The 144,179-nt window shown below is 30.2% G+C and overlaps 2 protein-coding genes and 1 long non-coding RNA gene across 4 annotated transcripts; 2 read left to right on the forward strand and 1 right to left on the reverse strand.

Moving 5' to 3' along the window:
- Positions 1–7,358: 7,358 nt before the first annotated feature.
- Positions 7,359–95,256, forward strand: LOC121128366 (uncharacterized). Of its 2 annotated transcripts, XM_071892849.1 has the most exons (4): positions 7,465–7,608; positions 71,361–71,567; positions 75,290–75,754; positions 93,615–95,123. In XM_071892849.1, exons 3-4 carry the CDS (start codon positions 75,468–75,470, stop codon positions 94,798–94,800), a joined length of 1,473 nt encoding a protein of 490 aa, XP_071748950.1. In that variant the 5' UTR covers positions 7,465–7,608; positions 71,361–71,567; positions 75,290–75,467; the 3' UTR covers positions 94,801–95,123. The 2 variants fall into 2 exon arrangements, with proteins under 2 accessions (XP_040579882.1, XP_071748950.1); XM_040723948.2 differs by lacking the exon at positions 71,361–71,567 and having other exon boundaries at positions 7,359–7,608; positions 93,615–95,256.
- Positions 95,257–112,158: 16,902 nt separating this feature from the next.
- Positions 112,159–114,612, forward strand: LOC139906971 (uncharacterized). Its single transcript, XR_011783252.1, has 3 exons — positions 112,159–112,228; positions 112,424–112,663; positions 112,966–114,612. It is a non-coding gene; the product is annotated as an uncharacterized lncRNA (long non-coding RNA).
- Positions 114,613–131,817: 17,205 nt separating this feature from the next.
- Positions 131,818–133,004, reverse strand: LOC121127929 (uncharacterized). The gene is made up of 2 exons (XM_040723516.2): positions 132,682–133,004; positions 131,818–132,617 (listed from the first exon to the last, which is right to left on the reverse strand). Exons 1-2 carry the CDS (start codon positions 132,870–132,872, stop codon positions 132,266–132,268), a joined length of 543 nt encoding a protein of 180 aa, XP_040579450.1. The 5' UTR covers positions 132,873–133,004; the 3' UTR covers positions 131,818–132,265.
- Positions 133,005–144,179: the final 11,175 nt, after the last annotated feature.

A 144,179-nucleotide genomic window follows, 5' to 3' on the forward strand; every position in this document is an offset into this window, starting at 1 on the left:
TTGGTAGAATATTTTTTTCAAAAATTTTAAGTTATGGGTTATCACAATGAGCAAATCTTGGGTGGTGTATCCTCACTATGTTCAATGCTGTAAAATTTCCTTCATACCCTTAAACTTTTGCACTGAAATAAAAAAGCTATACATTTCGTTTAAAATTACCTTGAATTTCTTACAGCTTATCAATATACTTTATCTATAATAATGGTGACAATTCTTTCTCTATCGTTGGAGTTTTTTACTCTTTGTACTAAATATTTTATGGTTTGATAACTAAGCCTTCTATCGACTGTAAATCAGCTGAGAGCAAAGTTAGCCAGTAAATAGGTGGTAATTACAGTATTACATCACTCAATATAAGTTTGTACAAAGATGTTGATACCCTTCACCAAATAAGGGCCGTTCTGAAAATTAAAAGCGTTACTTTAAATTAGAATATTAAAATAACCACAATCTTTACAAAGCGTACTTTGGGAGTATTTGCTAGATCAGTGATGACAAAACTATGGCAGGTGGGGCACTAGTGACACGCAGAGGGATTCTGTCTGACACGTGGGTGTAGAGATGATGGGAAATTTTTTTACCATTTTGTAGAAAAATTAAGCCAAAAGTGTTTTGAAAATAATATTAAATGGCAGAAAAAAAATGAAATTTATGTCTCTTGTTCGTAGTAGAAATGAGGTGGAACTTAGTGATGTCACTTACCTGTAGGCCTGGGTTGATTGACATGTGAAGTGTCATATTCTGCTACCTTCTCTTGTAAAATTTATCTTCCTTCCAGACTTCAACTGTGCACCTTTTTTATTTGATAAATTTAAGAATAAAGAGGCCATTATCAAGCGCATAAAACAGTTACCTATTTCCGGAAATACTGTTTAAAATCGGATAATGACCATTATTGCTAATATAGCAAATAAATTAGAAAAAACTTGGATGGTTGTGTTTTATTCTTAATCTGTCTTGATAAAACTATTGACATCACATCAATAATTAGCAGATATTTTAGTGGTCATGAAATGTAGATATGAAAAATTGCTTATTTTAAAAACTTTGTCTTCAAATACCACATTGAACAAGATTGTCGTAAATATTTTGTGTAAAGGAAAACTAGTTATCTCAAAAATTGTGCCATAAACATAGAGGGTGCTCCCAACATGTTTGGCCGTAATATTGGAATTGTAAAGCTTTTCTCAAAAACACCCCAAGATGTACTGTAAACTAAAGTTGGGTTAAAAGAACTCAATTATGTGACATCAATCGTCACTAAGGTATTTAACCTGATATCAGCACAACCATTACACAAACGTGAATTCAGCTTACTGCTAAACAAAGTAGAATCCACTTATAATGAATTGTAAATGTAAGTTCTCTTAGAAAAAGAAAAGTTCTTGAATGATTACTGGATTGTTTAAATGAGATAAAGTTGTTTCTAAATATGAAAAATAATAACGATTTTTCCGAGTTAGATGAATATACCATGTTCAGTAGTCTAATATGTTTGACTGATCTATCAAAGCAATTAAATTAGTAAAATGTTAAGCTACAAGGCTATGGTAAAAGTATGGATATTATGTTTCGGGGTATCATTGCTTTTGGAGGTAAGCTTCATATTTTCCAATTTGATTTCTAAACTAAAATTTACAAATACATACCAAGACTGAAAAAGAACCATAAGGAATTGAGATATCAAGATCAAACTATTGGGATTTATTGAAGAAACCTATTTTACGTAAGTATTAACTTATCTAAAAGAACAAACTTTTATCAATATTTGCGCAATTTTGGGGCTTGAAGATATTCTACTTATTATAGAAAATCCGGAGAAGGCAAAATTAACTAAACTGAAAATAGATATGTTTGAATTATAAACATTGATAATTTGGAGCTAGTGGAATTACAATCCAGTTCCATTTGGAAACAAAAGTTTATCAGTCTTAAAGACAATTTATAAGAACGTGAGCGAGACAGGTTACATGGATCCGGTTCTTATAATCAAGATGAAAAATTGTTGTTTGCTTGAAATGACATTCCTGAAAGGGTTGAACCTCACAAAAGATTCATAAAAGCATTATTGACAATTTTCTCTTCAACATATGCAAGTGAAACATTGTTATCTACACTCAACTGCATCAAGAACAAAAAAAAAAGAATGGCTTAACGGAGGATGGCAGCTCAACCAGTGTTTGAATTAAAAACACACATTAGAACCTTAATATTAAAGAAATGGCAGCGGGAGTATAACATCACAAAATAAATAGATAATAAAGCAATTTTTTTTTTTGTTGTATATTTTGTTTTTTATAGACTTGCTTATTATACTCTTAGTCTTAGTTTGGTCTATCTAATAATACTAATAATTTAAAAATATACAAGGTAGGGCAGCAAAACGTGAACTGTTAATTAATGTTTATTTTTTCATTGCCATGAAAAGGTGCAGTAATGTTTTTTTGATATTCTGTTTGTGTCGTACTTTTTACATACACATACTATACTAATAATTTAGTCATTTCATCATCATGAGCAAGCAATAAGCCAAAAGGTAGCTCATCTCAGATCTCTTAGATGCTGGAGTTGATATAATGAAGATTACGGACATTGTTAAATGTTCTAGGAGCACGGAAGTGAAGGGTATAATTTAAAGAAGAATACGATGTTCTTGTTAAGTTTGGAGAAAAATATAAAAGAGGATCCCAGTCGGCGAACTGCTTCCCTAACGACTTCTTTGTGGCTCCAAGAACAATCAGGAGGACTATAAAATACAACTTGTGATTAGTTTCTTTTATTCTGAGAGAGGCCATGAAAGCCAGGAGGCTCGAGAGGTGAAGAAAATTTTCTCTGACAAGAAAAATTTCACAGTTAATCAATTCTACAACCATTGGAACGACTGCTGGCTGGTGGAAACAAAAGAAGATATCCAAAGGGTTTAGCAGAATAAATATCCGGCCCAAACAATGGATCTTTGCATTGTGATCTCTGATGGAAGGAAGATGCTTCTGTTCTTTTTCAAGGCTGGACAGAAAATCGGCAAGGAGGTTAACTATAATGTGCTTAGATATACCATCTTACTATAGCTGAAGACCAACTACCCGTATGGTATCAACGTGTGGACTCAGGGTGGCACCCCCTCTCACACGTCCGCCGAGTGGCAAAAGTTTTGCCCAAATAACATGGTTCAATTCTGGTTCTTCCTATATGGGGCACTTTGGAGTAGGAAACCAAGAGGGCCACACACTCAAATGTAGACTTGCAAATGTCCTTTAAAGTCTTTGCATGGAATAACTTGTCCGATGCGTTTGTCATTAACTCCTGCATGGCCTTCAAGTGTCGTGTCAAGACTTTTATTGAAAATGAAGGTTGTCATATCGGGTGATTTTTTTTTTTTTTTTCAAAAACCTTTTGTACATGTTTTGTAACTTTATTATTTTTTGCCTATTATTGAAAATATAAAATTATTGATGTATTTCTAAATCCAGCTCTCGAGTCCACGTTTTGCTGCCCTACTCTGTATAATAACTTAATACCAAACAAATTTTACACCTATGTATTCGTTTTATGAAACATTATATAATTGCACCACATTAATTAAAGATGCTATCCTTAGTTGTGTAATAATATACCTAAAATGATTTATAATTTAGAAGTGACACACGACGAGGAGAAAAAATAGATTTTTTTTCGGCACAGAAAAGTCCTGCCATCCCATAGAATTTTGGTCCTCTTTTGGATTAACAAAATTCTAGTTGCTTAGTCAAAAAAATGCAACGATAATAAACGTTATAAAATGCTATTAATATTTTTCCACAATATAGTTGAGTAAGTCAATGGAATTCTAAACGACGAAGTATATATCTGATTAAACTGTTTCAGAACATATTGATTTAGTCTTGGAGATCAAATTGCATAACGGATTCGTTTATGTAATGATAGCCCGTGGCTATAAAATGTCTCATATCCACAGGACTTCCATTAACATGTACTTGAAAATTTATAAGTGATTTGACGAAGAAAGTGAATTTCAAATGATGATAAGGGGAAATCGTAAGGGCATAGAACAAGACGAATTCTTCTTTCACTATATTAAAAAAAAAAAAATCCATCAATAGGATTTTTTACCACTGAAATTGATTCGATTCACTGTGCTTAAGAAAATCAGATATGTCATTTTCAAGTCTATGAGGTTCAGCTTCATATGGGGCCATACAACTAAATTCTACTTGATGTTCCGTCTACAGGAATACATGAAGAATAACAACCTTCATTCCTATATCCTGTTCTACATCCAGGGACACAACATATTTTAGGTATTATATTACACCCGGGGGATTCCATGTCATATCGCCAAGGGCATGTCACCTGACCTTCTCAGATTTGGATGATTTTTGGAACACAAGCTCAAATTTATAAGTTGATTAAGTGTGTCCAATTTCAGTACAAAATTTTGGGTCATTCATGAGATATAGATACTCGTCTTTGACCAAAATTTTCAAATGTCTCTTTAATGTTTTATTATAAGACACTTCTTTTTCTTGTATATTTTTGTATCCAAAAGAACTAACCTATCTACAAAATTGTTACTTAACTATTTTGAAGTGTGAAGATTCCAAAAATGAGGTCAGAAGCTGAAATTTAAATTCCTTGTGACTTCAATTTTGATTTTTAAAAAAAGCCTGAAATATACTAGCAAGTACTTGATCACAAATATATAAATAGAACAACTTTATGGATATGAAACTTTGGCAACATATTGAATATATGTAGGGGTATCACTGTACTAAAAAAAGTATTGAATTTTGTATCGTATCTATCTTTGTGGGATCTCAAAGATAAGTTGTTTTTCACTGGAAATTTGGTCAATTTTACGTACGTGTTAATAACATTAAATTGTTTTATGATTTATATATACTGACAAAAAAAAACTTAACCACAGTAATTTATAATATTGATTAGAAGTTGACAAATTAAAAAAAATATGGGTAGTTACCAGATTACGAAGTTATTTTTATTGTAACAAGCAACCTTTCATTAGAAGTAGAAAAAAGCTCCAAATTCTGTTGGTAGTTAATCAAGTCTTCTCCATGAGTGAACTTTTGGCCAAATGACGTTTCGCCGAAAGACCATTTTGGACATTTGACCGAAAAATGATTGTTTATATTTTAATGTATACAATTGTATATTTTAATTTAATTAAAAATCATAGTACGATAGATAAGTATTATTCATATGTACTATATATAACAAATAGGTATTTTAACTAGTGTTTTTTTATTATGCTTATTTATAAATCATTCATTATTTTCTAATATGAATAACCTATAATGTCGAAGGATAATTAATTCATAACGAAGTTGCTGTCGTACTTTTTTATTATTTAATTTATTGAAAGTGCTACATTATTAAAGATTCGAACTATATTCAAACCACATACTGCTGTGTCGTGCTTATTTAATGGACATTAATGAATATAATAAAAAAAAACTAATTAATTTATTTGATAGCAGCTGTAGTAAAGGATTTCATCATCTAGGTGATCTTTCAAAACGTATTTGTATTAAATATGTATAGATTTTAAAGAAAAATTACATGAATTCCACGTGGATAAGAAGCATTTTTGTTTGTCATTCCGATTTGAATGAAATATAATGCCAAGTTTTTTTTTCCATATTTATGGGCATTGAAGCAGTATTGCATACATATAAGATTTTTGCTTCGTGCCCTTGAACTCACGTTGTATTTTATTTTTTACCTTTAGAAAAATGTAAATGATTTTTTGGGTTCGATGAAAATTGGTAGAATATTTTTTTGCTTAGGGATAATTTTGTTAAAAAATACATTTCGTGAAGGATAATTTTCCGAAGTAGAATTTGATTAATTTGGCCCAAAATGATTCTTAATATATTGATGTATGCAATTTTTTATTTTCATTTAATTTACAGTAATAGTATGAGAAATAGGTATTGTTCGAATGCTATAAATGTTGTATAGGTAAATCTATATAAACACAACACAGTGGTATGTGGTTCAAACGTTGTTCGAATCATTACCGTTGTACTACTTAAAGTAAATTTAAATAAAAAATAAACTCAACAGCGATTTGAATGGAATACATGATAATCACTTCTCCGTTATCAATCAATTATCGTTCAATTTTTCACATTGGAAAATACTCATGGATTGACGAACAAACATAATATCAGGGAAGAGCAGTGACCTTCAGATAGAATTGGTCCCAGCCATACATACCGCAATCAACCATATTACATGAATCCTTGATTACATTATTTGGGTGCTGTTTCTTTTAACCTATTTATCATACAACCATTTTAAATTGAATTAAATATACTATATATATTAAGTACTATTTTTTCAGTAAATTGTCCTTCGGCAATGTGTACATTCTACAAATTGTCCTTCAGGGAAATGTCCGTTTGGCAAATTGATCTTCGGTAAAATGTAATTCGGCTTAAATGTTTTTGATTGTCCAAGAACCAGTCTTCCCAAGTTTAAAAAATATTATTCAACCAGTCCTAATTCAACCAATCAACGTTTAGAAAAATTATTAGGAGAAAATAAGCAGAATTATCGACAGTTGACATCCAAATACACTGGATATTTTATTGCTAGCGAGGTAACGCAGGGAGATCGATCTCAAAGACAAGTTGATGTGGATGGGTCTTACAAAAAATGATCTCATTTAAAATTTGGTTCAGACCAATTCTAAAAAGAATTTGTGTATGACGTCATATACGTTTCAAAATTTTGAATATCGTCTCAATTACGTCACATGAAGCTAAATTTAGTGCAGGAATTATATTTCTACAACACATAAATCAGGATTGGGGGAAAAAGTCATTTCATAGATTGAGACCAAAAAAATATTTCAGGTTTAATAGGGGAGATCGCGGTCTGTATCAAAGTTCCTGCCCAAGTCGATCTTGAAATAACTACTTAAGACCGAACAGAAAAAATATTTGTTCTTTGACAGAGTCTTAAACCTAATAATGAGGTTCAAAAAAGTCATAAACCTCATCTCCTCGCATAATAGTGTACGTAAAGCTGTACAATGTATGAATATAGTATCAGAAAACAAATATTATGTAATAAATATTCATGTAAGTGGGATAAATCCGTGATGAATAATATTGTACTTCCTTTAAGGGTGGCCACATGACTCTAAAAATGATGGCCATATTTATTTACATATCAATATTTTCCAGACTTAAATTAAAACACATATCAAGAAAGACAAAAAAATTAACTCTTAATTTTAGAAAACTCTTATTATATCACGATAAAAGTTGTTCCTAGGAAATGAAGCAAAAAATATTCTCTCTTTCTTTCTGCTCTTTGGCGGAATATCCTTTACACGCGACGGCAATTTTTTTTTTCAAGAGTTAAAGTTACTTAAATATACTATTTACTTTTTCCCAACATCAGGGAAACAACGAGAGAACTATTCTACAATAGCTTGTCATTTCAAAGTAGTATTTCAGAGTGTCATAAGGAAAGCGATTTAAATGAACGTTCAGATAGAGAAAAAGTAGAAGCAGAAGAAATAGAGGAATAAAGGATATGAAGAACTCTTAAGAAAAGTTATTTCCTTCATCTATTCAGGTAAGGATAACATTTTCTTGCCTTTACATGCTGTTGTAAAGAGACATTTTAATAATGTAAAATTATATATGGGCAAAAAAAAGTCATTCTTTTTTTCAACGTAAACATATAATTATTTTTTAATGATACCTAAGTCATTTCTTAAAAATCATTTATTTCTACGTTTTGTATTTTAAACATTTCTACCTACTTTTGGGGCAATATTAGCCTAACTCTTAATTTATATTCTATAGATCTGATAAATTCTTAGTATTAAAGCAGATTAAATTTGTAATATATATGTAATTAATCAATTTTAACTTTAAAAATAATTTTTAAAATATATTCTACTATTAAATAATTTATAAAATATATCCTACTATAAATTGATCTCTTGTACTGCCAAAAATAATCCATGGATATTGTGAGTTACATAATTCAAAAGATACGAAACCCAGATAAAAGCAAGATTTTCGTTGATATTGAGATGTTAGGGTGAATTTACTTACTTTATAGATGTGAACACGTTGCAACGTGTTTAAAGATGGACAATTTACTTCCCAGTACTCTTTCTATTTCAATCTAAATACCTTTACAATTATTATTAAACAAAAAAAAAGTTTATGCGATCCAAAAATGTTCTTGTTTGTAGAATAAAGAAAATGCCACAAAAAAATCTATTTGTAAAAATGTTTATTGTGTTCCTGAAATTTAATTCATATTGGCATTTTAACTTCTCTAAACAAAGAAACCTATTAAATCAAAGAACATTTTCATATAGTAAAGCTAATAATGGTTAAAGTTTGTAAATTATAATATGCATAATTCTTATAAATGAATTGTGTATTAGTTCAATACAAACTAATACACATCTGAACGTCAGACGAACGATATATGTATGTGTAAATTCACTTTTACTCTTATCTAAATTTGACACATAGTAAAATGATAAAAAAAAATCCCGACTCATTCCTCATAAATGAGTGTTTTTTATCAAAACACTCACTTAAAAAAATAGCAAAATATAGATTTTCTTATTTGTAAATAATAAATAAAATTATATTAATTACATATTTGTTTATATGTTTTTGACACCTTTCTTAAAACTATTATTTATCATAATAAACATAATGTATCAATTAATTACAATTATTATTTAGAGGCTACTTTTTTGCATTTTAATAATTAAGTATTTATAGCAATCAAAATTGAATATACAATTTTTCCCTATAATAAATAAAGCAAAGTACAATTTTAACATCTAAACTTGACAAAGTTACAAATATAATTAATTCGTGAGATTATTAATTCAGGAGTAGGACAAAGTCCATATATTAGGTCGGTGAAAAAAATTTCCACACTTTGTACAATCAAATTCAACCAGAATTCTTGACTCAAGTAACTCATGAAAAATAAATTTACTGATAAATGTCAAATTAACCATCAAGCCCACATTTTACTCAACATAGCCAACTTCAACCTTAATGACGACCTCCAATATCTTCAAGATAGCTCTGCAGCACATCTTGATATACTCCACCGAAATGTCAGTCTAGTTTTCATTGACGGAGTTTTTTATAGCATCAAAATTGGCATGGTGTGCGGCCGGTTTTGACCTCAATTGCCAAAAAGGCATCATCCAAAGGTTTTGTATTTGGCGAGTATGGTGGACACAAGCTATTGTTCCAGAAATTTTCTGTTTTGGCTTTAAAAGTTTCAACATTCGCTATAGCATTGCTTCATTTTTGTCAGTTAGCAATAGCTTCTGTTGCCAAACCAGGCCCTTTCCCCCAATTTTTGACTGCGTCCTGCAAGATAAAAGAAGCAAAGCCCATGCCCTTTTCATGAGTGTAATGATTTCGATGTATTTTCTTCAACAATCTTATTCAAGTTCTTAAAATCAAGAATCTTGCCCCTGCAACTTCCAGGCTTCCCATCAACTCTATCTCTGCCTTTGGCATTGTAACAGTGCGCCTAGATACTTCTATGAGCCTGGAGATATATCTTGGCGATTTTTCAACTTCCAAAAGTATGCAGACTTTGAATTGAGAATCAAGTTTAGAGGCATTTTTCTCTCAGACAAATGCAAAATTAGAGCTGCAAGTTCAAGTCTATTCGCAAGTTTTTACTTACAAGTCCAAGTCCTTGAATATTTAGTTTTAGTCTTCCGAAAATAAAGGATACTTTAAACTCAAGTACTAACTATCAATTAACTTTTGTATACAAGTCGAGTTCTAAGTCGTAGCTTTCCATTTCAAGTCCAGTATTCAGGCTTTGATTGTGTGATCAAGTCGAGTTGCAATACAAGATTCCAAGTCTTCACTTGAACTCTTATTATAATATATACTATTACTTTGAAAAATCAGTGTTGTCTACAGAATATTCCTCATTTCATTTTCTTCCTTTATTGATTAATTTCATAATACAAGCTCCCCTGTCAAAAATGTAACACTTTTTAAAAATTACAAAACTGTAATGTTTAAAAAAAATCATAAAATTTGAAAATTTAATACATTACTACAATCAACGGAAACTTTAATTACATTCTCAATTAATATAACCACCTTTTGCCTTAATGACCAGTTCAAGCCTAGTACAGAACTTTGGGAGGTCTAAAGCCTGACTTTACATGCTTATGGAGGAGGATTTTGCGCCAGATCCTATGCTTTATTCAATTCAAAGGATTCAACCCTTGAAGAAGAGTCCTCTTATAGGCATTAAGGCTTAGTCCTTGGTTCACCATCTGACGCATGGTGGTCTGTCTGCTGTCAAATTCACGAGGGAGGACATTGAGGATCACCTTACCTCTTTTGGCTTCCATAGTGCCTCTAACATCTTAACAAATTATTTTGGTCTCCTGTTTTTGGTGTGCCTCTTACGATTATTTCATAAACAGTAAAGCGCTTAGAGCCGAGCACCTTAGAGATCTCTGATGCTGATTTTCACATGCGCAGATAGCTCCACAATTTCAGCTCTGCTTCACTTCAAGGCTAATAGAAATACAAAGTTAGATCATCATGTAAACGGGCGTGCTAGAAATTTCAATCTGAGGTATTTTACTGACTGCTGAGCAAAACATGCAGATTTTGACGAAACAAACAAATACTTATAGTCTATAACGTCACTATTGCTAGAATTTTCAATTTAATGTATCACACCGACTGCTGGACAAGAAAAACAGATTTTGACAAAACCCGCAACCACTCATTACTATGATGTCAATATTTAAAGCTTGGTTGAAGTCAAAAATCAGTCGTACACGCGATATGGTATAACTTTGTATTTCTTTTAACCTTGCTTTGGTCCATGTTTTTGGTTATGGCGCTCTTGTTTCACGGTTGACTTTGCTTATTTTTGGTTTACAGTTTTTGTAGACAAATCTTCACAATAAGTTACAGAGTTTAACATAGAAACATCGAGTTCTTCACATTAGGTTACATAGTTTTTTCATCGAAATATAACAAATAGGACAATGATGAAGCATATAAGAAAGTGTTGCATTTTAGACAGAAGGGCCTGTGACAAAATATGTCAATATTGATCATATAACAGTTTAGGATATTGCCTTCCTATATTTCAGACCATCGTCTCATTTTAGCATATTTTAAATCTCCAAGAAGACAAAAAATCCTTCTAAAAACTTAAATGCCTCCCATTTTGAATCAAAGAAAATTTGGAAGGAAATTTTAGAGTGAATACAAAATAAAAGATTAAAGCTGGATTTCGGGAAAATAAAGACTTGGTACCCCTTATCGGTCTAGCGGTTAAAGTTGTTCCGGTTCTTCAACCACTAGAACTGTAATCGACAAAGTCGAACCGGGACGGCAAGGTCTTCTTTATTGGTTTCTTGTGCTTTTGTTCCTATATAGGTAGAATATATAAAGAAAATTCAAAATATATATGATAAAAAATATATTAGCTTTTATCGATAAGTCAATTTTCTGAGGTTTTTTTTTTGTGCAATTGCAGCGTTTTACTTTTTTTTTTTTATGTCGCTAATGTAATACAGTTGTATTTGTATCCTTCTCCAATGGCAATACTGTGGAACACCCTTCCACTCAAATTTGGAGAAAAATTAACAGACTCTACATAGAAAGAAACATGGAAAAAATAGAACCATTTGTAATTTTTGAAAAAACCAGCCATTCTCACCAGAAGTGGCTGAGCTATAGGCTGTCAACATTTTTAATTTCACCCATAAATCGAGAGCGAGTCAACAGGGTAAAAAATGTTCATTATGTAGAAAGGAAACAAAGACATAATTTCATATTATTTAATTTTTTTTTCAACCTTTTTATTTGGTTTATATATTATATAGAACATACATATATAAATAAAACGGAGCAATTTTGTCAAAAGTACATAAATAAACATTATAGTTTACACTTAATGCTCCGAGGTAGAATTTAAACTAATATTCTAAAAATTAATCTTAAAAAAAACAAACCAATAAACATGCAAATTAACAATTATGATAAGTATTTGTTAAAATTTCTGACCACCCTTTTTAAATTATTTTCTATGATTCCGTAAAGTTGATGGAAGGTACCGGATTTCTTCTCCTGCAAAATTCCATGACTCACCTCCTGATTAACGAATTTTCTTTGTGAGAGAGACAGTGGGATGAAGCTGCCAAGATGATACCTACCGAATAGGCTGATAGTTAGTTATTCATCTGGCGATAAGAGCTTTACAATTAAGAATTGCAAAGTCCATAGCCCATGTTACTTCAAAGGTGTCACCACCCAACTTCTTTGAAATTCCAGAAAAAACAAGACCAATTATCTTTTGGTATCACTGATGGTTATGTAGACCATCACCATCACCCCCCTTCCCTCCAAATTTTTATTTTATTTTCGTATTCATCACCCTTGTTATCTCAAGTTTAAAAATTGCGTTACATATTCAAATTATGTTTTTTTAATCACCACGACCCATATAACTAGCCATATTCTGTTTATAAAAATTTGTTCCTAGACTAATATAATTTTTTTTCAATAAAATAAACACCATTAACCCGTATTTTCGTACAACAATCGAGACCTTCTTGTTCTTGCTTATTAGGAATAGTTTTACTGTAAATAAAAATACAAATTTCCCCATAACGGAGGATTTAGTAGCGTTCTGGGGAATTATATACATATATATTCCTTTTTTTTTGGGGGGGGGGAGACTTCATTTATTGTAAATTTTTAAAAGTCTTAATTTTTTATTTTTTCTACGAGATTTTTATTAATTTTTGTTTCTTTCAAGACTGAAATATTTCAAAATTCCTTCAATGAATGAATTCACTCCAGCCAACCCCCCTCTCCCCTTGCAGACGTCCTTGTGTTATTAAAAAGTGTCTACATCCCCAATAGGCTTAACATAAAAAAGAATTCTAACCAGCATTAATACTTGAATATTTCAGCATAGTATTATATTTCTTGTAACGTAATTTATTTTAAATCTAACTATCTGTTTCGTCTTTTCACCGACATTTGCATTGATCAATACTTAAAAATTTTAAGGGGCTAGATATATACAATTAATTTTGATACAGATGGATTGAGGACTTCATAAATAGAATAGAATTGCAGAAAAACATTTGAACTCTAGTTTATTTGTGCATCAATCCCATCTTGAGAAATTGCGCCAAGGGTTGTATTCGTGAGATTGTTCTCATCGTTATTCAAGACTATAAATGGGTTATTGTAATTGTGCTCCTTCATTCCAAGGTTGGGCTTCTTGCCATATTTATAATTATCTTCATGTAAATTTTAGGGATTATTTTTGACAGAATATAAATTCCTCCGCCTAGTTGTGCTCTTGGCCTTTCAATAGCTTCCAAATAATTTTGCTGAACTAATCTTGGTAACCATTTTTTTCTTCTAATATGGCTTTTTCAGCGACCCTCGGAGATGCAGCAGCTGCATAAAGTATCCAAGGTATAACCAAGATATTATAAAGGGCAACCCTCTTCTGAAGATTAATCCTCTCCACTAACTCAACCTCTGATAAATCTGGAACCAAACACGATCCCAATTACGAATATGAATACCATCCATATCCCACTCTACGCCCACAATATTAATACTGGTTTTTACTTTGCAGGTACTTATATTGAGCTCTTGATTGGGGATCCGTGATCCTATGGTGAGAATCTATGTCTTCTCTATGTTAAGCTCCAGACTAGATATTTTTCTAAGTTTGGTCAATAAATTCAAGAGCACTTCTATCCTCTTGATTAACTCCGAGTTAGCTACTATAGTTAATGTCACATCATTTGCATAGAGATCCTAAATAGATATTACAGAGACTGGGAATTTTACTCGTTTTCCACAATATTTTTCATAAACCGTGCCAGCCTTTCAATGGCGGCTATCAACAGGAGAGGAGTAGACAGGCAGTCTTGATATAAGCTCATTTTCAATAAGATAAGATTACTCGTCACCCCATCAATCGAAATTGATGATGCACCGTTGAAAAAAAGTGTACTTACCAGATTAAAAAACTTTTTAGAGAGCAACCTCTTCATAGCGTTAAATCTTTTTTGGCAAGCAGACTAGGTAATTAACATTACTTGAATTAGAAACCTCACCCCTAATGTCTTAAAGAAAAACTTTGTCGTTTTCGATCCTTTTTTCCTCTATTACTAAGTGATAAAATCATATAAACGCCCAGATTTGATTTGATATCATCTGAGATCACTTTAGGAAAAAAAAATATAGTTATATGCATTTTCGATCTATCAATATGTACTCATTTACAAGGAATAGCATCTTCGATACCCAGTAGAAAATATTGACTCTCTCATGGTGTACCACACTCTCAGAGCAAAGCCAAATTTGGATAAGTGGTGCAGCAGATATTCTTCTAATGGATGTCCTAAACTGCAAAGTCCATGGGGTTGAGGTCAATGCATGAAGAGGGGGATATGGAGACAGGCGCGAAGTCAGCCATAATCTTGGTAGTTCTTTTATGTTGTATGGGAGGGAGCACCATCTTACGCCCACAAATAATTATCCTCTCTCAGCCAAGGCAAGGCAATGCACCTCAGCATCTTGTAGTACTCATCCGTTCTCAATCTTTCTCCAGCCCAGGAAAAGTACAAAGACGATGGCACCAATGACCATTACTTGGGCCGGGTATTACTTATGGAAGATTCCTTGAACCTCATCTCTTGTTTCCACAAGTAACTGATTATTTTACTTGTTCACAACAACGTCCAGCGTAGAGATCTTCTTGTCTGAGTAAATCTTGACTCTTTTTCTTTTCAGATTCCCCACCTACGGCTTTTGTCGATGTTGATCCAATATTTTTTCACTTAGATACATGGGATGAAACAAAACTTATTGTTTTTTGTTTTAGTTGGTGCTTGGTTGTATAATGAAACCTTTTATTAAAATCGTAATTAAATGCTAATGTAAGTTTCGGATTCCCACTCCAACCATTGAATTAATGCCTAATGTACGGCTAGCCCTCCACTATTTCCTTAATTAAAAAGGATCTATGCTTTTTATTCTTACAAAACTCAGTTATTCTTGTCTCCACAATGTCAGACTTCCACAATGATCACTATATGTGAAAATCCCCTATAGATAAATACATATTTATACAAGAACATAGATACGTTTCATTAATGTATGTATGACCATATTAAATTGGAAGGAATTTAACTGACTGGAAATGATAGCAAACATTCTACTTAAGTAATGGAAATGTATTTCGGAAATGCCTAACATATCCTTTGGTGCTCTATATATGCACTATTACTTGATAGCTAGTAAACCATATTTGTATTTACTTAGAGTTTGTTATTGATGGATCATTTCATTTATGAGTAGGGTGCTTCAATGATCAAAATGATAAAAGAAAGAGAGCCAAATAATGTCTTTTTGTTATGTAGACAATGTAATTTTAGTATTCGTTAAATAAAGTGTCAATTTAAACTTTCCTATAACCTTCCTTAACGTAATTATATAGCTAATTTAGCATGAGAGAACAAACAATAAATTATTGAGACATTAGAACTCATATGACTACTCTGCATAAAGCAACAAAACGTAAACAATTTAATCTATTTAAATTAATGCAACTTCTTCTTTGTTAGATGAGATTATAAATAATATTTTTTCCAAGTTTGCAACTACATAATATGTTATTGTTTGCAACCTTGATGCCTTTTTTGATGTTTACATGTATACAAGTTACAATTTTGGTAGCTTGTATGTCATTTTTTATTGATGTACTGTTAATATTTCCAGCATACTTAAATATTTCTAAAATTCTAGTGTTCCTACAACAACGTTAATTACAAATTGAAGGGTTGACATAATCTAATTATAATTTTAATTGGTAAATATAGTTATAGTTGGTTTTATGAATTTTCCATCATAATCATCCAAAAGTATTGGCATTTAGGAGGTTAGTTATGCGAAAAAAAAGCTCTTCGGAAAATTCCTGAAAAAGCCTTAAAAAGGTGAAAAGAAATTATCTGTAAACTAATTTTTATTTATTGCTTAGCCATGCCTCCAAGATGGGCGACTTCCATATTGATGTCACATAAAAATTTACACTTGTCGGGATTAAAATAAAGTAATCATACACATGTGGATTGATTATGTAGAATTATTATAAATTTAAGGAGCTGTTAATATTTGATTATCATATAATTTCAATATTTCACAAATTTAAATAAATTTTAATCTTTGATAAAATTTTACTGATTCCAAATCTTGTTGGTACTTTTTAGTTTTTATCACTATAATTGTAAGCTGAAATAATTTGGGATTTTATTTTGACCATATCTCCGTGTGATAAATTGAACTACACCCCTGGTGATCTAAGACTAAGAGAAACACGTTAGCCTAAGCTAGAAAGCTCTTTTTTTTTTTTACAAAATGATGATTAATGATTTGAAGCTCTTCAAATGCTTAATTGGACTTTTTTTTCATTCTCTTGAGATGATACAGTAACTGGTTAATCTCTTTTTTCCGGCCGATTGATATGCGTTCAAATAAAATCATTTGTAAGTCAATATTTCCTTCCTTCTTCCAAACTTCTTGAGAAAAATAGAATCGATTGATTGCCCTTTAGTCGCTATAGGAGCTGTTTCATTCATAGATAATGTATCATTCTTATACATATGTTATGTTATTACTGACAATACTTCTATTGTGTAAATAAAATATATGTGGACTTCAAAGACCATTCCTAGGTCAGATAGAGGAAAAGTAAATGCTTACTTATACTTGAGATGTGCAACTACATCTCAGCAATTAATAGAACATTTTAAAGAAAATCATATTCATCATATATCCCAGCACAAGAAGTGATATTCAAATTCAGAGTTCAAATTCTACTAATCAAGAACATTCTTAACTTAATCCAAGTTATCAAAAGTTTTCAAAAGATAAAAATTTTCCTGTAAACGAGGAAAACATTTCATACCTTTCCTCCAAGATGGCCAACTTCCACAAAAATGTTCGATGGAAAAAGTTTTTTCGTACTTACATTGTACTTTATTTTAAGTCGAAGGAAAATAGAGTGAACCAACATCAAAACGGACACATCATAATTTTTTAATATGTTTTGCAAAGGAGGTAAAATAAGTTTGTCATTCTAGTTAATAAAATTAAATATGTGTCGCTACAAGCATGCATTGGGTAAAAAGAGTATAAGTGACATGGAAATAAACATTTTAGAACAGTCTTCCATCCTTAAAAGATATGCATTTAGACACTCAACCTTCCATTGCTTCCCTGGGGTGTTTATCCACTCCAGAAACAGATCTATCCTCTTAATGTTATTATTCCATCTCCTATGTAATTTTTGTAGTTTATCGTTAAAGAAGGGATGTGTGTCCAGAAAACACATAGTCTAATTCATTTTCTCCCTTCAAAATGATAAAACAGGTAGCTGATATTACTAAAGGTTATAGTTCAGGAGCCATATGTCTCGTTTTCACCTCCTCCACGCCCTTGTACAAATAAATTCATTTCTATTTATTTTATACTTTCCATCTCCAACTTTTTAGAGAAGGTACTTCATTAGTTTCTGAATTATTTATGAATTAATCATCGAGGTTTAAATTAATGTTTTTATCCTTGCTTGTAATTTTTTCGTCAAAACGATTAATATAAAAAAAGAGAGATGGAAGAGGAGTTGAGATGTATTTTTCTCTTTACGATAGAACATGACTGATTCAATCATACCTAATTTATATATTTAGAAATAACTAATATACCGTGACCAGTAAGTGCATTCTGCAAAACTCATATACAGACGTTCCATTGCCATTTTGATGAAGAAAGAGTAATGGCGGATTTAATTCCACTTACCAACATACCAAAAAATAATAATAATATCCATGGATTCCATTCAATCTCACTCAAAAGACTTATGATGACGTAATTTTTATTCCATAAACACTATAAAACTGGGTAGCTCATAAATCAGATTAGTCTCTTATCCATCACTAGTGTCCTCCAGTGCCGACTGCCCAGACTTATCTGTACACTTAACACAAAAATTACTAACTAACTAAGAAACGTATAATGTCAATGAATATCCTTCTTTTAAATCAGAATGAAATTTCCTTGGATAAATTTTACTGTTAATAAAATTACATGAATGAAATAAATGGAGTGAATTTTATAATGAATATTTATAAGCTCCCTTGCACCTAAATCTACATATAGTCTACAAAATATAATATTATTTTCTCCAAATACTTCTTTATAATATGAATACAGACATATAAAATATAAGGTAAAGAAGTATTCAGCTTCTTCACTTTTGCTTATAATATCGTTCAGGACGGGCATTTTGTAAAGTGCAAGGAGAAGAGAGATTGAGGTTAATGGTGCTACTAAGTTAAGATTTTTGTTAGCATCAGCTGTCTTTTATATTATTTTTGAAGAAAGAAATGTAGAAGGTAGGGATTTAAAATCCAGAACAAGTTTAGAACTCCATATCTTAGTAATAATTATATCAATTGTTATAAAAAAGTATTCTCATCATATTTGCCTCACATAACTGTATAAGAAATTATGCAAAATCCCTGATATATTCTTAAAATACGAACGCCGTGTGGGCATTATTGTGTACCTCCGTGCCAGGCAAACGCCCAAGGACGCAAATAGCTCTATAGTTAATTATACTACAGGGCTTAAGTTGATGTAAACATATCTGGTATCATGATGTAATTTTAAATTGGTTCAATTTGTCCTAATGGTGTAATTGGAACGGGATTTATTCCTAAAAATCAACTTTTTTTTTACCTTTGTGTTTTGGACAAAGGAAATATGGCCTTATATGTCTAGGGATTAGAATCCCTTTGGACCACTTTGTGTGGGGTGTCTTGGAGAGATAATCCAATAAAGCTGAACATAACATTGTTGACTAGCACTGCAAATGTCTATTAAAGAATGACAATACCAACCGTTTTCCTTTTTTAATCTTAAAACTGTAAGTTATATGTATCTACACCGTGTCCATCTCTTTATAAGTCTCAGTGTATGAAGTAACTCTATTTGAACTATAACTAAACTACAAATTTGTCACAAATTTAAGTACCCTTATTTTTGAATTATCCAAATTGTCCTTATATCTCTAATTGTTTCCTTTGAACGTTCGGTTTTAACTAGTAATAGATTGGTCCTAGGACTGGATTTGTTTTTGCCCCTTTTTAGCCATTTTTCTTATCAGTTCAATCTTTTCACCATTCAACATTTATTCATGTGGACCTATGATATTGCCCTACCGTCCTAATTATCTTTTAATTTTCTTCACTCCTAGCTAGAATTGAAGAAAATGTAAAAAATAGAAAATAGTATATGATAGCTAGAATGTATAATACTCAAATTTTATACGTTCCAACCGCACATGCCCTACTATAAGCTTCAAGTATCTTGTCCCTTTGAAAGAAGTTAAGTTAAAACTTCAACAGTTAAAATGAAGTAGTTATATGAAATACCCATAAGGATCTGTGATTTTTAACTACGTTATGCTCAGCACTATACATTAATCGTTAATTGGTTGATATTGGGATCATCAATTTAAAAAAAAAAATATTGAAGGCTTTACATGGATTCTTAAAAAAGCATGAATGAGGAAGGAATAAAATGACATACACAAAAAATATTGTGTAGTCCTTATTGCTTGATGGCACGAATGTGTAATGTTTATATGGATATATGTATAATTCCAAAGGATGATGTCAAAGAATAAATATAGAATAAGCAATTTTGGGGTCTCTGGAGAATAATAGATCTTCTTATTTTTTTTTTTTTGTTTCTTATTTTGAGTTCTATTTTATTACTATTATTTTCTCTCTATGGGAACTTAACTTAAGACTTTCTTGTAAGAAACGAATAAAGTATATACTAATCATAAGGCTAAAATTAATTCAAGAAAAAAAAGTGTTACCTATATATTTAATTTCATTTTCAGGATTGCCCCAAAAGTAAATTACTTAAAATGTTAAGTATTTGTTTTTATAAATATGAATCACAGTAATTAATTAATGATTCTAAATTTCCTCAAAAACTATTCTATAACCCTTTGAAATGTATTCCTTATGTTTCGAATTTATTTATATAAAAGTAAAAAGATCTAAATTTGAGTTAATCTGATTTTTTTTTAGACTTTACTTATGTAGAGAAGTTAGATACAAATATATATATATATAAATAAACATTCTAGTTTAAAATTATTTCACTAAACCAAAGTTAGACATCCTGAAAAACTTATATATGCTATGACTTAACTTGGAAGGAAATATCCCCTCCCACCCCACCTACCGAATCTTAAATTGATGGACTATTTTGTCTAGGTCTAAGTTTGATCTAAATCAAAACGTACATTTATACCATAAAAGCCTCTCTGATTACCTCGAAAAAACAGACAATGACCATGTTAGTTAACAATCCATTTTTAACAAAAGTTTAAAATTCGACTATAAATAGATAAACTAAATAAAGCCACATAATAGCTACAAATTCCATAGAAAAGAATGAGCAACCGTTACATAATATTTAAATATAAGGATAAAACAATAATTATTTTGTAGATCCGAAATTGTTTTTAAATTTCTTATAATTGTGCATTAAAATTAGCCTTTATTTGTTATGATCAAATTGGTGCATTTTTCAAAAATCTTTAGACTGCAGCTGAGGCCACAGTTTTTGGCAAATTTACTAGAAAAATTATCTTTAATTGTTTTTATGAATGTTGAAAAAGAGGTCATTTGATGTATTTGCCTCCAGGATCAATTAATGCTCCGGACCTGGAAGGAGTAGCAGGCGTTGCTGATATAGTTCCTCTGTATGTTGGTCATTGTCTATTTTTTCGAGGTAATCAGAGAGGCTTTTATGGTATAAATATCCGTTTTGATTTAGATCAAACTTAGTCCTAGACAAAATAATTCATCAATTTAAGATTCGGTAAGTGGGTTGGGAGGGCATATTTCCTTCCAAATTATGTCATAGCAGTGCTCACTCAGCCACTAAAGCAACCTGTCTGATACATTTTAAGGTGTTGAGTCATTTGCATGGTCCAGATTGTGACGTCGGTCATATTTGAGTCCTTTCAATTTGAAGTCTCTATGTTGTTGCTGACAAAAATCATAATCACGGCGCAAAACTGGAGCTGCTGTCGCCATAATGTCCAGAACTTCCCTACAAGCCGTTATTAAAAGATTATTCTGTCAGTAAAAAAAGAGACATCATCAGATAGCTGCATAAGAACAAAACAAGCTGGCGTACTGAAACACTGTTATTGTCTTAAAGGACCAAATATCTATAAGGTATCCATATGTTTTGTAAAATTTCCCATATTTTGTCGAATAATCCAAGGAATGTTTAATAAATTAAACATATATAATTAATGATGAAAAAAAAAAAGAATATATTTCCTCGAATTATAATTTTTAAAAAGCAAATAAAAATATATTAAAAGGAAGAATTATAGTATATTTGTGCCACATATATAAACATTATAGTTTAAAACTATACATCCTTAAAATACTTATTAAGTGCAAGGCATTGTGTCTGTCTCTATCAATAATATTTATTTGATAAGATAATTTATATCAAAAAATGAATTATTCTCAACAACCAAATATATATAATTTTTGAACGGACAAACAAACCAAGCCATACATACATATTTTTTCAAAATTAATACTTAGAATCGATAGAAAAAGAAGATATAATAAAAATTTAAGGGAAACATTCGAAAAATTTAAGTTTACAAACATATAATTATAAAAATTAATGTTAGTTTATTTTGTTCGACTTATGTTGGCAAAAACTATAGGCTATTGAGCTTCAAAAATATCTGAGTCCGATAGATGATAAGTTATTAATATAGTGCAGACTTTCTCAAACAACGAATTCCAGCAAAATCTGCACATAAACAGGTTGAAATTTGATTGATGTATTGGCAGCTACCTAGAACTGTTTGGTGTCAATTAAAAAATGACATCAATCAACAAAGTATTTATTCCACAATCGTGTAAGGGTCAGAGTGCCTTTTTGCTATCTGTACTGGGCGAGACAATGTTGTGATTGGAAACTTCTTAAACATCCACACTGGACAAGCTCTTTATTTGCAGAGTTAGAAAGGAACTGAAATAGACTGGAGGTGATTATTACTTTACCACATGCCTCATTGTAAATAAAATGTTGTTCTTTTTGTCAGATTATTATTTTTTTTTTACTTTTTTGGTGTTTGGCCCTAAGCTCAACGTAACTCAACCCAGATGACTTCTTAAAAGTACAAAGCTTACTCCACGTGCTTGAAAAGAAGCGTTTCTTTTGTTCTAAGAAAGTCCGAATAAAAAAACTGCCTTCAGAAAATTTGAATCATAAAGTCCAATACACTCCAAATTGATTATCAACATTCTCTTAGATCCATGTACAAGGTTCACAAGATCTTTGTGCCGCGAAAAGGATGTAATTTTCTCTCCAACCAGTTATCAGATTTAAAAAAGAAACCTAAATCCAGCAGGTTTGGAGGCTACAACTCTGGCGAGATGAAGTCGTCAAAATGGTCTTGGAGAAAAAAAAAAATCAGCTTCTCAAGTGCCTTCATTTGCTAAAGAGAGCATGCCAAAGTGGTGGCATAAATTGCTAAAGCTCTCAGTAGTCCTAAGATACATTCGAAAATGACTGTAAGAAACATAATAATACAGTCAAATCTCCAGACCGGCGAACTTTTCTAATTATTTATTTAGATAATCATAATATTACGATATTGTCAATAGATAGGTTTTTAATTTAAAAAAACCTTCACAAACTAATTTAAACTTGATTACGTAAAAGTCAACCATTTTCATTTGATAAGAATCATTTTTTCTGATAACTTGCGATAACGAGAACTCAAAGTCCATTTACTTTTTTGATAATTTTCAAGAGCCATATTATATCAAATAAATGACGTTATATCTACGTGGAATTGGCTTTTTTTTGTCCTGAAAATGTTGTGTTTTTTTTTTCTCGGGGAAATTTGCTCTGGGGATTTTTGTCAACCGGAGGTACCCCTACAAATTGTATCACATTTTTTTTTGTACAGAATTATCCAAAAACAACATTTGTAAGAATTGTAACATCAAGAATCAGATTCGTTTTACATATCATATTCATGATATTTAAAATATAGTTCAATTTTTCTGTGTACTTTCTAAATCAAGTAGAGAAACATAAATATAGTTTTATACATCTCTGTGGTACGTTGGTAAATAGAATTCGTATGTCATTTCGAATTATATCTACTCCATTTTTTTGAGCGAATTTTTTTTCTGAAACAAAGGTATAATAGATTCCTGACACTTGATTTGATTAACTCAACTCATGGCATACTCAAGAAATATACATATAATTGTATGGTTAACTAATTTGAATTACAAACGAGTGTATTTGGCTTGTTCAATCAGTTTTTATTACCATTTATATTTACTTTAGTATTATCATCTTAGCTTGAACTAGATATATTTTTTTGTCTTCTCATTCCTCATTGATCATATAGATTATTAGAAGACAATAGAGATAGAAAGGCAATGAAATTAAAGCACTGCCATTCATGAGAAAAGGTTTGCAATAGATACCATTCTTAGTGTAGAGATGTTAATTTTAAGTACTTTATTTATTTAAAAAAAAAAAAGAATCCGAAAATAGTTATGGTAACCTAAAGAAAATAGGAAGAATTTTTTGGGCAGAGAGCAGCTAAGTTATCACCAAGGAAGTTTTTATCTTTCATTATTTTTTTTTTTTTTTTTTTTTTGGGGGGGGAGGGGGCTTTGCTCCAAAATAATCAGCACTCGAATATAAATATAATGTTTTTTTCCTCCCGATTTTCTTTTTTTTTTTTCTTTTTTAGGTGGGGGAACTTTTATACATAGCGAGCAACTATGAGATTAAGGTAAGGGAAATGAAGATAAATTTTACTCTGTATCTTGCAAGAGTATAGGAATGAGCTACCCCAATCTAGATCCTTAATTCAATTCTGAATTCAACAAAAACTTATACTTATAACTAATTTCGAATCTATCGACATAATTATTGAAACAACTAAAGGAGTTATTGAACATGGCCCTCTGCTGCCACCATGGCCTCGAACCTTGGACTAACATCTGCGCAAACCTAGACAACGTGGCACACGGACATAGCCTCCCACTGCATCTCGGCGGAGGTACTGTGCGCGTTAACGATGTGGTGGGGATGACACAGACACCACCATGTCGAAAGTCATAGCCTCAGATACCATAGTTGAGAGGATTCATGTTGGGTAAGCAGGGAGGCCACAAATCGTGTTTGCAGAAGTTGGACGAATTCTCATCGAGCCATTGCTGTGTGGTCCTGGTCTTGTGCCCGGGGAAGAGCCTCCGGATAGTAGGACTTCAACGAGGATAAAACCCCATCCTTGAGGATGTTCTGGTACTTCTTGGCCCCGATTTTAAACCTTTTGGCAAACCAATAGTGGACCATCGTCTTTGGTTAGTCCAGCGTCCAGTTTTTCTTGACTTGTTGGTGTGATGAGAATAAAATTGTCTATATTTTGCCTTTTGGCCTCCGTCTGAACATTAAAAGAACCAATTTTAGTCAATTGTAACTCATTTAAACGCTAAAATACACCGAATTATTGTGGTAAAAATATTGAGACCTAGTGCTCAAAAGAGGTATCCGGGCACTATCAAAGTGGAAGTCGTACAGTGTATATGGTACTACTTTATAATTAAAATGCAGAACGGAACTTGGAACAGAACAGAAATAGTGGCTGAACAAAAAAAAACATCAACGTAGCGCCTGTTTATACTTATAACTCCACAACAAATCATTTCAGTTTCTTTTCGTCTTTCACGCACGAGTGATTTTTTATAGTTATTGGAATATCAACGTAGTCGATGATCAATTCTAATCCAAGTCACTTACAACTTACAATTAAAACTCCCAATCAAATGTATAGTATTACTCTTTAATGAGAACAAACACACTTACTTACTTTACTAAGATATTCTCCCTTAAGAATAATGATAACACCGTTGGTAAATAAAAATTTAATAAAACTATTTAGATAAACGACTACAAAAAATGTATCTCAATTTATTTCAATTGTTTTTACACCAAAAAAAGTTAATTTTAAACTTAAAAACTTAGAGTTTCTTCAACAAAATAAATATTTCTTGAAAGTTTAGTTCAGCAAATTTGTTTTCTATTATCTGGAAAAATCGATGGGAGATTAGGATAATAATATTAAAAAAAAAAGAATATAATAAATAATTGGTGAGTTTTAAAAATTTACAAAGTTAATTTGACAACATCCAGACCATTACGCACTACTTAAATATTAATGTTTATAAGAGAACTCATCTTTAGGATTTGAAGCCTTTGGATCGAGTAAAGCGTGAGATCCGACACAAAATCTTCTTCAAAAAAAGAAGATATTTGGCCGGCTTCCCCTGGACTTTGGTCTTTTTGGGTACCTCAAGGGGAACTTTTCTTATAATCGATAAACAACAATTAATCAATTATATTATATTTGTTTGAAATATTTTTTTTTCTCAAAAAGGGTTGCATTTTAGACGGAGGAACCTCTATAATAAAGAAATATACATAAGTGATTATGTTAAGGTGTCAATAATTTTCCAACCCCCAAATGATGAGTGTAAGCAACGTTCTTGTTTAAAATCATCATAAAATTTTGCAGAGAATAAACTATTGTTTGTGTAAATTATTAATTTTTGTCATTTTCAAAAGTTAAGCTATTTTTTGGATATATATACTAAAAAATTCTGGGAAATAAGATTTTGTACGAAAACAGATGCGTAATCTATGTGTCAAGCACTCCTTCTGAAATGAATATAGAACATAATTTTTGTTCACTTAAGTTAATTATATATATATTTTTCTTTTTCTTCCATAAGTTTCATTTAATGGGTACAAAAGCTTGTCGTGGGAGATGACTTTTTGCAGGCTCATCATGTTACTCAACTTCAATTTTTGTTTAACTGTCTCCTTGCAAGCAAATTTTATAAATAACACAATAAGTAGGGATGTGAAAATTATAAAAAACCCTAGTAAGCATATATTTTAAAGCATAAATATATATGTGGGTAACCTAGCAAGATATTAGTTTCCTCTCTTTTATAACAAACCATCAGGTATACATTTATTGTTACTATTAGATAGTCACAGTATTATAAATATTAAAAAAGTCGACACTACACATAAATAAAACAATCACAAAAAAGTGTTGAAAAAAAACAACAAAAAAACACTTCACTTAAAAAACATAATCAAAAGTTGGATCTCACAAATAAATTGATGTTTTGATTACATCAATATAAATAATTGTTTAATTAAAAATTTAAAAAAATCACAAAACGCATGATAAAAAATAAAATTTATTAAGAGAAGTCTATGTTATATTTTTGTGGAGTATAATTTCTTCAAAATTGGACCTTGAAATCATGTTTTGAAATAGATTTGAATTCCAATCTGAACAAAAGAGCCGTAAAAGTCATAATTTTTTTCTTCTTGGGTGTGCTCTCTCCCTAATAGTGAGTGAGTATTTTACGCATTATTGTTCAAATTATTTCAAGTTATTTTCGGTTTCGAAAAACAATCAACCTTAATCGTTAGATAGCAAGTTTCATGATAATCGACCTTGATATAAAGATAGAACGGATTTGGATCGGATCTTTAGACGTAATTTCGAGTAAATTTTGAGAATCAGATCTTTCGAAAAGAAATCCAAAACCAAAATAAGACAGATACTAGTTTCAAATTTTATTAGCATTTTACACGAAAAAAGAATCAAGATAAAAGTTATATTATTACTGATAACAATGAGCAACCCAAACATCACTCTACAAAAATTAAAGGGAAGGTGAAAATCTTAATTCATGATTTTTCTTCCTATATACAAACAGCCTGATGTTTCATAGACACATTTGAGTCTATTATTACCTTGTTATTGATTTTTTTGTGATGAGTTACGATACTCTATAATTTTGACTAAAGTGTAGAAGCTTTATTTGATTTAAGAGAACTGATATTGGTCCTGAAATGACCTTTCAAATAAAATTCATCAACTTCTGATTCTTGTCAGGTGACAATTAATTTTGGCTAATTTAAGTGCACTTTGCTGTTTCTCAGAGGAATAGGATTTAATAGATATTTCTTATTATTTGTCGAAGATTACAAATCTAATCCACACTAATTTTTGAGAAAAATCCTTCAAGCTTGCTTATGTGTTCATGGGCCACACTTATCATTACATAATTTTTATTGAGCTTTGATTAGGAATTTCACATACAATAAAAAACTTTTTTCTTTTTGAATCTGAATGTAACGAAGAAAAAAAGTTATTCGATAAAAAATACTATTGAAATATCAATAATTTTATATCCCTTTAATCCATTTTTTTAAATGATCATTATTATATTCTATATAAGTCTTTTACTGTATATTTTCTATAGAGGAAATTATCTTTATACAAAGCAATATTTCTACTTATAACTATAAAAAAATTAGACGTAACAACAGTAAAAAAATATATTAAAAAAACGCCTTTCAAGATTATTTAAACACGAATATCCAATAAAAAAATAATTAAACTCTTCAAAAGTGTTTGTGTTAAGAAGATAATCTCAATAATTAATTAGTAAATCGCAAGGATACGTTGAAAATGATTATTTTTTTTCGTATAGGAAGAAATTATAATACAAAAACTTTTCCCGGTATAAATTCATATCTTGCATAGTTCATTAATTAATTATTTTAGGCGGAGTTTATGGAATAATACCACTTTATTTCCATCTATATGTAATTATATTATTTGGATTAAGTTTCTTCAAAAAATAACAGTAGAATTGAGCGCTTTTACGTGATGTTATCACGTGAAGGGGTTCAATTCTAATTAAGGAAGTCGACCATGCATTAAAAATCTTTTTTTTGTGTGGAATAAAAACCCTTTCTCCTAGCCAACAATTTTATCTCCTTTATCTCATTTCAAAATTTGTATAAAGTACGAAGATGGTCTGTTACAACATTGTTACAATATATTCTTTTGATTTTATTTTTGAAAATAGTATCCTTGTATCTTTATACACTTCTCTTAGCGATGCTCCCATCTCTGTAACTCGTCCAAATAGTAATTTGCGTTTTTTCCGGAAAATAATTGCTCACAAAAGTTTTACAAGTGTATTCCACTGTTTGGACTGTATTTTTACTTCCACAAGAGATGATCCCATGATGAAGTTGCCTGGTTCAAGACCTCCCGGTAATTCATGGGGAAAAAAATAGTTTAATTTGATTTGAAAATTATGCAAAGTATTTGTCAGACCTAATTCCCGACGTTAGATAAGCCAGTCATATTTTGTTTTATTTCTGAAATACATTACTTTTCTGCTAAAAATATGAAAATACCCTAGGTGGTCTTAAACTTTAGTAATAGCAGTAAACCTCAGGGTGAATTAAATTCCAGTTGACCAACAGCAAGCTAAGAATTCAGAATGAGATTGAGTTTGAAGATCTCCAATTTCATCTCTGAGTAGGACTACTATTAATAATACAACATACCCAATTGGTGTGAAATCCATTTACTCGTAAAATTTTCTTTGTGAATGACCCCTGTCTAATAACTATGCGTCAGTTAACTCTATAATTTGTGACATTAATGAAAAAGTTCTATAATTATAATTGATGGAAGCGCCAGATTGTAAATAGAAATAATTATTATTCAACTTGATTAATATTAAATAATATTTTTTATTTGATTTCTCGAAATAATAATTGAGAATGTTTCATATTTAATTTATAATTTTACATAATTAATAGACATTTATTTTAATCATAATTATGTTTGGCCAAATGTTAACATATGTTTGTACTGTTCAATCAATTCAATGAATCATTAATTATTCATTCACTTAATAATGCGTTGAATATTAGCAAACTTTATAATACGTAATATTGATAAAGTGTAAAAACCAATCCGTTTATTTGTTTGAACATGTTATTTAATTGAGTTATTATTAGATTGAAAACACTAAATTTGCATTTACATTCTGTCAAAAAATGAATTGTTAAATGAAACACAAATTTCACATCTACATTGAATGCAATATACATATGCCGAAATTTTTTCCAGTCCTCCAAACATTTTTATGGGCACTTTTTGGGATGGCCTTTAGTTCCGTCATAAGTTTTGTTTAATGGATTCAATAGACTCAAAATGGGTTCCACAGAGTGGTAATTTAAGTTTGGAAAACAAAAAAAGTCACACGGAGGTAAATCAGGTGAATATGGAGGTTGTTGATCAATGGTATTTATTCCATGTTTGGCTTTGAATTTGCTCAAAATCGTGGCTCTGTACGATGGTGCGTTATCGTCGTGTAAAATCAACAAGTTGTTCTTCCTTAATTCTGGTTATTTTAACGGATTTTCTCACGCAAATGCCTTAATACACCCAAATGGTATTCCTTATCGACAGTTAGTACCTTTGGAACGAATTCATAATGCACCAGACCGCAGATCTAAAAAAACAACAATGAGCATCATCTTGACATTTGAGACTTGATCTCACGGCCCTACTTGAATACTTTGTACCACTGGCTAGTAAAATACTATTTTGGCTTGTGCAGGATGTTCTGTATATAATACGTTTGCCTTGTAATGCCATACTTTAACCCATTAGGGCTGATGGAGTGTTTGAACATCTCAGTATTCAAATTAGTTTAAACATAACATTTCTTCTAGGTAATATCGTAATTTATTCTTTTTTAGATATGAAGTACTTTTAAGAATGATATTTGCAGCTTCAATGATGGGATTTAAATAAAAAATGGCAGGCTTGAAAGTGTAAAGATTGCCAATCCCTGCTTATGTACAAGGTCAATACTAATATTTTTCTTAGAAATGAGGGGGAGAGAGTGCCGTGTTACTTTTTGACTATTATTTTTTAAGCCATGACCTTTTGTTAGAAAATTTAAAAAGGTTTAAAAAATTTATATTGAAAAACCGTATTTCTAAAATGACCTTTCTTTTTAGAAAGAAAATAAGTAAACCATTTAAAAGTATGATATTCATTTTAAATTGTGACCAAAAAAAACAAAGGTACAAATATTGACAACAACATATTTTGATATTGCCGTTGTTATTGTGTTAACAAATGTTAACTGAATGCAAACTAAACTGTGTTTTTATATCTTCGAAAGCAATGGTCATTAATCTTTCATTCTTGAGGAGACAACATCTGAGTATAAAATGTGAGAGTAAAATAAAGGATTTCATTGGGAGTAATAAGTTGGCCATTTCATGTCAATTAAGCCACACATCAAATAAGATGTAACCTCCCCTATTCAATTTGGATTATTTTTTGCAAAAAAACAACAACAATCATATTCATTAGTAGATCAGGTACGTCACAATTCACAATATGAATTAAATTCATAAACACGTACGTAAAATTCGCAGAATTTCCAGAGAAAAGTAACGTAACTTTCATATTCTCTCTGAGAGATATCTTTAAAAAAACCTAACTACTGGCACAGTGATACCTCTACATATTTAGAACAAGTTGTCAAAGTTTCATTTTGCTTATTAGTCATATTTGTTTATTGGGCTCGAAAGCTGTTATTAAATAGCTGTGTTGACTATCTGTAGCACAATACCATAACTTTTATCCCAGAAGGAGTGTTGCTTTGGCTGCTCTAAACGAGTTTATGTGGACAAAATTGTCCGAGAGAGAGATGAATAAAAAGAAAGCTTCTTTACCGTTCTGGATGCAAGGATTTATTTACGGTGCGTCGGATTAAAAAATTGGACCATCTCCTTGGCATTTTTAGTTCTCTTTCCTTACGAGAATGCAGTTATTGAGAAAAAAATATATAAGTATGATTACTATGATATAACATTTATTTAATAATTACATGAAGAATACTTTGTTTAATTGAAATTAATTATGAATGACTGTTAGTATTTTTTCCACATAACATGAATTTTACTATGTATTTTATATAATTGAATCTACTTTAGTACGAAATAAAACACAAGTTATCATTATCATTAAAGAAAAAAAAATATGGTGTTAAGATATTTAAATAATCTACTTTTGACTTGATTTTTTAAACTATCTCATTTTAAAACAGTCAAGTAGCAAAATTTAAGGAGTAAGCTTTTTTGGATCAAAAATATGCGTCCAGAAATAAAATTATAAAATATTAATGAAAATTTGGGCCGAAAAGGTATTCGGAACGAAAATCTAAATTTTATAAACGACTAAGACTCATAAACTGAATATAAATAAATTGGATCTACTTATGAGTATGAGCTTGTTTACCAAAAAAATCCGAAACTAAGAGGCTAAAGTTACATGCCCTGGTTGATTTGACATGTGTAAACCCTTGTTAGACAAAGAGAAGAATTAAGGATCAAAACCAGAGTAATTTCTGGATATATCTTTGCTTGGAACGAAGTGTGAATTTTCTTTATTTCCTTCAATTCAGAAGTGATTTAATGAAAGGTAATAATAGCTAATCTGGACTCCTCTCAAACATTATTATCACTTTGATTAGATTACTGCTGCGTTATAATTGTAGGGATCGCAAAAATTGTCGAGCTGTTAATAATATATAATATGTTTATAATAGGAGAGATTCCTGCATTTAGAATACATACCAACCATCACGATCATTACGATAATAGGGGAAACTTTCATATCATAAAAGCTGCTTCTATGGTTGAAAATTTAATAAACCCTCTTAGGAATTAGGATTTTTATCTAAATAAATCGAATAATAAAATTACAGTATACATCAAAAGTCACAAGACTCCTGATATATTAAGTAAATTAGATTACTAGGAATATTTAATTATTTAGACTTATTTGTATTAACAATTCACAAAAGTTGAAAAAGCTTGAAGAATCTCAATGCATGGTAATGTAATACCTAAAAAGTAAAGTAATTTCCTTTTTTTCTTTCTTCATTTTTAATTTGTATTATTTCCTAATATCGTCTAAACAATACCTACTTGTCATACAGTGAGTTTTTAATTTCAACTCATAATATTTTTTATGATTTTACAAACAAAAATTAACGAGGGTAACCATAATTTTCTTGCTTATACACGTAAATTGGCACTCGAGTTTTATGAAGTAAATAAAAAAAAAAGAGACACAAAATCGTCAAACGTCATCCACTTGCTTTGTTTTTTTACGATTTTTGATCTGGTTCTGCCTGAGGTCCACAAATGAGTAACTTAATCTAACTAACTGGAAGAAAAAGCTACACAATTTTGTTCAAAGACTCAAGACTGTGAATTAACACGTTTAAACTAATTATTTGAATTTGATATTTTAATAATAAATTATCCACGGCTTACCGGCCCATTCATTATTCTATGAAATAGGTTATTCTAGTTGTGGTAAGATTGTAATTTTCTACGTTTTATTCATTTATAATGAATTAAAACTAAAAGGAATGAATTAAATTCAAGGTTTTTATATTTCAAGAGGAATATCTTTGAGGGCCAATTTGAGAATGAAGGATTGCACAAAATTTTGGATAAAAATTATTTTTGATTGCTTCAAGAGAAATACAAGGTTATACCAAAACACGTGTACGACAAATCTTTGACTTCAACCACGCTTTTAATATTGGCGTCATAGTAAATGAGTACTTGCAATTTTTGTCAAAATCAGTCTGGCTTGCCCAACAGTTGGTACAATACATCAAATTGAAAATTCTAGCCATTCCGATTACATGACGGTTTAACCTTGTATTTCTATTAACCATGATTTGATACCAAAATCATATTTTTGTCATAAGTATGACCTGTAAAATGACTTTATTAAAGCTTTTAAATTTGTGAGCGCTACCTAGTGGTTAAGATTTTCAAAAGTCCTATATCTCGCTGACAGGTTAGCCGATTATAATTTTTTTTTTTTGGAAGTGTAAGTTTAACTCAATAACATGCTATTTTTAAATATTTCTTCACATAATTCAACCATGGGTATTTTGCATTTGTTAAAATATAACGGAAACACCCTTCAGCCAATTTTTATTATTTCGTTTATTCTGTTTATTCACCTTTGGTTGTCACAAAATGATCTCTTCATCCAATGCAAGCCTCTCCGTCCAAATTGGAAAATAATAATTATCCCACTATGACCACAGGTCAATAAACTACAAATTGTGTGGTTAGACATTTCATAGACAATAATCAATGTACGAAGTAATTAAAAATTGTATACACAAAATTATATCTATAATTTTTGGACATACATATAAAACTATATTTCAGCCACTATCAAAGAAATAATTATAATTATTCCAGTATTGAAGAAAAAAAGAATTAGTAATCTTATAAAAAAAATAGTCAAAAAGCGACTCCCATATAGTTTATTGTTTTTTTGTTTTTTTTCGTTCATTCGTTCAAAAAAAAGAACAGAAAGCGTGAACACTGTTAGTTTTTTCAATCAATGTCCAAGCCTGTATAGTTGTACTTTTTAATAAGATAATAAAGGAACCAAATTTTTTCAATTAAAAAATCTTATATTAAAAACAAATCGTAACATTTTAAAATAAAATATAACTTACTAAACCTTCTCTCAATTAAATTACTAAAAATGATTGGAATAATTTGTACATATTTAATCGGGGGATACTTTTGGATTTTGTAATAAACTTAAATCAAAATATGATTGTGTTCAAATAGTTCGATTGGATTTATTATTTATTTGCTCAAATTTGAAGGAACCTTATATTTATTTTTTATGCATGAAAACATATAAATATATATATATTTATACTGAATTCATTAGATCTATAAGCAAGAGTTTATTTATAGCATTTTAATTATTTATTATAAATTACATCCATTTTTGTAAATATCAAACACGCTTCCTACGTCTTTTTTAACTTTTAAAGAGCTGAATTTCTTACTTAATTATAGATTTTGTAACATTTACAAAATCATGAAAAATATAAGGTTTGAATAATAGATCCAAAAAAAACAAAGAGTGTTATTTATAAAATTGGCCATAGGACACGTTGTTACCATTATTGTATCTTGCAACAACTACTTTGGGATGAAAGCAACATCCTTTTGCAAGTAGTAAGTTCATCCCATTTATGGAATTATTATTTAATAAAGGTTGGATATTGTTCACAACTTAACAAGATATAATTTGAATTCCGTCAATCAACGTTGAGAACACAAATTTGGGAAAAAGAAGCAGAGACATCGATAGTTTGACAACAAAAAACAATATAATTTTTTGTGTTTGTGAGATTCTGTGGGGACTAATAATTTCTTTTAAAAAAAAAAGAGAATACGTGCTACTTGGGACGTGTTTCTATCAATGAATACAACTTGTTTATTTCTCTAAACATATTCAAAATCTTGGACGTCATAAAAGTTTTCAGAAATTTATTTATTGATTAATTTTCTTAATATTAATTTATATATATTGCAAAAGATAATAAAAATATATTAATAAAGTCCGGCAATTACGTATTGATACATCAAAAACAAAAATTTAGTGCCCTGTAGTACCCACATATACTATCAATATAGAAGCAAATCAAATTCATTAAAATGAACTTAAATTAAAAGCAAAATTATTCAAAAACAAAAACTATGTCAAGCTTATAGTAAAATTGCTTATAATTCTTTTAAAAAATCTTCCCATGTTGGAAGCCGTAGATGGAAAATAATTGATTTATTTGGCTGCTATGGACCATGTATTCCTTTCGATCTTTAGAATTTTTAGGTTAAAAATCTTGCAGATGTGGGCAAAATTATAATTATCAATTCTTCTACTGTAATAGGGTTATATGACGTCAGCCTGCTCACAATAACGGAATTTTAGTCATTTGCATTGGTTTGCAAAGTAGCTCCTTTTTTCATTTATCAAAGTTCAAAAAGTCGATTTATGAACCGACTTTTTGTATTTTTAATGTTTTATAGATAAAGTTTTTTAAAGTTAATGAGTACAATAAAATAAATACTTGCAGGGTTGCCCACAGGATCATATTGAGGGGGGAGGGGATGGGCTGGCTTGGTTTTGGGATTTTGAAAGATAAACAATAATTATCCTTTTTTTTAAATTTTTTTGAAAAAGTAGATATTTTGGGAAAAAAATCGTAACTCCCAAGTTATTTAAAAAATTGATTTTCAAATATTAAGTTTTTTGAAATAATTCTTCAAACATCAACAGCTATTTTCAAACAGATTCCAATAGTAAATTTTTTCTGAAATTTTTTCACAAACGTAATTGTTATTCTGAAAAGTTATATTTTGTGGAAAAAAATTTCAATAATTCACAGATATTAACAATATTTGGATTTATTTTGAAAAAAAATTCAAAAATTACATTTTATATATCATATTTTTCGAAAAAAAAAATTCAAATATTACATTTTTTGAAAATAAAAACGCTGGTTAGGGGGCCCTTAAGCCTTGGCTCTCCCACTTTTCCAGAATTTACAATTAGCATAAAGCAACAAAAAAAGGTTTTATAAATAAGTTACTGCCCAAATGTTTCTTTTCGATTAACGGGTTGCATTGATGGTTACAAAAGTTATTACAATATATGTTTAAATGATTTTTAAACAGATGCAAGCATCTGAGAGAATCTTCAGGAAATCATAAACATATCTACAATACCATATTAAAATAGATGCATCTATTTCCTCTGTTAAATGGGATTTTAGGTACCCAATGTTGTATATACTGCTTTTAATTTCGTTTACCTACATTTAATAGCCATAACTTTTTAGTATGCTTCTGCAACACCCAGTGAAAATATACACAACTTTGAGGTGTTATGATGATGCAGGTTCTTAAAAATATTTGTATATTCTGCCATGCTTAATCAAAGTTTACTGAATTTAGTTAATATTTTCGTTTCTAAGTTGTTCTGTAGTTGTTATTTTATCCACATTTATTACGAAACCTCATCAAAATTGTAAAATGCATATTTACTTGTTACCAAAAATTCGTTTTGAGTAATAAATATATCATATAAAATTGTATTTACGATAAAATTCTAGCATTTTATTTGCATACAGTGTAGACCATAAGTTTTAAACTTTGTTAGTTTTTATTAATTCAGTGACACTAAAATTAATTATTAATTAAACATTATTGAACCTTAATCAATATTTTATAAATAATTATATATATCCACCTTGTTTATCGACTACTTCACCTAGACAAGATTTATATTTCTCAGATGCTGCACGCAACATATCTTTGGGAAGTTTTGCCCATTTTGTCTCAATTGCAACACTTAGATCTTCCAAATTTGAAAATTGGTAGGCATTTTACGTTGATAGCCCACCTTCTCCCGAATATCTTGACTATGTGTCACATAATACAATTTGTTTCATTTAAGGGGTGACTTTTACGCCAGTTAACTAACGAAGAATTCATATACTCGTTTATTCGTAATAAAGGATATTGGAGGTATGAAGCTAGAAATAAGTAAAATATACATATATAATTTTCATGCGAAACACTAAAAGGGGTGGAACATCAATTACCAAAAAACAAACATAAGTCATCATAACAAAATAGCTACGTGCACTAAATAAATTATAAAGAATTCTTAGAAACTGGGAAACAACTTCATAAATTAGATTTAATCAATAAATAATATACCATATATCTTTAAAAGTTTCTCATTAATACAAAGAACATTTTTTACGCAATGATGTTTGCGTTGTTTTGGAAACTATGACAAAATCTGCATTTTTCTTTAATATTACATATATGTGTTCTTCATTTGCTGAGTACTAGCAGCAGAAAATAAAGATTATGTCTGAAATTTGATAATTTTTTTGAAGGATATGGTTATATTAAATGTCTTCATAGAAAAACTACTACCATTGTATAAAGAGTGGAGGGGACACAAAACATGACTAAATTAATAAAAAAGTGATTTTTATGGAATCATGAAAACACAACTAAAAAGGAATTTATGATATGATAAAATACTATATTTTTATTTATTATGCCTTCATTTACATGCATTAACACGCCGGCGAAGAGATTGGAGGCTATTGACAATTAAAGCTATGTGACTCATGGACGTCTCGAGCATCTGGACAATAGACTAGAAAACGTGCGCTCCAAGAGCTTAGTTACAAGATGTTCACGAATATGTTATTTTTTTAATAAAAATATAATAATACAGTTTTTCAATACAGATTGTATGATGTAAAACCTATAAATATTTATTCATAATAGGACAATTAATAAGAATGCAAGACTAAACAAGCTGGAATATATCACTAATATAATTAACACTAATTATTTCAAAAATTGATGGTGACACCTGAAAAATTAATATTCATAACTTAAACATTATCAGATTGAAGTTTGGCAACTTTTCTAGATTTGAGCTTGTTCTCATATGATCTTTTTTTTGCCTTCCTGTCGGTTGTTGTCATTAGGTTGAGAAATCAATTTTTTCCGCATCACATTGAACAGGATTTTGGAAATCTTGCCGAGAATACTTGTCCATTTGTGATCTTGTGCTAGCAGTTACTTCTAACAAACTATACTCTTTCTACGGAGTAGGCCTCATCAAGTATAAGATTAACATAAAACTCTCTGCTGTTAAGATCTTTGATCCTTGTTTCAAGATATTTAACTATAGATGAGGGTAGTCCAGCCTCTACGGTCACTGCAGTAGATAGAGTTCCAAGATACTTGAAAAATGGAACTGTATGGCAACTCTGCTTAAAAATTTGATCCTAGACGGCCGTACTAACATTTTGTCACAGAATACAAACAGAGAGAGAACAAGGTGAAAATCTCCTTCGGTTGGGTTTCTTGAGGAGTAATTTCACCAGTTCTATGATAAAAGACAATTTTGAAGAATGAATTGGCTCCAAGTCTGGAGATGTAAGTAGTTTGTTCAATAAGCCCATGATTATTTCATAAGTCTCTTCATTATTCAAGAACACTTTTCATCTAAAATACGTGGCAATTTTGATTACTTCAGTTACTGATTTGATGAAATTAGCCTTTGTGGTAAGAAAGTGGGAGACTGAACTATTGCTACGCTTATGATGCCTTCAAAAAATCGAACGGTAAGGTCTTCTTGGATTTCGAGGCTAGTTTTAATATCAAGGTACCTACCTTTAGTCACTTTCAGCTTAACAAGGGCCAGTTTGGGGGATTTAATCAGTATTAATTCCATCGGTAATGGTTCAAGTAACTTCTTATCATAGAACTCATCAACGGTTATCGCCTCTTGTTCCCTAAACATTTTGAGCTCCAACGCTTCCTGACGCTTGTTTTTGAGCTGGAGTCATAGGCCACTAGTGGATGCTAGGGTGAGTCTAGGAAGAGGTGGAGGAGAAGAGAGGTATAGCGGAAGGTTGGGCCACATTGAAGGCACATCATCCTTTTTAAGTCTCCTGAAAAGTTAATTAATTCAATAAAGTACATACCCAAATCCTTCAATTAGTTATATATTTTCCTTTTAAAGTAACCAAGTAAAGAACCTGTTTTTGAGCTTGTGCCCATGAAAGCCCTACCTTAGTTCCAGTTGCCGATTAAGTTGACAACCATTGCCCTGTCTTTGGTCTATCGAAGGGGTAATATAATCAGATTTTATGAAATAGAGGCTGCGCATTCTTGAATTCTTCGTCATTGTCTATATTTTTTAATTGACTTTAAGATCCACTTTTTTTCTTGGAACAGTTCTCTCCCATTCGGATTCAAGTTCTTGATTAGGAGGCACATTGAAACTGGGAAAACTAAGTTTCAGATCTTAGGATTCTTGAGGTACTGTCATAACCTTTGTGGCATCCGGGGGCATAGCAAAATAAGCTGTGTCTCGGAGCTGGTGCCCTTTTTTTATTCATCGGCATGTAGTCCAGATAGCTCTGGTTGTTCACGGCTATGTCAATGGTATACCTATAGTTTTTACTATTGTATCTAATGATATACAATAGCAACAACTGAAGTTCTTTAGATCTATGGTTGAGTTCAGCCATATATCTAAAGAAGAAAAATATATTATAGTGAGGAAATAAAGAAGGAATAGTGCTTATATGGAGTAAGGAGTCACGGATCCGGGATCATGAGTCTTATTCGAAAGGACTAATTGACCAGTTATTCCTTAGTAATCTTCATGATCTTAGTTGATGCTTGAAGAAATGCATGAAACTCCATCGATAGAAATAAGCTAATGTTTTAATTGTAAATATTAAAGATAAAGTTCGAACCTATAATGTTAAGAAATAAAAAGATGGCAAATATAATATGCGGTTAAATCACATAAGAGGCAAAATTATCTGAGGTGACAATGCCAAACACAAAAAGGATCCATATATTATTTTCAACTATTTATTTGTTTAAAATACCACTAATTTACACCTGATCTATATTGGTACTAAGTAGTACTCTATGCAATTTCATAACTAACTACGCAACTTTCACGACTTCATCCTATTATCAGAATTGTGATTTCTGCAAGGAGAAGAAAAAGATGCATTGGTTTTGAAAGAAAGCGATAAAGTAACGTCCCTTGTGGGTTCATAAGAAAAAAAACCTCTTAGACAAAATAAGATACTTTTACCTCGAAGAATATCAATACTTAAGCTTACATGCACGTTTTTTTTTAGTATTGATCCTAACATTGAAATGAAAAATAGACAAAAAGTTAGAAAATGGTTGAGTTCTTTTCTTGTTTTTTTTTTTTTTTTTTTTTTTTAAAGGTGAAGAGATGCAGAATAGATGTTAAAGTGTAAAATCGATTAATTATATTATGTTGAGATGTATACATACATATAAATTGGAAAAAAAGACTTAGGGAGGGGGGGGGGGCTTTTGGAGCGAAGAAAAAACATTATTTCAAAACAAAAAAGAACAAATAAATTGTTTTTTTAATTTTCTCAAAGTTTTTGTAAGAAATTGGATATCATTTTATACCTACAGGGCGTGCAAGCTTTTCTATCGCAAGGAGGATTTTTGTTTTGAAACGCAATTTTCTCTCCAACCAGTCATCAAGTTAAAACATTAAACCACATTCTTAAAGATTGATTGATTTTAATTTAATAAAATGCCGTTCAGCTTCAATTACAGTCTCTATACGAGGTAGAAAGTGCAAACAGGCCTTCACCATTTGTTCCATTGACATATCCTGAAATTCATTCTTGATTTGACTAACAAGTTCATCTTTGGTATTGAACAAGGTGTTGGTTTTTTCGGATGCAATCGCATCCGACACACAAAAAAAAACTTATAAGATTCAGATCCGCCGAGTGGAGAGGCCAAAAGTCCGGCGAGATAAAGTCATCAAAATGGTCTTGGAACTACATATTTGAATCTTTTTTTTGAGGTGTGGCAGGGAGTAAGTCCTTCTGCTACATGTAAACCCTCTAATTGACAATTATGTCGATATCGGCTTCCTCTTTGTCGCTAGCACTTCCAAGCATGCATCAGTGTTGACCTTGAGACCTTGAAGAAGCACATCGGAGTTAACCTCAGCCCACATTGCAGTTGCCTCAAAATCATCTTTAAAGGCCTTAAATTGTCTCCTAACATGGGGAAAAAAATGTCTCAGAGTTTGAGATATAGTTTTATTTTTACTCCCCGCGCGGATTCCAAGGAGGGATCTCTGCCTTTTCCAAATATTTGAGTCAACGAATGGGTCAATCGATTCCATTTTTTCCCACTGGCGCAAGTTTAAAAAAGCTAAATCAGCTGCCTAAGTACTTGTGTTTACCAAAGAAATCGTGCAAAAGTAGCGACGTAGATAGCTTGCACACCAAGGCACTTAACAAGGAAATATAAATACATCGAAATCTTTTAATTTTTTCCTACTTTATTATATAGAAATTTAATTAATGATTGTGTGTGCTAATACTATGACCAATAAATATGTTCGAGCATTTGAGATTATATTCGTATTTGGATCAAAATACACAGATCTAAGATAAGGCAATAAACCTATTCAAAAGTTCATTCTATTTTTTCCCCTGATTTAAGATTTTTAAGAAACTCAAAAATCTCCCATTAAGAGTATTTTTAAAGCTCAGTCAAACAATTTATTCGAATTTTCAAAATATTGGTTCAAATACAGGGTGGCATCAACAGACCTACTATCGGAAGTATATATGGGAGAGCCTCTGAGGAGTGATTTTGCTTTTATTTACGAAATCTCAAGGGATCACTTCTTGTCCGAATCTAAAACCACGAAAAGCTATAGAGCTATAGTAATAGAAACAAAATACCAAAATATTAAATGAGTTTAAGACCAAGTCATTTTGATTTTCTTTACATTGACTCCAAATAAAACGAAATAAACTATTTTACCCCGAAAGTTTTTACTATGCTTATAAATTTAAATGCTCGAAAAAAAAACTTATCACTAGACATGTTAAAATATGTAATAAACTTCCTAAACTGTTGACTTTGAGAGTGTCTTTTTTTTAAATTGTATTATTATTATTTGTGATTTTGTGTTCGTTATTCATTGTTTGATTTCAATTCGTTTTTAATTCATTTGACATTTTTAGGCTATTAGAATAATGTTGTTGTACTTCAATGCAAAAAATAATATATATATATATTTTTTTTTTTTTTATATAGTGATATAAGATTTTAATCTGATTTATAGGATTAAATGAAAATATGATTATTTTTAATAAAACTTTATTATCAAAGTATCAAAATTGCCCAGTACAATGAATTTTTTTTTTAAAAAGCTATCGCGCAGACGGAACTATTAAAAAAGTATATTCTCATCTATTAATATTATTTTATTTTATATCAAATCATGTTTTGGTGAAAAATATTAATATAAAAACTTACCTCGATTTCTCATTTTATTCTAATTTTTTATATACCAATTTAAAATTCAAAAATACCTTTCATAATACTTTATATACCTTTTTGTAGACTTCTATAAATAAAAACGTAAAAATCATACAAAAAAAAAGTTATAATAGGTTATTTTTCAAACTTACAAATCGTTGCAACCATCATCATATTTTAGTTTAATGTTTTATTTTTTTACATTTTACCTTGTGTTTCTGCAATATTTTTTGTCCAAAGCCGTCAAATATTGCATTTTGGAAAAACTTAAGCCCCATGAGGCAAGATATAGGGCATATTTAGATCACTCAAAAATTATTGTTGTGCTTCTCACATCTTAACAAATTAGTTTTTGGCAAATTTTAGAATTTCTTTAATATTTTTTAGCATTAATATGAGTGATTTATTATATAACTGGGATAAAAAAATTTAAAAAAATTATTCACTCTTTATTGAAATGGAGCATTTGTCTACCAATTTGTGAATAGATGATAAAAACATTATCTCCAATGGGAACATATATGTATCAATTAGTAGCTCTGGCTACAAAAGTTAAATGATATTACATAATATTATAATTTTTTCTTAACCATAGCCTACCTAGAAGTGGAGTAAATGGACAAATTAGTTAGAAAAATGAACTTGAGCTCTACCACCATTCCTTGCAATGTAAGCAATGGATGTAGTTCTAAAACTTTCGTTGAAGAAGTATACTTTGAATAAGTTTGATTATGCAAAATTACTTAAATTTTTAAAGCTACTCAGAATGTAGTACAATGGTAGGTGTAGCTAGTGTTGTGGCAGTTCTTATTTAGGACTGAAGACTGTCGTCCCTTTCAGTTCAGTCTTGGTCTGGTCCAGTGAAGTCCTAAAAATTTATAAAATTTGGTAAAATTTTATTTTGTAATAATATAAACTTTTTGAGTAAATGTCTTTCAAAATTTCCTCTTGCAAATGCTGACATGAAAAAAACCCTTCCTGAAGCAATTTATATTTATCCATAGTACAGCCGCAAGTACTAAAAAACATAAATTTGGTCTAGTTTGGACTGTTTCAAAGGAAACTTAAATGACGAATTTACCCAATAATTATATATAAGATCCTTCGTATGATAGATTAGATAAGAGTGAGGCAAGAGCAGAGACACGAATTACCCTGATGTCGATCCTTAATTCGACTCTAAATCCAACAAATAATTATGCTTATAACTTGTAGGGACGCTAAGTCTAACTCTTCCATCTATTAACATAGTTGAAAATTTTATGATCTGCCAATATGCTGAAAAAAATTAAATATAAAATTAACGTTGTCAACCTGACAATTTGCAAATGTTTGGAAGAAAATCAGCATAGGTACCATTAGAAAATGTCCATTTTCAATATTTTAGGTAACAAGGCAAGTGTTAAATTATTAGATACCTAGCTTTTTTTGCTTTAGTCACTCGTTCGAAAAGGTATTATGATATTCTGTCAGAATTTTAATTAAAAAGGTATATTTTTCTGTTTTTCAAAATAAAAGCAAATAAAAATGGAGCATTTCTTATGCATAGAACAAAAAAAGCTCCCTCTTTGTTGTACAGTGCAATTAATCCTTTTATTGCATCACGATTATTTCTATAAAAAACAGATATTACAAAAAATCAAAAATGTAATATAATACACTTTATTTTATAAGTAAACAATTGATTAGAAGATAAATGAATTAAAAGTCTAAAAAGAAGTTGTTAAAAAGAAATAAATGTATGCTTCATCATAAAAGTTTTGCCTTGTTATTTCTAGAAACAGACAACCCTAAAAAAATATCATAAAATAAGAATAACTATCAATTTTTTTATTAAACAAGATGGACATAAACTTTTTATAAAAAAGTTTAAACTTTTTCCCCTCTAAAGAATAGATTTTGGAAAAGTTATATTTTAAGGATAAATTTAATATTTGGTTTATTGTGACTAAACGAATAATAAAAAAAGTGTCTTATTTTTTTTTCTTTTTTTGCCTCATTATAAAGGGTACTGCAACATAAACTACTTTTTTGAAATGCATGACAATCAGGCTGTAGAAGTAGTAGGTAGGTGGGGTTGGTTACATTCTAGAGGTGAGATATTAAAGTTTTCTTGGAAATATTGCCAATGCTTTCATACATTGTAGTATTGAAGAAAGTGCGTTCGCCTTCAAAACTTACTTTTCGAATCGACTTTTGGTTATTGCAACCAATTGCACCTGTCAAAGTCGAGAAGTTCTGTTCCGGATCGGAAATTACATGGTTCATACAAACTGGGATGACGACACTTTGACAGTACTTTGTTCCATTAGATCACCTGAGAACATTCCCCCAATGTAACCCCTAGCAAATTTTATTTGCGGGAATATTTAGTATCCCATGTTTTTGTCAGTCGTCCGAGGACCCTACAAGAATTGAAGGACCATATCTGAGAAGAAATTGAGAATATACCTACTCTAATGAGGGCATATCAAATACTAGAAGTCAGTTTATTCAGTGTATAGGCAATGGAGGAGGTCACTAATATAGAACAGATACGTATTTTTTTAACTAATTTTCATCATTTGAAATTTGAAAAATTCTTTGAATGCAATTGACTGCGTGGATAATAATGATAGAGAGTTAAAATTGGTAGCATCAGATCTGGTATTATAAAAATTAGAAATTCATGCAGTTTCATTATATGAAATAATTATTACTGTTTTTATTTTTTTTGAAAAAACAGCATTTTAGGAATCGTTACAAAATCTATAATAACTAATTACTTAATCGATTAATCTTCCACAACTAATAAGTAGAAAATGTCATATATATAATTTGCATTTTTTTAATGACAAATACGTATCGTTTTAAAACGTCCTGAAGACAGGTTATTTAATGAGAAACAAAAACACAAAAAAATCACTAGTTATTAAAATACCAAGCTTTTGTTTGTTAAGTGCAGGAAACAGTAGAGTTACTATCCCCATTTTTTTAGGGAGGGGACCCCCCCCAAAAAAAAAAAAGAAGTTTCCAAAGCCCCCAAAAAATGTGTATCATATCTTATAGATATTTATAAGTCCGTATTAAACGGAATCTAATAGTCGAACAGATCCTTCTGAAATTGTGCAAGTAGACATATAAAATAACCAAGCATGTTTTATTATGATATTTTTTGGGGGACTCCGATGTCATTAAGAACCTTCTCTCTTTCTATATATCTCATCTTCTCTCTGTCTCTTCACTTCTCCGTCCATATCTATACACATCCGTTTATTTCTTTGACCTTCATTCTTAGTTTATATTCCCTATATTCAGGCCTGTAACGAAGTCACCCTCTGCTAGTATATATATATATATATAAAATAACGTTATTTAGGTAAGTAACTATATAACACAGATGATATTTTTTTTGGACTACCCTAACCACCAAAAAAAAAGAAAAAAGAAGCTGATTTCTATCAATGTCCCTGATATGAACAATAGGGGACGTCACCTATTGATACTACTTTCAAAATTCTGTAAAACAAAGCTCTTAATGTATACTGTATTTATGGGAACAAAAAGAAGACATTTTAGATTTATAAAACTCTTTTTACTACAAAATGGAAAAAGGACGTGATGTTCCCATAACCTCTGTTATATTATTATTGATCATTATGGCTTCAAAGGGGTTGTTGATATGCAATGTATTTTGTTGTCTTCTGAAGTTTTTTTTGGGGAGGGAGAGAGATAGGTTTTAAGACACTAATTGCGTTTGAGAATAAAAGTAAATAAAAGCCAAAGACTGTTTGTTTTTTTCGACACATATGTATGTAGTAGTTCCATAAATTAGAGAAAAGAAGGAAGCTTTGAACATCATAAATTATCTCTTCTTTTCTGCTCTCTCAAAAAACAGAAAAAAAGGGAAAGGCTTAATCAAGAGCGTGAATGTTGGTATTGAGTAGTATATTTTTAGGCGAGCAACTATTGTTTTTGAGATATGGGCTTTTAATATATGGTTTATTGAGTAAACCAAAGTCTATGTACAATAATTTTCATTTTTCTTGGAAAAAGTATAGAAACACCACACTTTTAAAAAAGCAATAGACAAATGATCATTTTATGGTTTTAAGATACATAAATTATATATCATATCACTACACACTTACGTAAGTTATTATGTACATCGATTTTGGAAAATTTTATAGAACAAATAATAAGGCTAAATGTACTCTTTTTTGTGACATCAAAGAGAAGAGGTTTTTATATATATTGCATAGAAAATTAATAAATTGAGAAATCCTGTTTTAAATTTTTGTTCTATATGATAATCATAAATAAATGTATTGTGAAAAAGATTTTGTAAAAGCTTCTATTGTTATTGTTAAGCTTTATCTATTTTGTCAAAAATTGTAAAATTTTGTTTAAAAAAAAATATATAATTCAAAATGTCATCAAGCAAGACGTTACTTCACTAACACAAAAATATACATCGTATAGCTGTCGATGTGTTATCTTAATCAATGTTCTGAACGTTGATTGGTTGAACTAGAATTATCACTTGTTAAGTTTCAGCACTTCGCTTCTCAACAAATATTGAACAATAATTCTAGTGTTGGGAATAACTGGCTAACTACTAAGTGATTTTTGGGGCTTTTTTCTGTTTCTTTTTGTGGGAAAGGTTGTTTTTACAATAAAGATGCCTACGTGTTAGTATATAAATGTCAACCAAAATATAAATTCGTGTAACATCCTTTCTTGCTGTTGTTGTTAAGTTTTGACCCATATATCCTTCGTGTGTGTTCGGAGAAAGTTAAGTCTGACAATTCAAAGCTTTTTGACTACACATACTCCATGAGCTTTCTAAATGGTACATCAACGGGATTTGGACATACAGTTTGATGAACCCTAAGTCTCAGAAAAGAAATCTTGTTGATGTTTGAACACCTAACTCATGTATTTCATAAAAAAATAAGCTGAAATTTTATATTAAAATTAACCAGTGATTTGTACATCTTATTTCTCAAAATAGTTAGCATTAGTCGCTACATACAGCTACAACCTTCTATTGGAGACTAAGGAAACCCTCTTTTCTACGGCAAACTTTAGGGTATTTAAACAAGAGTAGGGGACCCGTCTAACTATACTTTTAATGGTGTGCCAGATACAATATTGCAAACTTAAAGTGGCAGTTATGATTCACCACACTGTAGCATTTTATTCTCCAAGAAGCCAGTCAGGTTTTTACATTTGTGTCTTCTTCGTTGTCTGGTTTGGTGCTCTATTTTGCTGCCAGAAATAGTGCCCAAATGGATAGTTGGGCTCCATTTATGAGATAAATGGCTTCAAACTAAGATATTTTTAGCCCAACGAGCTCGTTCCAAAAGTAATGAAATTCTTAAATCAAGGTGTGACTGTATCTACATCTATATAGGTATGTAAGTCTCATTTCAGTACTATTTTCCAAAAGAGGGAGTTAAAAAAAGGAATTCAAGTATGTTGTTAATTCTATGTAGTCATTTGTTAATGAGAAGAGAGGGAAAAATCTCAAGAGCCTCAGCATAAATAGGACCGCTGAATAACTACCATTAAGCTACAATGGGGGGGGGGGATATCACTTATTTAAAACGTTTATTTTCTTCTTCTTCTTTATACAATGTTTCAAGGCATGAACATACTGCAAAGAACCATTTTGGCAACAACGTTCATTTTAAAGTTAATTTTATATTCAAAGTAGATTGCTCATTAAATTAAGAGCCTTTTTTTCTGCAATTTTGAAGACGTTTATATATATAAAGTATATACATCTGTTTGTAAATGATTACTTTATTAAATCAATGTCATTTTCTATTGAGTGTTTATTAGTCTCATTAGATGAAGAGTTAATTTTCTTTTTCCCAGTTTGATATAAGCCAAAAAAACATTATTTTTTATCATGCGTGGCAATCAAACTGTAGAAGTAGTAGCGGGGTGGCTTTGGTTACATTCCAGAGGGCCGATTTTAAGGTGTTTTTTTTTTTTTTTTTTTTTTTTAAATGGTAATCATGTTTTGAAGGTTTGAGGAAAGAGTAGAGCTTTAATTATTGCTTTGATTTTTAATATACAAAAAAACATTTATTTTGTGTCATTTTCATAATTTGAAATTTGCAAAACAATTAGAAATTAAATAACTTCACAAATAATGTTATTTCAGAATGTATAACAGGTGTTATCACTTCTGATGAGCTGCAAAGATTCCAAATTCTAGAAATTCAATAGCATTAATAGTTTTAAAAAACCGACCATTTATTATATTTAAATCAATTTATTGTGCACAGAAATTGCATTTATTTTATTAAATACTTATCCCTCTGAAGCATCTTAATGAAAAGTTATTTCACTTATCCGATATGACTTCAACTACTTAAAACCTGTACTATCATTACAAAACATTAAATATAGCTTTTCAGATTAATAAAAAATTTCATTGTCCTTTGGAAAAATCAAGATATGCCGCCATACCCTGTAAATAGTATTGCTAACAAATGGTATTTTGTAAGTGCCAGTAAATCCCGTTTTAGAACGACATTTTTATTGTCCTACACGATGAAGTAGGTTAAATTATCCATAAAAGATGTTTATTATAAAAGTGAACATCTAATCTGATATATGTATGGACATAATACAGTACACATAAAGTACACTTTTAATAAAGGCAAATTGTACAGCAAATATATAAAAAAGCATTTAATCTACATAGATAGACATGCATAATTTATGTAAACATCATTTAATAATTCACAATTTGAAAAAAAACGGTTAGTTTAAATAATATAATAATCATAATAAAATAAACAATTTGGCAAAGGATTTTGGATATTCATATTTATTTTGTATAATATTTATTACATTGCATAAAGTGCAATAGAGCATGAATGTTGTGGTATAATTCCTAGGATTTGTATTAGTAAATCATTAATGATAAGTACAAAGTTCAATTTAGTATCTAATGGAAGAATCAATACAATGAACAGATTATATTATTTTTTATTTGTTAGGGCATATAATCATTTACATTAAGCCTTAAACCCAATTAAGAAAGGCTTCTTTATATGAAAACCAATGGTAATTTAGGAAAAGTAGACATTGCAAATAGTTATGTCAATACTTAATGGCTATAAAATTCGCAATAAAGATAAAATTACAAAGAGGTTCCCCATAAATTATGTGAGCTGAATTTTTAATAGTTTTGATAATGTATCTTATACCTTCCCTGTTAACAACTTTTAGTTTTATTAAGGTTGTATCAGTTCTTAATACGGGAATTAACCCTTTTTTGACTTATTGACAATTTTTGATAACTTAATCATGCTCAAAAATCCCTTTGTAGTATCAACATAAAGAACTCAATAACCAAGTGATACACATTTTACCATTCAGAATTTACATTTTTGTAAGTTGTTGACTAAACCTTTGACTTTAATGTTATGTCAATTATTTGAGCTGTAGAGCAAGGATGAAATCATAACAGATTTAAAAATCAAATACAGAAAAAACGTGATTAAGTTTATCTCGGAGTTTGTTAAATGGTTGTATATTAAATCACGACATATGAAACTTTTGTAGCTATCCTTATATAATATGGTATTACAAATCTCCTTGCTACTGAAAATTATTGAGCATCAGAGTCCCCAAAATCGTGAACCTCAATTAAGAGATTGATTCACTTCAATGACAACAAATAAGCTTAAAAAAAAGATGATTTTTTTCAAATTTGTTTCTGTTTCCTCATTTCTGTTTTCAAGGATGAACCTCAAATTCCTCAGCCACTTAATATACCCTCTACAGTAGGGGTCTCCAACCTTTTTTCCTCTGAGAGCTACTTTCACGAAGTAAACTGCCCAAGAGCTACTCATGTATTGTAACATTTATTCTAATTGCCGATTTCAAACAAAAAAAGAAGGAATAAGCTTTATTTTCTTGAAAATTAACAAATTTATGAAAACATAAAAAAAAAAAAATATTATTATTATTTTTACTATACGTATTCACTTAGAATTTACAATTTATATATCAAGAATCAAAAACTTTATACAATACAACCATTTAAATAATCAATACATCAGTATATTTTAAAAGGCAAAATCCACATAAAGAAAATAATTGTATTTTCAATAAAAAGCAGCTTAGTTCAGTTCAATAAAGGTGTGTGCATGTGTTTGATTTCAAATTTTTAGCTAGTGAGATGACTGACACTGCAAGGAGTCAACAAGAAAGGTGTATGCTGGAATGTATCAGCTTAAGTTTACTTTTATAAAGTCATCTAAGTGTTCATCTGTCAGTATCGTTCTATGCCTTGATTTCAGGATATTCATATAAGAAAAGCTGACTCACAGAAGTATATATTCCTTTACAAAGGAAACATTTTCAAGGCTATTTGGTGAAGATTTTCATAGTTGTCAGAATTTACCAAGCTCCAGAAAAACTGTAAATACTTCTGAGACTTCAACTTTATATCATTTTGAAGGTTTATAACTTCTATTTTCATTTCCACAAGATCAACACAGAAAAATTCAGCCATCTCTACGGAAATATCATTTATGTCCACATTCATGAAAGGGTTGGTCATAAATGACACAAGTCTTGTTCAGTCACTCAATCTGTCATCCTTGAGACAGAGGAGAAGTTCTGAAATCTTTTGTTTTCACTTGCTAAATGTACAATGACAGTTTTGCCCTGAACGCCTTGACACCACTGATCATGTAACATTTTTTTTTTTACCTTTGCCTTGTAGCTGTAGGTTCAGGTGGTTGATTTCGTCACTGACATGGGTCAAGAAAGCAAGAACAAATAGCCACTTTGTATTAGATAATATGGTGGTGTCCTCATCCCTCGTTAGCAAGAATTCCTTGATTTCACCCAACCCAACAAGGAAAGAAAGCGCTGTATTCTTTTCCCCCGATTTAGCTATTTATCTTCAGTGTAGAGGCGGAGATCCCCATACTCTGCAGAATATTCCTACAGGAACAGCTTGAAGCTCCTATGTTGCATTACCTTTGATAGAATAGAATTGAAGATCCTCATAACAGGTCAAACCCCATAACTTTTGCGCATATAGCCTATGGGGGAATGATGCAATGTTAGCTCAAATTGTTGGAAAGCCTGAGTCCGCTTTGCGGTGTGCAATAAATCCAGAGCAACGACCTGTCATTGAAGGTACTCCGTGAGATGTTACAAAAACCAGTTTTTCAAAAGTGGATCATCTTTTCCACCAGGTAATCCTTTATTGCGTTATAAATATCAACTCCCCTAATTTTAGTTTTCAGTAAGAGTAAGGTCAAAAACTCCACTTTGGTGTAAAGGTCAACCAACACCACCCTAATGAAAACAGCCAGCTTGGTTGTATCACTGCACTCCACAGACTCACTGAATAAAGAATCCTTTGCACCTAGTCATGTCTGAGTCCAGCTTTTTACCGCATTCGCAGATAGTGCAGATACTCTCTTTGCCATGGTGCTGGCACTAAGCTGTACATCGGCAACAGTAGTCAAAATTTCGTCCTTATTTTTGGGATCGCTGAACAGTTTTTCAGCCACTGCGGTCATGGACTCCTTTATGATCCCACCATCGGTGAACGCCTTTTTCCACTTTGTTAAAATGTGTGCTAATTTAAACGAAGCCTCTATTGCCGAAATTGATAGTGCTTCCCTCATATCGAAATGATATCTTTTTTAAAGTGGATATACGCGTCTTAAAATTTGTAAATATATACCCTTGTTATTCTTCTAATATAAATATAAAATAAAATGAAGTTATGTCTAAGAAAAAAGTCAAAAATATCTTTACACTAAGTTCAAAATGTGAGGTGTGTCATTTTTGAACTTGTTCTTATGAGTAAAGCCACATATATTTTTATTAAAAGTACTCATACCTAAAAGATATTAAAGTAAAATATTATCTAGCCAAGGCCCTCTGACGAGCTACATGGAAAGGGGATGAGAGATAGTGGTAGCTCGCGAGCGACGTGTTGGACACACTTGCTCTAGATTCTACGTGGTATCATTGCCACAAATACAATTAATTTAACATTTTTATAAGGACTGGATGTTATTTAGTTAATGAGGTCACTGCTCACATCTTATGATGACTTAATTTAAAAAAGATTGTTCTATAGCACGTTTTTTGTGCCTGATTCGGGCGCGTCTTTGAGATATAGGACAGGATCGGATGTCTGTCAAAATTCGTATCGTATCATACAATTTAAAAATGTATCGATCCCTTTTTCGTGACGTAGCCTAGATGGAAGATTTCAGTACATTTCACATCTCAACTTGCAAATCTCTTTCCATTGATTTCTCCCATTATATCAATAGCATACTTGAATGTTTTTATGGTAAAATTTTAACCCTTTACACGACTCAAACTCATTTTACATCATTTTTTACAAAATAACCTCTATCAACACTCCTTTTCCAAGAAAAGGGGGGGGGGATGTTAAAATCTAATCAATTTTAGCCTAATTTTTTGGATGCAAAATGATCCTTTAAGCACTCTGAAACAAAACGAAAAAAAGAGTAATAAGCCAACCCCCCACATATTTATGAATTACTTTTTCCCCTATAAATACATAGTTTCTAATTTATTTTCAAAGAAATAAGAAGAAACTCGTAAATTTCATGATCATTAAAGCCTTTTTATACTCAAAACAATACTTACATAACATTTTAAGTTTATCAATTACAGTTTTAAAGTCATATAAAAGGTCACAAAAAAAGGAAAATTCTTCAAAAAACCACATGTTTGGCCTTCAGATCGTCCAAATTCTTGCTCGGGTAGTCACACAGGCTCTGCTCTCAAGAATGGACTACATGGAGGAATCCATGACGTGTAGGTTGGGACTTGAAGGGGGCCAGACGGTCTTGTCCGAGAAGCTACTCTAAGCTTCTCACACCACACGCTTCTCTCTGGATTTGTGGGAGGGGGCTCCATCCTGTTGGAAGGTCCATGGCTAATTTTGGGAGTTCTGTTGGGCCCAAGGATTATATATATTTATTAATTTTATAATTTAACTTCAAAACAATTTACACACGGATAGGCGAGAATGCTTCCTTCAGAGGGAGAAGGTAACACCATGACAACCTATTAAGTAATGAAGAAAATGAACGTATCCAACCACCGTTTTTCCTTTTCTAATTTCTAAACGTACAAATCCTTGTTGATCCGTTATTCGTGTCAAAGATGCCAAAAACATTCAAGAATTTTTTATCAAGGAACTCAACTTATTTCATTTTGAATAAAATACTCGTACTCTGAAAAATGTTGAAAAATTAAACTTGAAAGATGAGATCTCTGACAGTGTAAAGCCTTATTAAATGTACATGCTGTTTGTAAGACATAAAATTTTAAAGATACATATTTATGAAAGTACATAAAAATTGGTAGTGAATGAAGTTTATTATTAAGTAATCATACTTCTGACATTTTATGTTTTGCTTATTGCTTGATACCTTTTATGATTGATAAATATATTGACAAATAGTTGTTATTTCTTAGAGATGTACGTACTTAACTTAAAAAAAGCTGCCTTTCTACCTTATAAAATTTACAAACTTTTTAAATCTTTGTTTAAATTAGTTTTATAGTAAATAATTCATTATAACTTTTGAATTGCTATAGAGATTTCCAAAGAGCTACTACTTGAGTGGAATTTTAAGATGGTAAACAATAAATTTATACTGAGAAATTCAAGTATTTTATTTCGCTCAATTATTATCAATCTGCTACAAGAGAAGAATCATGTAATCTAGTAAAGTTGTCAGAGAAGAAATGAAATTGACTACCCAGTTCCATGTTTTAACAGGGTGTATTTTCTTCAGTATACCTTGCAAGGTTTATAGTAAGATCTACAATTCAGTCCTGCATGCTTTTGTGGAGAGTCAATCTGTATCATATCTATTATGTTTATTAAGGCATAATGCTGAATTACCTGGCTTGGTGTGTTTGCCTACAAACCACATGAAAACCCATATTTTGTTTGGAATTCATCTACAAAGAAATATCAGCCTAAAATCCGTATAGCAAATTATGCATAAATAAAGTTCCAAAGCCGTTATAGCAAATTTACTTACTTTAGGAAATCAACTGCGATTAAAGGAAATAAGGAAGGTGATCATAGCATCTACAGCAGTATATATTGCTTTTCCTTGCTTATTCTTAAAGGAAATTCCTTATATTAGATGTGTTCCTTCTTAGTCGGCTAGATATTATCATATACACTAATTACCATAGTAGATAAATTCTGGAAAGGTAAAGAATGAGATGAGTTACCTCTTTTGTGTCTTTTTTATCTATTTTTTTAGTTGTGTATGTTTCTCGGTTTTCTCTGTATTTTTGATTATAGAAAGTAATTTTAACTTTTATGTATTTGTTTTAGGACTCTCAATGTTTAAATACTTATTTCACAATTTTTTTCCGGTATTTTATACTTCAAAGGAATACAAATGATATTGAAGGGGATAATTATACAATATAATTTTTACATAATTATGATCTCTATTTTTGCAATCCCTCTTATTTTTATCATGATTTTACGTATGTTTGATATATAAATTGATGTAAAATAAAATCCATAAAAAAAATGAATTCCCATAGATCTTGGATAAGTGAAAGGATTAATCCTCTGGGAACTTAAATCTTTAAAACAGTCCATGAACTTTTTTCGTTAATCCCCATTGAAGTCATCATGATCATTGATTCACATCGATCAAAGATTGTCGTTTAAGGAACTTTAAGTTTTATTTTTTTTACTGAAGTTTAAGGACTTCTTTCCATTTCGTAGTCACATCCTACTTTTCTTTTTCAACTTTATATGTTAAAGACTAATTATTTTCAATTAAAAACCAATTGTTTATCTTGCTGAGACTCTAATTCTGGTCTCAGCTCACTAAAATGGTATGTCTTATGTATTACAAAATTTACCTGGTACGACGAGATATCAAGTCTGCCACAAAAAAAAATAGACATAAATAATGAAATGTATCGTGTAAAACTCTTTGAAGGGTTAAAAAGAAAAATATGTCTGTAAAAAATATTTGCCATTCGTACATTTGTTTTTATCTAAAATTATTCCATGGTTTCAACAGTAAAAGGTAAAGTTAGATATGGTTACTACATCATTCATGATTGTACACGCAATTTATCTGTAAGAATTTTGTATTTATCATCCTCAAACCTCGATAAATGTATTTTACTTCAATATAGGTGAGATTTAATCAATTTTTATTCAAAAATAGATATAGAAGCAATCAAAAAGCATTCGTTAAGAAGAACGAACAACTTCTATTTAATTAATTACACTGCCAAAAAATAATTCTAATTATTGCCAAGAAATAATAATGAGATTTATATATTTTTAAAGTTCAATTTAGATTGGAAACTTATTGATTTTTTTATATTCTCAATAGAGGCTGTATAACTTTATAGTACATCGTGCAGTCTTCGTTTATTGGGCTAGAGAATTGTTACTACCATTTATGTAGAAAATTTACTATTCGTAAATTTGTATTTAGTCATCAAAACTGCCTATAAATTAGGATTTAATGTAGTCTGATATTCCAAAAATATAGAGTGGATTGACTACGTGCTCTATTGATGCGACAATTACAATGTACATTTAGAATTACCTTGTATTTTATGTGAGTAGGATCATGTTTTGTGTATTTGGATGAACCTAGGTATTGGATATAATAATTGCCAAATGTTTACATATATATATTTATTGTTTTACCGAAGTTAATTTACGAGCCGCAATAAACAAAACGTTTAAACCCTATACATTTATTGACTGATTTGAAAAAAAATATATATAAAAATTTATTTATTGCATCTTATCGATACGATCTCTATTAGAAGCAATGACAGCCTCAAAACAGTGCCCATAGCTGGTACAGTCTTTGACAATTTTGTTCTCTGGGTTGTTGGTCCAGACTGCAGAGATAATGGAGTTTAAGTCATTCACATTTTGGTGTGAGTTTTTTATTTGTGATGCCCTAAATGTCCAAATTACATATTATCGCCATCAATAATATTAAGCCTCAAACACTCCCTATCAAAAAATGAAGTTCTGTTATTCAAAATGTTTCTTGTTTAGGGACAAAAAAATACCACGTTTAAATTTAATTTATCATGATATTTTTATCTAACATATATTGTCAACAAATGTATTTCAAATTAGTCGCCAATTATAGGAATTTTGTTTGTTAATTAATTAAATTAAATAAGAAAGCTTATTATTCAACTAATTTTCAATTTAAAATTATTTTTGATCTGATCTATATTTGGATAGGTCTTCTTTAAATATAATATTAGTTAATCCTCCATCGTTCAATGATATGTCTCATTTTGACGATTAATTCTTATAGCTGTACTTTTAAGATAATTGAATATTTTTGTGGGTTTTCAGATTAGGCCTCCGTTAGTTTTCTAAAACTAGTTTCTATTAGAAAATAGCAGATTGGCATATATATTGTAAACGTCAGTCAAAAGAAAAATATCGTTCTTGAAAAGTGTTTTTCATATAAAGAATGAGTTTGAGGCAATTAAAAATTTCCGACAGAGAAATAATTTTAAAGAATGTTTTTTTTAAGAGAAGACTAAGGTCTTTAATTATATGAAAATGATAGGAAACATAGACTGAGAATGCTTTTTGTGTGTAAATTAAAAAGAAATCAATTTTTAGATCAGATAACTAAAACAAAAAGATAGGGTTGCTTTAAAGCCTAAGTCGGGATGTAGTCATAGGGCTTAATAGATAGATAGACTATTCCTTATATTAGTCGAGGTATAGCGTGATTACCAACTTACTAACCTTAGGTAGTTTATATGTAAGAACATCGGAAGAGAGAATATGTTCCTTTAGTAAACAATCATTGGAGACATCCGGAACATTTTTTGTTCCGGGTTCCCCGAATAGTTAGTATTATGGAACAAGTAACTTCTATTCTTTAAATTGTGCCTTAGGCTGAAGAATCTTTCAAATTTTACACTGCCCCAAGTCAATACCTGAAATAAATTTCGTTACTGCAAAGGTAAAATTTCTTATAAATAAATTTAGAGCACAAAAATACTGTCGCCTTATGACTGTTGTATTAAAAATATTATATCTAATATTCCTTAAAATTTAAGTTTATGTTTTTATAAAATAAAAATTTAAAATATAGTTGGATTTTTGTAATAGAAAAAATACAACATTTTTTTTTTTTTTAAATAATTTCAAAAATCCAAAACTAATCACACAAAAATATGAAAAATTAAATTTTCCAATATTAAATTTTCTGGAAATAAATTTCAAAGATCCATAGCTATAAATAAAAGATACAATTTTTTGGAGAAAAAAATTTAAAGATCTATAGCTGTTAACAGAAAAAATCAAACTTTTTGGGAAAAAATATTAAAGTTTTTGGAAAAAAATTTAAAAATACGCAACTATTTATAGGATTTAAATATTTTAGTAAAAATTTGTAAAATAAAATTTTTCGAAAAAAAATTGGAAAAATAAATTTCAAATACTAAATTTTTCACTCTGCTGCATAATCTGCCGGAATGTTGGAAAAAATTTCCAGTAAAAGCCCCTCCAGACCTGTGGACGACCATACATAAATTACATCATAATGCATAACAAATGGAAATATACTTTTAATCATAATGCTCATTATTTCCGTGAGTAATTAAAACCCATAGTGACATAGAATTATGTAAAATATAAGGTAATTTTTCAATAACTTGATAATCAAGAAGGATTTTGAGTATCCGAGGGTGAATTTTATTAAAAGTACATTTCTTAACTTCATTTTCTACAAGGAGATAACTTGGGATCGATATCGTTGTAATTCCTGCCTATATCGGAGTAGAGATTTGTGTCTATTTCTTTCACCTCATAGCTGCTGGCAGATAATTTAATGAAACAGCATCGTAGCTAAGCTGCTTTCTTCCAAAAACAGGCTTCAAATTGTCAGAGTAACGAGATTATTGTTCGATTTCTTTTTGAAACATAGTGGTAGTATTTGATATAATTTGAATCTCTGTACATTTTAGTATTATTTTTGGCATTTTACGTTTATTTTTGACATTAATATTCTAAGTTATTTTAATTTTACAATCAATAATATTTTATATTTTATGTTTACTAACTATAAGTTGAGCGTTATATGCTTTAAATATCATCGCTGATTTAAAAAAATTGAATTTTGCAACACTTTTAATCATTTATAAGTAATTCATCTGTTATTTATGAAAAAATAACTTTAATAAGTAAAAAGTCAATTATTCATCGTAGTAGTTGCAACTTCAACAAGTTTTAAGCCTCCATAAAGCAAATAAATAAAATAAAAATAATAATTTAAAAAAAGTCAATTTTGAAGGAAAACATACTCTTAAGTCAATGTCTATAAATTTGTATAAGCCAAATATTAATGCAAACTGCGTATTATATTAACGATATATTAATAAATGTATGGTTAAAATCAAACATGATTCATCGTTTAAGTTTTACTCATAAATTTCTATGAAGTTCTCATAATATATGGCTTAATATACAAGCAAAAAATTCGAATAATATTTTTTAAACATATGCTTAATCATAAATATATATTTATTTAAAAAGATAAATTTATTCCGATTTAAAAACTGCCTTTAAGTTTATCAAATATGAATAAGTGTACATACAAATGGAAATCAATAAAGTCTTTAAAATCTCTTCAAGCTTTTTAAAGGCCAAAATGTTTTTGTTAAACGAATAATAAAATAATCATAAGAAAAATACATTTCTTTTTGTAGAATTGAAACAATACATATTTTTTATCTTTTGACGAAAAGTTTTTTACTTTCAATGAGTAAAATTTATAAAATATTAAAAAATAAGTTTTCTTTTTTAACGAAATAATAGAACCTTCAATTTCTAAAAATAAAATAAAATTACAATGTGAATATCTCCTTAAATAAAGGAGAAATATAAATTTTTGCTTATATATGAGTTGAAACCTGATATTTTCTATCTATATTCTACTTTCTCTATGTGTGAATCAATAAAAATTCATCAAATTTTATTTTGATTATTTTTCTTAAAATTCTCATATATATTTCTATAAGGCAAAATTACCACGCCAAATTTCTCAAGAAAATTAGTTTTGCATCTTGTTTTCTTCAAATAGTATAAAATGTATATAAATTTATCCAGGGAGACTATTGATATTATAGTTAAAAAGGGATCAAGGATCGGCATGAAATTCACATTTCGATTAATGTATGTCTATAATTATTCGATCTATTTTTGAATAATCACGGATTGTAATTTCGGAACTGGCGAAGAATATAATGTTGGGGGATAAAAGTCTGACCGGAGTTTCAGATTTTCGTAGCATTTGATGTAGATCAAATTAAGCCTGATAAATGCTAAAGAGCAACACAGCTTAATAGAAATACTCTCTGGAAAAATTGTTCTCTTCTACGCAATGGGCGGAGGTTCGATACTCTGTCGCTTCGAGAGAATGAGATGTACATTTTGTTTAGAGACTTCAAAGACAATTTCTAGATCAAATGAAGTATTTGCAATATAATCATGTTTATTTATACTTAATCAATGCAACTCCATCTTACCAATTAAGGAAAATTTAAAAACAACATCATTGTTGTGGTATACTCATTAAATAGAAATATATCTAGAATCGTAAAAGTAAATATACAGACCATCCAGCGGATTAAACAACTCACAAAACGTGGAGAAAACATAAAAAGGTTGTCATCCATTTGTACCTAGTCAACTTCGTACAAATGGCATGGGCAATCTAAGAGAATTCAATAATGTCTATGATAAGAAAGGGAAGGAAATGGAAGTTTCGAGGGCAAACATTTGATAACGACTCAAGGAGTTTATTTTGTGGTCGTATGTATGGCTCCCGTGCCTAATGTCGACCAAACCTTTGAGCTTATAAACAATACAAGTCCATTGTTCATTTTTTTTTAAATAAATCCACAAAAATATCTTTACATTTAGTCAAGTTTACAATTAGTGTATTCTCAGATATCTGGCATTATATACAAATGATGTTGCTGGTCTGTATTGGACAATTCATCCAGCACAAGTTCTGGTTTTTGGATTTATTGCTTCGGGCGGAAAGAGGATGCCCCTAGTTGACCGTTACAGTACCATCAAACAATGGTCTAAATTATAGCCAAAAATACTTGGTGACTCATTCTCCAAATATGAATATAATGCCCATAATTGACTTAAGTATGTTTATGAAATATTGTGTTGTACGTATAAAGAGTGGGAGACTAAAACTTGCAGTAGCTTCTAAGGACGACTCCCTGTTATTTCTTATTACAAGGTTTCATAACACAACCAAGCGATAGCTTTAAGAAATAAAAACAAGTTGTTTTTTTCCCCCATGTCTCTAAGTGTAAAATGGTCGGAGCAACAACAAAAAATCCAGTGCCAAAAAGGCTGTAGAGACTGTAGACATCTCACTCCGAACTGCCACCAACATCAATAATTACAACCCCACACACCCAAGAAGAACTAAAACTATTGGAGAGAAATATGCCTGACTTCTGGCCTACCTCAGTATGGCCCATCTCCATCACTGACCTCACCCCCAGAACTTTACAGTTTGGGGCGTCTTAGCGAATAATATCTGGAGCACCTTTCATCCAATTTTAAATTGTTGAGGAACTGCCATTATGACAGGGTCTTTTCCCATGGATACGGTCTTCATCAAGAGCTTAAACCCTGTTTGTCGGGTGTATTTCTTGTAAAGGAGGACATATGGAATTAAAAATATTCCTAACTAAATATAATAATATCCGAATAAAACGGATTCAAAATTTGTTGATAGTTTCTTTTTTTCTTGATTCCATATAAATCACATTTTTGGTAATTTAGTCATGCTACAAATTTTGTGTCCTGCTCTGTTTATGAACTAAAAGAATTAATTAAGATTTTCTCCTTTTCCGTAATGTTGTTAAAGATTGTTTAATGTTGACGCACTACATTTGTATCAAATACGAGAGAAATATTTTTCACGTATTATGTATTTAAGAAAACAAGGAAAATTCAGATGAGGATATTCTTGTGGTCACACAAATTATCTCTTTTTCCCTCACTCACCCATATAACCATAATCAACCTACACGAAACTAATTATGCCAATTAGGATTTTATTTATCAATAAGATGAGTGATGTTTTTTTTCATGTTATTATTTTTGCAAGTGGGTTTTTAAGTTACTTCATTATTGACTCATGTTTAACTTGATTATCGCACATTTGACTCAATTAATTGAAATAATGATATTTGATCATTAAATGAGTATTAATCGATTTATTTATCTAGCTGTAACTTGAGGCAAAGATTACACTATTCCCTTATAGAGAATATATTCTAAATGTTTATAATGATGAGGCCACTTTGACTTTTCATTCATTTGGTTTTTTTATCTACATACAAGTTACAATAAAGTGTGCAGAAACTAATTAAACTAAAAACATCATAACTTAGTCAAAAATGTATTTATTAAGAAACAGTTTTTTCTAGGTTGTGCAGGGATACATACATATATTACATATTTATATTCATAAAGCTGCCCTTGGCCCCTATATGATGTCTGAACCACGAGCAATCCTCGGTTACGACATCCTCTGGAAGATTGTTCAGGACGGTTTTTGATAATGTTGATGAGGTTGTTCTTCTCTTACACTATATTGTGTTGGTATCTATCTCCTCTTATATATTTAATCACCTTTCTTCCTGGAGTCATCTTCCTACCTCATCATTATCAAAAGTTAAAGAATAGTGTTTCAATTTTAATGTGTCTTTAATTTATAAACAATATATCAATAAATAGAAGAGAAAATGTAGATAGTGTAGATTTTGCTAAAACAAAAATTTAAAACAGTCACCTAAAAAATTTATATGCAAGAAGCATTAGTTAGTAGAATATCACTGTCATTTTGATACTTATATTTTTAATTTAAAAAAAATCTTATATATTCAAAAACCCATGTATTACCACCACATCAACAATATAGAAGACTTTGAGATTACTGTCAGGTGACCTAGGAGACCAAATATCAGGGGAGGTGAAGTCAAAGAAATTGTTAGTAATCTCTTTTTGCTTCTATCTTGTATCACTTGTCCTTGATGTCCTCGTTGATAAAGTTTCTAATTTTATTCTCATTGACGTTCATCTCCCTGGCCAAGACTCTCATAGACTGGCTGGGGTCTTTTTCTAACACCCTTTTGAGCTTGACAATGAATTCACCATCCTAATTCTGGTCAATCCTTCTGGAAGGTTTCTTTCTAGCAGCCACACCTTCAAAGTCAAGATTCGGGTCAAGAGGCTCACGTTTCACTTTAAAGACGAACGATTAAGTAACTTTCAATAATTTTGCAATAGTTACGGTATCATGTCCGGTTGATATCAGTATGAACATTGTATGGTGTTTTCACTCGCGGAGGAAGGTAAATGCATCCATACATAATGGACTGTTGGCAACAGACTGAAAAATCTCGATAATGATCAGCTGATTTGATTTAAAGTCAATACTCAATGTTGTCTTTGAAATATGAGCTGCCAAACCTGCGAATATAATATCTTTTAACTGCTCGGGACTCACAAATTCATGCCGTTTTTATTTTAAATATACCTCGTTTTTCGTTATTACAAACCCTCAAAAGACAGATGTCAAAATTACATCTCAATTTGTTCTTTAGTTTGTGAGTTATTGTGCTAAGTGCAACGTTACGTTTTTTAATTGCAAAATAACAAATCAAAAAATGAGTCAGGGTGAACTCTCAATGACTTATCACATAATAAAGATAAAAAGAAGATCCACTGCAGATTTACTTTAAATTGAGTGACCAAAATTAATTTTTTCATCAAGCAATTAATAAGAGTATGACTTAATCATCAAATTACACAGCTTTATATTCATAAAGTTCATGGAAAATAAATGTTATAAAAAACTTTACCCTTTTTAAAATATTATTATTTTACCGATATAAAAATAAACTTTAAGCTTAAGTTTATTTTTTTATCTATAAAAATTATCATACTAACTTCTTATTTTGTAATAATAGCTGTAAAAGAAAAATGAAGTTTTCTGCTTTTTCTCTTTAAAATTCCAAGATCTTTTTATGCTGCTTCTACACAAATATTGAAAATACTCATTGTGATATATTAAGGAAATTTGATATCCTTCAGCAAAAGCAGCATGGAGGTAATGAAGGCCAATGTGGAGAAAGAATGGGCTAACATTCCGGCAGACACACTCAGGAAAGTTTGTCGTAAATTTCGAATCCCCCTGAAGCTCTCTATTGTGGCAGAGTCCTGGAATTTTTGAAAAATAATAGAAATTAAAATATCCTTCATTTCCTTTTTTATAATTTTTTTTGTATCATTAATATTAAGCCAAGGTTTCTCATCTTTCTAATAAAGTAAAATTGTACAAGGACTTATGACGCATGCAGTATAGGCCTAATTCAGGATTAAGTTTATCATGAGATTTACAGGACTAGTGGTCTATAAGATGGTTAAAAAAGACCTAATAAAGGCTAATGAATTTAATTTACTGAATGGGGACCCCAAACTTGCAGAAACATTTAATTACGATTTTATTCCCGTGCCAAACGACACAAATATACAATTTTTTTTTCATCCCATGCCTCTAAGTGTAAAAATGTTGGAGCAACAACAAAAAAGGCCATTCGTGTACGATTTATTCTGCACTGGTGTCATTGCCAAGAAGGCTAACAACACCTTTGGTATCTCCATTCTCCATTCAGACTGCCTATAACATTAAGAATCAATTACAACTTCATACAGTCACATACGAGTACAACCAAGAATAATATAGATTCATGTAGCAACAATATGGTGTTTGGCCTGCATCCATGTGCCCCACTTCCAGCTTTGACATTTTCCCCGGCACTCTGCAGTTTGGAACGTCTTGGATGAGAATGTCTGCAGCAAATCTTATACAAATTTGGATTCTCTCCAAGCTGCCATTGTGGTACACCATGTTCACGGCCTTCATCGTCAAGAGTTGCCAATTTTTTTGCTCACGTGTTGAAGTTATAATTGATTTTTAAGGTGGACATATTGAATAAAAACTAAAGCGAAATATAATATTGGAACTTTTCACAATTTGGTTTTGAGTTGTATTTTCTTGATCTTTGTGAAGCATTGAATTAGACATTAAAATATGGTTTTATTGTGCTCAGAGTTCAAATATAGCCTTAATTTTTAGCCTTCAAATATAGCCTCAAAATTTACATAAAAGTATAATGAATAAAAAAAATTATTTGATGATTTACGCATTGCGTCACAATATACATTTTTGTCTTAAATAATTTAAAATAAATTCAATAGCATTGGAACAAAGACAAATTAAGGTGATTTATTTTTATTCCATTCTTTAAAATAAAGCATCAAGTAAAAATTTGTCATCGAGTTTAAAATCTACAAATAGGTAGTTAATTTTTGTTAAACTGATGAATTTTTAAATTACCAATTAATTTTTGATTGAAGGTGTATATATTGATAAAAATATCCATGGGTTGGCATAAGAGATCCTTTCATCAAATTATAGGTGAGTCATTGCCGTCCCAAATTAAAATTAGTACAGGTATTTGTCAAATATCAAGACGGTCATACTAACACAAAAAGGATAAAGCAGTATTTCAATGTCAGCTTTTGTTGTTTTTATTGCTTCTTTTTCCCTTTTCAGTGTTCTGAAAGTAGATTTTTTGAATTATAATTAAATCTTGTTATGTTGTGAACAATTTCTTATGACTATTTTATATTAATTCCATATATGAGAAGAATTGGCCAACTATCCATTAATTATGGGACTATTTGAACGAAAGGTTGCGAGATACAATAAAAGTAATGACGTAAGTTTTATAATGTGTAGTTTGTTCATAACCTAAATTAGTCGTCAGTTGGCAATTCCTTTTAAGTATGGATGTATTATTTAATAACTTTTCACAACTTAGTATGGTTTTATCGAATTCAGCCAATCAGATTTTCTCATTAGGAGAAAGAAAGCAGACACATCGATAGCTGGGATCAAAATATACGGTTGGTTTTTTTTGTGTTAGCGAAGCATTATACATATATCCAATTGATAATTCTTTTTTATTCAATATAAAGATCCCGTGTAACATTTTTGACCATTGACAAGGAAAGAATAGTTATTTATACTCCGAAAATGGTTATTTCAAAAAAAAAAAAAAGTGTATATTGAAAAAAAAAATACTTAGAGAGTTTATATTGTGACTTTTATTGTATCTTGCAAACTTTTTTCCCATTAGAGAAGAAAAAAAGCTTTTATTTTTATGTTAGTTAGACCATTACATAATTATTTTCAACTCCTGGACCCTTCATTATTTATTAGTAAGGATATGCATCATAAAATGTAATTCTAAATTAACAGTCAGGGCACTGATAACAAAAATATGTGTTATTTGGTGAATTTATAAATTCTTCATAATCGTATGTCAACAAATGTGGCAAGTCAACACAAAAAAATTAATTTAAAAGAACTTTTCTTAAAATTGAATGTGCATTACATTTGTATTTTTTGACCACTTATTTTCAATTTCTATAAACAAAGTATTCGTATTAACCCTTTGGCTACGTTGCATATTACAATAAAATTACCTAAAATTGATTGTCACAATAATATAATGATAAATTGATAGGTTGATATAGAAAGGGGCCATATGTAAGTAAAAATTCCTTTGTCTCTTAACTCATCCAACAAATTTGAATAGTAAGTCTTTAAAGTCAATAATTAACTACAATATATCAAAGAAATATTGGTGTGAATGAAGTTAAACAATCAACAAGAATATTCTCACCATCTTGATTTTTGTTCTAGATTGTCTTTATGTTGACGCACCACAAATGACATGATTACTACCAAAATCAATTCATTGAGAAATCTGTTTATATGATTTATACCAGGTATGTGCTTATGAAATGAGACTTGATGTTTATTTTTTTTAAATGATTACAAATTTGATTTTCAAAGTATGCGCCTTCGATAGGGAAACATTTTCCCCATCTTTCAGGCCATTTATGGATGCCTTTCAAAAAAAATTGTTCGTATTTCTTTCAAACCAGGTATCGATCCATTTTTGAGCTTCAGCGTGAGAATCGAAAAGTAAATCATTGAGTGTCTGGCCCATGGATGCAAACAAGTGATAATTGGAAGGCGCCAGATCTAATGAGTAAGCTGCATGAGGTTCCCAGCTGTACAATTCAACAAGCAGGCAGTTGGCTATAGAGCGATGCTGTGGTTGCGTTGTTATCAAGGAAAATTAAATTGTATTGCCTTGCTTCGTATTTTGGGCATTTTTGGCATATAGCAGGGTTCAAATCGCCCGATATGGTAGGGATCACCATTAATGGTTTGACCGATTTGTAGAAGCTCATACTATATGACGCCACATTGGTCCCAAAATACACAAACCATTGTCTTCTTTCCGAAGCGATCTGGCCTTGCGGTCGGTTTGGCTTTACTGCCAACGATCAATATATGATTTTTTTCGTTTTGGATTCTTGCAATAGATCCACTTTTTATCGCCAGTTAAGATGCGATGCAAGACCGAATTTCTTTTGTACCGGGCGAGCAGCATTTGACAAGTAGTTTTTCAACTTTCTATCTGCCTTTCACTCAATCCATATGGCACCCATCTACCGATCCTTAAAAATTTTCCCATTGCTTTTAAAACGTTTTGCAATGGTCCGACGGTCAACACTTAATTGTGTAGTATTGACATATTACGCAGTAGATAGCTATTCTAGGCAAAGAACAAATTTATTGCAATGCACTATTTTATTAAAATCTTGTTCAACCATTTTTTTAGTAAAGAAAGGCATTTGGGTCATAAATTTTTATTAATTTTGTTTTTTAAGAAGTTTATCTATGTATACTATTTAAACTGTAACTATGGCAACGTCAACAATATTTCAAAATAAATAGTATCTGATAGGTGAATCTGTGACAAAGATAACAGGGAATAAATGGCCTTCAAATACGTAAGGTTCACTCTATATATAGTGAATAATGAAATAAACTTTAAAACATATTTATACTATTTTTTTCTTAAATTAGTTTTTTTGGATTTTAAACGGAATAGTAGTGAAGGACTTTTTTTAACCTGTTACTCACAGCGTGCATTATCGATCTTTTTTTTTTAAATTAAATGGCTATATTGTCGAATCTTTAATGTTAAAAATGAAAATACATTTTTGCATATTTTAAACGAATTCGATTACTTTCTGTAACAAAAAAGCTTATTGAACGAACCTTTAATGAAGGTTCAAAGTCCCGCTGATAATATTGTTCATTTTTAACAGTAAAAATTTGACAATATTGCCGTTTAATAAAAAAAAAATAAAGATCAATAATGCGCACTATGAGTAATATGTTAAAAAAAAGTCCTTCACTACTATTCCGTTTAAAATCCAAAAAAACGAATTTAAGAACAAAATAGTATAAATATTTTATAAAGGTTATTTCATTATGTAAAACAAAATATCAAAAAAAAATCAAATCTGCTAATGGTTCAAAGATAATAAAAGAAGAAGACAAAATTTTCGAAAACAAGCGTTAATTTTCAAAACTTTAAGTTCGTTGCACGACCTCTAAAACTTCTTTTAAATTGTTCAAAATTTATTATTCATCTATTTTTACCCAAATGCATAATTTAAGCCTATGACGTCTCAACATTTCCAAAAAAAGTGCAAATTGGACCAGTCTAGTGTGTATACAGGATACACTCTATGTATAATTAATAAAATATTACTTGAGGACTCATTTTTAACAATGAGCGTGTGTAGCAAAATCTTAAGAAAGTACCTTGGTTTCTAGACTAAAGTACTACCTGGATCATCAAGTCATATTAATTATTTTTTCTGAGGCTGAACATACTGAGAGAACATCTACGTATTGTTTAACTAAGTGTGAGTGTGTCCATGAAAAAACCACAGTACTACCGAGGATTTCTTAAGCTTAAGACTTAAGGAGTGGTCTTCCATATTATAGAAGTAATGTTTGTCTTTTGTACGACGCGTACTAACTCCGAACAATTCCGAGTACAATTGCTAGTATATAAATAATCATAGTAAATACTATTATTTTTGGCGATTTGTATTATTTTTCCAAAATACTTTTTGTTGTACAAAAAACTTATATGTTTAAATTTATTATGAATAGCTATGGGTTTTTGATTTTTTGTCTAAAAAACTACAAAAACCAAGGATTCCCCCCCCCCAAAAAAAAAATAATAGATTTATAAATATAATCATGCAGATGCCCCTGTAGAATCACCCAGTACTCAAATTATCATAATCTATAATGGTCCCATTCAGATATACAAAATATATGTAGGTTACAATATCAACCCTTCCGTAATAAAATAAAATGGTGATTGACGCACTGAACACACCAGGCTAGATGCTCTTGAAATCATTTTCAAATAAAGCCTATTCCTCATTTTGAGGCAATTCTCAATATTCTAGGTACAATAATAATAACTATAAAGGTAATAGATAAAAAAATACGTACATATCAATGTACATAAATATAAGAGGACCCAAGGCTTTTCTGCCAATTGTAAGACTATAAATTGAATAAATGATTCAGAAAATTGGTATGTAATCTCTTTATAGATGAATTTCTCTCCCCTTCTAACAAATCCATTCCACCATGTGTTGGATATATTAAAGTTATATAATACAAATATATTTATATGTAGGCTATTACAGTACGGCCATAAAAGATGGGGAGGGGGAACTTTCAGATTGAACTCGAAGCTAAACCAGATTTTACAAACATTAACTTAATTGGAAAAAAAGAGAGACAATATTAGGATATGAGAGGGAGATGGATCGAGGAATTAGGAATCCATTTTGTTTTATAGTATTATTGATAGTAAAAAAACTTCAAATAAAAGTTTTTAATGATGATTTGTTTATTATTTTCCCACAAAGATTTTAAATCCATTTAAAAATTGTTGAGTAGGGTTGACGTTATGGTTTTTTGAAGAAAATAATTTTAAATAAAACCATAAGAGATCACTGTAGATGAAAATAATATTTTAATGGAAGTGTTTTTGTAGTTGTTACCTATAAGTTTTTTATTTTATTTCCCAAAGTTAATCTTATTCTTCTTTTATACTTGAAGAGAGAATCACAATTATAAAGTAATCCCGGGTCGAGTGAAAGACAAGGGTTAAGCCTGAGGATTTGTTGTGGAGTTATGAGGGTAGGTCCTTATTGGACTTGAATTATAATTGAGGATCGATATCGCTGTATTCATGCATATATCATTGTTAGATACAGAGTGGGGTTTAGGTGTATTTCCTTCATCTCATAACTGCTCCAAGTTAAAAATTATGAAACAGCATGACAGCCATGCTGCTCTTCTCTGAAATATTCTTCAAATTGTCCGGGTTACCATGTTGATTTTTGTTTTTGTTTACAACCTGAAAAGGTTTTTCCTTTTTCAAAGCTGTTACCATTATTATTTTATTCTTTTAAGAGAGACAAAAAAGTATAAAGTCATCACTAGGCCGTGAAAAACGAAGAGTAACACTCAAGATTTGTTGCAGAGTGATATGTTCCTTGCTGCTCATAGAGAGAATGAACTTATTATGCCTCCTGAGTTAGTATTCATTAATATTGCTTGTGTGTTTATGTTGATTTATGAGTAAGATTTGAGTTAATGATATACGTATTTGTGTAAAGTAAAAATAATTTGTATTTTCATTCAACTTGATCATTTGTATTTTGTAAATATATTGGGTCACATGATTGTTTTGTCTATTGCACTTTACTAAAGTATATGTTAATAAAAAACATACAAGTAATGCAGTCGTACGGCAGGTTTTTGTGTCTTAATGGTTCTATTAGCAATATGAACGAAGCATTGTCAGTAATTCCTAAATAGATGCAGCAGCAACAAATTGAATTATGGAACCACATCTTTGTAATTCCTGCCTTGATCACCATATATTATAAGTGAGTTAAAGACAAAAAGTAACTCTAAGGATTTGTCGCAGAGTTATACGTGCAAGTCTTTACAAGGCTAGGAATAATTTCGTTGTAGTTCTTTCTTATTCAATGCTAAATACGAAGTAGAGTTTCTGTTTATTTCCTTTATGGGTGCTCGGAGCTAATTTCATGAAGAGCTCAGAATTAATTTTACTATCTTAATGGCCTTACAACGCCGGGCTATTCTACCCTAGTTCTCATTCAAACTGCGTACTCACTTACTAAAGGACTTGCAATTCTAAGTATTTTTAGTTTAAAACATATAGAAAGATCAAAATATTACTGAATTAATACCTTTATGTTAAACTAATTCGTATTTATCTATCATAACTTATTAGTAGTTTTAGAAATAATGATTCAGAATATGAAGTTTGAGTTACTCCATCATATTTTCTCACTCTATAACTACTTTTATCTTTGATAAATACCCATAATGCCTTTCATATTGTATGTACATATACTAACATATATGAAATATATTTTTTTTAAATGACTTTAAATTCATGATTAATGACAAAAAAATCAAATATTCTGCGAAATCTATAAAAATATGATTAATTAAATATGATGATGTATAAATACATTCCTAATTTAGTTCCATAAAAATAGATATGAAATATTTAAATACAAACATTGTAGTCAAGGAAATGTACATATTATGAAATAAAGTATTTAAATTTGTTTTATCAATAGTCAAATCCAAATGAGAGGCGTACTTTGATTTTAATCCTCTGTTAGTGAACTGGAGTAACGTAGATTTATAAAAATTATTTTTATTCAATTGAATCTTCATTTTACCACCAATAATTTTCGGTAGGATCCTGAAAAAACTTTCAACCAATATAAATTTAGCCTTTATGGCGTTTTTTTATATATAATCTTGTATGTGGAGCATAATTTATATTCGGAAATAATAATTAAGTCTATTATTTAATTTTGAAACATTTCTCATACAGCCTTGCATTGCTTATTCAATCAATACTCAATAAATAAAAAAAAAGTCAAATTGATAGAAAGCAATTAAAATTGACCAGTTTTTTTTACGGCAAATCTTTTTAAGCTGTAAAATAAGTTCATTAGTTTTAGCTATACTGTAAAAGCAATAGAAAAATATTAGCTTTCTAATAAGATCTTTCATTTTTACTTCATTTAAACTTTTATATCATCAAATCCATTAAGTCCTGAAAAAGAAAGTTACTACAAGGGAGGGTCTAAAAAGTTTACAGTCTCAACTTCAACGTAAATAAAAGCTAGCCACATCTATCTGGCATATCTTGACAATTACTCAGCAAAGTGTCAGTTATTTTGGAAGCGCATTTGTTATGTAACAGTTGTTTGAGTGAGTTGATGTGAGTGTTAAAAATATAATTATATGAATTTTTATTTTTCAGGAGTTTCTTTTGTAGCTCTACACACTTCTCCCAGCAATGAGCCTATCACTGTAACCCTTCCTGTCTGTGAAATTGTTGGAGAAGTGTCTAAAGTTAAAAGGGGACTATATTGAAAAATAAAAAATCAGATTTTATTTTCTTTACATAAACTCACTGTGAAAGCGACTGTGACATAACCACTGCGCGTCCAAAATGGTTGAAACTTTGGTGAGTAACTGTCAACAGATGCTAGAGATATGTGACTAGCTTTTATTTATGAGTGCTGCCATCGTCCCGTTGAGGTTGTTAGCTTTTCAAATCACACTCGTATAAGTATACATACAGAGAAATATACGATACAAAATCCAATGATTACCTAATCCTGTTTAGAAAATTATTTGAGGATTAGTGATTGATTGTGTCGAGATTTCTTCCTTTCATCTCCACGGTTAAAGTAATGAGGGCCAACTAGCAACATTGTACTCAATGTTGCTTTTAGACAAATTTGTTTTCTTTCTTTGACAAAAAAAATTAATGTAATCTTAAATTTTAATCGTATACGTATTTGACCGTATGTTCAAAATTCTTTGCAAATAAGGGAAAGGAAGGTAATTTTTTCTAGGAAATGGACAGGAATTAGCACAAATATATACATTTATTTTACAATGAAGCAAACATTGTAAACTTATTTAGTCAATAATCAATCAATATCTTTTATGAAAGTCAGGGAAAAAATTGTCAAGAAAATACTACGGACAAATACATACATATATAAATAGAATTATTATTATTATTTAATTCAAATAAGACATTTTGTTGAAAAACATGTTATGCACGCAAAGTATTGAAAATAAAAGCTATTTTCAAGGTTAAATCTCCTTTGATAGAGTCATTCATATTTGTCTTGTATGATTAAGAGTCATTTACCCTTTTCTGCACGTCTCTAAGTAGGAGTAACTCTTGATAAAATATCCCTAAATACATCCATAGAGTAATGTCAGATACTTATACTGTAGTTTAATAGCCGGGAATTAATAGTGTAAATTACATTATTTTCCAGAAAATTAGTTGGATTTAAACAACGGTGTATTTTTTTACGTTAATGAACCATTAAAATGTATAATGTAATCCCATATATTATGAATGTTGTGTACAAGTTGTAACTTGTGCAAGTTACTATTGAAATAAGAGGGGGGAACATTTCAAATAAAGAATTTACTCTATTTGTAATTAGAACAGCTGTTGTCTAATAACAAACTTTGAGTGCATGCATTGGCAGGACGTTGTTTGTTGTTTTGGTTCTAGCCTGAAGTGTTTTTTGTCAATAAAAAAAATGAATTAATCACTTAACCGTGCAAAAGGTAGTGTCCTTGTTGCGGTCTTGCAGGGAGCAAGACAATGTTGAGATTATTAACCTCTTCTTCCTCGACAGATCCATAGTTTGGAGAGTCAAGAAGGAACTTGAAGATTTTGTAGGTGGACATAAAACAAAAGTGTTATGAAAATGTTGACATGGTTATCAAAATATACTTTTGACTTTTTTGGGCACAGTGTTCCACCTCCAAGTTAACCAGAACTCGAACCAATGGTTAACTTTGAGTAGTGCACATTTAAGCGACATACAACAGATCTTTCTACAACACAATATCAGAGCTGATGCCCAAGATCCAGGAGTAGAGGACCAAGATCCGGGAGTAGGTCTTGATGACCTACTCCTGTTTCCGAGGTCGAGTCGACGCAGTTATTGACGCCATTTTTATTAAAATGGATGGTCAGTTTAAACGAATATCCTTTTTAAATCTTTTTGGTTGTTAAATAGAGGTCGCATCCTGTAGATATAATATCACATATAGAGATAGACGAAAAAGGTAACAAGGGTTTTACTGATTTTCGTATAAGAAATTATGAAGGAACCAGCTATTGAAGTAGGAAAAAGAGGCCAGGGATGTCAGCTCTATTATTTTTTATTTTTGCTTCAGAATAGAACAAATATTGTAAGAAATACACGAGGAGATGGATGAAGGCGAGAAAATATCCAATGCACTTAAAACAAAATGTATACTCTTGGAGGAAGGGAGAAGAATGGTGAAAGAAAAAAGGTCATACAAAGAAAAAAATATTGAACTTTACAGTCAGGAGATAAGAGTTCAGAAATCGAAATACGAGATATTATGGAGAAAGAAGCAAAATCGGCATTTATAAAAACAAGAAAAATTAATCGAAATATTAATGAAAAAAATATAAACGTTATCATTATGAAGCGTTATTATTTCTGGTCCAGTGTGAGGAAACGCGGCACCCTCTTCAAAATCAGCTTACATATCTCCAAATTTTCATGTAAAATTGAAAAAGCACTGTCTTTGATATTTTTAACGTGTATAATATATCGTTCTACTTCATTCTACGATCTTTTGAAAATATTGATGGATATTTTTTGTGTTTTCCAAAACAACTGCTAATTTTGGGGGATTAATGATTTCATCATGATCAGTGATTGTACAACGGTGTTTGAATAAAGGATATCAGAGAATAGTTGATTTCTCCTGTAAAGAGTCCCTGCAATGCTTACCCATCCCCCTTTGGCTCTATAAGTATTTTTTTTTATCAATAAGTGGTGTTTAATCAACATACGAAATTCCTTTGTCTTGAAAATAACAAAACTGTTGTCCCTAAAACGACTTTAACCTCGAAACTAACAGTGAGAATGCAATGAAATTTAGAAATGTTTTATTTGAAGGTTAGTACTCACCATAAGATATGTGGGTATTTAATAATGTTGGCATATATGTGTCAGATCGGGGACTTATTGAATGATGTAGTACAATAGATTATAAATGAATAAAAAGGATTTCGTTAAGAAATAAAGAGTTTACCTGCTAACAATTTTTATTTATTTACTTATGTAGATTAAATTAAATTAATTTAGGACGAAATTGACATTGAATTTCTTAACTTTCCATTGTTCCTAAATAAAAATTGAGAAAAAAGTTCGAAAATCAATTGATTGTTGAACTAACTACGTCATTTCCCCCCTAATCGTTGGACTATTTGTAATTAAGGCAAGTTTAGATAAGTCAACAAAAGAAGTTGTAAAAGTTATAAAGCCAATGATTGTTTAATTATGGAATGGGTCATTCCACGCCAAATCGATCAAAAAAGGGACACTTTTTACCGCACCATCTGCAATTTTTTAGAAATTTTGCATATAGTTTAATATTGAATAGATACTCAAAAATCTAAAATTTTGTCTTCTTTGATCTCCATATCAGGTGTAAGAGGCTCTTAAAGTTCCAGCATCGAGGCCAGCAACCAGGTTTTTAAATAGCTATATCTCTTGTGTTTTTAATGATATCGATCTATTTTAAACGTGATTAGATAGATATTTACACATTAATTATTCTATTCTTTTTTCCGATAAAATGTATCTTTGACGTTGAGGTCACGGGGTCAAATCTTTGACCTTAAAAATTTCAAACATGGTCTACTTCAATTTTTCTCAAATTTTCATGAAATGACCGTCAACATACATTAATTAATTCAAAAAAAGTTTTGGGCATGTTTTGAAATTTGGGTCAACGCTATAAGCGAAATACTAAGAATGGGATGTACAAAACTTGGGTACAATATTAGAAAAGATAACTAAAAAACAAAAGAGAAATAGCTGTTTAAAAACATGGTTTCTGGCCTCGGGGCTTCTTTGATATGGAGACTGTAACAAATATAAAGAGCTTCCCTATATATTATTTATTAAAAGAGATTATTGATTCTCATACGATTTGTAGAATCATAGATGTAGTCTTTCTTGGACATTATTATGATAAAAGAATTGAGCCTATAGAAAAATCATTCAATCAAGTCTTTATTTTTCTATTAAGTTTATTGTTATGATATATTAAAAATCAAATGTTTTAGCTAAATGTTTAACATAGTATGTATCATTTTTATTTCAGTATTTTCTCCCTGTCTTTCCCATTCCAATCTGGTAGACCACCCATAAAGGAAATGCGATGAACGAAAAAACATTAGGCATTTCTCTTCAAGTGTCAAAGGATCTCAAAGGAATAAAGAATCAATACACCATCAAGGCACAAATAATTCTGTTGACTCTACTTGTAACATCCAAACGAAATGAAATTTGCGATATGTATCCTTATTTTTGCACTGATTGGAATCATTGTCAATATCCTTGCATATATCATCATTTCCAGAAAAAAGAATTGTTCCATGTTTCACGATCTCCTTAAAATATTAACAATCTATGACTTTCTGGTCGTCATATGCTGTGCTCTTCAGTTCGCTTTGCCTGAAATTTGGCCTGTATACGCCAAAAATGTACATCCATATGTGATGATGATTCTCCTTCCTTCCTTACACATAGTGGTTATGTCCTCTGTATACAACACGATACTCATCAGGTGAGAAAAAATATGTTACGAGGGTTTTTAAAGACATAATATCAATAGTATTGTGTTAGTATTTATTTAGGACTAAAGACAGCAGTTCCATCCAGTTCACTTTCGGTCCGGTTCAAATCAGTCCTGCATTTCAGTCCAAGGGTGTCTGCCAGGGGTGGGCTGGAGGGACTGTAGTGCCCCTCCCCCAACCAAAAAAAATGATGGAATTTTTCTTTTTTACTACAAAATTTAATATATGTTTTTTTTTAAATTCAGTTAAATTTTCTTTAAATAGCAATAGATTTTTATAATTTATTTCAAAAAGTTTAACTTTTTGTGAACTACTGTTGACTAGCTATAAATTTTGGAAATGTGTCCTAAAAAAATCTACAAAATTTAATATTTGAAATTTAATTTTTCAATTTTTTCCTCAAAAATTTTTAATTTTTGGAATTTTTTTCAAAAAATAATCCAAAAACCAAGCCGCCCCCCAAAAAAAAAAAAAAAAAAGAATGATAATAATAATATATTTTTATATATAATCCTATCAGCGCCCCTGCAGTCCTAAAACTGTAAAAGTTCGATACTTGTTAACGTCACTCAAATTTATTTCTTCTTTTCCTTTCCCTTTTGACTGTAGAGGTTGAGAAAAAGTAAAAATGTGTTTCGCATTTATAATTGTATATGAACATCACAAGGTATTTTAATCAACTGTTTATATATTTGATATCCCCAAAAGTTGTATACATTTCAAATTCCAAGTAATATTTATTTAAGGGTTTTGTAAAGTAATTGTTCTAACTAATTATTGAATTAATTATTTAAACTGATGAATTTACCATTTAAAATTAAAATATCAACATAAATTTGTGTTTCTACATGGTTATATACTAAATTTTGTTGCAATAATATGATTTCCTTTATCCTCAATTGATCTTTGTATAATGGTTTAAGTTGTATATTAAGATGAACAAGTGTTTTATGTTTGGTACTGAACTGCAACCAATCGGAAACTTCATACAGACTGAATCAATTTCCCACATCACCAATTCATGCGCTGAAAAGAGTGAAAAATATTTGATTTTTAGTAAATAAATCTCGTTCTAATAAAGGTGTAACCAAGGCTGATGAGTGAGCAGGGAATCACGTAGTTGAATGTACTTGGAGCATAAATAAATATATTTAGTGCTCATGAATGACTGAGAGTAAAACTTATGATTTTTGGGGAGTTTAAAGAATAGGTGTGAGTCCTTCATGGAGTCTGTGTATAGTTGAAGATCAACGCCCCATAATTTCTGCCTTTCTCCTTGCATAATATTGAGTGGGCCCTTGTTTTTATTTCCTTTTCTTGTATATTCTCATACCCAATGTAATGGAACATGACCAAAAATTATAAAATAAGGAACTCCCAATTTATTTCATAAATAAACGTACATAAACAATAAATTATTTAAGTATAACTTGAAGTAGTTCTAAATTACGATTTTTTGTTTCCATTTTTTTATTTTGCAACCAAAGACACCAGTTTCTACGTGTGAAATGGCCAGCAACAACATTAATAGCAATGCTATGCATCGTTGTTAGTGCCGAAAAGGCCACAGAGACCGTTGGTATTATAATCCAGACTGCTTACAATATCCAGAAGTCAATAGACCCATACAGCGAAGAAGAATCAAGACTTCTGCAGCAACAATATGGGTGACTTCTAGCCTGCCGCAATGTGGCTTTCATCTAGCCCTGATCCCAATCCCCTAGATTTAGCACTTCGTAGAGTCTCGGAGAAGAATGTCTACCACTCTTCTCATCCAATTTTGTATTCGCTGCAAGCTGTGTTCATAACAGGTTAATATGCATGTACACTACCTTCATCCTCAAGAGCTGCTAATCTGTTCTCCGTCGTGTCGAGGTTCTAATTTACATTGAAGGAGAATATATTGAATAAAAAATATAGTATATATTAAAGATATCAAAAATTGGTTTTGAGTTTCTTGATTCTATAAAAATCTTGCTTTTCGTTTTCACTTAAATTAATGTTGGTCTTGTATAAGGAATAATTATGAATAATTTTTCTCTTTTTTTATGAAAAATGCAAAAGTTATGGATGTTTATAATTATGGGACACCGTTGTCCCTCTGGGTTTAAAAGGTAATTTGTTTCTCTTTTTTTTATCAATTTTAAAAATTTGTTCAGAATTAGAATAAAACTTGTACATACACATATTTTTTAGGACTACTTCATTATTGAATGTAGAGTTGTTCTTAAACTATACCATACAGTTTAAAAATTCTAGATATATGTTATTGAAACAGTAATCAACTGTTTTTAAGTAAATTCCCAAGTGTGTGACGATATTTGCTGCAGGTAAGGGAATTAGGTATAAAGCAGTAAAGTTCTGTTTTCTTTTCTCGGCAATCAAAACCATTTTTTTATATCTGAAATAAGCTCGTTGGTCTTTGGGAATGATTTTTGTATGCATTTCACTAATAATATTAATTATATTGTACAAAGGTTACACGGGAAACCATATATTATTTGAAGGGAGATGTGATCACAACAATGATTTTATAAATAATGAATAAATAAGAAAAAAGAGAAGACGTAAGAACTGTTTTTCCTTTTCCAATCTAAAAACAGTAATTTGTCTGACCTAGCAATACGAATCCTACTCATGCATCAAAGAACTGCTTCATACTCAGTGATGTAAATCCTCTTAATTTTGTAGCTAGCCCGTTTTTAGGAATCGGAAATCTGAAGAATGAATTTTTCTTTTCTTTAGCAGCTGTCATTATTATTTAATTACTGAGTAGTGAACATCCTTTCCTAAATAGATTTAATTATATTAAAAACCTGATTAAACTTTCGTGTGTGCTCATAAAAGAACCCTGAGGATTTGTTGTGGATTTATAATTAGAAGTATTTGTTGGACTCAGAGTAGAAGTGGGGATCCAGATAGGAGTAATTCTTGCAAGTGTTATTGATTATTGTCTTCTCTTCATCCTCCCTTATCACAGTTGAATGTAGCTGATCTCCTCCAAAACATTCTTTATATTGTCGGGGTTACCATGTTGATTTTCGGTTTCTTTTTTAAACATACCCATTATACACAGGATTTTCATCACTGTTCTTACCGCTTGGATTGAAAATCATCAACACAATTTTATCTATGAATCTTCTTTGATTTTATAGATATTGCATGCGTAAAGACATATTTTTTTAAAACATTGATTATCCAAATAAATTATCTCCCCTTGACTGCAAAGATTTAATTGCCAAGAGTCTGATTAAATATAGTCAAGGTTGTGATAGGGGAATCCAATTGTCTAGCCCAACGAAAACATATAATACATCCGTTATAATAGACAATCATGTTGGACCAGAATTTGAACAAAAGGAAAAAGATGTGATAGGTTAAATTTGGTTTGTAAAAAAGTACAAAATTGAAGTTTCAAATGCGTTCCTTTTGATAAAAAAAACATACGATGAACAAAGTTTGAACAGTTTGTATGAATATTTAGAGTTAGCTCAACGGCACTTAAATTTTGAAATTTTACATATTTTGGGAAGAAAATATGATTTCGTTTTAATATATCCGAATACTACATATTATAGCTTCTAAGTAAAATCAAAAATTATTTATAAATCGTTATGATATGTTTTCTTACGTGTCTTAAAGAACGATAAAAACATTTAAATGAAATGTATGATTTTAGCCAATAAATCTGTTCATCTGCATATTGCAGGCCATGAGCGCCTATTGATATCTACAAAATTTTGCAAATACGTTATTTTACTTTGATTAACGAAAAAAAGTGCTTTTTTTTTACTCTACCTTGATGACTTTTATGACCTTTGTTGAGAAAAAGCATCTATATAGCCAAGTTTTAAAAATAAATCGAAAATTGTGTCTTATAAAAAAAAATTGCATTCAAAATTTAGAAGGAGTTAATTTTGTAAAAATGGCATTTGAGTTCATTTGAGGCCAAGGGGAAGAACGTACAATGTTTCAAAAAAAAAATATTTATCATATTTCAAAAATGTTCAAAATTTACAAAAAAAAAAAACGCCAAAAATTTAGATCATAATATTGAAGAACTTGTTCTTAATAAAGAAACAGTTCAGAAAACAAGGGCTAAAAATAGATATAAAGACTTCTAAGATAGGGTTCCCCTCGTTATTCATTGGTACGGTAAAATGATTCCAAATCTTATTGAAATAAAAAGTTGATCGGTTACCTGTATTTGTTTTCTGTTCCCAAGCTTTCAAGAGGGAACAGAGAGACACAAGCCACAGTTGTTTTCAAAACAATGGAAGAGCGGGGCATTATTCACAATACCAAAAGAAAGTATTTAGACACTACAACCTCAAACACTGGTAGTAATACTGGAGCTAGCGCCTTGCTTGAAAATTACTTTAACAAAAAAAATTTCCATTTTCATGTAAGCACTATTTCATCTTTTTATTTTTTAAATATGAAATCATTATGTAAATATAAATATGCTATTAATCGAAAAACAACAACATACAGAATTACAAATTTTTACTTTTGATTTGTTATTAAATATTTAAACATAAGATAATATTTTACATTGGAACATTACTTATTAACTTAAAAATATATATTTCTGTTGTCACGCTATACTTCTTTTTAGCTTCGAATGGCGTTGGAGGTAATGTCTTTTTTTCGTGATAAATTTGTATTTTATTATTTTTTATTTGATAAAATTTAATATTTTGTCACTAAGCGATAAAAATATTTTTCCTCAAAAATTTATCATGTTTGAGGTCATCAAAATTGGCACTTTTTTTAATCTGAGAAAAAACGTTACTGTAAATTTTGCAGTTATCTGGAGCAGCTCATTGGCGATGTTTCTCAAATGAACAGAGGTATTGGCTAAAAGGCTACATTTCATATAAATATTTTGATCTTTCTTTTAAACACGTAAAAAATGATTTATTATAAACATTCATAAAAAAACTTTTGATTGGCGTTTAATTTAAATAAAATTATTAATTTTACTGACAAGCTGAAATGTGTAGTATACGTATGATATTAAAACAAATTCACGGTTTTTTTTCCAGAAATATGTAAAATTTCTACCTTTAAACATTCAAAGAAATTGTTCAAACTGTGTGAATAGTATTTTTTTAACGAACGCATTTTACCTTATTTGCCAGAAAAAATAAAAGAATTGAATTTTAGACATTTGACGACTTATAATCTTGCTTTATGCTAGGTAGGAGAAGAAAATTGTTTCGTTATATTTAACATGTAAAACATGTTTTATATTAAAATTAATCAATTTTCCATGGTAGAATTATTACTTGCTTGAACTAGAAATATAATTCAATTCCTCTGCGTAACTTTAGTATTATGTTTATACATAATTAAAAATACTGATTACACTTAGAGGGGCACAAGTGCCGCATCTTCTGGCAAACCTATTGCAATTATTAAAAAATATTCTTTAGTTCTAATATGATCAAAAGATTAAAAATTAACAGTAATTATTTTTTTTTTTTTCAATTCATTGTGGAGTAAAAGGGTAATGTGCATCTAGCGTTGTCAAAGTGTGATTGGTTTACGCTAGATGGCTTTAGAAAGATAAGATTTTCTACACAAAAAAACTTCTTACAAGGGTTTTTATTGTTTGACTCATTATTGTTTGAGTCTGCATCAAATATAAACACTAGGAAAGAGAAAAAATGCCATATTTTACAGTTTCTTTACAATAAAGGCGAAAACACAAGCCAAGCAGCTGAAAATGTCAATAGTGTTGATGGCACTGATAATGTTATATCCAAGTAAGTGCAATTTTGATTTTTTCGAATCCGTTCCGACAATTTTGACGCTCTTGAAGGCTAATTGTCGAAAATTCGGATTCAATCATAGAAACTGTGGAGTATGACTGTCATGTAGGCACAATTTTGATAGCCAAAGTGATAAATAGAAATAGAAATCCATACAAAGTAATGTATTTTTTGACTTCACCTATTATGAAACAAAATATTATATTTAGAAAAAAGTACATGAGAATATTGAATGAATCAAAGGTTCGTCAAAACAAATATATAAAATAAGTAGAGGCCATGTCAATATAATAGTAGCTTTTTGAATAAAAGGCTATTTTATTGCAGAAATATAGTGTTTACTTCCGTATACTAAATAAAAAACTATCTAACATTAAATATTTAACGCATGATATAAAAAAATTGTTTATTTCCTATTAGAAATATACATACATAACTAAAAAAATATTAATATATATTGCGACAATCTATTTTTGAGAATATGTATGCATTACCAGGTGCTACACTGAAATCTGTACAAAATGAGATATTCTAGTGAGTTTTTCAGAGAATGACAAAAACAAAGTTAGTAACATTGAATATTTCATAAAACTAGGTAATATATTTTTTTTTAAGTTACACAGAAAATAGCGTCTCAACATGAAACACACGTGACGATCTGTGCACTTCTTTTTAGAAGAAATAAAATCTGGAGGTTCACTTCATCCCTTGGGTTCTGTCTAAATTTCCAGAAGATATTGAGGTCCTGCTCCGACGGTTGGAAAGAGCAAAGAGGATTTCAAATTTTCTCAGGGCCAACAGAAAATTCGGGCAAAGTTCTGCTCTTTTCCAATAAAAACTTTTAACCGTTGATGCCACTTTGAATAAGCAGAGCAACCGCTACATTACAACTGAACATCTAGACGTCTCAGGTTCAGTACAAAAAATCCATGGTCTTGGACGTTATGGAGCCTGCCCTCCCATTTTTGTGGAGATGCTTACATTAAGCATTTCTGGGTAAAAAAGTGCTACCTCGAGTCAGAAAAAGTATGGGGACAACTTTGTTTTCAATCAAAATGGAACTTCGTGTCATTCCACCAATAAACCCCAGACCTTCCTGAGCTACAAATTTCAGGACTTTTGATACCTTTGGCTTCCTCCCATGACGCGAAACATATGGGGTGTTTAGAGGAAAGGATGGGTGCTACTCCGCAGAGAAGTTTCCAGTCTTTAGAGGCTTCCATCATGCAGGAGTGTACCAAGCTCGAGTTTGACTACATATTCAAGGTCTGCAAAGGATATATAGCTCACATAGTGAATAAAAGTGGTGGTGCCAAGCACTATTTTCAGATTATTTTATGCTATAAATGTCCTGACAAAATTTCTCACAAATATTTTATTCTTGACAATTGAAAACATAAAGTTTTTACAAGAGAAATAAGATCAACCCTGTAGCGTTACAGCTGGTCTCCAAATATTTTTTGTTGTATATCTAGTGGCTACGTAAATATATCTCTTTAAAGTTAAAAGTATTAATTGTTCAGCTTTCAACGTCACACTCGGTAGTAGGGAGATACTAGATAGTGCCTTATAGGAGTAATCATTAATAAGAATTCAATTTATTACTGAAAACAATTTATGACTGTTATTTATTATTGGGACAAAGTCAAATAATATATTATATAAACATGGAATAACTTTTATGAAAGAGAAAATGAAAGAATGCCTCCAAAAATGAGGATAAGATGTTTCATAAAACATTAGCAGAACATGAATTAATGATGACTTAATTATGTTTTGTAAAGTTTCTCATGTATGGAAGTATATCAGTATTTACACAATTACTTAAAATGTAAATGATAATACCGGGTGGTAACAAAACTTCCTTTTCTAAAAGGCAATGAAACAAGTTTTATAAATCAGAAAAGTATTTTTTTTTCCTTTTTAATGTTAGTACACATTAAAATTCTTGTTTTAAACGTCATACCAGATTTGTGACGTCACCCATTGTTTTTACACTGAACTTTGATATTTTAATACCCTGTGATTTTTTCATATTTGTCTATCTCTATAATTAACTTTTCATTTAGAAGTTTTAGAGAGATAGTTTTTTTATTTAAAAAGATGTATAATTTGACAAAATATCTTGATTCTTAGTTGTGTATAATTAGTTGATTAGATCATTAGAAGAAAAAAAAATTCGAAAGGTCTTAAAATTGTTGGGTATAGGAATAAATCCAGTTCCATTTACTTCATTAAAACAAATTTTCTAATAAAAACTCAAAAGATAGTGATAAGTTTAATTGTATCAAATATTCTGTCAAACTATTGTTATTTCGACGGCAAACGCACGTTTCTCATTACTCAAACGCATGGTAACAAATAACTGTATTTTCAAGAATCTCTTTGAATGAAACCATGTCCACGTTGCTACTAAATACTTCTACAGCCCAATTGTCAAGCAGTATACATAAGGAAGCTATGTTGACTCACTCTGTTTATAATAATCCGTTCTATATAAACTTTTCTTCATCAATTCACTATTGGGCATTGTAAAATAGAATCATCACTATTTTTGAAATGAAATAGCAATGTATGTTAAACGATTTAAAAAACTTTAGCAGGTTATCATTAACCTTCCTTGGTGTTGCTTTTTCTTCTGATTTTAGTGATGTCAATATTTATATCAGCCAACAAAGTTGAACAGAGGTCATATTTATACTTTGGTGGGTCTATTTCTTTGTTAGCAGGATTATGGAAAAAGTTACAGTCTAATTTTTGTAAATCTTTTTAAGAAGATTTTGTAGGGTTTAAATGACCAACTTCCATTTTTCATAATGCGTGACGATCATGCTTTATAAGTAGTAGCAAGATGGAGTGGTTCTATTCTAGAGACAAGATTATAAAATTTTCTTGGAATTACGGTCAATCGCTATAATGTGTTGGAATAGTGAGAAAAAAGCGTTTGCCGTCTAAGCTTACTTTTTGAATCGACTGTCTGTGATTGCAATCCAACATGTCTTTCGAAATAGTTTATAAGTAATCTGGAGAGGTTATGTTATGGACAAGAAATCAATTTTTACATGGGTCACACTATTTAAGTAAACCGGGAGTACTATATGACAAACAAACTGATTACTCCAGCCCACTATCTAGTATTTAAAGCTTAAATCTTGAAATATAAACAAAGTTATGTGCGTAAACATCCTTCTGTTTTGGGAAATATTTCAAGAGGACCTTTATTGCCAATCTTACGAGATGGTGATAGTGTAGGAACTCTCCAAACGTAATTTCATCTTACAAAGTAACGTATGTGATATGTTTATCGAACATTATTATAATGAACTTTTTATTTGTGATTAAAAAAGTAAATATTTATAATAAATTTGGTTTATCTACATACTGAGATGATTATAACGTAGAAATCAGTTGAATTACCGAGCTCTAGCAATTTTTTATCCTTGCAGTTTTTTGGGTTGTTTACAGAGCAGGTGTAATTGTGAGAAAATCCCCGTACACAATACCCGTTGAGGAGTAATTAGGAGGAACTTAAACTTTTTTTCTCATTAAACCGACACAAATATTTTAAGTTCGGTTTTACTTATTTTATGGATTTTACTGATAAATTTATTCGAATGTTTGGTTTTTTAATTATTCTTCCGGAATAAATTAGGTACTTTTACATTATTTAAATAAATAAACATAAATTATAAATATTGATTTTTTTTAAATTATGTAATAGACAAAAACATTGACTATACACCACCAGCAATAAAACTAAAATATGCAGCTCTACCTGGAAAAATGAACGAAGAAAAGAAAAAACATTGTAAGAATAAAAATGCAACAATGCGTAGGTTTAGTAAAATGACTCCACTTAAGCAATAAGTATATATTCAGAAACTTTCTGCACTAATAAATAACAGATTGCGGCAAATAATTGATTGTATTGCTAATTCGGAAAGAAATACAGTGGAAAATGTGAGTGAGGAACGGATTGAGAATTATAGACGTTCAAATCGGGAGGAAAATATGACTTTGGATCGTGTTGAAAGTCACAAAAGATCAAATCTTATAGAAAGGATGGATTTAGATCAAAGTAAAAATAATAGAAGCAGACACCGAGTTGAAAATATGTATGCAACATAGTTTCAGACCAACAACAAGAATATCACCTATAAAAACACAATTTCGAACAAATTATTTGAATGAAGGCAAGTGGGGAAATATTGATCAATTTGATGTGTCTATAATAATTGGAGACAACAAGCGCTATAGATTTGATAAAATGAGTGCAGAATTTCAATATTTTCATACCATTAATTAAAAGCAAGAAAAATATGCATTGTGCTGTCTTAATGGAAAGGTTGTTTTTCCATTAATTCCACAACCTCGAAATATTTTAAAACAACTATTGACCTGTTACGATGAAAGAGCAAAGCAATTTAGAAAAAGTATTTGAAAATATAATGCAGAATTAGCTTTCAGCTTACTTGGTGTTCAGTACGGTAAAGACCTGGCAAATGCACAAGGAAGTGTGTATACATTTCAAATAAATAACGAACTACATCATGAAATTATCCCTTTACAACCAACAGATTAATATAAACCATCATTTGTGCAGATTAATTTTCATGATGGAACAGAAGGAGGTTTACAAATGAAAATGGTCTTGTATAATTCATTTGGTCTGGATTCACTTGTTATGTATAATCTGATGGAAATTTGCATAATAGCAATCCATATGCGAAAGAATTTATTAATACTTTTGAAAGAATGAGAACCGGAAGTGAAAATGAATTAGTGACTATTATTATATGTGATGATCCACCCACTGGAAGAGAACCTTCTGTTAATATTAGGAGAAATAATGCACCGTCAGTACCAGAGGCAGATGTCCTTATACTTCAATCAAGAAATGACCAAAATGGTTCATTTAGAGGTAAAGTAATCTGACCCTTTCATTATCATCCCCTATGTGTCCGTAGAAAGGGAAGGCCTATACTAGTATATGTATTAAAAGAATAGTTTTGCCCTCACTTTAAGTCTTTCCGAAACTCACCACGGCGGTTTTAAAGATTTAGCCCAATTTTAGAATGAGGTCGTACTATGACATTGTTTTAAAATAAACCATAAAATAAGCAAAAGTATTTTTCTACTTCTTGATTATTTAAGACAGCATCATTTTTCAAGATTTGGATGAGTATACAAACATATTTTTTTGTTATAAACCATACATTTGTTATTTCTATTTTTTTGTAAGAAGACAACTTGATCATTGTGAAAGGACCACATAAATCACTAAGTAACCAATCATATCTGAAAGTTTTGTTTCAATTTGATTTGAACGACGCAAAATGCTTCTTTCTTAAGACATTTTCAAAATTAATGATTGTATTTTTAATAATATGTCAATTATTTATTTGTTTAGTTGACTGTTTATTACTTTTCTGCAAATGGAATTTGTTCGGAGGATATCTAAAAATCAATATTGATCAAAATTTACCTTTAAACATGCAACTTCATACTATTTCATTTCAAAAATAGTGATTTCTTTTATGCATTCTAGATTAAATCTATATTAATAATGTTAAGTTTATCTGTATGTATTGTTTAGATTTTTTGATGAAAATAAATGCCTGTCAAAAAAAAAAAAAAAAATCAATTATTTTTCTAATGGATGGCTTATCTCACATTTTATAAGTGGAATTGGTTTACGCGAGATGGTGTTAGAAAGATACGACTTCGTAATATAAAAAAAGTAAGACAGTTTTTGAATATAGGAATCAATATTGTATGAGTATACTTCAAAGATGGACACCAGCAAAGGAAAAGTACACCATATTTTACAATTTTTCGTCCAACAAAACGAAAAAACAAGGCAGGTGGCTGAAAATATAAATAGTATTCATGGTGTTGATACTACAATCACGTGCAACTTTGATTTCGTCGATTCCGTTTCGGTAATTTTGATGTCAAAGATTCACCATGCTATGGAAGACCAATGGTCGAAAGTCGAGATAAAACAAAGGAAATCGTCAAGTTTCACAGTCATGCAGTGTTTTGATTGCCAAGTAGATAAAAATTAATAGAAAATAAAAATTAAATTTTAAAAAAAAACTCGATTTCTTACGGATTTATTTTTACTACACCTTATTCATATTTGTTATCTAAAAAATAGCATTATAGCCATATTAATGAAATCTTGCTGGCGTTTTGAATGTAGTATTGAGCCTGTATACAGGGTACAAGCTATACAGTATTTTTGGATGTATAGCATATTCATACATTGAATCTAATAAACCAGAATATAGTCATATTAATGAAATCTTGCAGGCATTTTGCATAAGTCATTGAGCGTGTTTACAAGGAGCACTGTATACAGTACTCACTGATTTATATTCATATTTTTGCCAAGTAGTGCTCTAGCTACTAAAGTACTGCTTGACTCATCCTTCACTGCTTCAATTTAGTTGTTTTTTTAACTGTCATTATTATTCTTTCATTCTTGAGGAGAGAACATCTATCATCTATGTATTGAGTAACTACGTGTGAGTGAATGGGTTCACACACACTCTGAAGTGATATTATTCTCGCCTCTCTCTCCATCGAATGGAAATAATAATACAATACAGAATATGCATATACTAATATATTGTGCTTACTAACGTTTACTGGTCAGAACTCATTCAAAAACCTCATTTCTTAATGTGATTACTTATATTCCGGGTGTTTTTTTTTTCTTTTCCTCCATTTTTATTTTAATTAAACTTATAATATTTCAAATTCTTAAATTGACTTATTTGTATTTTTTTTAGTTATTTATTATTTGGACATTGTATGTTTTCTGTTTTGGATTAAAAACTTTTAAAATAAAATAAAAACTAAATACGTGTGAGTGTGCTCGTGAAAAATGGTGAGGATTTCTTAAGTAATTATCTTCTATATTTTCAAGTAAATTATGTCTATTCGACGATGCGTAATAACTCCTGGAAATACAAGGTACTGCCGCTAGTACATAATCTATTAATATCCAATACAAAAATCCATAAATGAATTGCCCAAACAAGTGAGAAATTACTTACAAGGGCTACAGACAATTACATATATACCCATGTTATAAGTTAACATAGAAGTAACCTTGAACAAATGAAAGAGAAGGAGAAATGTCCATTTTATCATTTTACATCCCAATGTTCAATAGACATATTTGATTAATTTTCGGATTTGTGTTCAAATTTAGACAAGAATATCAACACTAGTCTGTAACTTTAATTTGATTTATAAAACTGAATTTTGACCCCAAATATACTCCTTCAATTGAAATATATCAATTTTAGATACGTGCACAATAAAGTTGAAATTGAACTATGTTTTTCCCTCTGTATATATATATTTCTCATTGTTTGTCAACAGGATTAAGACAAAAAATAACAATCGATATTAAACTTATTAAAACTTAGTACAATGGTTATGTATTTTCAATTTCAGAAGCCATTAAATTTTGAGATCTCAAGGTAAAAGTATTACAAAAAGCATAATCTACCATAATTTTTTTGGAAGAAATTGAGATATATAACTTAATTTGGTTCTATGCGGAGGTTTTGCTCTTTACTGAGTGTCCATTCTAGTTATTTAAATGTGACTATGAATTTTTCTCTACTCAAAATTCAATTTGTGGTGCTTTAAAATGATAAATCAAAATCATCCTTGTTGATAGAAATTGACAATTATTATTTAAGAAAAATAATACTAGCTTGCATTTCTGTTGACGGGACACATATATAACTAATAGACACAGTATTATTAGTGACATCAACCATAAGCTGAGCATAGAATCAGCTTTTTTGGAAAAGTAAATGCCTCAGGTTGAAAAATGGGTCCAAATTGTATAAAAACATTTAAGAAAAGTTTGAACGGTTTTGAAAATATTTAGAGGTAGTTCAACGCACCTAAAGTTTTGAAAATTTACATTTTTAAAGAAAAAACATTGTATTTTCATAAATACTATTCATATACTTCAAATTAAAGCTTTTTTGTAAAAGCGATAATTTGAGCTTATTATTCTTACAATAAAATATATTTATTTCAACAAAAATAATACTTATATGTTCAAAAAAATTTACAATATACTAAATAAATAAAGATAGGGGCATGAGCTAAATTTCAATCAACTTCAATTTCAAGTTCAAACTTTCCTTAAATGTTTTTGTACAATTTGAATCCATTTTTTAACCTAAGCCATATACTTTTCAAAAAAAAGAAAAGATTTTATTGTTACCCTAATCAGCAATCTATGTATGTCTTCATACGTAAAAGTCGGCCATCCTCGTGTTACAACCAAATTTTATACGAATAAATCCCCTAAATCTCCTTTTTGATTGAAGAAATATTATTATTATGTATTTGAGGATCTCATAAATTATAATAAATAGGACCGACCATAGAGAAAAAATATATGCAAAACGATTACCCAAAAATAGATAGGTTCCATATCTATTCATTTCTAATAGTAGGTACTTGACTTGTTAATCTCGAATCTGATATTACTTTTTTTCATATCAAAAATGATTTGTTAGTATCTTCAATAACTTGAGCCATCCTTTCATAAGAAGAAGGACTCTTATGTCCAGATAATGGATTAAATTTCATATAAGATCATCCAATCCTGAGAAAAGGAAAATATGGTTTTATACTCGAGGAATATCAATAATTCCTCGAGTATAAATTCCTGAGTATAAGCAAAATGATCTATTTAACATCATTATTAATCAACTAGAAGGAGTACCGGAGATTGTTATAGGTTACTAGGCGTCAGTGAACAGACAAATCATGCTTTGAAACATTTTTTAGATGAGGACACACACATATAGTTACTCAATATTTAGATCAGGGGTTGGTAACCTTTTGGGAGAGTAGGGGCCAAACAGCTACATAGTGTCATGGAAGAGAGCTTAACAGCTATCGCTGTAGAATCATGGTGGAAGATCATGTTAATGTATATATAATTGAAAATCGGGGTGTTTAGAGAAAATAAGAAATCGATATAACTTTATTCAAGCAATACCCTTATTTTTTATTACAGGAATTATAATTAAGAAATGAACTCTAATACAATTTAAAAGAAACATCTATATTTTACTTTCAAGAAAGGAAAGCTTATCTGAAATATTAGTCGATGACAGGAGCAAAACATCCCCCGTGTGGTCGTCACGCAATCTTGTTCTGAAATTACTTTTAGTGTACTTTATTTGGGTAAAAATTGTTCACAAGCATATGTGAATCAGTTTTGTATTATTCATAATATTTTAGTATTTTACAGTTAGTAATATGTATTTCTTAGTTATGGATTACTTTGGGGAAAAGAAGATCCCTTTTGAAAAGCTGGTTTCTATAAAAACTAACGGAGCACCTGCAATGAGAGGTCGTCAATGTGGATTTATTGCAATCTACCAGGAAGACTCAGACTATCTAAAAATTATGAGCTACCATTGTATTATTTACCAACAGGCAATATCCGCAAAAGTTGCAAAAATGCAAAGCAACAAGCTTCAAGTTGTTCCTGGAGGCTACTTGATCTTGTTTTCTTGTTAGTGGGAAAATCAACCACCTGAGCTTACAGCTACAAGGCAAGGGTAAAAAAAATGACATGATCCGTGCTTTCAAGGCATATTCAGATTTTGAAAAATAAAGTATTTCAGCACTTCCCTCTGCCTCAAAGATACTGGACAGTCATACAGGTGCAGCCAGCCTTTTAAATGTGACTAGGTATTGTGATCTCTTATCAAGGAATAGACAGGAGTTCACTAACAGATTCAGTGACATTAAGAAACATGAGCCCTATATGGCATTTATGAACAACCCTTCCATGGATGTGGACATAAGTAAGATTTCAGGACAGACGGCTGAACTTTTTGAAGCTTTCTTTTTGGGTCTACATAGCTCTGTGAGTCAGCCTTTTCTAACATTAATATCCTGAAATCAAAGCTCGGAACGAGACTGATATATGAACTTTTAAAAAAATCCTTGCAGTTTCAGTCATCTCACTAGCTAAAAACCTGAAATCTAACACGTACTGACGCATATAAGTTTATTAAACTGAACTGAGCTGTTTTTTATTGAAATACAACTATTTTATTTATATGGTTTTCATTATTTAAAATATACTGATATATTTATTATTTCAATTGTTGTGTTGTGCAAAGTTTTTGATTCTTGAAATAGAAATTATAATTGTCAGTGATCCATGATAGAATTTCCTTTTCATATGTAAATAGTTCTGTGAAGCGGGTTTTAACTATTAATTTCGACAAACACTTTCTAAGTTTCGTTTTTTTTTACTTATAATGAATGCTTTTTACCAAGGCAATGTTGGTTATTGATTAATATATTAATGACAAGTCAGGGTTTGATTAAAGAAGTAAAATTATTGTGTGATTACATTGGGATGGAAGCATGTGCACATTATCAATAACAAATTGAAACATACCATGAATTTTCTTATCCACCAGACCTGAATTGAGTTACTAATAAATTGAAAATATATCAAATGAACCAATGAAAATGTCCCTTTGAAAAGATTATAAAAAGTTGTAATGAATGATGTAAACAGATACTTAAATCATGGATGTTTAAATGATTCTGAATGCTTATATGAGCAATGCTAGGCCAATCGTAATGATAAAATAACTTTCCATTGGCTTCAAACCAAGTGAAAAAAGCTTTCCAACTTACGCCAGGTACGATGCAATACACGGCAATATAAGTACTTATAGTTTTTTTCCTTTGCCCAGACAGTCGTACCATCTTAGTTTCAGTATGTGATTTCATTTCTAATTGTTGTACTCATGCTTGTTTTCGACTCAAAATTATAAAAAATCAAGTGTTATCGAATTATTAATCTCTTTTAGAAAGACTCAACTTGATAAGGCAATTCAGTGCCTCAAATCCTATCGGAATTATGAGAAAAATCGATGAGTTAGGTCTCAGATCACAAATTGTGAAACTGATGAAGGAGCTTCATGGAAGTTCAAGAAAAGATGAATCTTTAATAAAGTTGAATAACAATAGGGGTAGTGAAATTATAAAATCCATTATTTTTCCATAAGATGACTTTAGTCATGTGTATCTTGCGTTGTATAAATTCAATTGGCTTACGTTAGATGGTTTAGACAGATAAAATTCTATACTAAAAAAACTTCTGGACAATTTTGTGATTCTTCAACTCAATATTGTTTGAGCGTGTGTCAAGGAAGTGTACACCAGCAAGGAGAAAATACGCCATATTTGACATTTTCTCTTCAAACAAGGCGAAAGTGCAAGCCATGTTGCTAAAAATATGAATAGTGTTTATGGTTCTGATCCAGTAACAGCTAATCTTGGGAAATTTTGATTTGTCGATTCCATTCCAGTAATTTGGATGACATAGAAGCAATGTCAATTGTGGAGGATGTCAATAAAGTAATATAAATCGCCGAGTCTAAGACCAAGCACTGTTGTAATTGTTAGGAAGATAAATATTAATGGGAAAAAAATTCAAAGAGTAAAAGAATCCATTGGAAATAACGAATTTCCTTTTATTAAACTAATATAATTTTTGTTAGTCGAAATCATTTATTTCAAATATTTATTCCAAAACTATTTAAATTTAAAAAATAAAGCTTTATACGCATATATAGCTTTATTTATTTAAAAATTACAGATTTATACAAACCTTTAGTTCAGGGAAAGGGGGAAGTTTTTGTCTTTTTTTAATCAAAAATTCTACCAATGTTCTTAAGCTTCATATAAAAGTTCGTTGTTTATAAGTAGTTCTACATGAATAACCCTAATGTACATATATTCTCCAATGACGAGGATTTTACAAATGTTATTGGAAATATCTATGTAATACCTTGGTAAGGATTTAATAGCTTAATATATAGGTATATGATCTGGTTTTTTTGTTTTTTTTGTTACTCACTTTGAAGGTTTTTAAAGAAAATATTATTGTCTACATGTATGTATATAAATTACCCTAACCATAACATTAAGACATGAATTTTTGAGCCATGATTGAGCTAACTATTTATTATCATTTTTCTTACATTTTCAGTTTTGAGAGATACATTCGAATATGCTACTACTGTCAGCTGAAGGAGACTAACATCATCACGGAAGATAACATCAAATACTATCAATGTATTGTGATTCTATTCCCCATTCTCTTTTATATTCCGAAACTCTTTGAGATTAACGTTCAATCAGTCACAAATGAAAATACAAAGCTAGTCAATTGTCAAAACTTTATCAAAATCTCAAAATATATGGAGAGTCCAAAGACAAGAAGCATCATGCAGGCACAACTCAACTCTTCCGATCTGGATCACATTCTTAAAGTAGTTTCACTCTGTCGAAATGACTATGAGGATATCGTGTCCAACTCTTCAAGTCATGTAGTGTATCGCAATATTACGATTTCTAAGACCAAGGTCCTTTCCATTGTACCCACTTCTCTTCGGAAAAATGTATATTATCAAAAGATATACTTTGTGTATTTAAATACAATTTTTGCCTCCGTCCTTCCGCTCTGTTTACTTCTCTTTTTCAACATACGAACAGCTCATGAGCTCATTATCATGTCAAAATTCGATAAGAAAAATGTAGAACGTCGAATGAGCCTTCATTACTATCAATCGAATCGAGAATCTTTCATCTCGGACTCAAACGGAGTCTGTCCTCAGAATTCTTCCAAATTTGAGGATCATAATACAACAGAAAGGATGGATCCAAACATGAGGCAAGAATCGTTTACGAAGGAGCGAATTCATGAAAAGGAATCAATTCATATCTTATCAGACATTCATAATGAGGAAAGGCGAAAGAGTCGTGTCTCTTTTGGTGAAATTCGATCTGGGAAAAGGGGGCACCATCCATCTCGACAGAATGACGAATCCGATTCAGAAGAAGGTGATGAAGAGAAGGGACAAAAGGCCAAGAAATTTCAAAGTGCAATTAGTCTTGTGAGCAATGTTCGGAACTCTTTTAGTGAAAAAGTGTCCCATATCAACAAGGAGAGAAGGCTCGCTCGGATTTCTTTATGTATTGTGTGGCTTTTTATATTTTGCCACGCTTGTAAGTTGATTCCTACGGCTTATGAGGCCTGGATGTCCTCCTCTTCCTCATCTTCATCTACAAACAATGAAAAGTTTCCATCTTGGATTGTTTCCATTGAGAATATATCACATACTCTCATCACGCTCAACTCTGCTTTGAACTTTATCATTTATATCATACTATAAATTGCTTAAAGAGAAAGTCAATCCATCAAAACAAGGCACTCACAAAGAGGAAACATTCTTTTATTCTATATAGTACCTATCTAGCTATATACCGATCTATAATTGAATATATTTCTTGAAAAGCACAAAAAAAGATGTGGCTCTATTCATCAAGTAATAGAAACACAAATAACTTATGTTCAAACAAATAAAAATATATTTTGAAGATGGTGTCTCTGTATTCATTAAATACATTTTTGTACGTAGTGTTTTACCATTCAATTTTGTCAAGGAACACAATATAAATACTATGTTATGAATAAAAATATATATAATTGATCGCAGTATGGATTTTGACAATCCCGTACTTCATTCTGACAAAATGATTAAATATTTCTTTGATTATTTACCAAAATTTCAATCTGATCCTATCAATAAATATGTATACATAGTAAATAAAAATTTCATAGAATGAAATGACATCTGGAAAGCAGATAAAAAATACTTATTAATCAAAAAAATAAATAGGTGCAAATAGAGAATAATTAGTTGTTTAGATTTTTAATATTTGTAGTTATATTTATGTATACATGTCACATAACCTGTCATTAAAATTAATTAAACTTAAGAAATTTTTTCCAAAAGTATTTCTCTGCTTCTTTTTATACAAAAAAAAATTTAGAGCCGAAAACCAATCATTGTTATGCAATTGATGTCATTCTTCTCAACTGTTTGACTGTTCTTTATTTATTTACAGGAACCCGAATAAGCTACAAGATATAATGGCGGTACAGTTGATTTGCATTATGAACAGTGATGCTAATCGGGCGCATTTTGGGAATGTTGAAAAAAAGAAATCGTAAATCAACATTTACAGTTTGAAAAAAGTTTCAGAAAGATAAGTAGAGCTGTAATGACGTTTTATAAGATCAGCTACAAGTACCTGTGACGAACAGAGAGGGGAGAGGGAAATAAACAAGGACATATTTAAGAATTACTCCGACTTCGATTCTCAATTCTACTCTGAGTCCATCAATGACTTAGAATTATGCCTTTGTAATTAATCTTCAAGATTTCTCTTTATCTCTTATTAGCACATACAAATGTTCCATCATATTTTGAATATCAATAATAATAAAAACAGTTTTTGAAAAGAAGATGTACTCTTTAGTTTACCGACTAAAAATACACTCGATTTCCATAACAAGTTATAAACACTAATCCCTCAACATTTCCTCTAGAGATAAAAAGAAAAAAAGCACATAATCAGTTAAGAATTAATTATTTCCAACTGTCCTACTATTATTCATGCAATAGTTGGCAATTGTTCAATGCTTAACCAGAGCCTGTTTTAGTTCAACCAATCAATGTCTAGAACACTTTTAAAAGTTATAATTTTAAATCGGCAACTGACAAAAGAATACAATTTACACTTGGAAACAAGTTTTTTAATAAGAGGCAATAACTAGGATAAATAAGTGCCTACTCTATTAGAAAAACTATGTTAATACCCCTACAAAACATTTAAATGCTCAACCTGGCTTGTAGGTTGCTAAAATATACCAAGCTTGGAAAATAATTCATATTGTTAAAACGCTCAACAAAAAGGAGATAAAATACACTGATGAACAACATTTTGGGAGATTTGGGGCTGCAAGGGTTTTTGTCCCCAGGGGATTTTTATTATTATTCTCAAAATACTATGTGTTTCAACATATATGACATTATAAAATCAAGAGGGAATGCGATAATAAATATCAGATATAAACATCCCCTCTTCTAATTATCCCCTCAATGAAAGCCCAACATCCCATTTGTATTCCTTTGAATCATACAACATTCAAAAACAATATTCACACACGATTTCTAAAAATATACTTAACATCGAGAGATCTAAAATAAACACGTCAATTTTATTATCTTTTTCTAAAATCAATAAATACACATACACTACCAAGCCACAACTAAAAACTAAATTTAAAGAACATTTCTGATAATAATATGTAAATAATCTCCCATCATTCTTTATTTTTTCGGAATCTCTTTAGTTTATGAACAAATCTAACCGACCAAGGAGGAAAGTCGAACCAAGTCTGAAGTTAAACCCTAACCCAAGGAATTGCCTCTAGGAGTACACAGCATATCGTGTTGCAGATGCTATGATTACTTTTCTCATTTCCCCCAATTGCAGTTCATTGTAATAACTAAGTGGACTTGCTTTAAGTGCTTTAAACTTATGAACTTATTACAAATTTCATTGCTGGAGTTCAGTCCCATTCTTCTTTTTATTTGTTCTAAAACCATCTGAAAATACATACATAAGAATAAAAGTACACTAAGTGAAGATTTTATTTAGTATTAAAGACTTATCTGGCTAAGACCAAACTTAGTTAAAGGGCAAATTTTTGTAGAAAGATATGAACACATTTCCAAAAAAAAAAAAAATTTAATTACATTATGCAAAAAATTCAGATCTTGGAACCATTTAAACCATAGAACAGGAAAATGATTTTTAATTAGCCTGTCAATTAATATTTAAAGCAGGTATCCAACTTTTTTGGCTTGTTTTATGTCATTGTACAACGTATCCCAGAAGTGAAAGTGTAATATTATTGTTTTGCGATGTCGACAGTTAAAGTTATCAAAATCAATATTCCAATTTTATAACAGAAATTTTGGTTTGACAAATGAAGAGTATTGCTAAATTTATTACATATTCTATAAGAAAACTTGACTAAATAAATCAATCAAAAAAGAACTTTTTTTATGAAAATTTAAAAAAAGTCGTATTATCAGGTTTGATCTCTTATTTTAGCATTAATATAGGGCATTTGAAGAAGAAAAAAAATTTAATTTCCACATAAATTCATTTAATTCACTCAAATTTGTAGGATTAGACACATGTTGTAGGAAATATATTCGTGAAAACTGAATAAAAATTTGATCTTTTCAATAGTAGAGATATAATTGGTACCATCTGATCTCCTCTTGCTTAATAGTTTTAAATTGGTGTTATTAAAACTGATCAATTGATGTATAGCTTTATTTTTTATGGCTTTGTAAATTCAAAAGATCTACTGATGCTAAAAACCATAATTTGTCTGTATAATTAATTTATTTAAACTTTTTGGAATGTTTATGCAAGATTAATATTTTTATTTATGAAGTAAATGGTTACTCCATGGGATAATTGAAGGATTAATCGATATCCATGTAGGTCATATTTAAAATTAATAAGCTTTTCCTATCTATGTAATTAAATAAAACCAAAAAGTTCGTCACAATGCATTTTTTCAGGATCTGAATGAAGTCAAAGTTTGTTCTAATTGTAGTAGACGACCCTGTTTATAGTTATTTCGCATTAAAGTATGGCCTTCAATCATATCTATGTTCTGAAAACTTCCTGTTTAAAAAAAAAACTGTATAGACCATACCTATATTTGTTTTAATGGGTATTTTTGTGTTGTAAGTTGGTAGGACGGCGGATGTTTAAAAACATGGATATTGTTTCATAGTGTGTACAATATCAATATGTGACAAACAGTGATTGCTTATATTTTTCTTCTGGATTCACATCAAGCAACGTTTTCTAAATCTTAAGATATATTTCAGATATGAGCAAATTTGGATAAAATTAATATCATATATGGATTTGACAGTACAGACTACATTAGAAATACAATTAATTAAAATAACTATTAAGCCATTTTCGTATGAGTAAATAAATATTCTTTTTTGTAATAACCAAATAAAAGATATAATTATAATCTTCAATCAAAAACTAGAGAACTTTAACACAAAAAGATATACATCGTTTTTAGATATATACATTTTCTATCTTTCAAAGTTTGTTCCACGCATCATAAACATTTTACTCAATTTTATAAATTAGCAAGTCTTACACGCAAGGTCATTGCGTGATTAATATACAAACAGACTTAATAGGTTTGCTGCTACAAACATTTAGAATCCTAATAGAAGAGGAGCCTTAAACACCAAGATGGGAATCAAGATATCGGCAAATAATTATTAATTAATATGTAGAACATAATGGTTTTGGTAGCCCCAAAATAACACTATTCAACAAAATCACACTTTTTTATGTACAAGAACAGCGTATCTTTAACTTAGTACAATTTGATCCTTTGATTCCAAATATGGCCTTACTTTTTCTCTCATAGCCTCGTGGCCTTCAAAAAAGGTCATACATTTTTTGTTATTTTTGGCTATTTCTAAGGTTCAGAGCATTTTTAAGCCCTCATTGTCGAAGATAGGGATAAATTATACTAATATATTTTAAAACCGAATATTTACAAATTATAAAACCATATTTAAAATGGTTGCATCATACTTTTAACTCGAGTTATCTTTGTTTAAAGTGGATAATAGGTGTCTTTTTTTCAAAGGCTCATAGCGTCAGACATATTAATACAAAAAGTTTAAAAGTATTGCATTTGATAATTGAAAGTATGAACTTTAATTTTTTTTAAAAGAGTATCTCCAAAAACACTCTATATCGTTGTCAATTTAAGATAAGGCCACGTCAATATTTTAATGATAAAACTTATTTTTGAATTGATCATGTAATAAAAGTCAATAAGTATTCGTATGCCCCAACTACAAGAGAGAGAAGAAGAAATGAGATAGAAACAAAGAGAGAGAAGAAGAAATGAGATAGAAACAAAGAGAGAGAAGAAGAAATGAGATAGAAACAAAGAGAGAACAAGAAAAAGGAGAAAAGAAAAGATATATTATACAATTTGTTATAACATTAAGCCTCATGTCTCAAACTGTATAAATAAATTATTTCAAGCTTCATGGACACAAGAGTACTCGGCGCATATCCGTAGTGAGTAAGGGATTTCAAAAAACAAATTACATCAAAAAAATTCTCATTTCAAATTCATAATTTCATCAGAAATTTATGTCGAGGGTGTCAGCGATCACATTCATCTATTGGGCGGGATTCTTAAACAGACCAGGACTTTCGACGATTTTGGCCGCTTTCAGATCACAAAGCTTTCAAGAAATCATTGTTAGTGGACCTCATCATTCTGTTCGACACATTTTCTGAGTTTTTTTGTCCAAATAGATTAGTTAGCCAAAACATCTTGTCTATTTTACAAATTAAATTACTCAAAATACAGGTTCGTTGAGGTAAATATGGACCATATTTAACTACATCCTGAACAATAAGAAAAACATTTAAATCAGGTATTTCAATTTTAAAGTTAGAGCCTTAAATTTAAGTTCGTTGCACAATTTTTAATTCACAACAAGTATTTACGATGCAGTAGACCAGAAGGGATGCCAGTATCGAATTTACTTTCGCTGGAAACAGCCCAGAGTATATCAAGAATATCCCAAGAGCACAGTATACGACGTCTACAACAGCTGAAGGTGATATAAGAGAAACGCTCACAAGGCCATGAGCGATAAAAAACCCACTCCCATATTCATGTAATCCTGAAACGTTCCTGAGACTCCGATTAAAGCTCTTGATAAAAGCGCCATGTAGGCCATACAACATTCTCCAGGGCCATAAACACTCACCTGAGGATGAATTCATACCGCCTCTACAAAAGACATATTCTTACCAACAAAATATAGGCCACCCGGGCTCTCCATGGAAGAAAAAGAAGAACGATTTCAAATTGCAAAGTAACGGAATCAACTTTTATTCGGATGAGAAACAAAAGACTGTCGATAGATACCACCACCTTCTGAAAGACAAATAGTTAACCACAGAGAGAGTTAATGGACCCATGTCTTTAAAACCAAGTTTCCGGCCAGTATCATGACCCCCGGGGTCATTGGCACCAACGACAGTGGCATGCCGTCATCAAACATTGCATGATTTTGTTCTTTTGTAATATCAGAACTTGGAAATAAAATTTCAAACCTCTACGTGCTTCATTGAATTATAAGCATGTAGTTAAAGGTGATCTGGAATAACCTGAACGACTCTGTACATAGAAGTGCACACCATTTTTGTTGCTTATTAAAAAAAAGATGACCAACTGACGTAGTAGAGTTATATTCATGCCTAAATTAGTGCGTGCTTGTATTAAAAGTGGATTATATGGGGATGGGATGAGGCCAGAGAAAATTGAAAACTTTTTAAAAGAAATACCCTTTTCAACCCCTAGCACCACCATCATACATTATTACACTTTTGTTTTGCCTAAACTGTCTCAACAGGGCTGCTAGATACTTTACTCACCAAGTTGTAAGTATGTATGTTCATGTAAATATTCGTTCACAATAAGTAGAAATGGTAATTCAATGTATACATATAAAAGTTTCAATTTAAATAATAGAACATTTTTTTAATAAAAAACTTTTCGTAAAAAATAAAAAGTTCATATTTTTGAACATTTTATTAAGGAAAAATAAGAGTGTCAGATGTGTAGGAGAAGAATATGGAAAAGTTTTTTTTTTTGTTTTAACAATATTTTTTAGTATATATACAATGTGTACTTGGTTAGATTAAGTTTATATTAATAATGTAGAGAAGATTTTAATTTGTTATAGTTATTTCTTCCAACATGGAATGGGAATAAAGTTCAGATTGCTTATGAATGTTTATATAAATCAAATAGTAAAATACTCATTTAATGGTTTAAGAAGGATTTTTTTATTAAATCTTACATCCTATTTATAGGATGAAATCATCTTGATATAATCCAACTAAACTTATTGCTGAGAAGGAGAGAAACTGATTAAATAGAGATAGAATTTTTTAATTAAAAACTTCTCTTTTCGTTTCAATGTTATATTTGAAATTTTATTGACACAATGTTTATATGATTCAGTTGTGATAAATAGAGTTGCATAAAATATTACTTTCTGTTGCTGTAACTAGAAAAGGATCTTTTTAATTTTTAAAGCTGTTTTCATTATTATTTAATTCTTGAAACCAACTGTGTATAAAAATGAAGAAAAAAAATTCAAGAAATACATTTGTAAAACTAATATAAAACCTATTCTTTCTAAAAATATAATAATTTATAAAGTCATACCCAAAAAAATGGCGGGTCAATAACGTAAACCCCACCCAAACAAAATTATCAGTTATAATTAAGAAATAATTAAGAAGCAAATTGTCCTCATTACAATTAAAAAATATTAAAATGCCTTACAATAAAGTACTCGTACAACCGCCGCCTTCCCCCTCTAGCAAAAAAGAAACTTAGAAATGATTCTAAAGCATATATGAACACTTTTACGAAAATCAAAGCTAACTTATAAAATCATATAAAAATTACGTAATTCAATATCATTAGAGCTAAAAAAAAAGACTCATTCAATCAAGTCATGAAATGAAAAAAAGAGAGAAAAAAGCATATTAATTGTTAATTTGTTGAGCTATCAGATTATGAATATATATATATAGCTACTAGTGGTAGTACTTGGATTTGCCCGTTTTTAGATTTGGATTTGCTTGTTTTTAGGCGTTGACAAGAATACAAACTTTGCTTTATTAATATAGCAGACTCGAAAAAACATTATTTATAATCCCAATACTTTTAAAAACCGTTAAATACTCCTTGATGTCTATAGTTATCAATTTTGAAAGTTAAAAAAGAAATATCTGGTGGTTTTTGAGAAAATCGATATTTTATGTCGAATGTTCCATTTTTTATTCGCTCAAAAAGAAAAAAAAAGTTTGAGCTCCTTTAAGTTCTCTACAATTCCAAGTTAGATAAATATTTTAAAACTAAAAGTGTAGTACATCATTGCAAAAATAGATTGTAAAGTTTTTTTTAAAAAAAAGAATAAGAAAGAAAGGAGTGACACGTCATCATTTGGCGCTCTGAATTTTATTCTTAAAAAATCGAATTATAGTGAAGTTTTGCATTGAATTTGCGTATAAGTGAGACTCTAGATATCTTGTAGCTATATTTAGTGCGAAACATAGTTGACAGTGTGGAATATAAGTGTGAAAAATTATATTGCACAATTGTTACACCTAGTTTATTATTTACTGCAGTATATCAATATTTGCAATACTTTTTATTCAGCTAAAATGCTTGTCTATTATTAGTCGTATAACAGTTCAATGACATTATTAATAATTTTGGTTCTAACTGTATTTCTGCCTGGGTATCCCAACTCTAATGAAGTAATAAGCCAGCTCATTTTAGTACATTTCTTCTGATCTTTCCAAAGGTTACATAAGTTGAGAAATAAACCATAAATTCATCTTTGTTTAACCCTCCGTTAGTGAATTAGGATAAAATACACCCCAAGAAAAAGAAAAATGATTCTGATATTATATAAGTCTTATTGTCAATACTTTTTATTTGTGATGGGAAAATTAATGGAAATTGGAAAATTGGGTGTTTTTTCTGGAATGGGCATCGGAAAAATATTGATTAATTTGCGATTGTGATTCTTATTTATTACTGGTATTTCACTATTTATTACTTTTCCCTTGTTATGAAAAAAATAGCCACCCTAAATTAAGGAATTCCAAAAAATAACTTTTTTTATATAACAGTTAGGAATTTTTGTAAAAAAAAGTAATTTTTATAAGCAAATGTGTATTTTGGAAATTTTTCTCCAAAGAATTTAACTTTTTTGTGAATAGTTGTGGATTTTTGAAATTTTATATCCAATTGTAAAATTAATTTTTTCCTCAAAAAATTCAATTTTCCTAATTTTTTAAAAATATTTAATATTTGGATTTTTATTCAAAAAAATTCCAAAAACGAAGCCCTCCCTAAAATATAATCCTATAAATGCTTCTGATAGCAAAATGATATTTTTTTTTACTTTTATATTTTTACTAGAATTGCATTGGTTTCTTCTTTCTTTTTAATCCTCCCATCATTACTTTTCAGCATGCTCCTGAAACATTAAATCCAATTATATGAAATTATTTATTTGTCATGATACAAACTTGCTAAAGATTTATTTAGCAATGTTTAATGGAGGTTTATTGAATTTTATTAAATGTTTTGAATGATTTTTCAATATTAGCTACACAAATGTATCATTGTAGCAATTATTTTATTTAATACAAATAACTCTAGCAAAACTGATTGGTACTTATGATTTTCAAAATGTGCATTAAGTTATGAATATTTCGTAAAGAGTTTACCAAACTGAAAAATTTTATGTTTTTACAATTAGAATAACAAATCTTTTTTTTTTAAACCAAAAAACTGATGTTAAGATTATTTTAATGAGACGATTTATTTTTTCATTGAAATCTTATATTCATACAAATATTTTTAGAATTTCAATTCATATTTACGAGGGGGAAAAGGATTGAATAGTAACAAAGTTAATATTAAAAGGATATGGAAGGTTAGAGAATAAGTTTTCATATTTTTAAGGTAAAATCTTTAACACATTCATTTTTTAAGTGGTTGGCCTTAATATTAAGTTGGTATCTCTTCAATCGTATTTGATTAATATTTGATGAATAAACAAAATCATTGAAAAAACATGATTTGATCACACTTATCTAAATACAAAAAAAATATCCAACAATCCCCCCTTTTGTTCAGCAGTGTCTTGAAATATAAAGATGAAAAAGGATCCTTTGACTTGAAATGTGCTTCTTGTGAAAAATGTATTGTTGAAATAAAACAATTGCCCCATAATAGTGTCCAAATTATATTTGGCTATTATGAGAAACATCCATACAAATAAATAAGGAGTAGTACAGTAGTTGAAAAGATTCGTGTAGTTTGTCATAAGTTATTGGATTTAATTAACTGTTTCCAATAAATCGTTCCTTTGTTTTTGTTTTTGAGTTCTCGGATTCTTCCTTTTTGTAATGTGTGGACTGGTTACAACGAGGCTGGGTACACTGTATAAGTTTGCCCACATGCCATACTTTCCATCTCAAATTAGAGACAGCGACAGAGGATAGTTGAAATTCAATTCTCACAACCTTTCAATAATAAGAAAATAACTTTGGTACGTCAAGCGTAGAGACGCGAAGTGAAAGAAGAATATTATTGGCTGAGGAAGAGAAGACGTGACGTGAAGCGGAAGGATTACGATTTTTCCGAGTTGTTCGGTTAATTAGCATTTCGAAGGGTCACGGGAACAGATGGAGGGTTGTGTGGAAGGGCATAATTAAATAAAGAAAAGAATTTATACTATAATAAATAAAAAACATTGAGTATATTAATATCTTATAAAAACATAGTATATATTTATAAATTAAAAACAGAGTATATTAATAAATATATAAACATTTAATAATGAACAAGTTTAACAGTTAACAAAAAATATCAGAGTTACAAAAAATTAAACACAAGTGCATCAACACGTAACAAAATAAAGTAATCACAAAAAATTAATAAATTAACAAATGAATCAACATGTAACAAAATAGAGCAATCACAACAATATTAAAACAAATAACTAAAATTTATAGAAAACAACAGATAAAATCACATATAAAGCAGTCCAAATTTCAAATTTGGTTAATTATCAATCCTTCCGAAAGAAAAGGTGTGTTTTTTTTATCCAAAGCTATTGAACAAGTTCAATTGGGGAATATATCTCAGATATTCTCCTTTTCCTTCTTAGATGAAAGTAATGGGTACCATTATGAGGAACATATATGCCATCAAATCCACTAAGTCATGAAACTAATTAAATTTAAATTACACTATTAATAATAGACGTGTTTATTTTTTAATTATTGTTTATTTACTATTATTGTACAGTTTTTAGGTATATAAATATACAGTACAAGCTCCTATGATCGTATAATCCTACCTGTAAACTTATTCCAACAATAACGATCGATAAAATCATCACAAAATCAAATGATAATTAATGTAATATAATATTAAGACTTATTATTAGATTACAACTAATTTAGTTTGAATAAGAACCATGATTATAGACCGTAAACTAAGGATAAAAATACTTCAATTAGGTTTTGAATTCACTCTTATCCGAGTTCGTCGATGTCCAAGAAGAAAAACGCCGGTAGGAATTTTCACACTTCGACTCCCGTGTAAAGTATTCCTGAAATTAATTATACTTTCATGATTCATGGTAGATATAAGAAAAAGTCGTAATCCCTTACATAATTAGATATGATTTCCTCCGGTCTCCTCCCTCAGTCAACATGAACGGATGGACTCCGAGAGAATACTCCCCCTCCGAATACTCTAGAAGAGCCAAATTCTCAACTTCTTTCACACAATGAGACCTTCCATCTGTTTCCTTGACTCTTCTAAGTGTTTATTAACTGAAGAACTCGGAAAAGTCTAAACCCTTTCGCTTCACTTCACGTCTTCTCTTCTCACCCAATAATATTCTTCCTTCACTTTGCGTTCCTACGCTTGACCAAAGATATTTTCTTATAATTGAAAGGCTGCAAGAATTGAATTTCAACTATCCTCTATCGCTGTCTCCAATTTCGAGATAGAAAGAGAAAGTATGACGTGTGGGCAAACGTATACAGTGTACCCACGAGGCGTACATACAACGGTAGCAAGAAAAGTTATAATATTCAAACTGTTATTTTATATAATACACGCAACCTAATCAAAAACTGATGGTTACTAATTTTATTCCTGAAAGTTGCCATAAAATAATGAATATTTAAGTAAAGTTTTTATCAAAAATATAATTAAAAGCCTTACTATATAGACGAATAGCAAATTATTTCTTATTAAACCCCCAAAATTATGTAGTTAAGATTTTTTTTTTCTCGAAGGAAATAAGAGATATCGTGTCTACATCGTATTTCAATTCTGAAAGTGATGATTTCAAATTGGAACAGGTGAACAATATGTCCAACCACCTCAATCAAGATCTTTTACTTACTATTCTAAAGTTTTTGACGAGCCTGTCGGTGAGAAATTTTGATAAACAACATTATCAGATTGCAAGATACTATATGAATATATTTTGTCTATTAATTGGTATATTTAACATTTCAAGAGATGTTAAGATGCAATCAAGCGACTCCATTCCAGCCTTTTAAGGAGAATAAATCAGCCAAATTATTAGGAGAGGCAATGCATGTCGGCGGAGATAACAAAATCTATCATAAATAGGATTTCGAGATTTTTTTGCCAGTTTGAGACAAAAAAAAAGATTTTGAAGGAAGTCCAATGTCCACCATAACGCAACATTTTTACCGATACAAATATTAAAAAAATAAATGAGTATCATTTGCGATATCCACCGTCGTTTAAGGGGTGTCGTTTCCATCCATCTCTTTAGTGTTAATTAAATGTATGTCACTCATTTTAAAAGAACGTTTTGAAAAGAATAGTTGGCAATAAAATATAGGACATCTGTTTTCAATTGTATCTACATGTTTTTACGTTGCATAAAAATATTTTCTTTTGTAGAAAAAGAAAGCCTTTTACAATGTACATATGTATTACTGAATTGTTTAATTTTGTTGTTGTGATTGTATGCAATATTTAAATCATTTATTAATGGAGTATTTGTTGGATCAGCGTATCTGTTATTTGAAATTAAAATGTGTTTTGTTTATCTCCTATCTAATCAAGAACAGAGATTGAGTTATTTGTTGGGATGTATTTGATAGAAGATTGATTGATATATATGTATTTGTTTATCACTCAGGGATAGTCATTTAAATGTCAGGAGTTAATGGATTATACCAACGAAATTCGGGAAAATGTAAAGGAGGAAAATACAATTTGATTACGTAATTAGAAAATTGGATAAAGGTATTGAAAGGTCATTACCAAGTCTATCATACAAGGAGGAACTGTATTCCCCCGTCTGTCGAAAAATAGCTGTTGTAGTCAAAAATAGTAATATGTTTAGTAAAAGAAAATCCATTATTTTACAATAAATGACTTTAGTAATGTCGATTTCGTATTGTTTAAGCTAGATGGCGTTTTTCGTTGATAAAGGCAAAAAGGCGAGCCAGGCGGCTGAAAATGTTAATAATGTCTATATCCTTATACTGTAACATGAAATCACGCGGTATTTTGGTTTCGTCCATTTTTTTTTTTTGTTAATTTTGATATCAAAGATGAAATAGTTCATTTTTCCAATATGTTGATAAAATAATGGAAATCTTCGAGTCCAACCTTCCTGAAAGCACTGTTCTAATTGTCATAGAGATAAAAACTAATGGAAAAAAGATTAAAAAATTCAAAAAGAAAAATACCTTTAAATAATGGATTTCATTTTATTTTCTTGTCAAATTTTTTTCCCATTAGTCATTATTAGAAATAATTGATTGATGTCAAATTTTATTTTTGCTGTATAAGTTATTTCATCATTTCGTCATATTATTTCTATTGTCAAACAAGTACATTTTATGAAAATGAGTCATTCAAAAATAAATGTCTGGTGTATTAAAAAATCATTCATATAGTAGAATAGTTAATATTGACATAAAATATAAAAATCCGTCAGTGGTCCAATTAAAAGCACAAGTCTATTCAAAATATCGAATATACTTAATTAAAAAAAAAAAAAATGCAAAAGTAAATTTTTTAGGGAAATAATATTAATTAGAGAAAAAAGACATATACATTTTCTTCATCTACTAAAAAGAACTGGGATAAACAACAACAGCCTTAGGGAGTACAATAAAACAATTTTTAATAAGAAGCTGACGACGTCAAAAAAATCTTATGGGGTAAAGGTTTAAAGAAGTATTGGATAACCATACTTAGGAAATCTAGAGGAGAATTTAGGTGTTTGAGTTGTTGTAAATGAATACAAAAAGTTAGAGTCTTATTTGGGATGCAGTCCAAACATTAGAAATCACTTTCAAAATTAGAAGAAAGCCTTTGAAAATATCCTCAACAAAGGGTTATTTGAAGAAAAAAAAAAGATTAGATATGGAGTAATTATAAAAAACAAAAAGGATGCATTAGCAAATAAATCCATAATTATATTGTAAACGATGTTGATTCTTTAGTAGCAAAAAGAAACCCTTGATAAACACTTATCTTGTAAAATCAGCAACGACAAAAAAAAACAATTAGAAATTAAACATTAAAAATCCTCTGAGTATTTTTACGTGATGGAACCCAATAGTGTACGAATCTAAATCCAAGGATAACATTTTTTATGTTTTTATTTAAGTTATAATGTTTTGTTTTACAAAATTGTTTGATTCTAAGTGCGTCGCTTTGAATACTTGGCTTGTTTTTAATCCAATAACACATTGTTACTATTAGTTGAATTATATTGGGAAATAATCAAAGATGTAAATTGTGTGGAATTTGGAATCTGAATAATGAATTTTCTTATCCTTAGTAGTTGTCATTATTATGAACTTTCTTTCATAAATAGATTCAATTAAATTCAAAATCTGACAAAATACTCGTTTGTGCTCATAAATGACGGAGAGTAACCATAAATATTGGGGCAGAGTTATAATTGTAAATCCTTGTTGGCCTCAGGGTAGAATTGGGAATCGGAAATTCTTAATAATCTCCTTTTTTATTTCCTTCTCCCCCTCCTGCCTTGTCACAGCTGATTGTAGCTGATCTCCTTCAAAACATTCTTCAAATTGTGAGGGTCTCCACGTTGATTTTTGGGGTTCTTTTTTTTTTTTTTGTTAACATACCCATAATTAACACAATTTTCATCATTACATATAATAATTTAGGAAATAAAAAGAAAAATAAATAAATATTTCCAAATTTTTTAATATTCCATTAAAAATTCACGAAATGGATAAAAGTTTTTGTCAAAACGTTTAACCCCAAATTGATCAAATCGAAATAATTTCTAATATAAACTAGATTATTTTTATGCCCTAATCATCTATTGAATTCGTTATGTACTTGTTTTAAGTTAAAGGGAATCAAATTATGTAATTTTACAAATAATTATTCAAAAAACGGCTCTCAATGTGACCATTTCTTCCAAAAATAACTTTATATTTATGGATGAGGCTTTTCTTTTTCTTTGAACGAAGTTCAAATAAAAGTAACTTTTTTAGAAACAAATGTCATGAATCCAGTAAGAGTCTTAAATTATTTATGAAACGATGTGCCTTCCGCTTTGATCTCCTTAATTAAGTTATTCCTGCTATAATAACCAAGTTTTCATCAACTTATATCATAAAATTGTAAGCCAAGGTCCATACAATCCGATCTCACAAAAACATATTGCCTTATTTGAGTTTGTTTCTATGTAGGTCAAGTAAATATGTTTATATTCGATATTTTTAAACCTATCCATTTCAAATAAATTAGAATATATTTATTTCTTCTACTTCATTATTTATTTTGACTCCCTGCAATTGTTTAAAACCTATGGGGGGTCAACTTATAGTCAGTACAAGTAATAAATAAGAATATTAAGGTTTTTTAAGAAAAAGTAAAAGTGTAAAAAACAATTCAAAAATTCAAATAATATTTTGTATAAAAGTATGTCATGGAGTTATTGAGAAATGGAATAATTATGCAGACTTTTTATTTTAACTTGAAGGCCATACAAAAGGAGTGATTGGTTCAAAATAAAAGTTATTTTTACTAAGTCTCATCAAGAGGGAAAACATAGTTAAACAAACTAAGCTGACTACGTAATTATTCCATGTTTCTAGAATTCCTTCAAATGTTGTCATACATAAAAAGAGCTAAATGAAAATCCTTTAAGATCAACTTCACTCCCCTGACTAACTCATTGAGGTATGGAATTCCAGAGACTATCCGATCTGTAATAAAAACTATCCTTGAAAATTTCTTTGTATGGTTTATTGTTGGAATCAGAGAGTCTTGTTTCGTGAAAGAGGTAACCTTTGTTTAGTGTCCAGGGGAGGGGTTACTTATTGTTTAAAATTCGGTATAGTGTAATTACTTCTTGAATGGTATGCTTATGGAATTGAATGATGAGGCCAAGTCTTTTGATTTCTAGTAGATAGTCGACGTTATCTCTCAAGGATGGAAATATCGACACAAACCTCACTAGTACCTATACAAGAGGGTTAATTTAATAGTTTTTCTAGATCTGAGATGTTACATTAAGAAGGGAATGACATAAAGTTTCTAAAGTCTCAAAATAAACAAAAGGCTACAGATCTTAAAACTAATTTTAATGATTCGCACATTTATTATGAAGTTCAAAGATGACATTTCGCAAGATTAAATAAGTTAAAAAAGTCGTTTACTGCAACAGGCTCTTTTGTACAAACATCGAAAAAGCTATAGACACAAAATTGAGTCCTCAATTTTATAATATTGTATCTTAATGAATTTTATTGTTTTTTCTCTGAGATACAGGGCAAAAGTTGATTTTTGAGGGGTGGGTGAGAGTAATATATCTTTCTAATAATGTATGTAGTACGCCTTTTATTGTTCTGCTGAAACTTATATCATTTGAATTATAAGTCTAAATACTATTGTCCGTATCATTTTTTGCAAAGAAAATTCACTCTTCAGTTTGCCAACCCAAAAAAGAAAAAAAACAATTTTCTTCACTGTAGGGGGTTTCCATATTAAATAAAATAATTTGTTAAATTCAGAGGATATGTTGCTTGACATACTTAATGTCCAAAAATATGGTTAAGGTCAACCATATTTCTTTTAACATAATATTTGAGATAAATAAAGTATTTTGTTCCGTAACTCAAAATCCATCAATTAATGCATCCATCAGATGACTAGTTTGTGAGCTACAATCCAAACGCAAGACTCTTCAGAACGACTTTTGATCAATTTCAATATACAGAGGATAGGTTTTTTTCTTGTTATAAATAAGAATTGGTTTGTTGAGTTTTAAATTATTTTATATTCTAAATCAGTCTGACAACAACACATGATGGAGTAGTTAATAATTTAAATTTAAACTATAGTGCTTTGCAAATAAATGAAGATTTTTTCAAGTTGCTATATCTCGGCTCCCACTTTATATTTTGCACTAAAAATTGTTTTGTTGATCCCGGCTGAACTACTTATTTCATATGAGAAAGCCAAAGCCAAAAATAACGACTTCATTCAATAAATTGATATGTTCTTATTTACCCAGGTATTTTACTCTATATATTTTCATTGACTTTATTAAATTTCTGATACATTGGGAAAAAAATATGTTTTTTTTTTTCTAACCATCTAGTATAATTTGCAACTGAACAAAAAAAGAGATTTTTTTTTTTTAAAGTTCTGTGGTAGAATAACATTTCTTTAGCCATTTGCAAAAAGAGACTATTTGGCAAACCCCCAAAAAAATGAGTTTAATAATATTATCCGGGTAACAATAGATGGAAATTTTGATGCTGCAGTTATTTTTTTTTGACAAAATTAAATATTTTTCCATATTTCAAAAGAAACAGATATACTGACTATAATGTGCTATGTATCTATTTAGTGTGAAACAATGCTATATGCCATTAGAGTTTATTTCTTTTTCTCACCTAATCATACAACATAGTGTTACATTCTTATTGGTTTCTTGACTGCTGTCTCAGAAATGGAGGGAAACGCTTTTGTTCACTCAACAAATTTGTAAACATTAGCAAGTAATTTATCAACAATTTTACAATACCAATAACATAGATTATCTAACGATTTGTAATGATGTAGAGATGAATGTCGCCATCAAAAGTTTATAGTGGAAAATTACTATATATAATACTATTTACAAAATAATGTAATAGATTATCACAATTCTCTATCTGGGGAAAAATTTACTCATATATGTTTTTTCTTTCAAGGTTTTGATAAAGTTTCATAAGTGATCGAATTCGTATGTACAGATAAATTGCCGAACTGTTGGGGAAAATGATGTCACTTAATAACTGCCATATTATTTTGAAGACCAAGGGTAGTTGCAACACTTTTTGATTTTGCCTAAATTGAAGAGAGTTACTTGGATGTACTTAGATCCGACAAAATTTAACGGTTACGACACTATTGCATTAAGCTTCACATTACCTCAATTTTTCCCTCACAAGGTAGGTTTGAGTTGTGGTAAAGTTGTATTAACTAACAGAAAATGATTCAATAATTCAAATTGTATATGTTTCTGCCAAGAAATAGCTTCACCCATCAAAGTCAATATTTATTCATCATCTCAAATAAAAGTGTAAAAAAATGCATGTTAATTGGATCTGTATTATATTATGTAATTGTAATATAAATCTATCAAATATTGTTCAGTGTTGTAAAAAGAAATCTGTTATTATTAATGGATATTTTAAATATTTTAATTTTACTATTTTTTTCCCATTTATATTTGACTCCTTGGCAATACCAGGTCGTCCGAAATGGATATACCACTAGTATAGATTAATTTATTGAGGTATATTAACTGTAATTCGTAAATTTCCGATGTTTGACGCTACACCTGATTTTTAAGGCTTCGAATGAGCTATTGCAATTGCCTTTATCATTTCTGTAAACAATCGAGAGGCATACAATCTACAGGGTCAGAAAGCTCATGAAAGAGGGGAAAATCCTTAAAATCGAGCCCAGTAGTTGAAAGCCGACCAAACTGATCCTAGAAGTGGCAAGAAGCTGTTACAAGCCAAGCTTGTCATGTCAATGGCCAAATTTGCCAAAAAGAAGTCCGTGGCTCCCTCCACTGTGTCCAAGGCGATAACGAACGCCAGTAGAAAGTCCAACAGGTACGTGGAAAGACCATTAATGCATCAACAGCAACCAGATGTGCGTATGGAGCTGACCAAACGCCTCCTAAACGACCTAAAGCGTCATGGCAACTGTGTGATCTTCTTCTTAGATGAAAAAACATTCACTGTCGACCTTGTCTTCAACAAGCAGAACAATTGTGTTGTTTGCATTGAAGACACTTCTGAATACCTCCCCCACGTATCCAAGACAAAACATCCGGCCACTGTGATGATGCTTGGGGTTGTAGCTTCGACCAGAGACAAAATGCTGCCGATTTTGTTCAAGATTGGTACAGAGTGTCTGCAGCCGAATACTTGGAGATCTTGAAGACCAATGTACTCCCGTAGGTCCTCAAGATTACCAAAATGTCCAGCTATGCGTCTTACATCTTCCAACCGGATGGGGCACCCACCCACACAGCCAATTTTTGTTCAAGCCTGGATGGAATAGAACATGGAGTTATGGCCCAAGAACTTTTGGCCTCCCCAGAGCCCCAATCTGAATCCTTTGGAATACTCTATTTGGTGGTAAGTCGAGTCATAGTCCTTTAGATTACGCCAAAGTAATGTCACCGACCTGAATTCTTACATGGAAAAGAAGCGGAAGCTCATGAGAAGGGACTACATTGCCAGAGTGTGCTCCACCTTCCGTAGCCGCTTGAAGGCCGTCCTTGAGAGCAATGGAGGTCAAATTCATAAATAATGTATATAATTGTGGGCTCAATAAATGTCTTTGATTTATTTATCACGTCTGACTTAAATGAAACTCAGGAGGAGCAAAAGTTTGCTCATGTTGATTAGTGGTACATTCATTTCGCAAGACACAGTATTTACATTATTTTATCCGCATGTTCGACAATTGGTTAGAGCGTAGTCTATCTTTGACATCAAAACACTAGAACAAATCGACAAAACCAGAATATTACCGGATTGGTTGTTTCCATATTAGTACCATAAACACTATTCACATTTTCAGCCACCTGGCTTGCTTTTTCCTGTTGTTCGAAGAAAAACAGTAAAATAAAGCGTATTTTCTCTTTGTTTGGTCTCCATCTTAGACGTGTGCTCAAACTATACTGAGTCAAACAATCATAAAATTGTATAAAGGTTTTTTAGTGCGGAATCTTATCTTTTTGATCCCATCTGACGTAAATCTATCCCACTTATAAAACGTGAGGTACACATAATTAAAGCCATTTATTGGAAAGATAATTGTTTCTTTTTACTACACGTACCTATCATAACAGGATTAAAATCTTATCCAATATTTTTATTTCATATTAATGATTTTTTTAGATTAGATCCTTCAAATTTAATTACACATGAGGAGGAAAGTCCCCTGCTTAAACAAATTTCTATTCGTTCAAAATTTGATTTGTTATTTTTTTTTTTTTTTTTTTTTTTGCTTAATGGAGCATATATAACACTTTTCAAGCTATTATCAGGATTGAAAAGTATTTTTCCACGCCAAGAAGAACTGCAAATTTACAATACAAAATTGTATTTGATCCATTGCTTTAGAAATAACAAAAGTAACGTCATACATTGCACAATAACTTACAACCTTAAGAACAGTAATCAATAAATTTTGAGAGCTGTCTTGTAAAGGTTGAAGAATGAATTTTATTATCCTTTGCTGTCGTCATTATTATTTAATTCCTGAGGAATGAACTTCCTTTCCTACTACATGCAATTATATTCAAAACCAGATTGAAAGTTTGTGTGTGCTAATCAAAGACATTGAACATTTGTAGCGGAGTTATAATTGTAAGTCCTTGTTGGACTTAGAGTAGAATTGGGGATAGACATCAGAGTTATTCTTGCCAATGTCCTTGTGGATTTCGTTTCTCTCCTTGTCATAGCTGTTTGTAGTTGATCAAGTGAATCGCCACGAACACTAAGCTGCTCCCATCCAAAACATTATTCAAATTGTAAGGTTAACCATTTAAATTTTGCTTCTTTTTTTTACCATCACAAAATACAAACAATTTTCATCGCAATGAATTATAAAAATTGCTGACTTATTGTTTACTGAATGGAAAAGACAGATTGGTCTGGAATACTCAAAATTAGTAGATCAGTATTAAAGACAAAAAATGCTCAATAATACTATATTTTTAATTGTCATTCTAAGGATATTGTCTCTGAGTCGTGTGTACTATATCTTTGATTCAGTGAACATGTATATCTTCTGCTAAGATGTTAATAGAATCAATTTTTTAACGAATAGGCCAATTTTAGTATGGAAAATGGCACAAGTAGCTAATTCGAAATGTGAAATAGTAACTAATGGGTGTATAGAAAGAAAAACAGCATACAAGATACTAGTGGTGGTTATTCAACTTATATCGATGTATATGTTAAGACTTGGAATGTAAACTACAATTTATCTGTAGACATGAATTCTTTAATATATTATTTTATTCTATATAATTTAGCTCTTTTCTTCGATTTTAGTCTTTCAGGGCTCTGGAGAGAAAAAAGACAAGAAAAAGTATGTTTTTTGTGATGGAAAATCAACTTATATTTTTTTGAAATTAAAAATCTAATTTATGTTTCTACACTGTTCCCTAAATGTACGACAAACTGTTTTTTTAGACACAAACTTGCTGAACGAATGAACGAATCTTAAGAAATACTGTCTCTGACATTTTACACAACACTCAATATTCCGTCAAAGTTGTTTGTAAAGTATCCCTTAATATGTTAATTGAAGGTTTACGAGGTTGGTCTGAAAAGTTTTTGACCTCAACACAAAGATAATACCACCCGTAAATAAAAGTTAGTCTCATTAGTCACATCTTTCTAGCATCTATTGGACGTTACTCAACGAAGTTTTAGTCATTTTGGAAGTGCATACGCTATGTAACAGTCTTTTGAGGGAGTTGATCTAGGTGTTTTTGTTAAAATGGACGAATGAAGCATCGAGCTGTTTTACTTTTTTTGTTTTTTTGAAAGTGTAGCCTTTAAATAGATTCAAACAATAGAAAAGATATAAAGGCTTGTTGTGTTAAAATTTGCTACGTATTTGTACAGGTTACATAGATGGAAGCAGGGATGGGAGAACTGTGTAGTGTTACAAGCTGACTATGTTGAAAAATAAAATAAAAAATTCGTAAAAAATAACTTTTATCTTTATTCACCCGGAAACTTTTCAGATCACCCTTGTATGTGAGTAACTTTAAGCTAAATAAGCTTAAAACATATCCATATTTTTTCCGGTTAGATACGTAACTTCATTATATTTCTACACTTTTCCTTCGAAAAGAAAAGAAAATAAAGGCCAGTAATTAACTAGTAAGAGTAATTAAACAAGTATGTGCGTTTTTCTTCCTAACTACTGGATTATTATTTATTTAAGAGTAGGAATATGCTCAAAGCATATCAAGCTTTTATTTGAGTTCAGTTGATAAAACTTTCAGAAAACTAATTTCTAGTACAAGAGTCGACAAGTTATGAATTTATCTACTACAAAATATGTACATAACTCAAACCCAACGTTTGGAGAGAATGATCTAATTTCCTCAACATAGTTCCGCTACAAACTCCCTTTCAGCATGGAGTCTCTAACAAATCCACTCATTTTGTTTATGCATTCCCTCTAGATTCCAATTATATCAATAAGTTTGTTTAATGATCCTTTCCTTTTTATTTTTTATTTATGTAATCATTAATTGAAAACACTATGCTACAAATTCAAATCATGAAACTCCCTCAGGATGTTATTAAAAAAACACCTTTTTAGAGTTTAATTTCGATTCAGAGCTATATTTTGTTGTGAAAAAACTAATAAAGATAAAAATAAATGTGAAAATCAATTTTATTTTGATTAAAATTTCTATAAAATATAAAAATTCTTCAATAATCTAGTAAATAAAGGATCTTATTTGGAAGGTAATGTATGGGGTTTTTTTTCATTTCTTTATATTCAAGCTTAAACTGAAGAATAAACCTAATATATTACTAAATTAAAAGATTTGCTGCCCAAAAAAGGACGATATTGATTGATGTTTCCATTTTAACTTATAACTTTCTTATGGAATATTTACTAAAATAGCCATGCAAGGTTGCAAAAAAAAAGTAGATTAGATGACTAAATCTGTCATTGATATTAATAAAATGTATTGGATATGAGCCCCATTTAAACTGGGGTTAATCTTTTTGCCTCTAAGTATAAATTACTTTTTACAAATAGTCAAATAATCGACTTAGTTATATTTAATTTCGGAACATTTGTCACGCAACCTTGCATTAATCTTTCCAACGCGGGAATATTTACAGTACCTTGTGTATTATTGCTGTTTACACACATACAAGTATGGTTGTTTAAATGAGTTTTAATACTATAGTATTAGAACTCATTGGCTATTTACATATATTAGTTTGTTAACAAAAGCATAAACCTTCGTCATGCGGCAATAAATACTACCCCTGAATGATAATATAAAATAAGTTATGTTACTTAAATTCACAAACTGTGCTTCCAAACTACAGACTGTCACAATCCAGCTAACAATATTTTTTTTTTAATTTTCCATATTGATATTAATTATTATTTTCATCTACAGAATTCTTTAGGAACAAAATATGCCTTTGAATCGAAATAATAATCTTAAATTGGATTTTTTTTTTGAAGTCCCTAAACTCCATATCTATGTTTGTTAAACGTTTTAATGATCATTTTTGCGTTCTTATAACAATAATAACTGTTAGGAAAAATGTTGTTGTAAACTGTAATTGACATTCTAATAATTCAAATAATAAAGAAATTAAAAAATATATCAACATAGGGAACTTTGAAGGCAAGCAGTTTTTTGAATAAGTGAAAGGTTATTTCTTCTATTTTTGCAGTAAAAAATATACAAACTAAAATTTAATATAACTTGGTAAATTGGAATTATATAAATAAATACACATTCAGTATATATTTACATAATTTTAATGAATTGGATATCCATTACAACCCTTTTGGGAGTGGTGTTTGTAATGATACACTATTGATCACTTTGAAATATACATTTATATTATGGATGTATGGACAGACTTGTTATACAGTATGGAAGTTTTAAACTTGTCCCAAATAATTATAATAATTTATGATGGATGATTTAATTCAATCTCTGGACTGTGCTTCGAATAAGTTTGTGCTGAATAGGTCAAGCCAAAATAGTATCTACATAATACAAATGTAATCCAATTTATGATTTATCAGTTTTTACGCAAGATCCGAAGTCAATTATTACAAGGAAATAAGTTTTTAGAAAAATGTCTAAAATTTTAAATATTAGAAAATTAGAGAAAAAATTTTGAATTCAAAAAAATATAATTATTTAACAAGGTGGAAGAAGGAGAAGGTGCGTTGCTTAGATTCCGCATTTTGATTTGCTGAACTGAGTGAGTGACGTTACAATTATAACAGTCAATTAGAAATTAAACCAATAATATAACAACGTGAATTGATAATTTATAAACTCTTTTCACTCTGCAACATCAAAACCCAAATTTTGCCTCTAATATGGAAAAGTCATCAGTGTATTTATGAGCCCCGAATCTGCAGTGTTTTTTTATCCACTTTTGTGACCTCATTTACCCTATGCTGCTTCTACAGTCTTGTTTGCATGGAGGTTATCATCCGTACCACCATTTGCTCATACAATTTCCTTCTCGTGTGAAACTCAATTTTCGACGAGTAAACAATGTGTAATTCCGTAGGTTAAATAATTACAAAAAAGGTTATTTCAAATATTATTGATTGGACAAATGGACTGATAGAGGTTCAAATTAATCCATAAGACTTGATATATCTCTTTCCACTGTAAATTATTTATATTATTTTTTTGGTGTAGTTGTATTATTACTCAAGCAAAAAGAACCCTTAGCCTAAAAAAGAAACGTTTAGAAAGAATATTATAAAAGCTTTAGCTTTGAAAACGATGACAAACCCCCTCTAGTGTTGGAGAAGCTAACTCAAACTCTAACTCTCAAGTTTGGAGTCAAATATCCCCCATAAATTCTCAAGTTTTATGCAAAACGCGTACAAGAGTTCAAATCAAAGATCTAAATTTTAAATTAAAGGAAATTATGAGAGTTTAAGACATCTCGGTCTTTTATCAAATTAATCAAAAACTCCAATAACAAACATTAACCCAAAACATTTACACTTACATGTGAATTGTGTCTACATGTCTTCACAATATACGAAAAATTTATGCAAAAATATTATCTCACAAACCGGTTGTACCATTATTTATTTGAATTAGTTCATAGATATGATTTAGACTTGATTTTAAACTAATAATCCTACATAACTTTGCCTATGTATTTACTCAGAAATGAAGTCACAGGATTTACATCACTGTTTATCATCCACCACCTTGCTGTTTATAGAAAATAAATATTCAAACGTTTCCTTGGCCCTGCGTAAAAACACGCAGTCTGGACCTTAAACTAAGATACTAAACTTTCAATATTTGGGTGACTTCACCAATATTGAAACTAGGAGATATTTGAATTTTGATATCATCATTTGCATAATCTAGTGACTAGATTGACAGTTTTTTAATTATTTATGCCTGTCATTAATACCAAATTTATAAAATGTATTTACCAAATTGGAAATTTTTTGGCAAAATATCTTAAATTCAGAACTAGACTGTGCTATTTGTTTTGTATTTTATAATTAAGTGTACATTTTAAGGATATACCACTATTGTATTAAACTAAGAGATGATATAGCTAACTTAAAAGTGTTGTTATATACTAGTACATGTAGCTATTAAAGTAAAATCCTCATGATAATTATATGGGTTGAAAACTAATAATTTGGATTGCACACCACTGTATCAAATAGTTAGTGCAGAATAGAAGGGTTTTTTTTATTTTTTTCTTATGGGGAATAGGGCTTGGTTTTTTGGAATTTTGTGGAACAAATTTGAAAATAAATGAAAAATTTTAACAAAAAAAAACTAAATAATTAAATTTCAAAAATCTACACCTGTTCACAAAAAAAAATCAAGAAATTAAATTTTAAATATAAAATTTTCCAGTAAAAAGCAATTTCATTTTTTTTTATCGGGGAGCTACATCTTAATAGTATGGTTTTGCAAGGAATAGCTACATAGCTCATGGGAGTTTGCATATTTTCGCTTTTTAAATATGGAAAATATTTTTACCAAAAAAGTTATTACGTTCTTTTGTTTTCAGTATTGCCAGTTAGCATGTTTTTCCTGCTTATCAACTTTGACAACTATTCAATTGACCATATAAAGTTCATATAGATCATTATAAAATAGATTTTACTCAATCCAATCTGGAAGATGAAGGTTCCTGTATTTTTTAAACATTTTCATGATATGAATTCATGAAGAAACTTTAGCCCGAAACGATTAAAGGATTTATGTGAGTAAATATTCACTCGTCTTGGGACTCAAAAAAAAGAAGAAGAAAGAATCATCATATCCCATAGTGAGTTATTTGCTCTTAGAAATCGTATTAATATCATTTACTTGCCTGCATAACTAAATTTTCTTCAATCGTACTGATGTATATTTTTAAATACTTCTTCATCCAAGGTTGATTATTTTAAATTATAAAAATTAATATTATGTAAAGCCAATTATTAATAATTATTAGTAGTAAATACCGCCATATATATATATATATAAAATAAAAATTTGTTCACGTTCATTAACCATAAGAATTGTTTATTTAATTGCTGCATGAATAATTAAACGACTGTTTGTCAATAAACGTTAAATATTATTATTTAAATTTTACATTGTTGTACATATTATAACCAGCTGATGTTTATCTACTTATAATTTTTTTGTCTCCTTACTATAAAAAAACATCTGACCACAGAGGGTGTTGTAATAAATTTGATCAAATATTGAGCTCCTTCTCAAAGGGTGTTATCACGAATTAGGTATTGTACATATTCTTGAATGCCTCATCAATATAAATCTATATATTTAATATCTATAAGTTGAATTCTGACACAATTTGGAAATATTTTTTACAAGGCACTTAATATTTGAGATATCATACAAAAAACCATAATATAGTATTCAATATAAAGCTCTTTATCTCTATAAGGGGCTTGAACCGACCTCAAAGTAACGTGCAGGTATTCTTTTAATTAACCTGGCTCAAGTTTTGTACATACCTCAGTAATTCAGTCATTGAGGACAATCTAACCTGGTAGACACTGATAATTGAACTTCAAACTCAGGTAAAACTGATTATTTTAATACTTTCAAGTGATTTATAGCTATTTAGTTTAATTTGAAAGAACATGCAACGAATATAACTAAACAAGAACATCTAAAAGGGGGACTGTTCAGTTCTTATTTTTATCTTTTCATTTCTACGAACAAAGGCTGGAGTAAAATATTGTCTCTTGCAGTATTTGTTTCTTTGTAAATTATAATGTGTTTTTGTTTTTTCATAACCACAATTTATTTTAAAGATTTTTAAATACTGGAAACATATTACAGAATGATACAATAGAGTAATAAAAACAAATAAAACACAAACAAACATTCATTAAAATCTTCAAGACCTAAGCTTAATTGTATTTAAAGTACCAATATAGGTTCTTTAAATATTTATCACACCACTGTCAAGCTTGGGGCTGGATGCTTTCATGGCGTAGATGCAGAATTGAATTTTCACGATCATTGTGTGATTATATATTTTGTCATTGGAAGCTATTCTTAAAAAAATCCTTTCTGCTCACTGAGTCTCCGAAGCGTTCCATTAGCAACTCCAAGATTAGTTTAAACAGCTTTTAAAACTGGGCACTCACACAGAAGGTGTGAAGCTGTCTCTCTTTCTGAATTGCAGAAAAAGCAATTAGGGGTATTTGATAGATATCCTGATACCTCAAATGTTCCTGTCACTACTCGATACGTGAACCATTTCTCAGGTGGAGTAAGGAGATGATTTGCGTAGCTCATACAATCCCGAGGAGCGGAGACATCGACGCTCCTGCGATTTAATACCAACTTTACCACATCCAATGACGACTGCAACCATAATATTTGAATCGATTTGACACTCCTTGTTTTTATCGGACTACTGAATGAGATATTATTTCAACAAGGTAGTTTAAAGTAGTTTTTCCTCTGTAAGCACGTAAGCCTTTTAAAATTCAATGTAGCCTGAAGATTGTGCTGCAATCCTTCCAGGTATCTAAGAATTTCCATACCATTTCTCAGAAGCGAAGGATTCACTTCTGTAAATAAATCAGCTAGAGGTGTATTTAGGCCACAAGATAGTTTAAGAAATTGAAACGTTACTTTTGTATTAGCGATAAGTTTATTTATATAACCAACTGCACTTAGTTTTTGAAAAATCGACTTAATGCCTTGATGACAGTTCTTTTAATTTAGAGTATTATCTATGACACAGTGGTTCCATAAGTCCTTTCTTTTTAAGAATTTCAACAACCAATCGGCTAACATAGTTTTCCATATGTGTCGAAAACTAATAATTACTAGACCTCCCCCTCCCCCCTCTTCAGAAACATTATTCTCTTCACATTGAGATAGAGATGTTTTGTTTTGTGCTAAGATCAAGGAATCCGAGAAGAATTTTGTCCACCTCCTTCCGACCCAAGCTTCCTTATGAAAATGGTACGGTGATATATTTTGGATAAAATTGCTCTCTTGTTTCAACTCATTATTTATTTTCTAATGAATACACCAAGCACCCTGATCCTGTTTTGGACTATTGGTCAATATATATTTACAATGTATGGATTATTTGTGATTATGCTCGACTTATCTTCATCAACTAGTAGGCCTGACGTTGTTCTAAAGGATGATAAAACTCTATTCAGTTCTATGAATGATGCTATTATCAACACAGTGTTTCCATTGATTTAACAGGTGTATGGTCTGCGTAGGCATATACAGAAAGACCAACTCTAGGTTGGTTTTTCCTCAATAACTTGTTATTACTTATTTTATTGGGAAGAGGATCTACTGCAAATATGAATAGCAAAGGCGCTATCGGATCTTCTTGTTTACAGCCTCTTGACACCTGGAAGGCTCGTAAGTTTTTACCCATACCGTATTGAGTTTTTGATCTCACCATCATTGATGCCATTGCTCATATAAGAAAAATTCCAAAGCCCTTTTTTTTAGTGTTTTAATACGGTGTTGATTGTATATGCGATATTGATTCAATTGCTTTTTCAAAATCGAAGGCAATAATAGTGCACTCGTTACTTTTTTCGTACGCTGTTTGTAAATTAGTGTTGACGCCTTCCATCCTATACCCTTTAATAAAACCTCTCTGAGACTTGCTAATAATATCAGGAAGGGTCGATTATTAATGTTACTATTGAGCCAAATATATCATCGTTCGGTTTCAGAAGTAATAATTTGTCCGTATTTGAAGACTTGAGACTTTACTTACACTGAAAATCAAAGACTTTACTGGATTTGAGACTCTTTTTTATCAAATTTTCTCGATTTTAGTTCAATGTATCTTTTAAAGCACAAAGACTTTGACTCAAGTCGGAATGCTTAGCCAAATATTACAAATGTGTTACATGTTACTGAACAATTAAGATTTAGTTGTACCCAATACTTTTTATGTATTAACTAACTAATATATACTGGACTCAAGAAAAGTCTGAAGACATAAATCCACCGACAACGTTTTTTCTAGCATACTGTACCCCACAATTATTATTGTTATTTAAGTCGTAGAGCACGAAAATTACTGTTAAAATATTTAACCGACATAGGTTTGCCCTTTACAGCCTTTTTTTTAAAATCATTTTATCATAGTATAATTTCAATTAAGAGCTCTATTTTGATGTGAAAAAACGATAAAGATGAAAAAAAAGTTAACATCAACTAATAAAAAAATTGGAGCATATTAAATATTTATGATTCATTATACTATTTTTATTACAATTCCCTTATAAAAGGTGTCTAATTTTACTAAAATCAATGATTTTTTTTTTTTTTTTTTTTTTTTGTTTCATATTTTTTTACAAATATTTTATATCATAGCTAGAACTAAAGAATATTATAACTTTAAAAAATTTGACGACAAAAAAAAAAGTTCAATTTTGATTGAAATTTACTGCTTAATATTACATTTTCTGATTGAGTATTTAATAATTAATGTAATGCTGCATATCTCAATGGACACCACGCAATTACTCGTAGAGAAGGAAATATTAATGATTTCTAATTCTATCTGGAGGAGCACAAGCACCAATCACAAACCTGCTGTAGCGTAAAACATCATTCATGATGAGAAGTTTCAGTTGGTAAGCTAGTATGAATTTGGTACTATTTGGTTTTAACTTTAATTTTATATCTACATCATGTGGTATTTTAATCAATTCACCGTTTTTGGGGTTAAAATATGAAATCCCCAAAAAAGTACACATTTGTTCAAGGGTTTAAGCCGATGGCCGTTCCTAGACCTGAATATTATTTCATTGTGGGATCGTTGTAGGAATATAAAATTGGCTGAAAGATATTTGAGATCTCCAACTAGTCTCGATAAATATATTTCCGTAATTGAACTTGACTTGGACTTGTGCATAAGAACTTTCGACTTTATTAGGACTTGCAATATAGTGCCATTTCCCCCCAAACTCCTTCCTTTCTATGTGTTGTTTGAATGTGGCAAAAATGTATTTATTCATGCATTCCATGCCATATTCAGAACTTTGTTTGAATGTGTTGTAAATACTCAGTGATCTTTTTTTCAATTTCATAATTTTTTAATAGGTTTTTATGTTTCCGATCTTTAAATAGTACTAATTTCAAAAGATTCAGAGACTTCCAACCTCTAAATAATTAAAGTAAGAAATTAGATCCGGGTTAATTTTTGTCTTAAAAAAAATTTTAAAAAAGCTTTAATATAATTTATTTACATATTCAACAGCTTTTCAATGATGTGTTATAATATTTCCTTATTACTTCATTGGTTTACGATATATCCTTCATCAAAAACTCATAAAAATGCTATTTTTATCTTTAAGACCTCAAAACTGAGATTTGAATTGAGTTACAGATCCCCAATTTCCTTTCGAATTAGTAATACTATCAATGACATCAAATACCCCCATTTGAATCAAGTCCATGTTCTCGCAAAAATGTAATATATACATGAATTAAAAAAATATATTAAAAAAGAAACTGAAAATTGAAATTGCAACCCTAACAATTTGAAGAATGTTTAGGAGAAGAGCAACTTAACTTCTAGCAGATATAAGAATAAGGAAATAAACACACTCTGTATCAAACAAGGTCATAGTTAATCATAATCCTCAATTTCTACTCCCAGTTAAACAAGGACTAACTAGTGTTGTATTGTTACAGTTCGGTCCAGTATTAGTACTAGTCATATCCGTCTTTGGTACTGGTGTTTAAGACTGTAGGTCCCTAGGACTAGCAGTACTAGAACTGATTAAACAAAAAAGATATAAAGGACCGAACTTTATAATGTTTTAGGACTGGACTGGACAGGCCCGAAACTTTACTGGAGAGTACATTGCAGTCTTTATTCCTAAATAAGGACGGACACAACTCTAGGACTAACAAATCTTAATCGTTACTTTCCATCATTCATGAGGACACAAACTAGCAATTACACTGGATGCTTAAATGTTCTCTCCTCAAGAACAATGACAACAGCTTCATAAAATAAAAAGAACTTTTGAGGTTCTACTTACAACAACAAAATCTCTCACAGTAAAAATTCTTAGTATTTATATCCCTACATATAAAGTCTTAAGTTTTTCTTTGATTTGATTTTTTTTTTTTTTTTTAATTTCGATAACGAATCGTGCTGAAAATTTGTCTTAGGATATGAAAATAGGCAGTACAAAGTTTTCTTTGTTTTTGACTTCATCCTCAGGTATAGCAGAATTTTTTATAAGATAAAATTGCTAAATGATAATCATGTCTTGAAATAATATTTCCTAGATTTTTTTTATGAAACAGTTATTTATCCCGCAAAAAGAGGAAAATTAATAACACTAGTAAATTGGCAAAAATTAACAACATATTGTTTACGTTTTTATGTCAATTTCAGGACGTCATGCCCAGTAATAAATAACACTAATAACTAATATCATAAATAATATAATACTACACTTTGTACAAATTCAAATAAAATATTAAATAATTATTTATTATATTTGAAATATTAAAATTATCTACTCATTGTAAATATATATCTTCATTGTGTTAATTTGACAGTAGCTAAGGCCTAAGATTAATAACACTGGAAGGAGTGGACTTTTATATTCTCCAGGAGGTAAAACCAAAGGAAGATAGAGGGAATCGAAAAAAGATACTTCTAACTTGATCATCATCCATCTTAAAAGATGTTGGAGTTTGGATTTTACATTCCACGAGGGACCAGGCATGAAAATTCAGGGGAGTATTTTCATATTTCAAGGGAACTTTTTCGCACTACCGCACTCATTCGAGTAAAAAATGAAAATCAAACCGGTCTACTGTATAACCCTAACCGCCAGAATCGGGATTTGACAACGATCAAATATCTGTCCACGGTCTAAACTGTGGTCTTGTCCAAAGTGTCAATCCTGAAAAAATCACCCAAGACCGAATCGAGAGATAGAAAATCGACCTTGGACCGAGTTTTATCCCTAATAAACCAAGTTATTATTTAAAATCTCAAGTGGATATTGTACTTGTATATACAACTCAAAATGTGTAATGTAGTTCTAAATATTGAAATTCATGAGGAAGGATGTTTATGTATGAGAAAGATAAAATACGTACATCATACCAATACTATTTAAATACATAATACGTACATATTGAATCAAGATCTCTCTGTAGACGACATGAAATATTCTTGACAGAATACACAGGTAAATAAAACTCATTTGAAAGGAATGAACTTCCGTATATGGGCTATCGGACGTATATTCATATACAGACACTAAATGAGGGAATTCGTTTTGTTTCACGAAGGGTAATTTCGTGCAGTGATTCAATTTGTGTGTGAGGTGGAAATTATTGGAAGGCACAAAAAAAATAAGGAATGGGCTCATCGTGACCTTTATAGTATAATGCAACCTTTCCTAAGAAAAGAAACAGAAAAAAAGACGAAAAATCATATAGTATTTATCTGAATAAGACATACCAACTGATACTTATCTCTTAAGTACTCACAGACTCTCATTGACACATTATTTATCCACAATTTTTAAAATGAATTACAGAGAAGTATATATTTCATAATATAAGATCCTACATAGTATTTTATTCGATACTGTATTATCATAATATCGCCGAGGAACATTTTTTAGAAAGAACAGTTATAGATTTGTATTTCTATATGATAGCCAAAACTTCTTAATAAAATGGCCAATGTATTATATTTATATATATATATATATATTAGACTATACCGAAATGACAAAAATTGGGAATTTTATTCCTCTAAACAAGAGGATAACCATCAAATGACCAAAAAAGTGTCCTTCATTCGAGAATATGTAAAATGTCGAAAAAAATGAAATTTGGATGTTGTTTCATTAAATTTATCTAATTAAACCCAGTCATCGGATTTTTATTTTGTTAAGTATTATAGATGAAACATACATTTTGGAACAATATTTTTACAATCTTTCTCTAACTTGCCTCATGGTGAAAGTATTTTAGTTCCAAACATGCTGCAAATAAATAAATATGTATTATTTTGTGGTACAGCGTATAAGGGGCATAAATTCATAAAATAAGGTGTCTTAGTTGGCATAAATTAACAATGAAAATATACTTAGTAATAATATATTGAACACATGATATCAAAAACGAGATTTGAGTAATAGAAATGAAAAAAAAAGCGTCTAAATAAATGTGCAATATACGCGGTACCAAAAAAGAATATTTATTTATTGGCAATAACAAGCTTGGAACTAAAATACTCATCATTCGAGGCAAGTTAGAGAAATATTGTAAAAATATTGTTTTAAACTTTGTGGTTGATCTATAATACTTAAAAATATCAAAATCCTGTAACTGGATTCAAATTCATAATTTTTAAGAAACAACATCAAAATTTACTTTATTTTTTTTTTTTGACATTTTATAGATTTTTAAATGAAAAAGCGTCCATGAAGGGTTATTTTTTGGACGTTTGATGATTACTTTCTTGTTTAGAGGAATTAAATAAAAAATATCCGACCATACCAAATTCCAAATTTTCGTCATAACGGTACACCCTAATATATATACACGGGTGACCATAAGTTTTAAACCTTTTTAAATTTAATATATTGAGCGACAACCTGATTGTAGAGAATAACACTTTGATTAAATATGGAATAAAATTTATTAAATTTTATTCCATATTTTAGAAATTAGTCAATATAACTGCCTCATTTATCGACTTCCTCTCTGAGACGTGATTGAAATGCTTCACATGCTGCATGCACCATAGATTTGTGATGTTTCGCCCATTCTATCTGAATTGAGGTACGAGGATCTTCCAAATTTAAATGTTGACAAGTTTTTACCATCGAATCGAGATAAACATTCACAAAGTATTCGAGGGGGTTAAAATAAGTACTCGAATGGAGCCATATAGATTTGTTCCAAAAATTGAACACTGCTATGTATTTGAGCTCCATCTTGCTGAAAGGTCATCTTAAACGTTTTAGATAAATTGTTTGTTTCTTTTTAGTTTCTAAGTTATTGCCCTAAATGTGATACTACTTTTTCTATTTACAGACAATGGATAAAAAAAAATCGTGTTTTAATTTTGCACTGCTTCTTGATGGGAAAGAATACCATTAAAGCTAAGCAAGGGCTTGAAAAGTGGCATGCGGACTTCACTCCATAAAGCAAATGAAATAAAAATACATAGAAAAAAAATAATGATTTGAATAAGCCATTTTTTGACGAAAAACAATTGTTTTCTTTGTAAAGCCCATGTGTTATACGGTGAGGGATCAAAAAGGAATTGTAATCTTGCCTTATTGAAAACGGAGCATAAGTATATTAATAACTTTAAAAACATAAGTTTTGGTTCTTCTCGAGTATATGGGACTCTAATGATTGATTGATGTTTTAGGTAATCCAGATGGAGATGACAATGGTCTTTGCAGTCTTCTTGGTAATGACAAGGGTATGAATCTCTTTTCGTTGTTGCTGTGCCATTTTAAAACTAATAGACAAGGGGAAAAAACAAGACTTGTTTATTTTTGTTTCACCTGTCGTCCAGTTGTGTAATAAAATCGTGTGATTAAAAATAAGGGAGATAAAATTGTAATTAAGTGCTACTGCAAGTTTTGGGTCATCACTCTGTATAGAATACAGGACTCATGAATGACAAAATAAATAAATTAAGAATAATGAATAATTGACAAAATATTTTGAAGATTTCAATATCCTATATCCATATTTCTGTATACCTTAAACATACATATCATTTGAGTCTTAATTTATTTTTAAAGTAGACTTGGAAAGAACTAAGTCAAGGTCTTAAAGTACGTACATGTTTTATAAAAATAATAACTTAAGACTTTTATGGCTTTGAAAAAAAAAAGTCATATATTCTCTTAAAAAAATATATAGAGTCTATAAAACTATTTAAATTGAGTACATGACGTTGAAAATAAGAAATATTTCGATAGTATCAAATGTTCAGTTGGATACCATTTGAATCTAAAAAGGATGCATATCCTGTTTGTAAAATGATGAAACTTGAAACTATGAAACAGTGATTCCCAAACTTTTTTTATTCCAGAGCACATTAATCAAATAACCAAACCTATGGAGTACATAATTTTGGTATTTAAATTTGGACTGTGTTGAGTTTTATGTCGTGCGACACAGCTTGAGTTACATTGACCTTAAATTTATCTTTAACACTTTCAAACTACCAATCTTTTCTCAAAAGTAGTGTGAATAATTGTGTTTAATAGCATTGCAATTTTCATGTGATCTGTAAACCATTTCTTCAAAAAGAAAGTGGTAAAAAGGTCCATAATTTTACGACAGTTAGCCCTTTCTTCCACTGAATAACTATTTTGTAGTTAAATGTAGGAGTATTTTGAAGAATTCATTAGATTCAACAGATAAACGTTCAAAATATAGGAGTAGACAAATAAATCCTTACAAACGTGATGAAAATCTTTGGCATGTAAAAAAAAGAAGCCCAAAATCAACATGTTAATATTGATTATTTGAAGATTATTTTGGGTGAAAGTTGCTTAGATGACATTACGTCTCAATGGTTCAGCAACAATCAGTTGTGATGAGGAAGGAGGAGGAAAAGAAAATAAGGAAGGACATTGGGAAGAATTATTCCGATGCCAATCCTCGATTCTACTCCGAGTCAAACAATTATTACTCTGGAACTAATCATCAAGGGGACTTCCTTTTTCTTATGAGCACACACCAATGGTAGGTACATCAGGTTTTCAATAAAATTGAATGCAGTAGAAAAGAAAGTTCCATACTTAGGAGTTAAATAATAATAAGAACAGATGAGAAACGAAAATTCCTTCTTCAGATTAACAGTCAAAAAAACTAGAGCAGTTAAAAAACTATACACGACTTACGTCACTCGATTTCGTTGTGGAATGACATGAAAAAACCAACAGAAAAGAAGAAAGAGTAAAACACAACTGATAAGAAATGTCTAGTAATTTTGCCTTTTTTTTGACGTTTATTCTAAATGCCTCAACTAATTATATACATTATTTCATCAGCTATTGATGTACTTGTTCTTGCTACGTATCAGTTAAAGTTGATTTATTGAACTCGAATAACATCTTGCTTAATTATGAGCATTCCTCCTATTAAATCAACAATATTTCAACAGTTGGGAAGAACTTGGGTGAACTATCTACTGATTTCGAACCTTTGTAGAGGAAATGTTGAAAGAGTATGTATACTATGAACATTGGAATGTTTAGATGTATTTTAAAAGTTACAAGTAGTAATCACTTAATATGGAATGACTAAGGGCCTGGTCTGAAGGGTATTTTGAAGTGATATTCAAACAATGGATTTTGCGTGGCTGTAAAATCTTATAAATACAAATATATGTAAGCCATTAAGTAGAATATTTCCCAAAAAGGAATCATAACCTGTAATCTTATTCAAATAATTGTACACTTTTTTTGCGAGAGAGAAAAATAGTAGTTACTTCCTGCTTTATAGCCCATACTGTTTGGAAAAAAAAGTTGTGCTTTGTTATTGTTTTATGAAGCAGGATATAGGTATGAAAATCTTGAATTCCTGGTCCATTCATTTCCCTGACTAGGTAAGAAGCAGTTATACTTTCCCTGTCTTGTTATTAAACAAGTTGATTTATAGATCTTTTTAATAATGATTCTTTTCTAGAATCTGCTCAATAACATATGGTCAATGTGGCATATTTAGCCTATATCTCCTAAACAAGAGATTCTTCAGTCTACTTATCAGCTGAAATAGCTCTTATAAATAAATAATGAGACGTGATTTTATGGAAATTAGAAATGAGTTTTTTTCTATTTAAGATCATATTTTTTTAAAACTTTTTGAAATCTGAATTAGGGTGATAATATTCTTGAAAACAAATAATTACCATTAAATTCATAACGAACGATCAATGGTGGATAAGTCTTTCCAAGGAGTTCAAGAAACAAAAAAAATACAACTTTTTCATTTTAGAAAAAAAACAAAAAGTACATGGTAAATAATTCAATCCTATGAATGACAAAGTCTTCCAAACTGATTGTGGACAAAAATTAAAATACATTTTTAAAGCATTATAGCAGTAACCCGTAGAATAACAAACAAAAGAAAACAATTCTTCATCAAGAAGAATCTAGCTGCAAACAAAAAATAGTGAGTAAAAGAGAGAATGGTTTTTGGTAAAGTGTGAAAGTGTGAAGAATTTTCTGGTTGTCACGTTTAAGAACACGTTTTAAACTTGAGCACCAGTGTGTGCTTCGACAACTTTGAGCAATTCCTTGGATGGGACAGTGCAGGTAGCATATCTTTCTTTACAAAGTTGGGGTTGTTGAAGGGTTCCAACATAGGCAGCAAATTGATATTCATTGGTGGCAGAATCAGCAGTGAATTTGCCCTCATTGTCAAACAAATTGGCGATCAACTCTTCTTCTCTTTTCAATTCAGATGTAGGGGTAGCCATGACTTCACAGACAAGGAGTTTTCCGCAGTCTGAGACATCAGCTTGTCCAACAGCCCAGAAAAAGGCGTTCAAGTCGACGTTCTTGGCTTCTTGAACAGCACTTACGTCTCGCTTTCCACGGTTGCTAAAAAAGAGATTTGTCATGCGAGATTTGGAAAGAAATATATTTGAAATGACTCAGGCCTTACCTAAGGGCAGAAATTATAAGCTTTTCCTTTGCAATTGCCAAACCAGCGAGAGCAGCTACTCCGAGAGTGGTTTGAGCAGCAGTGAGGACGTAGGCAGTTGTTCCAACGGTTAAGGTAACGGGATCAAATCCATAAACGCTGGAGATGACAGTAGCGGTAAGGAAAAGAGCTGAGACGGTAAATTGCTTCATGATGATGAGTAGTAATGAGTTGATTGTGTGAGAACTATTGAGAACACTTCAAAAAAGTACAATAAGAATTATCCGGCGCTTCGTTGGCTTCCAAAGATGATGAGATATCTGTGGAACTCCTGTGAATGATTTGATTTCTGAAACATGGATTCCTTTTATATGTTTCTTAGAAGCGGGTTTTCCTTGCGTCTCATTGTGTGTGTTTTTTTGTACGCGCATAGACCTTAACCTTGACTTGACGCATTTCATTGTATAAGGTTTTTTTCTGTTTATTTAGTAGACAAGAAATATAATATAGAAAAAAAGATATTTTTTTAGATTTCAACAATCATAACGGAATCATCAGGTATGCAAGTACAATGTACAATGTTTTGTTCTTGATTTTTCACTATTCTTAAGGAAAACTCTCTAAATACATAGTAGATACATTCGAATCAAGTCTCTAGAAATTAGACTATCTCACTGAAATCCATAGTTTTGAAGGCATCAATATGTACTTATTGATATGCAGGGTAGGGATTTTAAATCCGGAACAAGTTTAAACCTCAAATTTTGGCTACCCTGTAGTTTATACTAATGAAAGTGTGTTCATAAGATTCAACTTGCAGAATTGAATAAGAAAAAAATCAAATTGGCAATTCATTATATCACATGTTGAGATGATATTGTTTGTTGTTTTGGCGGTAGCCAGAAGTGTTTGGTGTAAGTTTAAAAAAAAGTCACCGATGAACGAAGTATTTACTGTAATCGTGGAGATGGTAATGTTATTGTTGCAATCTACAGCAGAAGAGACAATGCTGAGATAGCAAACTTATTAAACATGAACAGGTCCTTTCTAAAACACAGCTCAGCTCCACTCTACCCTACAAAGAAACCGCTGATCTGGTTGGGATAAAAAAATGATTTTGTTGGAGACGTCAGCTCCATGTCCTTTTTTGTGTTTGAGTGACACAGTAACAGCTCTTCTTGCAACACAAAATCTAAGCTGATTCCCAGAATCCGGCAAGAATTCTAAAATCTGTAAAAAGAGACTGTCATCAAGACCTACTCCCATTTCTGAGGCCAAGTTGAGGCCTTTATTCACGCCAAATGCAATTATATTGATTTGAAATTTTAAATAATGATTCAGCTTTCAATTGACAATTCTTTTTACTTATATCAAATGATTAGTTTCGGAGAAAAAATAAAAGACTGTAAAAAGCATCTTTTAAAGACTTCAGAAAAAATAATTTTTAATGTCCGGCCAACCTCTATCCCGAAAATTACTTTTTCACCCGTGAATTTGTATTTTTAATCAATTTTCAAAGTAATAAGAATAAACACGTGAAGCCTTTTTATGCTTAAAGCAATAGTTATATAACGTTTTAAGTTTATAAAGTACAGCTTTATGGTCATATAAAGGTCATATGTTACAATAAAAAGTAAAATTCTTCTGAAATTTATTTCAACGTGTGTATTGTGTAACGTGGTGTCCAATTTTTAGGATTACCTTTTAATTCAATCTTCTGATGTATTTTAATGAAAAATTAGATTTGTAAAGTCTTAGTCTTCAAATGGCGTTTTTGACCTCTATAGTCATTTGAAAATGACTTTTCTTTAAGAAATTCGATAAAGTAATGGGATTCAGAAGTTTGAGTTGTTAAGTAATGTTGCTGAATTTCACTTCAGTTCCTTTTCTCATGTATAACTTCAGAATATAATTCTTATTTCCATTTTGAACAAAAACAAATTGTAACCCAATGAAATACTTTGTTTTTTTTGGCAGGAAATTATTTTATTTTTTTAATTTTGGGCTGAAAAAATGCTATTTCATCTTAAATTTGGCTAAAATAAAATTTGCTCATTTTCAAAAATTAACATCCCCCACCGCTAATACTAAAATGATCACAGCTAATGGTAGCACAAATGAATTAATATATGCCATATATTTATAATAATTTATGTAAATTAATGTTATTAGAAATTTGAAAAAATTATCTAAAAATTGTAATTGTAGAAGTTTCAAGTGTCCACCCGGTATATAATAAATCATAAACAAGCCTAAATTTGAGACGATATGTCTACATAGAAGAAAAAATATATATAGTCAGACAACGATAATAACAATTCTATGGTTACTTTAACAATATAATGATTACATTAATTAGCGTAGGTTTGTTTATCTTTTTTCACACTTTATTATTTCAATTACTGGTCGTTTAAAATACATTTTTTGTAAACAAGATAAAGTCACTCATATTTATTGTAAAGATCCCTTGACTCCGAGACGTTATATAAACAATATAGCTCAAGGATGGACTCTTTAAATTTGCCAATTATTAGATTTATGGGTATAGAAGCAATATAAATCATCTTGGAGGTATTTTGAAAATAACCTATTAACTACAATGATAAAGGATAAGAATTTACCACAGTTTTAACCTTGTAAAAAACCTTGAATTTGTATTTGTTTCATAAAATAACTGCTTCTTCTTTTTTTTTTTTTTTGCAATAAACGCAATTAAGACCATCCCGTGTTCCTTTATATTAATAATGAAAATGAGAGCTGCATAAGTATGAAAATGTGTCTGGATTTCCGTATGTTTTATTTAATATTTGATTCATCAACATTAAAACAATCTGGAACTAGTATCGGGATTCTGTTAATGTCAAAGCCTCCGCCTAAAATCAAATTGAGTATGTCTCTCAATCTGATCCTTAAGTTATGGTCGATTATGTAGGTTTTGTGTTATTTTGACCTTGACCTTTGAGCTTGACTTCTCGAAATTGAAACATACATCATTTTCTTATTAAGTTTGATAAAAAGCATAAGCAACTGTTGCTGTAATCCTTGTGACTAACTAATAAATAAACAAACAAACAAACAGAGGCGAAAATCAAGAAAAGAAGAAAATCCTATTTCAAATTTATATATACCTACAGCCCAATATTTCATTGACACATTTCAGTCAATTACACTCTGCAAAAACATTTTCTCCCGCCGGCCAAAACCCACAGTTTTTTCAGTACCAATACAAGGCTTATATACGAATCTCTTACATTTACAACAGGTTTTGCTTGCTAAGCGCCGTGATTTTTTTGTACAATTGACTGTACACCAGCTTCTATTTTTAGTTGAACAGTTTGATTGTGATTGAAATAATTGATTATTTTTTTCTATATCATCCTTTGATTCATCATCTTCACCAATAAGTTCGGTAATAAAATTATTCAAAAACTGGTGACTAGTTATTTTCTTACTATTCACTTCTCTGTACAAGATAACAGCATTTATACCAGCAAAATTCAAAATATTATAAAAAACTTGTAAAGGCCATCGGCGAAAGGATATTTTGGTGGAATAAAGTCTTGCCATTTGATGTAGAATATCAAATCTATACATAGTTTCATTATAATACTGGATTGATTCTGGTGACCTTTTTCGTACATCTAAAACTTTAACATTTTTGTGAACAGAGCTCAAAATTAAAATATTTTTTTTTTCCCCTTGATAAGAAGTCAATGTTTTGCCACTATTTACTAAGATTAAGCTTGAAAATAGTGCTTGTTTGGTAGCTTTTAGTTCAGGAGATATTTCTTTGCGAGCACGATTCATAATTAGGAAAATTCATGAACTTATAAACAAATACAATCAAGAAGTTTCTCACAATATTTTATTGAATCCCAAATGGCTATCAAAAATTATACCCTCGTCGTTCTAGTGTTAAAGTTTATCCTGTTTGTTGTTAAACAAAAATAACATTAACATTTGTGTTATGAAAGGGTTTTACCATGTTAAAAGAAAGTACATTTTTTCATCTAAAAATTATAAAATGTTTTTTATTCAGTTACCTTTTGAGAAGTAAATAAAAATCAATCAAATTAAATGTTTTCTTAATTTTTTTTATTTTGCATTAATTATAATTGATTGTGTTATAGTAAATGTTCAAATGTGATTAAGTTCTAATGAAAGTAATATTGTTTATAAATCCTTCTATTTATCCGTCTTTCAGAGTGAATTATTTTGTAATACATATAATCATGTAATATGTTGTTTAGTTACCTTTTTGTGTGGTAGCTCAAAATTCTCTGTGGACCACCAGTGGTCCACATGGACCACGTTGAGAACCTCTGCTTTAGTAGGTATGTGCAAAAAAATTCAAATTCAATGTTTCCTTTTAAAGCTGTTTTATCTTATAGATAATAGATAAAAAGACATGTGATACCAAAATTAACATGGTTCTAGCTTCAATTTTAAGGAAATTCTGACAAATTTATCATCCCTCTTTTTCCTACTGTTTGTGCAATAACCTACACCAAAATTTGTGATAAAATTTATGTATTTCGTATAAACAGATTGGCCAGCCATCTTACAAAACACTAGAGAAATAAATTTGATAAAGTCCATTGTACCCTTTATTTGATTCATTACACCCCATTTGTAATTTGAAAGGCTATCTTTAGATGAATTATTTTTTGGTAAATTATGCGATTAAACGAAACAACTTAATTTTTTTAGACTGTGTGAAACATTACAAAAATTCTACATTAAATATTACTAATATTACATTTAAGTAATGAAAATACAGTATTTCTATGGGGATGCCCAACCCATTTCTAGAGTTCCACGCACCACTCTTGCAAGTTTTTTCACACCGTAAATCTACACTTTGTAACATAACTAACTTTAGTCTCAAGAGTGGGACCTGCACACTACACGCATGCTTCATCATTCATGCAAAAGGCCTGCGATATTTTATAAATATGACTAGATATTATTTTCCTGTATCTATTTACGCTCAATGCTATTATCAAAACGCCTACGAGATTTCATTAATATGCCTACATTATTATTTCTTAGATAAAAAATGACTCGTTATCATTCCGACATACAATTATTGTAAATATTCATACAAATAAGTTTTGTTTTATTAATATAGATGGAAGTTCCATTAAATTCATTTCTAATGAATGAAATCAATTAGACTAACAATATTTTAGTGACATTGTAGGTAGGTCAATACTATTTTTTTTTTAAATAAAGAAAGATCCAATGTATTTTCTTTTCGGTAGACTCTTCTATGATTTAAAACAGCTGACACTGCGTATTATAAACTCAAGAAGGATATTACATCAGATTTTATCTTAATTTATAAAAATGAGGGACCTTCGTTTGGAACTAGGGACATTTGATTGATTTTTATATTGACTACATTATATGTTCAATGTATATAAATATTTAAATATCAATTAACAATTGGCCACAAGAAAAATTCAGAAGGCTAGCCACCATACGCTTTTTTTATAAAATTTCCTTTCCTGTTTGACAATCTAGGTAGTGAGTGGATAAAAAAGTTAAACGGAGTTGGAAGCACGGATTTTAATAATATATTTTTGTTTTTATTAATATTACTGAGGGTGAGGACGGAGCAAGGATTCTCTCTCTAATTAATTTTTCTATTTTATATACAGAGCAGTGCGTCTATTTCTCACACTCTTCTTCCTCATAAAAAATATGGAATCAATCATATTAAAGTATGCCAAATATTATAATACCCAGAATGGGGAGGAAAAAAGGTGCATTAAATAGGAAAAGTAGGATCCCCCGTCATGGGACTTACTTACGAAAGTGGCCAAAGAGTAAAAGACAGAGCTAGAAAGAGACTATTTCCTCTTCACCTTTGAATAGTGTTATATCATCAAATCAGTATCGAGTATTTAAACAAAATTACTTGTGACTCGAGTCTGACTTGAGCTAAACAATGTTTGCATACCTACGGCATTTGTTTAAATATACAATTATACAAAGGTATGTAAATATAAAATATCATACTGAAGATATTGTCCCTGAGGACCATGTACAACAAAATCACATTAAATTTGTTTTTTGAAATTGTGCAAACATATTTGATTCAATGAGTGCTTCGTACAAATCAACCAAATATGTAGAAATTAGTGTTTTTTGGTACATCGGTTTTAAAGTGATAACGAGGTACTGACACATATAAAAAGGTATTATACCTTACAGACGTCAGAACCGATACTTTCGATTCCACTCGTTAGTACAATAATTCCACAAATTTCTGAAATAGCCCCTACTCCAAATAAAGATCCTGCAAACGCCCTTATAAATGCCCTTGATGGTATTTTTGTTTTACATATAGAGTCGAAAACGACCAAAACACCGAGGCCTATTTTAATACCGGAAGTAAAATATTATGCCGGAGCAAGGCTTGTATATATTTTAGCAATTAAATGTTGGCTAGAAGACACATTTCCTTTAATACTGTAGAACATAACTCCCACAGAAATACTAAATATTACTCTCCATTTTCAAGAGCACACTCACACATTTTGAGTGTTATCACTTCTTATTTATTCGGCCCAGTCCAGTCTTAGACCAGTCCAATTAGTCCTTGGTACAGGTCCTTACTTATCAATAATTTTATATTTTCAAAAATAAGCAAAAAAAAAATAATGTTAACAAAACAGGTAGACAAGGTATTTGCAAAACTTTTTTCACTCAATATGGCCACCTTCATAATGAATCACATCCTTTACTCGTCCTCTGAATACCATGCAGGAGTTGATCACAAACTCGTTTGACAAGTTGTCCAATGCAGCCACTATGGAGGACTTCAGTGAGTACACATTTGGGTGTGATTTCCTGTTAGTTTCCCTCTCCAGAGAGCCCCATGTAGAAAAGTCCAGTATCTTTGAATCTGATTCTCTGAGATACGCTGCCTTTTAGCTATTTGATCGCTCTTGATGATAAAATTACAAAATGATTAGTATAGTTTGTTTATATAAAAATGACGGTCAAAACATAATATAATATCAAAAATAAAAAATAAACTTTTTCATACTAATGAGAAAATAAAAATTAATAATTAACAGTTCATATACATACACCAGGGATCACTATATACAGTGATCCTTTAAAAAGGGAAGTCAGAAAAGTTTCCGACCTAACAAAGATATATTATATTTTTTCTGAAATTTAATTTTTCAATTTGGTCTTCTTGTAACTCTACACACTTCTTCCAGTGATGCTCCCATCTCTATAAACTGTTCAAATAGTACTCGGCAAATGTTTTCGTAAAAATAATTTGTGTGATACTTTTTGTTTATGGCTCAATTACTTTGAGTTAGATTGACTTATACGTTTCAAATTTTAACACAACCATTTTATATGTCTGTGATTGTTTAAATATATTTAAATGTTACACTTTCTAAAAAAAAAAATATTTTATGAGAGCTCGATACTCCATTTTGTACATTTCCACAAAAATACTCATATCAACTCACTCAACTGATTGTTACAGAACAAATGCGCGTCCAAAATGGCTGAAACTTTGGAGAGTAACGGTCAACAAATGCTAGACAAATGTGACTAGCTTTTTTTTATGAGTGTTGTCATCTTCATGTTGAAGTTGGCAACTTTTCATACCACACTCATATATATATATATATATAGGGAGTTAAAATTTAATCAAAGCAATAGAATGAACAAAAATTACTATATTACTCAAAAATATGATAGAAACTTGTCGAAAATACCTGATTATAGAGTTTGCTTACTAAGGGAATATCCGTTTTAAAACATGTAAGTGACGTTTTAGAACCTATAATACACCAATGATATCATAGTCCGAAAAAGCACGTTTCGCAACAAACTGTCCCTTTAAAAATTCACCGATGGCGTTATATTTTGGACAGAATGTCTCGCATTCAATGAAAAATGATCGCTCGTCTTGTCCTTCGTCTGACAAAAGCCACATTTGCGTTTATCTCCGGGGAAGAAATTGTTCTTATTTCTAGAGTACCTGCAAGCATACATTTTTCTGATGAAGATAGTCAGGAATTTTTTAGAACACTCAAACTCTTCCTTGTAGGGTAATTTATTATAACTGGTATATAACACCCAAAAGATAATTTGTAATGTTCGAAGGCCATTTTCTTTGTGAGCTCATTTGAATTTGCTGTTTCTCCTGTAAAATCGACTCCAATCGTCCGGACCTTCATATCACAGTGATAACCTTTGGTATGAAATTACCACCTAACGACTTTTCAAAAGAGCAGAAGATGTCCACTACCCTCCTTCTAGTCTTAGCACCCTTTACAAGTAAGAATCATATTTGGACACTAACAAGTAGATACAATGTTTAGTACACATGAAAATAGGTATAATCAAATGTAAAATGTAGATTTACAGACATAAGTATAGTATCTACCCCCTATTAATCAAACAATCCACCATATGTTGCTAGCTCCTTGGCCCATTCATTATATTTTCTCGTTTATATGCTTCATGATTTTTTTATTTAATCATTATTTATATAATTTTTGTGGTTAGGTACGGAAACGGCTTTTGCAACATTGTAGGATAAGTTTTATATAAAAATATATAATTTCATGAACGGAATGTTGAAATATAAAACTTTTTAAATTTTGCTTTTTCAAAAGATTTATATTTAATAATGTTTTCCATAAAAAACTGTTTGATGTTCTATTTCTATTTTATTTTTAAATAGAAAATACGATACCTCAGGGAAGCATTCCCAATATCCGTCTCCTTTAAAATTGCCACTAAATGTGAGCTAAAACTTTCATTCTTGACAAATAGTTACTCTTTTACACTTTGCTCTAGATCCTAATTTCATTTGTTACCCATTTACATTGCAAAGTAAAGATACTGGACTCAATGAATCTCTTGCAATGACGTACATAAATCAATGGAGCTCATAAGATTGATAGATTTATAATCAGGAAATTGAATTTTTGTTAACAAATTTGTTCTGTCTGTAATTTATAATTAAATTTTCGACTTATTAATCATATCCTTATTTTGTAACTCATAACTCAGTTAAAAGAGTGCAACAAAAAAAAATTTACTTGGTCATTACTTTAGGTGAAAAAAATCAATCAGGATAAGATTTTATTTATTAACAAAACTTGTCAAGTTTTTCTTCAATTAAAATCGTTCTTATCTTTAAACGGTAATCTTGCTCACATAACTAAACCGTGAACAAATTTATGATCCCGTACATCATAGCTAAAAAAAATTTCCTATAAAAAATAAATTTGTCACTCACGGGTTTTGATAGACTAAAGCATAAAAAAGCGAGGGCTAAAACAAGTTACTCCAAAACAATCAGTCCGATTCCAGAGTATAATTAAAGACTTGTCACTAAAAAACTAGTTATAAATATATATTTTGTAATTTTTTTTAAATAACGGGACAAAAAGAATTTCTTTCAGGGTACATCTGAAACACTTAGACCCATATTCAAGATGGAACATTCCAAATTTTAGGAGGGTCAAGGCTGTGACTATGATTTGCCTAGACAGTTTGGTTGGCTTGAGGTGATTCTATCTAAATTTATTATTGAAACTTTAATGATATCCAATTTATAAAAGACTAAAGTTTGTAATTAAAATTTCATATTATAATTGCATTCCTCAGTTGTCCGAGTTTTGCCGGGACATTTGAAAATAAAAACTTTTAAAGAAAAATAATTTAGAATGTATCGGAGATAGTTTTTTAGAACCTGGAGTTCCCACTTTATTTAATTCCGTATCCCCATCCGACGGGTAACAAAAAAGTTAAATAGAAAAATGTTGGACGAGCTAAATTTTTGGTGGAGCTGGGGGTTGTGTAATTGTGAAATACATAACCCGACCTGTGGGCCAAGAGTCCACTTGCACATCACTAGAATAAATGTAACTCTTCTCTTTTTCTTTTCACTATTTAAAACGGATTTGAACGCAAGCTATGTTTTTTTTTCGGTTAGTTTGTTCTTTTGATTCTTAGTAATCTGGATTACAAATAAATTTTGTTGAAACTTTATAGGAAGGTCCTATAAGTATGTTAAATTTTGAAAGTTTAAGGTCACAAAATATGCTAAAATCGCAAAATTGAACAACCATAACCTTTGAACAAATTTAGGTTACATAGTTCAAATTAAATTACAATAGTTCAAAGTCAAGGCTGCACAGACACACAGCTCAAATTAATGTAGGGTAAATGATTTGTGACCAAGCTTTGTACTCTACCGATTACCCATTCTAGTTATATATAAATTAATTATATAGTATTACATAAAACGTATATTATGAAATAATTAAATGCAGGATTTCCAGGGAAATTTTAGGTGGAATAAATAAATTTTGATCTGTGGAGTGAAGAGGGAAGTGATATATTAACACCATATTGGGCTAGAAAACTACAAATATAATATCACATAATATATTATGTTTCGTATATACGAAATTGTAAAAAAAAATCACACCACTATATTACTACCTACTAGCGGTAGATTCCAGGTTTGCCCGGAGTTATTAGATGTCATCAAACAAACAAACTTTGCCTAACAATATAAGGTAGAAAACTCCTCCAAAACTCTTCCTTGCTTTTCATGAGCCTCCAGAATGAAAGAACAATATGTAATAACAGCTTGAAATATAAATAGTCAATGTTATGACTTATAACTGATATGCCAGGGATTAATTTATTCTCTAGTTCACTACCCCTATGAGCCTTATCTAGACACACTTAATGTTATATTCAAAACGCCTCCAAGGTTTTGTTAATATGGCTACATTGTTATTCCTCATATCAAATATATATATATATATAATATACATCAGGAAACACTATATATAGTCCATTAGGTATACATGCCCAATGGTACATGCAAAACACCAACTATATTTCATTCATAAAAGTGCATAGTTATTTCTTAGATCAAGAATATCTAAATGATATACATAAGGGAGTACTATGTATATGCACTTTGTATACACGCTCAATGCAATATGTAAAACTCCTGCAATATTTTATTACTTTGACTACATCATTATTTTTTAGATAAACAATGATGGTTTTTCATACAAACATACATTGATATATATATGTAGATAAACTTTGCTCTATTATATAGACTTACAATATCAATACATTTGTCTACATAAAAATTCGTAATTTCTTTGACAAATCCTATATAATTCGTCAAACATGGGATGAAATTTCGAACAGTAAAGACACGAAGATTTGTGGAAAAGACGTTCGTTTTGTCCTTGACTCATTCGTTACTGTTGAAAGAAAAGTGAAAGAGAGAAAATTGACTCCTTTTTACCTTAAACTCAATGACCTTCTAGGATGTTCTTGTTCTTAAAATTATTTTATATGTACATTTATATTATATTTATATATACCTATATATGTATTGTATATACCTCAAGGCGTGTACATAGATATGTACTATTGTCTACCTACATATTTACTTATAAAACACGGGATGACTAATCAATTGAGTTTTAGATATG

Source organism: Lepeophtheirus salmonis, chromosome 13, assembly GCF_016086655.4.
Source record: "Lepeophtheirus salmonis chromosome 13, UVic_Lsal_1.4, whole genome shotgun sequence".
NCBI classification, from domain to species: Eukaryota; Metazoa; Arthropoda; class Copepoda; order Siphonostomatoida; family Caligidae; genus Lepeophtheirus; species Lepeophtheirus salmonis.

What these genes read in the sequence shown, in the direction of transcription:
- LOC121128366 (XM_040723948.2), top strand. Translation starts at nt 75,468, where the DNA reads ATGAAATTTGCGATATGTATCCTTATTTTTGCACTGATTGGAATCATT. An exon ending in TACAACACGATACTCATCAG is followed by an intron (nt 75,755 to 93,614) that starts GTGAGAAAAAAT and finishes TTACATTTTCAG; the next exon opens with TTTTGAGAGATACATTCGAA.
- LOC121127929 (XM_040723516.2), bottom strand. Translation starts at nt 132,872, where the DNA reads ATGAAGCAATTTACCGTCTCAGCTCTTTTCCTTACCGCTACTGTCATC. An exon ending in CTTATAATTTCTGCCCTTAG is followed by an intron (nt 132,618 to 132,681) that starts GTAAGGCCTGAG and finishes TCTCTTTTTTAG; the next exon opens with CAACCGTGGAAAGCGAGACG.